The sequence below is a fragment of the Eubalaena glacialis genome, chromosome 2, assembly GCF_028564815.1.
Source record: "Eubalaena glacialis isolate mEubGla1 chromosome 2, mEubGla1.1.hap2.+ XY, whole genome shotgun sequence".
Lineage (NCBI taxonomy): Eukaryota > Metazoa > Chordata > Mammalia > Artiodactyla > Balaenidae > Eubalaena > Eubalaena glacialis.
Window position 1 is genome coordinate 182,631,836 of NC_083717.1, and position 123,512 is coordinate 182,755,347.

The 123,512-nt window shown below is 48.1% G+C and overlaps 2 protein-coding genes and 1 non-coding gene across 8 annotated transcripts; 1 reads left to right on the forward strand and 2 right to left on the reverse strand.

The window, feature by feature from the left end:
- Positions 1–2,428: 2,428 nt before the first annotated feature.
- On the forward strand, positions 2,429–88,329 carry DGLUCY (D-glutamate cyclase). The gene is given in 14 exon segments (XM_061181497.1): positions 2,429–2,441; positions 38,124–38,248; positions 42,752–42,905; positions 44,789–44,987; positions 47,475–47,625; positions 48,771–48,893; positions 51,225–51,428; positions 55,040–55,300; positions 60,375–60,474; positions 63,571–63,719; positions 66,428–66,547; positions 81,120–81,215; positions 81,218–81,270; positions 88,180–88,329. Coding segments are annotated over 13 exon segments (1,779 nt in total). The 5' UTR covers positions 2,429–2,441; positions 38,124–38,229.
- Positions 31,360–31,432, reverse strand: TRNAW-CCA (transfer RNA tryptophan (anticodon CCA)). The gene has a single exon. It is a non-coding gene; the product is annotated as a tRNA-Trp (tRNA).
- A 6,826-nt stretch (positions 88,330–95,155) lies between the features above and the next one.
- On the reverse strand, positions 95,156–121,278 carry GPR68 (G protein-coupled receptor 68). Of its 6 annotated transcripts, XM_061182811.1 has the most exons (4): positions 121,189–121,278; positions 120,526–120,635; positions 113,391–113,496; positions 95,156–96,914 (listed from the first exon to the last, which is right to left on the reverse strand). In XM_061182811.1, the coding sequence occupies exon 4, from the start codon at positions 96,814–96,816 to the stop codon at positions 95,701–95,703; it is 1,116 nt and encodes a 371-aa protein (XP_061038794.1). In that variant the 5' UTR covers positions 96,817–96,914; positions 113,391–113,496; positions 120,526–120,635; positions 121,189–121,278; the 3' UTR covers positions 95,156–95,700. The 6 variants fall into 6 exon arrangements, with proteins under 6 accessions (XP_061038794.1, XP_061038793.1, XP_061038796.1 ...); XM_061182810.1 differs by lacking the exon at positions 121,189–121,278 and having other exon boundaries at positions 120,526–120,686; XM_061182813.1 differs by lacking the exons at positions 113,391–113,496; positions 120,526–120,635.
- Positions 121,279–123,512: the final 2,234 nt, after the last annotated feature.

Sequence of the window (123,512 nt, forward strand, 5' to 3'; positions counted from 1 at the left end):
GTTTCTCTGTGTGCTCTCCCACTTGTTGTGCCATGTCTCTAATAATAAACTTTGCGCCTGTTTTCACAGTTTTTGCCTCCATGAAAAATGCATTTTTCACTGGGGGCAAGAGGCAGGGGATGTGGTGGCTAGGATTCCTGGTTTTCATCCAGGCTACCCAGCTTCAATTCCTGGGCAGGGAATTAAGATCTCACTTCACACCACCACTCACTGCTGCCTCTCTGAGATCAGGACCAATTTAACAACTACCTTTCGATTTACTTTATTTCATTCTCTGGAAATAGGATATCAAACAGTATGACTTGGACCCAGGGCTGGGTAGGCAAGCTAGGGCTGGAGAGGGGGAAGCATGGGTAGCTTGTTTATGTATGGACCTTTGCAGAGCTGGTCAGAGATAGCACCCTGGGTGGGTGGGGCTGTATGACACAGGGTTTCTGATTCTATAAGAAAAGAGACCTTTCATTTAAACCCATTCATTTATCCATTCATTCATTAACTCACTCATTCCAGTATTATTGAATGAGGTAGTGAGCTCAGCCTGCCCCGAGCTTCCAACCACTAGAGGCAGAGAGACAAGTAAATCGCTACTGACAACACCTAAGGGTGAGGGTTTGGGGAGGAGAAGAATGGCAGGCTGTGGGAACACAGAGGGGGCCCCTCACCTGTCCCTGGGAGCCAGGAAAGGCTTCGGAGGAAGTCAGACCTGTGTCAAGTCATAAGGAGAGGGAAAAAGTTACCCAGGTGGAGGAAGAGGTCAGGAAGAGTGAGCCAGGCCTAGGGAGGGACGGGCCAGGGCCTGGATCTGAAAGGGCGGGCCTGCAGTGGGCTTAGGTGTATGACTTGTGTTTTGAGGTGAGGGTGCTAAGATTCATGAAAGGCCGGAAAAGTGAAGCCACAGGTGCGGGCAGAGATCATTTGGTGAGGGACCTCGGATGGTGTTTGGGCTTAATCCTGGGGCAGAAGAGAAGTCCTGATGGCTTTGAAGTAGGAGAGGGACAGATCAGAAGAAAGAGATCCTGTTCTTCCCTTGAAGAAGGCATCTAACAGAAAATCACAGGAGCCGACATCTGCATGCTTTCCGAGTGCAAGGTGCTGCTCTAGTACTTCAGGCTTATTATCTCAGTTAATCCTCACAACAGCTGACCAAGATGAATGACAGGGAAATGGTGGCCTAGGGAGAAACTCACCAAGGGCTCCAAGTCGGGGTGGCAGGATGCAGACCCAGCCATCAACTCGGCTCTTCAGTGTGGTCCGTGGACCAGAGGCAACTGCATCTCCTGGGAGCTTGTTAGAAATGCAGAACCTCAGCCCCACCCCAGACCTTCTGGATCAGAGCCTGCATTTTCACAGGATCCCCATGTGATTCTTGAGCACACTGAAGTTTGAAAAGCACTGATGGTGATTCCCAAAACATTAGATTCTCCTGGGCAGTTTTGAAAATCTTTGGTGCCCAGGTTGCGCTCCCAGATCAATTACATCAGAATTTCTGGGGCTATCAACACACAACTGGTTTAATAATATGTGGTGTATATATATATATATATACATATACACACACACACAATGGAATATCACTTAGCCGTAAAAAGAATGAAATATTGCCATTTGCAGCAATGGGGATGAACCTAGAGAATATCATACTAAGTAAGTCAGAGAAAGACAAATATTATGATATCACTTGTATGTGGAATCAAAAAAATAATAGAAAGGAATCTACATACAAAACAGAAACAGAACAGACTCACAAACAGAAAACAAACTTATGGTTACCAAAGGGGGAAGGGGTAGGGGAGGATAAATTAGGAGTATGAGATTAACAGATACAAACTACTATACATAAAATAGATAAGCAACAAGGATTTACTGTATAGCACAGAGAACTATATTCAATATCTTGTAATAACTATAATTGAAAATAATCTGAAATATATATATATATATATATAACTGAATCACTTTGCTGTATACCTAAAACTAACACAATATTGTGTATCAGTTGTATTTCAATTAAAAAGAAAGAATTTCTGGGGCATCAGAATTTTTCAAAGTTCCCTGGGTGACGTCAGTCAAGCTCTTGCATTATGTGTCCCTGTTTCCAGGGAGGGCAGGCTAACTCCTGCAGAGAAACTAGGCACAAGCTGGTAGCATCCGCCCGGCCGCCGGAGGCTCTGCGGCTTTAAGAACTAGGGCCGGCTGCCCACCTAGGAGGCCACCGGCCAGCGCACAGGCCACGTGAGCACGGGCTGCCGAGCAAGGCTGCGACAGTCTGCGCTGGGGTTGGTCTGGGCTTGCAGACCCGAGCCCTGCAGAACAACCCGGGTGGTGCGGGTGAGCTGAAGAAAGGGGACCTTTGTGCCTTTTTGAGGGAAGCATACATTTTTGCAAGGCGGTGGAAACAAAGAGAGGAACTGTAGCCCTAGACCAGACGTCCCAAGCAAACAGTAAGTCAGGAGAGCACGGAACACAGCACAGCCCCCCTCTGTCCCAGGCGACGTCCGCACACCCCGTCGCCGCCACTGCAGGAGCTGAAGGGCCTGCGGAGCCCGCGCAGGGCAAAGCCAGTTAGCAGGGCACAGAATTTCCTGAACTTCTCCCCAGGGGTTCCCGTCTGTTCTTCGCTTTGGAAAGCTGGGCTCATGATAGGTAGCACCTGATGACGGACGCACCCCAGGTGTGGGTAGCCTGCCTCCTCTCTGTCCTCCCTCACGCCTGGGCCTTTCAGTTCAGGTCATTGCCCTGAGGACCCAAGGTCATGTGAAAGCAAAGAAAGAGAAACTGAAACCTGTCAGAAGTAACCGTTGGCCTTTGGGCCACAGTCTTGCTGGCGACAAGGCGATAAAGCTAATGGCCAAGATGAGGGTGGGGGGAGCCGGGGGTGCAGGGATTCCAGGTGCCGCAGACATGGGCAGTCAGCTGGGCGCCCACAGGACACAGGCGGGGACCTCTGGGGAAGGAAAGGTGGAGGCGAGGCCGTCACCCCCACCTTGGCTGGAGACAGAGGTTTCTCCCAGCCGTGAGCCCCCTTGTCTCGGTCTCCTCTGGGGGAGCAGGACCAACATGGCGCAGGTGACCGCCGTGGCGGGCTTCTGACCTGTGGGCCACCAAACGCTAAAGACAAAGCCTTGTGACTTTTGGGTGTCCCCTCTGTAGCGTTACCTGTGCCCCCCTGCCCCCCTCCTTCGTGATGGACCATCAAGAGCCCGCTGTAATCCACCTTACTTGGCATGCAAAAATGATCATGTGTTGGGGGCGGGTAGCAGGTTGCGATTATGTTGGCATTGATTGGCATGCAGAGGAGGGAAGCTACTCTGTGTCTTCAAGATAACTGGGTACAAGTGAAAAGGAAGGGAAGGAGAGGTCCAAGGGCAGAAGGCAAAGAGAAAGCCCAGAGGGGTGGAGTTAAAGTGGGGAAGAAGGAAGAGGAAGGTGGCCTGGGGTGAGGCAGGGCAGGGCAGGGTGGGGTTAGCTGAGAGAAAGCTAAACTGTGGCTTGTACCTAATTATGATGAAACATCTTAAAGGGTCAGATGTGACTTCCAGCTGCAGGGCTAGATCCCAGGAAATCAACTGCTGACCCATGACATGTTTGATGTATAAATCTGAGCATCTTTAGAAAATGGAAGTATTTCATATGTGACCCTGAAAATTCTGAAACACCAGGCTCACATTGCAGCAGGGCAGCTGAAGCTGGAGCTGCCTGTTCACCAGAGTCCCCCCTCACCCTGCAAGCATTTTGCATTCCCCACCCCATGCCCCAACTTGTGTGCCTGCTTCCCATAGGCATCGCAGATTACTGCTACTTCTGCTCTTGATAATAATGGTTCTCTTCTACTGAGAGCCGGTGTGCGTGTGTGTGCATGTGCACACACACACCAGGCACACAGGTATGCTCGCTTTCAATTAGCCTCAATTAATCTCTCCCTTTTTCAGTTGAGGATGACAGATGCACAAAACCAAACGTACCTTTCTCCTTAACAGATTTCGCAGCCTTTCCAGGCGATCTGCCAAATTGCTAGATGGTATTTGCATTAAAAAAAAAATTTGAGTGCATTTTGTTATTTTGGTTTTAAGGATTTCCCAGCTTGCCTTAAGGCCATATTTCATTTATGCCACATTTTATAGCTTCACAACATTTCTTGAACGTACATGAATTCGTTTTATCCTTCTAGCAGTTGCGTGAGGTCAAGTAGTTTGCGTCTCCTTCCTGTGCTCTCTTGGAGAAAACCAACTAGCAGAGAAGCTAAATGACTTCCCTTGGTCCTGCAGTAATTTTGAAGAAAAGTTAACATTTGGGCACAGCTCTCTGGAAAACTAAGCCATGTTCTTTGGCTGCATAGAATTGTGAAAAGTTATGCTTTGAAAAGCATAGTGACTAAGGATATGATCGCCATCCATATCACTTGTTTGACTACTGGTTTGGCCACTTCAATAGCCATGAGTCTTTGGACAAAGTGCTCAATCTACCTGCACCTTCTTTTCTGTAAAATGATAATAGCCCTTATCTAGGGAGTGTTGTGTGGATTAAACGTGATAATACATGTGAAGTATTTAGAACAATGTCTGGCACACAGTAAGCTTTCAGTAAATATTACTATCAGTACTAAAATTATTGTTATCTGTTCCTTTGGGAAATGTTCTGTATTACTTAGGGTACGGGCTAAGTTGTAACAAAAAGACCCAAAAATACATTTTCTCAAAAAAGGAGAGACATGTATTTCTCTTTCACCTCATAGCTAAGAGGATGCTAGTCAGTCCAGGACAGGTAAACAAATCTGCTCCACAGGGTCATTCAGGAACCCAGGTTCCCTCCACTGTGTTGCTCCCCATCCCCTACTGTGTCCTCTTCTGCATAGTCAAAGCTGGCTCAACATCACATCCACCTTCTGTTCCTGCCTGGAGGAAGAGGAGGAGAGGAGGGGGAAGGCCAGCAGCCCCCTTCTAAATGATGTCATTCAGAGGTTGTCCATGTCCTTCCATTGGCCAGAACTTGGGCACACTAAGCTGCAGGTGAGCCTGGGAAATGTATTATCTAACTGGGCCAGCTAAATATGCCCAACTAAAACTTAGGAGTTCTCTTATTAAAAGGAAGAAAGGGAGAGTGGAAATTGGGGATAGTTCATAGTCTCTGTGCCATGTTGCCAGAGACATGTGTTTTGGATCTGAATTTGAAGTCATTAATGTCTTCTTGGTCTGCCAGTTTCTCAGCCCATTGGTGCTCTACATCTTGTCTGTTGGATGTCTGCTTTACCCTTGGATTTCTTCTTTAGCAAAATCCAAGGATGGCGCTTAGCTCCATGTTTCAGATAAACACCTCTGGGGGCAGTGTGATTCTCTCCAACAGGCTGGTCAGACTGACTGTCCACTGGATTGGGCAGCCTGTTCCTTCACTGCCCAAATCTCCCAGCAAGAGTAGCATTGGGCTCTGTTTTAAATTTTTTTCTTCTGAATTTTTGGACAACTTTCTCAACATGCAAAGTAAATTCCATACTCCCTTGTCTCTTGAGAGTCACTATCCCTTGGATCTTGGGCCTCTGGTGGCTGATTAAGGAAGGTACCTGTGTTCCTTCCATTCCCTTGGAGTCCATCTTTGCATGTGTTGAGGAGGGAACCTTATCCCCACCTCATCAGGAGTTATCTATGAGCCCACAAAGCTGTGATAAAGAAGCCAAGCCACTTGTTTGGTGGATGGATGGGCAGCCACCTGGTCCTGAATCTCTGTGGTCTTAGAGTTCAACCTCCAATGATGCATACTTTCCTGAAATCAAAGTTAAGTAACAGCCTGACTCAATAAAAGGAAGTGTGGATCAATGTTCCATTCTCATTACTGCAAGTAATTGAGATTGGACAGGTCAAGGAAGGGAATGCCAGTTGTCTCAGGGGAACTTACCAGAGAAGGTGCTATGATGAATATTGCCTAAGAGATGAAGAAGGAAATTTGTATTTGTTGAGGGCCTATTATGTGCCAGGCACCTACAGGAAGCAGAAGTTAGAGCAGTAAATAACAAGACAGACACCTAATGGAGATTACAACCTAACAGGATTACTCTACATTAATCATCGTGTTTAATCCTTGCAACTCTGCAGAGGATTAATATAAAGGATTTCATATTTTATAGACAAAAATTCTAAGCTCAGAGAGGGAAATAGTAAGGATGCTTTTGAACCCACATCTGGCTGATTCTAAAAGTCCTGCTCTTGGGAATTCCCTGGCAGTCCAGTGGTTAGGACTGGTGCTTTCACTGCCGTGACCGGGATTCAGTCCCTGGTCGGGGAACTAAGATACCGCGAGCCTTGCGGTGCGGCCAAAAAAAAATCCTGCTCTTTCCATCATTACTCTATCTGCCCCCAGTCACTTTCTTTGTTGAAGAGGGAATCTAGTCTATACACAGAAGTGACCTTGACCACTCTGCTAAACATCTGAACCGGTGACTATTGTTAACTCGGCGGTCGGCTTTGTTTGACTATGGTGGTCAGTTTCTCTCTCTAACCTGCATTCTCTCTAACCACTGTTGTCCACTTATCCTTCTGTGTGAACCCACCCAGCTGAACCCTACTTCTAGGACATTTCTGCCCTGCTCCTTCCTGGGGTGCCGACTGCTGCTAGAGGAATTCCCAAGGATGCCTGGAAACCCTTCCAGATGTCCCTAGATCCTTCCCTGTCCATTGCCACTGGCATCTCCTCCTGACCGTCCCTCTTTCACCAACCCTTCTTTTTAACCTCCATGTCTGTCATCGTCATTGACAGAGAACCCACCTTGCCCTTTGATAAAACAACAAAATTAAGGTCCCAAGAAACTCTCTCAAGGTCCTCCTGCTCAACCCCCTAACACATCTCCTGCTCTTCTGCATCCCCCCATGCCAGGGAAGGAGTGGCTCCGGCCCCCAGCTGCCCTTCCCCTTGTGCCCCTGGAGCCTCCCTCCAATCATTTTTCTCTCACTCACATCTTCACCCTCTTCTCTACCAACACTTCTCATCAGTACCTGAACGTGTTCAGTCTCTTCAGTCTGAAAAGTACCCAGTTCTTGATCCCATATTTCTAACCTCTCTCTTCAGTTTCCCTTTCTCTGTCTCTTCATGGCCAACCTTCTTGAAAAAAATCATCTCTACTGCCTACCTGCCTATTCAGTCCTCCATCACCCATTGCAATCTGGTTTCTGTTCTCATGATCAATGCCTAGACTAAAGTCACTAAAGACAGCCATACTCCGCGTCCAGAAGGTGCTTTTCTTCCCTGATCTGACTCCCTCTTTCTGGAACCTTGGTGCCATTGCACTCCCCTGCCCCTTGAGCCTCTCGCTCCTTGGCTTTACTCTCTGGGCTTCCACCCTAGTTTGCTGGACATTGTTTTCATCTCCTTCACAGAGACCTCCTGTCCACTCACCCCCTGAACGTCCCTTGGGTCTGTGTCCCACCCCCTGCTCTTCTTGCCCTCTGCCCCTCTTCCTTGGTGTCCTCAACCACCATGAGCTGACGGCTCCCAGCTCTCCCTCCTCCATACGGATCTCTCTTCTGACATGTGAATGCCCAGCTTCTCATGGACCTCTGCTGGTGGCTGTCCCACACGCTCTTCCTACTTACAGTTCTAAAGCCAAGCTCCACACCAGTCTCTTCCAAGACTTAACCCTCTACTTGTATCTCTTATTTTCAGGAATGTCACCCTTACCCCAGTTGCTCATGCCAGAGAAAAGAAATCTAGTAATTATCTCGGATTCCTCCTTCTCATGGCACCTTTTACATTCAATCAAGTATCCTGTCCAGATGAGTCTACCTCTTCCAATTCCTTGAATCCCCCCTTCCTCTCATTCCCCTACCACTGGTGAAAGCCCTTATTGCTTCTCACACAGCTATGTCAAAGGGCCCTTGAGGGACCTTCTTCTCCACTTCCGTCCTCCACTGGAGTCCTGCCTGGGTCACCCATCCAAGGCTGTCTGCTCAGAGCACCCTCCTGCTCTTCAACACTCCCAAAGCTCTTGGATAAAGTTCACACTCCTTCGGTTAATCATATCCATGGATCCACTTCTGATCCATTTCTTGTCTACCTTTCCAGCCCCTCTCCAACATCGCTCCCTGTGTGTCAACCACTCAGCGTGCTACAGGTTCATGCCTCGGGACATGCCTTCACTGCAGTGCCCTCTTCTCCCTTCTTCCTAGGGCTAACTTCCAGTTGTCCGTCCAAACTCAGCTCATACATCACCTCCCAGACCGTACCTGCCTGGTACTGTCATCACAGTGTCACGCGCCTCTTTCCTCACTGGCAGTTCCAGTGCTTAAGCATGTTGCCCAACACACAGAAGTTGCTGTATAAAAGGTAAAGGAGACCCACCGTTTTTTCAGAAACTTTTAACTCTTACTCACAGAGCCTGATGCATCACATTAAGGTGCATGGTACCAACTCTTCAGGGTGTGTCTGATTTTTTTTTTTAACATTTATTTATTTAGGCTGCGCTGGGTCTTAGTTGCGGCACATGGGATCTTTGTTGTGGTGTGTGGGATCTTTAGTTGCAGCATGCAGACTCTTCGTTGCAGCATGCATGTGGGATCCAGTTCCCTGACCAGGGATCGAACCCGGGCCCCCTGCACTGGGAGCACAGAGTCTTACCCTCTGGACCACCAGGGAAGTCCCGTGTGTCTGATTTTTAAATAGAAACATCATTTGGCTTCAATAATCAGAAGTTTAGAAGCTGCACACCCAGCCCACTGAAACAGCTATTCCTTACTAATTCACTCCTCGAGGAGTTAAGCAAAGGGAAGCACTGTGTGTCTCTCCTCGCTGCCACTTCCTCTTTACTGTGGGGTTTCTGCATTCCGTGTACGATTGCATTCGGCTCTGGGGTTCACAGTGCAGCAGGACTTAAGGCTTGAGGTAGGAACTGGGGCCTCTCTTGGGGTAGCTGCTTGTTGATTTGAGGTGGATTAGAATTTCTGTCAACAACGTGGCTTTCCTCAACCAAGAGCACACTGAGGCTTGGACAAAGTGCTGCTGGAAGGCGATGGTGCATTGGCCAGGGAAACCGTCATGTCCCAGCAGAGCTGGTTGTAACTCACTCTGATTCTGTGGTGGAACAGAAGCAAATCTTCATGTTTTACAGAAGCCTTCCTTGTTGGTTATGATGCAGTGTTACCTACTGTACTTGAAATGTACTTGCTGCCAAATGTGCTCTCTGCAATAGATGAGATTCTCCCTAGTCTCTGGTCATCAACTGAGCCTGTCAAATAAGGCCCTCTGTCCAGCTGTGTGGACCGAGGCAAGTCCAATGGCCCAGACCCTGAGAGCCAGACCTATCAGGAGCCTTGTGCCTATCACCAAGTGGGACGTCTACGTCTGCTGCTCCTCTAAGCCTGGGCTCTCACATGACTGAGGATATCTGCTGGGGTCAGATACCTCACAGGATGTGTACATCAGGACCTGGGAGGTTTGCAAATGACAAAGCCGACTCAAACTGACACATGCAAAAAAGATGAATTTACTAACTCAAAAGTCTAGAGGGAGATCTGTATTTAGACATGGTTCTTTGTAGGTCCAGGGGTGGCATCATTGAGACCTGTCCCTCCCCTTACACTCCTATCTCTGCTTACTTCTCTGCAAGCTCCTTCACGGGCCAGCTCTCTCCTGTGACTGTCTTAGTCTGTTTGAGCTGCTAAGACAAAAATAGCACAGACTAGGTGGCTTAAACAATAAACATTTATTTCTCACAATTCTGGAGGCTGGGAAGTCCAAGATCAACACAGTGGCCGATTTTGTGTCTGGTGAGGGCCCAGTTCCCAGTTCATAAATGGCTGTCTTATCATTATGTCCTCACATAACGGAAGGGGAAAGAGAGTCCTCTAGGGTCTTAGAAGTGCACTAATCCCATACATGAGGGCTCTACTCTCATGACCTAATCACCTCCCAGAGGCCCCACCTCCTAATACCATCACACTGGGGGGTAGGATTCAATATATGAATTTTGGGGACACATAAACTTTCAGTCTGTTGCAGTGACTGTCTCCAAACCAAACACTGTGATCATGGGGGTGGGGTATTTTGATTGGTCACCTATGTCTGAGATAGTGATTGACAACCCCGCCAGGGGAGGGACAGTCTTAAAAACGTCTGGGCATGTATCAGTCTCTTAGGGCTGCCGCAACAAATCACCACAAAATGGGTGGCTAGAAACAACAGAAGTGTATTATCTCACAGTTATGAAGGGCAGAAGTTCGAAATCAAGGTGTCAGCAGGGCCATACTCCCTCTGAAGACTCCAGGGTGTAATCCTTCCTTGCCTTGTCCAGCTTCTTTGGCCCCAGGCAATCCTTGGTTTATAGCTGCATCGCTGCAAGCCCTGCCTCCATCTTCACATGACTGCCCCTTCTGTGCTGTTCTGTCTCTATCGTCTCCTCTTCTAAGGACACTCGTCATTGGATTCAGGACCCACTGGATTAATCCATAATGATCTCATCTCGAGACCCTGTGCTTAATTATATCAGTAAAGATGCTTTTTCCGTATAAGATCACATTCACGGGTGCTGGGAGTTAGGACTTGGACATGTCTCTGGCCGGGGCTGCGGGGAGTAGAGGCAAAATTCAACCCATTACAGGGCAGAAAGAGTAATAGATAGCCACTACACTCTGCTCCTTGACTTCCTAGCATCCATCTGTGCCCTTTTTCCATACAATTTCAGAAATGCGCCCCCTGGAACATGGTACAGGCTATCCACATAAAAGCAAAGCTAGCGGATATACATTCTTCTTGACCAGGTCTGGATGTTGCTCTTAATAGTCTGTTAACCAACAGCTAAATGATCATTTCAAACACCTCTGGCATTATTTAGTGGAGAAAAGTAAGATACTTGGAATAAAAACCACTTGCATTTAGTAAAGGGGAGAAGGGGAAACATGAGGCTCCAGTCACTTGTCCAACATCCTGCAGAAGAGGATTGACAAGGAGCCACTTCATATCCCTGAAAGATGTGAGTTCCTCAATCAGCCAGGGGTACCCAGGGCTCTATCTCTGGAAGACTCTCCCTTGCCCATGGCCCTCCATGGGTGGATCAGAGAGAATGTCCCTTCTGGAAACCGTAGACTCTAGCAGGCCACAGTTTGAGGATGTCAGTCCAGAGATCTGGGTCTGGCCCCAGTGGTTGTGCAATCTCGTGCTGCGGTTTGCTAGACTGAGACGTCTCTGGCAGTATGACTCTCTCAAACTCTTAGATAGTTGCTGGGAAGTTAGTTTTTTGATAACTCCATGAGCTGGCAACCAGAGCCAGAACCCAGACAAGTCATGCTCTGGAATCTGGACCCTGTCCTCACCACGTCTATCCCCTAACAACCGTCTCTGTGCTCTGCTCTCTCCCAGCTTTCATTTAGACTTTGTCCATTTGGCCTCTGCCCTGGACACACTGGGTTGGGGGAGGGGGAGGCCATTTGCCCTCAGGCTCTTTCCCAGTGGACAGCTGCCTACGGTGGGGTAAAAGGCACTTCACTCAGGCAGGGAGTGCCCAGCAGGAGCTGCTGGAGGGGGAGAAGCCCTCTCCAGGGTCCCTCTCCTATCTCCCGCTGTGTTTCCTTCTCCCAGCCTGTGCTTGCACCAACTTTAGCCTGGGGCAGGAATTTGACTGTTGCAATCCTAAAAATGATTTTCTGGCTCTCAGCTCAGTTGAATTACAGGCCACAGCAGAAAGAGTCTTTGTTTTTCCCTTTCCCTGCTTTCAGAAAGGCCCAGCTGAGACTCAAGTGTATCTTTTCTTATAGACCCTCACTTAGGGCTGAAGAAATGGCTGACACACCCCAGTAACCTGGCTTTAAAATAAAAAAATAACAAGTCCTCTAAATTTCCAACCTCACCGGATTCAACAGGAGAGAGTTTAGCAACTTTGCTCCACTTAACAGATATGGCTCACTTCCTGGTCACGGAGGGGAGGCTTCACACTGCCCTGCTCTCCACCCCAACACAGCCAACTTCCAAAATCCTGTTCCTGGTCCAAAATTCTATGCTACTTAGGACACTTTTGATTGCAGCTGGATCTGCAACTGTCTACTTAATGGGAATCAGGAATGGCTGGATCCAGATACTCAATGAGGACTTTGCCTCTCTCTCTCTTACCCCCTCTCTTTGCCTTTCTGTGATTCTCTAGTCCTCCTTTCTGCTTTTCTCTCTGCTGGCTTCATTTTCAGGCTGATTTTCATGGAGGTCTAGGCTTACCATGCATTCATTTACATATAGTAATCCCACCTCTTTCTTGATTGCTCCAACAGAAGGGCAGGGATGGCTCTGATTGGGCTGGCTTGGGACCTCTGCTCATCCCTGCATTAACCACTGAGGCCAGACAAGTAGAAATACTCTAGCTGGCCTGAGTCATATACCCACCATTGATGTGCCACATGAATGACAACCCTTCTGGGTTGGGGGAAAGGCAGTTTCTGAAAGGAAAAAAGTGCTGGGGAGACAAAAATATGTGTTGAGGGGCTAGGCCTCTGAGCAGGCTCTTGGTTTGCATTTTCCTGTTAGTCAAGAGCATGCAGCCTGCCTGGTTTTTGCCTTCACCCTCAGGGGATTTGACCCTCTTTCTGCATTCTTAGCCATCACCGAGAGACTTTTTATCCTCTCTTTTAATTTTTTTTAAAAATTGTGAAATATGTCATACATACATATAAACCATATGTTCAGCTTAAGAATAGCAAAACAAACACCTGCATCCCCACCACCCAAGTTAAGAAATAGAACAGTGTCAGTTTCTTAGAAATATCTGAATGCTCCTCCCCAGGCACGTATCCTTCTATCAGATGGAAACTATACAGAATTGTGTGTTCATCATCCCATGATTTTCTTTATAGTTTTACTATAAACACACACACACACACATGCACGCACGCACACCTGCACACACACGCACACAAATACCCTTAAATCTCTAAGCAGTGTATTGTTTGGTTTGGCAGGGCACAGATGCCTATTTTTTTTTTTAATTTATTTATTTATTTTTGGCGTGTTGGGTCTTCGTTTCTGTGCATGGGCTTTCTCTAGTTGCGGCAAGCGGGGCCACTCTTCATCGCGGTACACGGGCCTCTCACTATCGCGGCCTCTCTTGTTGCGGAGCACAGGCTCCAGATGCGCAGGCTCAGTAGTTGTGGCTCACAGGCCCAGTTGCTCCGCGGCATGTGGGATCCTCCCAGACCAGGACTCGAACCCGTGTCCCCTGCATTAGCAGGCAGATTCTCAACCACTGCGCCACCAGGGAAGCCCCAGATGCCTATTTTTAACGCTGTATTTAAGAATACAATATATATTCTTCTGTGACTTCTTTTATTCAACATTATGTTTTTGGGATTCCTTTGTGTTGATGCAAGTAGCTGCAGTTCACTTTTCACTGCTGTGTAATCATCCAGTATGTGATTATCCCACATTGCATGCATCTCTTCTGCTCTTTAGAGTACATACCTATGAGAGGAATTGCTAGGTTCAAGTGTGCTCACATCTTCAACTCTACTGGATATTGCTAATTATCTTCCCAAAGTGATTATAACAATCTACACTTCCACTAGCAATCAATGATAGTATTTTGGTTGATCTCATTCTTGTCAGCTTTAATTTTTGTCATTCCAATAGGTATGGTCTGTGTCTCATTACAGTTATAATTTGCATTTATTTGATAACTATTGAAGTGAAGAATCTTCTCATGTTTACAAACCGTCTGTTTTTTACCTCTGCTGTGAAATGCCCATTTATGTCTTTTCCCCTATTTTCTAATGAGCTGTTGGTATTTGGCAGTTGATTCGTAAGAACTCTTTATATAGTCTGGATTATAATCCTATGTTAGTTTTTATATGTTCAGATATCTCTCAGATATCTCCTTGCAGTTTGGGATTGCCTTTGCATTTTATTTATGGTGACTTTTGAACAGAAGCTCTTAATTTTCATGTCAAATTTACCTTGTCAAAGAAAACTTTCCCAACTTGAGGTCACAAAAATAATTTTTTTTATTCTCTTCTAAAAATCTTTTATTTTGTCCTTTATCTTTAGTATTTAATCTTTCATGTTTAAGCCTTTATTCTACCTGGATTCGGTTTTTGTGACTGTTATAGGATAATAGACTTCCATTTTTACTTTTCCCCTCACTTATCTGCAATGTCCTCTGTCACAAATCAAGTTCCATATACGAGTGGTTTTTTTTCCTCTGAACTCTCAAATTTTCTGTGTTGAACTCCAGTTTTTCCCTTAATCCATTGCAGATCAATATTTCTGTAGATATAACAAAAATTAATTACTAAAAAAATTTAAAACATGCATAAAATAAAGGCCTCAATTATTTATTATTAGATTCAATGGGCATAAACTTGCTCTGTAAAATTGCTATGAAAGTTTCTAAATGCTTACTGTTCACTTCTGTACTGATCGTGGGCCCATGACAAGGAATTCAAAGATGGTAACCAGTGTACAGATCACATTTGAGTCATGCTAATCTGTACTGCTCTACTGATATGTTTGTTTATTCCTGCTGTACTATCACTCAATCTTTTTTTATTGTGGTAAAATATACATAATGTAAAATTTACCATCTTAACCATGTTTGGGAATACACTTCAGTAGCATTACATGCATTCACATTGTTATATAACCATCACCACCATCCATCTCCAGAACTTTTTCAGCATCCCAAATGGAAACTCTGTCCCTATTAAATGATAACACCTCATTCCGCCCTCCCTCTAGCCCCGACCACCATTCTACTTTTGTCTTTATGAATTTGAGTATTCCAGGTACTTCATATAAGTGGAATCACAAAGTATTTGTCCTTTTGTGTCTGGCTTATTGCACTTAGCATAATGTCTTCAAGGTTCACTCATATTGCAGCATATATCAGAATTTCATTCCTTTTTAAAGCTAAATAATATTCCATTATATGAGTATACCACGTATTTTTTATCCATTCATCCTTGATAGATATTTGGATTGCCTCCACCTTTTGGCTGTTGTGAATAATGCTGCTGTAAACGTAGGTACACAAATATCTGTTTGAGTCCCTGCTTTTCATTCTTTTTGGGTACGTATTCAGAAGTGGAACTATAGTTCAATGTTTAATTTTTTGAGAAACTATTATACTGTTTTCACAGAGGTTACACCATTTTATATTCCCACCAGCAATGAACATGGTGTTCCAGTTTCTCCACATCCTTGTCAACATTTGTTATTTTCTGGTGGGTTTTTTTTTCTTTTTCTTTTTTAAATAACAGCCATCCTTATGGGTAGGAAGTGTTGTCTCATTGTGGTTTTATTTGCATTTCTGTAATGATCAGTGATGTTGAGTATCTTTTTATGTACTTGTTGGCCATTTGTATGTCTTCTTTGAAGAAGCGTCTATTCAAGTCATTTGCCCATTTGTTAACTGGATTTTTTGGTATTGTTGTTGCTGGGTTTAGGAGGTCTTTCAATCTTAATTACCGTGGCAGTATAATACGTTTTGATATCTGGTAAAGGAAATGCCCCCCCATACACACACTCTTGTTGGTTGTTCTTTAAATATGACTTGGAATTTCTTGGCTCTTGGCTCTTCCAAATAATCAGCTTGTTGAGTTCCTTTTAAAAATCTTGTTAGGATTTTGATCGGGATTGCCTAGAATATATACATCAATTTGGAGAGAAATGATATATTCACAATATCGTCTTCCTGTCATGAACATTTGTTTATGTCTTTTTTTTAAAACTTGCAGTAAAGTTTTTCTCTAGAAAGGGCTTTCACATGTTTTGTTAGATTTACTCCTGGATATTTGATATTTATTCATGCTCTTATAGGTGGTATCTTTTAAAATTGTATTTTGTAGCAGTTACCGGTGAATAGAGATACAATTTACTTTTCACATTGATTTTGTATCTAGAAACCTTCCTGAACTCTCTTACTAATTTTAATAATTTATTTGTAAATAATGTTGGGGTTTCCATGCTGACAATCACAAGACCTGCAAGTTTTTTCCCTTCCTTTCCAATCCTTACACATTTCCATTTGCTTTGTTTTTCTTGTTTTACTACACAGGCTGGTATAATGTGGTGTTAATGGGACTTCTTAGGCCTTGTTTCAGCTCTTAAAGGGAATGTTTTCAACATTTCATCATTAAGTATGATGTAAGTTTTTTGTCCTTTTTTTTTTCTTGCTAGATGTTCTTTATCAAGTTCTAGGTCAAACTGAGTTTTAAAATTTTTAATAGGATGTTAAATGCTATTCATTTTTTTCTGATTTTATTGAGGTGGTAAATTTTTTGCCTTTAATCTGGTAATATGAATTCTATTAACCACTTTTCTAATATTAAACCAACCTTTCATTCCTGGCATAATCCCAACTTGGTTATGACATACTAACTTTTTTGATACATTGCTGGATTTAGTTTGCTAATATTCTGTTTGGGATTTTTGCATCTATATTCATGAGTTAGATTAGCCTGTCACTTTCCTATCCTGTTTTGTTCTTGTCTTCTTTTGGTCCTGAGAGTTTCTTTGATCCAGATAAACTTTGTTTCCTGCCTAAATAAGAATAGTAGATCGGTGGTTTTTGCTGACTTGGTAACACACCAACAGCATATGAGAATTTGTGTTTTGATGGAGCATGATTTTGAATTATATTCAGACCATGTGCTGAACAGTCAACTCCTGAGTTGGCTTGATGAGGGCTCAACAAACTTTTATGCAAAGGACGATGGTAAATATTTTAGGCTTTGTGCAACACTTACATCTCTGTATTAGTCATGGTTCTCCAGAGAAACAGAACCAATAAGATATGCATAGATATATAGATATACGGAATTGACTCATGGGACTATGGAGGCTGAGAAGTACCACAATCTGCTGTCTGTAAGCTGGAGACCCAGGAAAGCCAGTGGTGTGGTTCCAGCCCAAGTCCGAAGGCCTAAGAACCAGGAACACAGATGGTGTAAGTCCTTGCCAGAGGACAGGAGAAGACCAATGTCCCAGCTCAAATAGTTAGTGAGAGCAAAGTCTCCCTTCCTCTGCCTTTTTGCTCTATTCAGGCCCTCAATGGATTGGGTGATACCCATTCACTTTGGGGAGGGCAATCTGCTTTACTCAGTCTACTGATACTAATCTCATCTGAAAACACCCTCACAGACACACCCAGAAATAATGTGTAACCCAATATCTGGGTACCCTGTGACCCAGTCAAGTTGACGCATAAAATTAACTACCACTCTGTTATTATTTCTCCTCCCCCTCTCCTGCTTTTTAACAACCTTAAAAAATATAAAAACCATTCTTAGCTCACAGGCAATGCCAAAAAATTTGCCAACTCTTGATTTAGACTGTCTCAATATCTACATCACAATTAAGTATTGTTGTTTTCTACAATATAGTGATGCTTGTGTGGTTTCCTAAAGTAAATAATCTATGAAAATCAGGAGTCCGATAGACAGCCACCACCCACAGTACTAATGTACACCCACCCGGCGTATGATCCACTCTGCCAGACCTGCATCCACCAGACTTAGTATCTTTTGAAATTAGTACCAACCTGGACACACCAAGTAAATGCCCCTAACTTGTAAGCATTGTGATTCTAATAGCTACAGAGTTAGTCTCTGGCTCTCTCTTGCTGCCCTCTCCTGGCTGGCCCATTGCTGAGGCTCAGAGGGGAGTCCTGGTGGAGTTCATATGGCTCATAATACCTTCAGGTCTGGTTGCTGGTCTGTAGACTTGTCAAAACCTGCTCCAATAGAAAATACAATCAGGGATCTTAACACTGGTTGTGATGGCCAAGTTTATTATTTCTCGTAGGGTCCTAAGACTTTTTGAAGAATTATCACATAGTGAACGTTTCCTATATGCCAAGCATTGCTAAATATGTGTTATTTCATTTCATCCTTATAACAACCACATGAGCTCCATATCCCTTGACTGTTGAGCATTCCCTTTGTACAGGTGACGAAATTGAGACCTAGAGAGGTTAAATACCCTGCCCAATGCCCTAGAGAGGTTAAATACCCTGCCCAATGCCCTAGAGAGGTTAAATACCCTGCCCAATGCCCTAGAGAGGTTAAATACCCTGCCCAATGCCCTAGAGAGGTTAAATACCCTGCCCAATGCCCTAGAGAGGTTAAATACCCTGCCCAATGCCCTAGAGAGGTTAAATACCCTGCCCAATGCCCTAGAGAGGTTAAATACCCTGCCCAATGCCCTAGAGAGGTTAAATACCCTGCCCAATGCCCTAGAGAGGTTAAATACCCTGCCCAATGCCCTAGAGAGGTTAAATACCCTGCCCAATGCCCTAGAGAGGTTAAATACCCTGCCCAATGTCCTAGAGAGGTTAAATACCCTGCCCAATGCCCTAGAGAGGTTAAATACCCTGCCCAATGTCCTAGAGAGGTTAAATACCCTGCCCAATGTCCTAGAGAGGTTAAATACCCTGCCCAATGCCCTAGAGAGGTTAAATACCCTGCCCAATGTCCTAGAGAGGTTAAATACCCTGCCCAATGCCCTAGAGAGGTTAAATACCCTGCCCAATGTCCTAGAGAGGTTAAATACCCTGCCCAATGCCCTAGAGAGGTTAAATACCCTGCCCAATGTCCTAGAGAGGTTAAATACCCTGCCCAATGTCCTAGAGAGGTTAAATACCCTGCCCAATGTCCTAGAGAGGTTAAATACCCTGCCCAATGTCCTAGAGAGGTTAAATACCCTGCCCAATGCCCTAGAGAGGTTAAATACCCTGCCCAATGTCCTAGAGAGGTTAAATACCCTGCCCAATGCCCTAGAGAGGTTAAATACCCTGCCCAATGTCCTAGAGAGGTTAAATACCCTGCCCAATGCCCTAGAGAGGTTAAATACCCTGCCCAATGCCCTAGAGAGGTTAAATACCCTGCCCAATGCCCTAGAGAGGTTAAATACCCTGCCCAATGCCCTAGAGAGGTTAAATACCCTGCCCAATGCCCTAGAGAGGTTAAATACCCTGCCCAATGCCCTAGAGAGGTTAAATACCCTGCCCAATGCCCTAGAGAGGTTAAATACCCTGCCCAATGCCCTAGAGAGGTTAAATACCCTGCCCAATGCCCTAGAGAGGTTAAATACCCTGCCCAATGCCCTAGAGAGGTTAAATACCCTGCCCAATGCCCTAGAGAGGTTAAATACCCTGCCCAATGCCCTAGAGAGGTTAAATACCCTGCCCAATGCCCTAGAGAGGTTAAATACCCTGCCCAATGCCCTAGAGAGGTTAAATACCCTGCCCAATGCCCTAGAGAGGTTAAATACCCTGCCCAATGTCCTAGAGAGGTTAAATACCCTGCCCAATGCCCTAGAGAGGTTAAATACCCTGCCCAATGTCCTAGAGAGGTTAAATACCCTGCCCAATGTCCTAGAGAGGTTAAATACCCTGCCCAATGCCCTAGAGAGGTTAAATACCCTGCCCAATGTCCTAGAGAGGTTAAATACCCTGCCCAATGCCCTAGAGAGGTTAAATACCCTGCCCAATGTCCTAGAGAGGTTAAATACCCTGCCCAATGCCCTAGAGAGGTTAAATACCCTGCCCAATGTCCTAGAGAGGTTAAATACCCTGCCCAATGTCCTAGAGAGGTTAAATACCCTGCCCAATGTCCTAGAGAGGTTAAATACCCTGCCCAATGTCCTAGAGAGGTTAAATACCCTGCCCAATGCCCTAGAGAGGTTAAATACCCTGCCCAATGTCCTAGAGAGGTTAAATACCCTGCCCAATGCCCTAGAGAGGTTAAATACCCTGCCCAATGTCCTAGAGAGGTTAAATACCCTGCCCAATGCCCTAGAGAGGTTAAATACCCTGCCCAATGCCCTAGAGAGGTTAAATACCCTGCCCAATGCCCTAGAGAGGTTAAATACCCTGCCCAATGCCCTAGAGAGGTTAAATACCCTGCCCAATGCCCTAGAGAGGTTAAATACCCTGCCCAATGCCCTAGAGAGGTTAAATACCCTGCCCAATGCCCTAGAGAGGTTAAATACCCTGCCCAATGCCCTAGAGAGGTTAAATACCCTGCCCAATGCCCTAGAGAGGTTAAATACCCTGCCCAATGCCCTAGAGAGGTTAAATACCCTGCCCAATGCCCTAGAGAGGTTAAATACCCTGCCCAATGCCCTAGAGAGGTTAAATACCCTGCCCAATGCCCTAGAGAGGTTAAATACCCTGCCCAATGCCCTAGAGAGGTTAAATACCCTGCCCAATGCCCTAGAGAGGTTAAATACCCTGCCCAATGCCCTAGAGAGGTTAAATACCCTGCCCAATGCCCTAGAGAGGTTAAATACCCTGCCCAATGCCCTAGAGAGGTTAAATACCCTGCCCAATGCCCTAGAGAGGTTAAATACCCTGCCCAATGCCCTAGAGAGGTTAAATACCCTGCCCAATGCCCTAGAGAGGTTAAATACCCTGCCCAATGCCCTAGAGAGGTTAAATACCCTGCCCAATGCCCTAGAGAGGTTAAATACCCTGCCCAATGCCCTAGAGAGGTTAAATACCCTGCCCAATGCCCTAGAGAGGTTAAATACCCTGCCCAATGCCCTAGAGAGGTTAAATACCCTGCCCAATGCCCTAGAGAGGTTAAATACCCTGCCCAATGCCCTAGAGAGGTTAAATACCCTGCCCAATGCCCTAGAGAGGTTAAATACCCTGCCCAATGCCCTAGAGAGGTTAAATACCCTGCCCAATGCCCTAGAGAGGTTAAATACCCTGCCCAATGCCCTAGAGAGGTTAAATACCCTGCCCAATGCCCTAGAGAGGTTAAATACCCTGCCCAATGTCCTAGAGAGGTTAAATACCCTGCCCAATGTCCTAGAGAGGTTAAATACCCTGCCCAATGCCCTAGAGAGGTTAAATACCCTGCCCAATGCCCTAGAGAGGTTAAATACCCTGCCCAATGCCCTAGAGAGGTTAAATACCCTGCCCAATGCCCTAGAGAGGTTAAATACCCTGCCCAATGTCCTAGAGAGGTTAAATACCCTGCCCAATGCCCTAGAGAGGTTAAATACCCTGCCCAATGCCCTAGAGAGGTTAAATACCCTGCCCAATGCCCTAGAGAGGTTAAATACCCTGCCCAATGCCCTAGAGAGGTTAAATACCCTGCCCAATGTCCTAGAGAGGTTAAATACCCTGCCCAATGCCCTAGAGAGGTTAAATACCCTGCCCAATGTCCTAGAGAGGTTAAATACCCTGCCCAATGCCCTAGAGAGGTTAAATACCCTGCCCAATGCCCTAGAGAGGTTAAATACCCTGCCCAATGCCCTAGAGAGGTTAAATACCCTGCCCAATGCCCTAGAGAGGTTAAATACCCTGCCCAATGCCCTAGAGAGGTTAAATACCCTGCCCAATGCCCTAGAGAGGTTAAATACCCTGCCCAATGCCCTAGAGAGGTTAAATACCCTGCCCAATGCCCTAGAGAGGTTAAATACCCTGCCCAATGCCCTAGAGAGGTTAAATACCCTGCCCAATGCCCTAGAGAGGTTAAATACCCTGCCCAATGCCCTAGAGAGGTTAAATACCCTGCCCAATGCCCTAGAGAGGTTAAATACCCTGCCCAATGCCCTAGAGAGGTTAAATACCCTGCCCAATGCCCTAGAGAGGTTAAATACCCTGCCCAATGCCCTAGAGAGGTTAAATACCCTGCCCAATGCCCTAGAGAGGTTAAATACCCTGCCCAATGCCCTAGAGAGGTTAAATACCCTGCCCAATGCCCTAGAGAGGTTAAATACCCTGCCCAATGCCCTAGAGAGGTTAAATACCCTGCCCAATGCCCTAGAGAGGTTAAATACCCTGCCCAATGCCCTAGAGAGGTTAAATACCCTGCCCAATGCCCTAGAGAGGTTAAATACCCTGCCCAATGTCCTAGAGAGGTTAAATACCCTGCCCAATGTCCTAGAGAGGTTAAATACCCTGCCCAATGCCCTAGAGAGGTTAAATACCCTGCCCAATGCCCTAGAGAGGTTAAATACCCTGCCCAATGCCCTAGAGAGGTTAAATACCCTGCCCAATGCCCTAGAGAGGTTAAATACCCTGCCCAATGTCCTAGAGAGGTTAAATACCCTGCCCAATGCCCTAGAGAGGTTAAATACCCTGCCCAATGCCCTAGAGAGGTTAAATACCCTGCCCAATGCCCTAGAGAGGTTAAATACCCTGCCCAATGCCCTAGAGAGGTTAAATACCCTGCCCAATGTCCTAGAGAGGTTAAATACCCTGCCCAATGCCCTAGAGAGGTTAAATACCCTGCCCAATGTCCTAGAGAGGTTAAATACCCTGCCCAATGCCCTAGAGAGGTTAAATACCCTGCCCAATGCCCTAGAGAGGTTAAATACCCTGCCCAATGCCCTAGAGAGGTTAAATACCCTGCCCAATGCCCTAGAGAGGTTAAATACCCTGCCCAATGCCCTAGAGAGGTTAAATACCCTGCCCAATGCCCTAGAGAGGTTAAATACCCTGCCCAATGCCCTAGAGAGGTTAAATACCCTGCCCAATGCCCTAGAGAGGTTAAATACCCTGCCCAATGCCCTAGAGAGGTTAAATACCCTGCCCAATGTCCTAGAGAGGTTAAATACCCTGCCCAATGTCCTAGAGAGGTTAAATACCCTGCCCAATGCCCTAGAGAGGTTAAATACCCTGCCCAATGCCCTAGAGAGGTTAAATACCCTGCCCAATGCCCTAGAGAGGTTAAATACCCTGCCCAATGCCCTAGAGAGGTTAAATACCCTGCCCAATGTCCTAGAGAGGTTAAATACCCTGCCCAATGCCCTAGAGAGGTTAAATACCCTGCCCAATGCCCTAGAGAGGTTAAATACCCTGCCCAATGCCCTAGAGAGGTTAAATACCCTGCCCAATGCCCTAGAGAGGTTAAATACCCTGCCCAATGTCCTAGAGAGGTTAAATACCCTGCCCAATGCCCTAGAGAGGTTAAATACCCTGCCCAATGTCCTAGAGAGGTTAAATACCCTGCCCAATGTCCTAGAGAGGTTAAATACCCTGCCCAATGTCCTAGAGAGGTTAAATACCCTGCCCAATGCCCTAGAGAGGTTAAATACCCTGCCCAATGCCCTAGAGAGGTTAAATACCCTGCCCAATGCCCTAGAGAGGTTAAATACCCTGCCCAATGTCCTAGAGAGGTTAAATACCCTGCCCAATGTCCTAGAGAGGTTAAATACCCTGCCCAATGTCCTAGAGAGGTTAAATACCCTGCCCAATGCCCTAGAGAGGTTAAATACCCTGCCCAATGTCCTAGAGAGGTTAAATACCCTGCCCAATGCCCTAGAGAGGTTAAATACCCTGCCCAATGTCCTAGAGAGGTTAAATACCCTGCCCAATGCCCTAGAGAGGTTAAATACCCTGCCCAATGTCCTAGAGAGGTTAAATACCCTGCCCAATGTCCTAGAGAGGTTAAATACCCTGCCCAATGCCCTAGAGAGGTTAAATACCCTGCCCAATGTCCTAGAGAGGTTAAATACCCTGCCCAATGCCCTAGAGAGGTTAAATACCCTGCCCAATGTCCTAGAGAGGTTAAATACCCTGCCCAATGCCCTAGAGAGGTTAAATACCCTGCCCAATGTCCTAGAGAGGTTAAATACCCTGCCCAATGTCCTAGAGAGGTTAAATACCCTGCCCAATGTCCTAGAGAGGTTAAATACCCTGCCCAATGTCCTAGAGAGGTTAAATACCCTGCCCAATGCCCTAGAGAGGTTAAATACCCTGCCCAATGTCCTAGAGAGGTTAAATACCCTGCCCAATGCCCTAGAGAGGTTAAATACCCTGCCCAATGCCCTAGAGAGGTTAAATACCCTGCCCAATGCCCTAGAGAGGTTAAATACCCTGCCCAATGTCCTAGAGAGGTTAAATACCCTGCCCAATGTCCTAGAGAGGTTAAATACCCTGCCCAATGTCCTAGAGAGGTTAAATACCCTGCCCAATGTCCTAGAGAGGTTAAATACCCTGCCCAATGTCCTAGAGAGGTTAAATACCCTGCCCAATGTCCTAGAGAGGTTAAATACCCTGTACAGGTAGTAGGTAGTGGAGTTAGAGCTCAGAGTTAGTCCATATATATCTGACTCTAAAACCCATGTTCTTAACTGCTACTTAAGGTTCTCAGTCTTTCATACTGAGTCTAATTCAGTCGGAATCTATGGAGCCAGACATTTGCATGCACTCCAGGATTCTGATGCGGGTGTCCCGGAGATCTACACTTTGAGAACACTGCCTCCCATAAATAGAAACTGAACTCCTTCCAGCAGAAGGATCTAACTATTCAACACCAGAAGCTTCATTCTTGGGTGGAACAAAATGCTGGGCCTACCCACATTCTTTGGGTAAAAGAGATTAGAAGAAGTGATAAAATGTAAAGGAATCTTATCTCTTTCTGTCCCTCAACTAAGCCCCAGAGAAGTGCTGCTCCATCAAGTTTACCTAAAGAGGTGTAACAATCACCTTTGCTAACAAGCAGCCGTGAGCAAGTATCAACTGGTTATGTGATAACACTCAACAACTAAGGGAAGCCTGGCTCTTCTGAGGAACGATTGCACATCTTCATTGAAAATGTGTACTGAGCTGCCCAGCAAATCCCCTTTCCTTTCTTTAATAAGTCAGACCTGGTACTCAGCCTGTCAGATCTGGAACTGTTCATGGCTCACTAGGCAGAGACAAAAGGAAAAAGGCTTAGTTATAATCTAAACACAATGAATTTGCAATGAAACAAAGCAGCCTGGGCTACAACCATTCCTGGGCAAGCTCTGGCTTTCTAGCAGCAAATCTATGTTTGGCAAGGAATGGGATGGAAACTTCTCCCCACCTTGTGGCCAGTGTTTTCTTGAACTTCTATATCTCTTTGGCTCCTGGGTGGGGTTGGACACCATCCACAGAGTAGAGGTTGAGGGTACACATGGCTATGAGGGCCAGCCACTAGTTAGTGCCCAGCGAAGAAGAAATATAGTGGGGGAAAGAGCAAAACTATGCAAGGAATTTTGCTGGGTGTTTGACTGATATGATTTAATCTTCCAACAACCCAGAGAGGTGTTGGGATTATATCAATATCTTCATTTGACAAATGAGAAAACAAAAGCACAAAACTCAAAGTAACTTGCCCAACACCACTCAGATAACAAGAAGTAGAAGCAGGAATCAAACCCATAGTCCTGTCCTTTCCACCTAGCCACGTGCCACTGTAAGGCACCACTGCCCTCTGTGTTTATCCCTCAAAATAGATCCTCTACTTCCAATCTAAACAGGTTCCACTCACAGGCCTTGGCGAAAGGCCACTCGCCCTTGGGTCCAAGAATAACGTTAATACAATGAACCATTTTTTAAAAATGAGATTACATATGTAAAGCACTTAGCCCAGTGCCTGGTACTTTTTAAAGTACTCAGCAGACCTCCGGGCATTGTCAGGCCTGAGTCAAGTGTGTTCCAGGCTGCAGGAGGTTCCCTTGACCATTTGGTAACGAACACTTCTCAAGTAACTACAATGGATGGTCAAAGTAGGAAGAAAAAATAGCCTTGGACTTAAGAACTTTGTAATCTAACTGGGGTATTGAAAGAACTGAATATTTAGGAAAAAAATCAGAACTTATTAATAGTTTACGTATCATACAGGGTTCTCATTTCTAGTTGGGATCTTACTCACTACTGGATGTGTCGCCTTGGAGAAAATGATTTCACACCCTTTTGGACCTCAGAGTCCTCTTTGGAAAAATGGAGACACTACCAATCTCAAAGGATTTTACTGTTAGGGGCACATATATGGTCATTACTTAATAAACAGTACACAGGGTCTGGAGATAAAGGAGGAAATAGAATTAGGTGGACTTCCTTCAAGATCTGACTTTGGAATTGAGCTCTGAATGAGGTGAAGGCCCTGAAACTATAGAGAGGAAGTAATGTTCCAGGTGCTTTTTATCCTAATGTTATAGAAAATCCAACTGAAACTGGTTTAAACACAAGTGGAATTGATTGACTCATAGAACTAAGAAATTCAGAGATAGGGCAAGTTTGAAATGCTCTAGGTGTTGATAATGCCATCATGGTTGCAGCTATAGTTCTTGGCAGTGCTTTTGTTGGTACTCTTCATGTGCAGTTTACCTAGAGTCTGACTTTACTTATGATAGTCAAGTGACTGGAGAAACAGTCCAAGCCTCGCATCTATAGCCCCTGAGGACCTTCTGTCCCCCATTCTCAGGAAGAGTCCCAAGAGCCATTCTGATTGGACCAATCTAGACCACATGAACCAATCCCTGCACACAGGAGGTTGGGATTATGTGATTGACTCAGCTTAGGTCACATGTCCCATCCCCAGAGCCTTGGAGTAGGGACCAGTTCCTTGGAAGTACATGGCTCCTCAAATGGAAATGGGGCACTGTTGAGAGATGGGATTTGGCAGGGAGAGAGACACAATGCCCTCAACAGGGAAATTGCTTTTATAAAGTAAAAAAGATGGAGGGAGCTGTGGATAGAGTGAACCCACAGACTTGTTGGGGATAGCAGAACATTCTCCAGAGGGAGATGTGAGAAATGGAACATTTGAGAGGGAAGTGGGGGCCCTGCAGGAGGCCATGCCAACCTCTGGGACCTGGGACCTTGTGTGAGCCTGGGAGTTTCACTGTAGCGTATACCAGCACCACCAGCAAATTCAGGAAACAAGCCTGTTTCCTTCTATTATAAAGGCTAATCCTTTACTCATTAAACAGAGTATTCACTCCACCTGAAAATGTTCAGTGTTGGGATTAGAAGAGAGGGAGCCCACTACATGCTGACTCTGGGTAGAGGAGTTTCCTGTGTTTTCTCCTTTAATAATGCTCCCAACCTCCCTCTGGGACAGGAGACTTTACGGCATTTGCAGATGGGAGAGGGAAGGGAAGTGACCTGTCCCAAGTCACTCAGCTAAGAGATGGCAGTGGGGAACCTGGAGTCCCCAAGGCTTCTTGGCTCCCAAGCCCACAGCAGGGCACCAGGCTGGGATTTTCTCCAGTTCCTGAGAATTCCGCTGTCCTGTATCACAGCAGCGTCTGGGCGGATGACCCTTTTGCATGGTGACACCTGCTTCAGAGCACAAGCTTGTCCTCGGCTACATTGGTTGTGCCCAAGGACACTACTGAATGTGGGAGTCTGGAGGCAGGGGGCTACTCATGAACAGGGCCTCTGTACCTTCCCGGTCGGACCGAGGACGGGAAGTCAGGCCCAGGAGAACCGGGGGCAGAGGGGGTGCTGAGCGTCCTTACCGGAAGTCATCACCGTCCTCCCCCTCCTCACACCCTCCCCTCCAGCAGCTATGGGTGCTCTGCTCGCTGCTTTATGTATTGTGTCTGCTCGAACATCACAAATTTTCCTAGATGAGCAAACCAAGGAACGGCCACACAGCTGAGGTCACAGCAAGTGGCTTGTGCCTGTGGGTGTGTCTTCTCATCCCCATTTTACAGATGAGTACATTAACCTCTGGGAGGTTGCCCACCGATCTCACATGGCTGGCAGGTGACTGAGTTGGAATTTGAACTCTGTTCAAGTTCTGTCTGACTCCAGAGACTCGATTAAGTGCTCTGCTGTGAAGGGTGACCTTGAACTTAGGGAAAACCTTCAGTGAAGCTGTTTGGCCTTGTGGATCCCTCCCCAAAGAGAATGTCATGTGCTCCCAGGAGAGCGTCTGATCCACTTTGTTGGAATAAACACAGATCCTTTCTTGGCTCACCTGTGTACACTGATGTCACCATCCCTCTCCCCTACTCTGCATTTCTTCCGCCCTCCCCCCAATACCTGAACAAGCCCCAGAGGAGTCACTTCCTGTGCGGGCTCCCTCCGCCCCAAGAATTTTCTATCTGCAGCAAGTAGAGTGCAGACTTCCCAGAGCCTCAGGACATATCACCCCCAAGATGATGCTGATGCTGATAGTAAGCCTTTTATTTTTTAAGGCCAACTACAACAAAAACACGGAAACTGGGAATGAGCAAGGTCCACGTGAGCAATCACAAGGTATAACAACAGCTGCGGGAGAAGGTGACTGCAGGGAAGTGGATTGCCCCCCTTTTCCTTATGTTCTGTTTTTAGCCTGTGTTTTTCAGAGCAAGTAGGTGCCATGGTGATAGGTGCCATAGAAATAGATGGAGCACACCGCCCCGCGTGGGGCTGCCGAGCCCGCCGTTCCCATGGAAATGCACCGAGCGCTGGGAAGAGCCCAGGATTCTGCTGTGTTCTGGCTGCAGTGCACGGCAGGCCCCTGAAGGGCCCGGCTCCAGTCAACCACGTGACACTGCTCTAGGATGGCCCCTTGAGGCTTCCAACTTTCTCACCAAGTTTGTCCAAGGTCCCTGATAGCACACCCTCCCTCCGCGGGCACCCATGGGAGCTTCTCTCTGAGTCATACCAGAGACTGTCTTATGGAGCTTTGGCTTTGCCCATCTGGGCCAATAGTGGCCTCTAACACTGCCAGCGTTCCTGTCCCCACTGTTGGGAACACCCTGTCCCCATCCTGACTAGATGTGGAACTGTCACTGGTTTTATGCAATGGTAATAAAGAGCTTTTACCACTGGGATCGAGTCCCAGACATTTGGTAACCAGGAATACTCATAAAATGAAATCTCAGAGGATCTCAACCTGAAAGCAGAGCATAATCAATCACGTCTGAGGTTGTGCTTTCAGTTTGTGAACCCTCGGACAGTGCAGACTCAGGCCCAGCCTCACAACTGTTTCCGGATGCAGCTTTAATGCACTGAAAGACCCTTTGAAACAACTGCTCAAGCTGTCCCATAGCATTTATATAACCATCTCAGCATCGCTGTCTGTAGATGTATGTAAATGATCCTGTTGGAGCTTAGCTTGTTTTTATTTGGATTTAGACCAATTACACGTCTTCTGAAATATAACCCATGTGTACACACGCCCTTTAAACCTAACTGCCTTATATTAGGCCTGGCATAAGAGGGTTAAGTTTAAAGGACATATGTTATAATATCTATTCCATCATATTTACTTCTGCAATGGGGCTCTATTACATATACTTGTTTCCATACATTTATACTATCCGATGGCATACATCCTTCAGGGCAGCGCAAGTACAATTCTGGACTAAAGTATAGTTCTGAGACCAGTAATTCTAAGCATTGACCAATTGAAGTTAATTTCACTCTCAGTTAAAGAAACACATACACACATACCCTTAAAGGAATTTTTTTTAAAAAAATTAATAATCCATACCACCATCAACTCATGAATTATTGCCCAGGTAGTTACAGATTGTGAAAATCGTAGCATTGGAAGGTGCTAAAGTAATGTCTATCCTGGCATATCTGGCATTTGACATGAAGACACTGAGCCCCAAAGAGTCGAGGTGCTTTGCTGTTTAGCTCAGCATATCTTCTGTGTATGCAGGCGGTGTGTCAGGTCATTACCACACGGCCAGCCCTTTCCCAGCAGTGGAAATGCATGGAGTCTCCCACCCCTCCAACCAGCAAGTGGTGCTCACAGTGACCTTGAAGTAGGCCTGTAGGTCACGCCATTGGTGGAGCTGCACAGTAGAAGGGTAACCAGACATTAAAGCAACTTCCTGGTTGGTCCCTAGGACTCATCCGTGAAACCATGTCTCTCCACATTTACTGTTCGTAGCATCAAACGTAACCTGCATCTGGGTTCTGTATATCATGTTTTGTGGTTACAGGAATTTGGTGTGACCGAGCATTGCAGGGCCTCTGAATTAAATAAGCAAACACGTGTGCTCTAGTTTTACAGGCGAAGCAAACTATGAAACAGAAGGGCTTGCCTTTCTTGCCCATAGCACTCTCATACCTTGGAGTTTTGCCACTTGGTTGGATTGCTTTATTTGGCCTAGTAACTAAAAGCAGATTTGCTTTGAAGAGCAAGGCTCTCAAATCTTCTATAACTCTCTAAGAATGGACATTCGCAGTCATGTTTGGCAGACAGAGTTTTCCCAGATTTTCACAGAGTCATAAAGTTAATGTTTGGCCATGTGAAGCATAAACAAAGAAACCTTCCTTGCCTAGATAAGCTCCTTTCCATGGAGTTGGAACAGGAAGCCTGAGTTAGAGAATAGTTGATATTTAATTCAAGAGACACACAAACCCTTGTGTCACTTTTCCCAACAATTTGAAACTAAACATTTAATGTGAATGCACCTTAACAATCACAGTTTCCTTTTTTTATTTTAATTTAAAATTTTTATTGTGGGAAAATATGTACAACACAAAATTTACCATCTTAACCAGTTTTAAGTGTACGGTTCAGTGGCATTGAATACACACACATTGTTGTGCAACCGTCACCCCCATCCACCTCCAGATCTTTTTCTTCATCCTTATCTTAAAATCTGTCCCCATTAAGCACTAACTCCCCATTCCCCCACTGCCCCCAGCCCTTGGCAACCATTGTTCTATTAATATTTTCTGTCTCTATGAGTTTGGCTATTCTAGTATCTCATATAAATAGAATCAGATGGTATTTGTCCTTTTGTGGCTGACTTATTTCACTTAACATAATGTCCTCAAAGTTCATCCATGGTGTCACATGTGACAGAATTTCCTTCCTTTTAAAGGCTAAATAATATTCCATTGTTTGTATATACCACATTTCGTTTATCTACCATTTAACTTTTCTATAGTTTATTTCTTATCATTTTAAAATTTTGAAACAATCACCAAGTGACAGAAAAATTGCAAGGGCAGTACCAAAAAAAAAAAACACCTCTTTTCTTCTTGAACTCTTTGAGAATAAGATGCCCTGATCCTCATCATTTTCCCGTACTTTCCTGTGTTTTTCTATAAACAGAGACACTTTCCTACCTCACCACAATGCAACCACCAACACCAGGAAGCTGACACAGATTCATAGCCACCATGGAATCCCCAGACTCTGTCCAGGGTTTGCCAATCATCGCAATAGTGTCCTTTATCACAGAAGGACCAGCTCAGAATCACTCTCGCGTGCATGGATGTCTGTTTGTCTCCTGCAGGCTAGAAGAGCTCCTCAGTCTCTCCTGGACTTTTATGACCTTGACACTTTTGAAGATCACAGACTTTGTAGAATGTCTGTCTAAGGTTTCCTCATGGTCAGATTCAGGTGATGCATCTCTGGCAGAAACATCACAGCAGTGACACTGTGTTCTTCTTGCACCCCGCCAAGGGGTTCACCATTGTGATTTGTTTCTATACTAATGATGTGCACTTTGATCCCATGATTAAGGTGGTGTCTACCAGGTTTCACCACTATAAAGTTAGTCTTCTCCTCCTTTGTGATTAATAGGTATTTTACGGGGAGGTACTTTTTTATTTGTTTATTTATTTATTTATTTTGGCTGCACTGGGTCTTAGTTGTGGCACATGGGATCTTCATTGCAGCATGCAGGACCTTTTAGTTGCGGCATGTAGACTCTTAGTTGCGGCATGCATGCGGGATCTAGTTCCCCGGCCAGGGATCGAACCTGGGCCTCCTGCATTGGGAGCAAGGAGTCTTACCCACTGGACCACCAGGGAAGTTCCTGGGGAGGTACTTTGCAACTAGGTAAATATCCCATGCCTCATCAACTTTAATTGTTTTTTATATCCGTATAGGCTTATGGATTCCTGTATTAGTGAGTTATACTCCATTCCCATCATTATTTAAAGCGCGCTTTGGCCCCAGTTTGACCAGTGAGAGCCCCTTCAATCTGTGTCCTTTCTGTGTGGGCCCATCATTCTTTGAGCACATCCATGTGCTTTCTGGCATGGCAAGATGTTCAAGGCTTATCTTCTGTTCTTGCCCCAGTTCTGGAAATCAACCTCTTCTCCAAGGAGTCTTAATTCATTTTAATGGAAAATGGTGCTTAGAATCCAAGGTCTGGGCAGTAGATGTGCTCATTCCTGTTGAGATGTTGCTGTTCCCAGGCAGGGCTAAGGAATATATGTTTCTCTGCAAACACACACGTACACAGATACACTCCTTACCCTCTGATACCATTTGCCAGGCTGCCATTCCCCAACACTCTGAAGAATCCCTCCTTACCCTGATCAGGCTGTGACACCACAGGCCAGGCCACCCTCTGTGGGGATGTCCTCCTCATTACTTGGCTCTGACCCCCACCTTGGGCCTTCATGGCTTCCTGCCCTCCATCCCCGCCATGGACTCCTACCTCTCCGCTCCACCTAATGACTTTAGGACCAAATTGTTTAGGAAGAGGAAGTGGAAGGGACCACCACTGACTTTGGTTGAAAGTAGTTGTATTGCTAACAATCCTTTGCATATTGGGAACACTTGTATCTGACCTATTAAATAGACAATTCTAATCATGACTGCCAGCATGTCCCCGATCTTTTGTCTCTGTTATTGTAATGAAAAAAAAAAATTTTTTTTTTTCTGGCTGCGTTGGGTCTTCGTCGTTGCTCAGGCTTTCTCTAGTTGAGGTGAGTGGGGGCGCTGCTCTTCATTGCAGTGCGCGGGCTTCGTTCTCACTGCGGTGGCTTCTCTTGTGGAGCACGGGCTCTAGGTGTGCAGGCTTCAGTAGTTGCAGCATGCGGGCTCAGTAGTTGTGGCTCACGGGCTTAGTTGCTCCATGGCATGTGGGATCTTCCCGGCCCAGGGCTTGAACCCGTGTCCCCTGCATTGGCAGGCGGATTCTTAACCACTGCGCCACCAGGGAAGTCCTGAAAAATTTTTTATGAAATATTTATACAGCCAGGATGCCTTCTTCCTTACAGCAACATCTACTTTGCAATTTCGCAGTTGTATTTAGGCTGCCACCAGCAACTTTCTTGGCAAACGTTGAGCAACTCCCACCACAAAAATTAATGAGTGAAGGCAAGGTCTGTACACCTACTTAATTCCATGCTTCCATTATCAAGTTATAGGACTCTGGGGAGGTGATCCAGGGGACAGTACAGAAACCGGAAATGGAGTTTTGTAACACTGTGAACTGCCTTGTTGTGAATAATGAGATCTTCCTGGCTGGACTGTGAAGATCAAGGAAATGGGCCGAGTCTTCTACTATTTTTTGTGCCCCTCAAGGTCGGGTCCTAAGTATGATCTGTGTACGTACATATGTGATGCTCCCCGGGCTTGCTGGCCGACAGAGCTGTGACGGCTTCCTCATGGTAGTGAGGGAGAAAGAGCATGAGTTACAAGATCCAGCGGATGCCCGTTGGGCTTCATCCTCCCTGACCTCCGTGATCACAAATTGCTCTGTAAGACACTTGCTTCTTTGGCTGCAGAGCCACATCTCCTGCCTCCCTGGCTGCCTCGTCTTGGTTGCCTTTGTACTGATACATCCTGTCTGCTCTGCCCATCCCCCACCTCCCCGACAGAGGACATTTATTGGGTGTCTTCCAAGTGCCAGACACTGTTACAGGTGCTGGAGATACTGCAAGGAATAAAACAGACCAAAAGGCCTGTCCTGGCAGAACTGAAGGGAAACAGAAAACCTTCTCCCTTGTGTGTGTATGATCCCGTGGTCCCACTTCACAGGAGAAACTTCCGCTGAGCGCTGGCTGGTCCAGCAGGGCACACGAAGGGTTAAGGCAGCCTCTCTCCTGCCAGGTTCTTTTTTGGGAGGGAGGCTTTCTAGATGCTCATCTCTCTGGCCTGGCCTCCTATCTCATCTGCCAGCTTCCTACTTTGCCTGCCCTGCAGTCCGTCTGCTACCTGTAGCCAGAGCCATCTTCATAAAAGGCACATCTTACCAAGTCACTCTATTGCTGAAAACCTTCGTGATTTCCCATTGCTCTGGGGACAAATCCAAATTCCTTCGCGAGCTGGCCTCCGCTTACCCTCCCAGCCCCTGCTCCGGACACCTCCTCCCGTGCAGTGTATACTCCAACAGCGCCGGAAGCTGGTTCCCTGCACGTGCTTGCCTGCCTTCGCTCGTGCTGTGCCCTGGCCTAGAGCACCCTTCCGCCCCACTCTTCTGCTAGTCTGACCCCTACTCTTCCTTCTAGACTCAGCCCCTTTTTCTCCTCCACCTGCAGTCCATGTGGCCCAGGAGCGCTCAGCACATGCAGTTATAGTTACCTATTTATTTTTCTGTCTCTCCCTGGGAGATGACACAATGGTAATTATGTGTTTAATGTCTGTCTCTGGGGGATGGTAAACCCTCTGTGTGCGTGGGCTGTGTCTGTCTGTCTCATTCCCACTGTTATCTGCAGCACGCTGAGCTGGGCGAGGAGGAATAAACATACACAATGCTTGCACCTTGCTACCTGTGGGCCCGGCCAGGAATTGTTCTAAGAAGCTCACAAGCATCGCTAAAATCCTCACCGCAACTCAATGAGGAGCAAACGGTTATTAGCCCCTGTTTACAGGTGAGAAAATAGGCACAGAGCAGTTAATGATTCCCTCTTAAGTGTAGAGGCAGGCTTAGAATCCAGACAGTTTGCCCCAAAACTGTGCTCTGGACCACAATGCCTGTTGCATGGATGGGTGGTGGATGGTGCCTGGACCCTGGGCATCGAGCAGGCACTTGGTGAATGACAGCTGTTGTTATTATCACTGTGGTGTTCACACTCCCAGGCATCCATGCCTTTCAAATGGGAATAAGATCTGTTTCACTCACCTCTGTATATTCAGCATACCCCACATGGTTGGGGCTAAATAAATATTTCCTGAATGAGTGAAAACCAAGTGACCCAAATCCTCAGAAGTATACGCAATAACTTATTTTATCGTAATGACCTGATTCTACCTTCCTAATATATGTTTAAATTAAATTCCATTTTTTTATTAGGTAATACTTACATGTTGTGCTTTTCAAAGTTGCAGAGAGTCCCTCTTCCACCAGGGCCACCCCGTGGCACAACTCCAGAGGGTGCCATTCACATAAAATGGTGTGGCAGCCACTGCTCCTGCTCAAGCCCCCACCTGCTCAGTTTCCCTTTCTACAGCCATCACTGATACCAAGCTCTTCTCCATCCTTCCAGAGCAGGTCTCTGTGCATTTGAACTGATCAGTTGTGTGTGTGTTATTCAACACAGAATTCTTCACCTTGCCTTGTTCATTTTACATCTTTGGGTGATTTTTCATTTGAGGCGTATAGAGTAGGCTTATTCTTTTAATGGTTACATATCATCTATGTATGGTTTAGATGGATGGTATGGATGTACCATAGTTTAGCTACTCCTCTACTTAACCAGTCCTCCATGTATTTAAGCAGCCTCTATTAGGTTGTTTCTAAATTGTTTCTATTATAAACAGTGCTGCCTCTGTGTTGGCATTATCTCATCCGCTTTTGAACACATCTGGAGGTTATATTCCCAGAATTGGATTGCTTTGGTAAAGCAGAGGAATGACTTTCTAATGGTAGAATTTCAGTCATCTGTGACGGGCACAGATAAGATATTTTTACACTGAGGCTTTGGGTGTGTCAGTTCCTGCTGAGGAATTGATTGTCCATGGGTCCTCCTCTCTGACATATTCGATGCTGGGGAATGATATTTGTGGGTTTGATAGTTTGTTATTCTCTAAAGAGAAAAGAGAGACCTCACAGCAGAAAGGTGGCTTCTTGGAGTCTGACCAAGTCTTGCTGACTGGATCCCATCTTACCTTACTTCTAGAGTAAGACCTCGCAGGACAACGCAACACCTGGGCCACTCAGCAGTGAGTTCACGGAGGTCCTGAGAAGCCTGAGTTCAGGGATCAGTCCACAGAGAAACATGTTTGAACTCTGGCCCCAGAATCACCTTGTGGGGAAAGGGACAAGGTCTCTGCTGTTCCTGAGGATGTGATTCCTATTAGCACCACAGGATAGATGATGGATGTGTGGGTGGATGGATGGAAGGTTGGATGGATACATAGATACATAGAAAATATCCATAGATCAATAGGTATTGATCAAGCAAGCATGAACTTAGACTTGCTTTTGAATTTGGGCTCTGCTACTTCCTATTTATGGAACTTCTTTGACTTCCCTGAGCCCCAGTTTCCTTGTCTATAGTGGGAATGTCTTCTTTGTGGGGCAGTGGTGAGGAGCCAATGGTTGTAAACCAATGAGAGTGAAGGGCCTAGCACAGTGCCTGGCCCACAGTGGTCTCCCCTATGTGGCTGTAGTTGCTATCATTTATTTTATGACTGACTTGCTCTGGTTGGTATATTGAGGGCATTTCTTTGTCAGGAGCCAATGAACATGTACTTCATGCTCTGTTTGGCCCCTGCCGTCAAGGGGACGACCCTGCTGAGTGGGGTTCTCGACCTTCTTTCCCTCCCAGCGTGCACAGCCAGCGACATTCAAGTGCCTGGCACGCTCCCTGCATGCGTTGCACAGGGCAGGATTTCTAGCTACACTCATCTATCTCCAGGCTAGGGAAGTAACATTATTATAGGAATTACCTAGATCCACTTACATTTATATTAAAACAATAAATAAATAAAGGAAAGAAAATGCAATTACCCTCAGATTTGGGTCTTCTGGCTACAATTTATTTGCAAAACAGCATCCAGCTTGCATCTGCTGCCTTATAGAGCAGTAATGGGGAGCGAGGGCCCACAGATACCTGTGGGGTGTCTCATTTCATTGGGTTTGGAGTAAACTCCATTCTCTCCTCCAGATGTGAAGTGAGGTCAGTTATCAGAGGGGTCTGGCCACTGACCCACATGGTTATGGAATGGTTCTCTCTTCAAACTTAGCTGAATGCCTGGCTGAGGTGCTAAGCCCTCCACAAACCTCAAGGGAACCACAGACATCCAGGACCTTAGCTGGTACCTTGGATGCTTGGCTAAAAGGTCAGGCCTGCCAGGCCCAGCGGGGGCTTGCTCAGTCCAGCAGGCAAGCACAGGCTTGACCTGCCAAAGCAGCTGCTTTAAGCCTCAGTATCTTCAACTGGGGTGTGGAATCCAATCTCACCTGACCCTCCCGGCACCCCTACCCCAGCCCATGGGGACCGACTGTCCTCTCCTCTGTGCCTCCACAGCCCTTTGTTCCTGCAGCTATGAAAGCACCTGCAGTCAGTTTCAAATACACCTCTACCCCTTCCAGGACAGTATCGTTTATATTTTTTGTGTTAGAGATTTTATACAATCTCAAATTCTTCATGAAAATAGCCATGTGGTTTACATGATCTTCTGTCTGGGAGATGAGAGTTGAAAACACACATTGGTGATTTGGAATTCCATTGGGCTCTTCTCTGTAGATAGAAAGAACTGTGGAAAATCAGGCTTGTCCAGAACCTTCACTATGGACACTGCCCTTGAATCCTGCTTTCATCCAGCCTGCAGTCAGTCATTCAACAAACATGTATGAACTCCCACTTTTGCGTCAGGCACTATGCTAGGCACGTGGTCTATTTAGATGAGGAAGACATGGGCTGTGCCTTGGAGGCCAACACAACGTGGCTATCTAGCCCTAGATTTTGCTGACATATTGATGCCTCTCTAGAGTATAAGAAGTCAATTTATAGGATTACTTTTTGAGCATATTTTCCTAGAGCTTTGAGACTATCTCTATATTTTAAAATTTACAGTTTTTATTCATTCACCAAAAATCTGTGTAAGACACTGTGCCTATAGTAGTGGTGAGAGGAGGGGATATAAAGAAGAAAACATAAAATCTCTACCTTCTAGGTCCTAAATCTAAATAACAGAAGTCATATGTAGACAGAAAATCTAGCCTATTAATTCCTTTGTGAGTTCACGTGGTATGCATTCATTTCTTCACTTACTCATAAGTAGGTTTGGTGTGTGCTATGTGCTTAGGCTGTGGTAATTGCTCTGGGGGCTGAGGAAGAGCCCTAAGTTATGGACTTACCCTCTAGGCACTTGGGATCTCCCTGGGAGAGAGAAAGTGGGTTCAGGGTCAAGTAGAACATCAGGCTGACTGTAACTCCAGGCCAAAATCAGTGGCTCAAAGAATGCTTTGGGGGCAAGGCAGCTCAGCGCCAGCCAGCACGAGCCTGTTGGGTACGTCTTGGAGGTAGAAGATTCTGCACCAGTTCTGAGGAATGGAAAGGCCTTCTGGGAGGGAGGCAGGGAGGACATTCCAGGCCAGAGAAAGAGCATAAGCAAAGCTCTTGAAGTGTCAGGAATTTCTCATTAGAAACTGAGACGTGAAGGGGATAGGGCTGGGGGAGAACTTGCTCCAAATAACAGCCATCCCAGGACAGGACCAGGAGCAGCCCTGGGCAGGTCGGGAGGTGGTCCTGATGCTGGATCTGCTGCCTTCCAGGGAGCTGTGCTTTCTCATCTGTCCCTCTCTGTCCCGTAACCCAGATCCTCTGTGGCCCATGCAGGGGTGACCTTCACACTTCACCTGAAGTCCCGCCTTCCCTCTGATGTGAGGAGTTTGATTCTACAGAAGAAACCAAACATCGGAATCATGTCCAGCATGGCTAGGGGTGAGTGGTGCTAAGATGTTAAAAAAATATTCCCTGGAAATACCAGCCATGTAGGGCCCAGGAACTCCTGAGACTTCTAGCTTCTGCATGGGAGATGGAAAGTAAGAGCAGGAGATTCTCACTGGTCACTAATTAACTTCCCAGAAGGAGCTGGCACCTTGGACCAGACTCAGGTGTGAAGTCTATTACCAGCCAGCTCTGCTTGGTTCCCACAGCTCCATAGGGAGAACCGCCAATGACCTCCGATGATAAAAAGGTTTTCCCTTCTGGGAAAAGTGCCCCCATATTACGCTGCATTTTAATCTGCTTTTGATTCAGACCAAGTCTCCCTCCTTGGACTGGTCTTCTTGGACTGGTGGCACCCATCTCCCTACTACGTCCCAGGAGTGACACCCAAGGCTCTAAAAGGTCCTGCAAGAGAAAACAGATATCCAAATTGTCACTGACCTGAATCCCAGCAAAATTTCACAATGAGAGAGACTTTTCTGGTTATGGTGGAGTCACCAGCAGCACAGATTAAAGTACTAAAGCAGGACAATTTTCCTTGTTTGTGGACGTGTCCGGCCTCTGTCGCTATTTGTGGGCCAACAATTATCTAGTCTTGCCTAACAAACCACCCCAAACTTAGTGGTTTAAGCCATAATTCTGCCCTGAGGCTGGGCTCCATGAGTGGCTCTTCTCCTCCACGTGGTGTCCGCTGGGCTAGACCACCAAGCTGGCTTCCTCCTCACATGTCTGGAGTGTCCACTGGGATGGCTGGAACCACTGGGGCTAGCCTGTCATTTCTCTCTCTAGGAAGCCCCTCTAGCAGTGGAAGCCAAACTTCTTTACGGTGTAGCTCAGGCCTCCAATGGGAGATATTCCAAGAGGACAAGCCCTAATGCACAAGCACATATCAAGCCTCTGCTTGCATCACACCTCCTAATGTCCCGTTAGCACAGCAAGTCATGTGGCCCAGACCAGCGTCAAGGGGGAGGGGGCTCCCAATGGTGTGAATACCGGGAAGTGTGCTTTACAGAGTCAGCAAGTAACAGTGGACCACAACCCTTCGTACACATGATGGACCAGCAAACCCCAGCTCAACCTGGTCAACCCTGCTCACTAGAACCTTGGGGGCCCAAGGGAGCAGGTCGCTCCTTGTTGGCTGTTGCCGTGGGCAGACTGTGTGACCTCTCTGAGCCTCATCGATTACTGAAAGTAACCACGGAATCTTCCCCACAGAGCTGATGTACATAAGGTGCGGGACCCACGTCAGCTGCTGTCTGTCGTGGATTCTCCACAAGGAAAGCAGCTCATTTTGTGGAACAGCTGGAGCTCTCCAGCTTGGGACTACATCTTCCAGGGCTTTAGATCAGATTCGGAACATTAAAAGGCTCTTGCTTCTTCTTCTTCTTCTTTTTTTCTCTTGTTATTAAGTTTAAAAAAAAAAGGGGGGGGAAACATTGCTTTTTGGGTAAAAGGACTCAGAGGACTCACTTCATTTCTCTCCACAAAGAAAAAGCTGTCGTGACCTTAGATGGAGCCCGAGAGAGCAGACCATAAAGTAGCCCCACCTCGTGTGTCCACCGCCCCTCCAAAAAGGCACCCCGGAGCCTTCTATTCCACGTCCTGTTACTAATGGGGACGACGCGGGGACCTTCTATGACCAGCGGTAGAGATGAGCAAAACCAAAACACAGTGCCTTCTGAAGTACATTTAATTAAAAAGGAAACAGAGAAGCTTTGTGCACATAATACCTCGTGATTTATGGTCTTAATCCAGTTTGCTCTTGAAACAGACTTCAGAGGTAAGAAAGGGGTGGGTAGAGGATGGGAGGCCTCTAGGCTGGCCGAATTCCCTTCCCTCATTCCAGATTATTTTTGGAGCATGCTGGGCTTGCTTGAGCCGTGCAGCCAGCTTCCTTGGGCTTTCGGCAGCGGGTGGCGGGGGGGGGGGGGTGTTCAGTTTGACCTCCTTTGGAAAGTCTGTAGCATTGGCAGGCTCTGTAGGGTTTGAGGTAATGAGTTCCAGGCAGTTAGAGCAGGAGCCAGTCCCAGACTTTCCCTGCAGAGGGTCCCATCTGCTTCACTACCCCATGCCCAAGGAGGAAGATGCTGGAGGTGGTGGTGGACCCATCCCGGGGAGGCCCGTGCCCGCAGCCCAGTGGTGACCTGAGAGGGACACAGGGGTCATCTGTCTGAGGCTTGAATCCTGGCTGTGCCACATACCAGCTGTGTAACCTTGGGAAAGTCTCTCCATCTCTCTGAGCCTTACTCTCCTCTTGTATAAAATACAGATGATTGATTACACATGTAAATTACTTAGCACAGAGATCCTGGTACATAATAAGCACTCAGAAAATATTAGCTGACAGATATTATTGCAGAAAAGAAATGTCCACTTGTTGATAGAGCATACCTGGCATTTAGGAGATTTGTCACCAAGGTTATTTCTCCAAAAGAGTATATTTTTCTTTGGGATGATCTATTTTTTTAAGGAAATAGTCCTTTTTTTTGAAACATAACTTTTCTTGTTTGTTTTTCCTCCAGTTACAGTTTTCCTCCAGATACCTATTTATTGCATAAATTTTAGAATATTGAGGAAAGCACAAAGAAGAAAGTTAAAATCACCCACAACCTTGTCAGTGGAGATAGCCGTGATTAACATGAAGATGTGTTTCCTTCTAGTTCTTTCCCTTATCTCCTTTAAAAAGGAGAATATGCTGAACATAATGTTTTGGTACCTAGTAATGTTCCTTTAATGGTACATCCCAAATATCTTCTAATATCTTTAAATATTTCTTCTGTACCATAATTTTAAATGTCTATGCAAGATTCACTGAATGAATGTAACTCCAACCCCTACTTCCCGAGTACCTGTGTGTTAGGTAATTTACATACAGGAAAGGACTCAAGGAGTTCTCTTTGAGGTAGGTATGATTACTGCCATCTTATCCATGGGAAAACCAAGCCCAGGGTCACAGCACTGGTCAGAGGCAGAATAAGGATTCAGACTCAGGTCTGTTTGCCTCCAAAGCCAAAGGACTTCCCATTCCAGAGGTGGGCTGGTTGCCCCCAGAGGAGATTGTGGCATGCACGTGGCGGTCTTCCTCTCAAACTCCAGTAAGACTATCTCTTTGGAGAAGAGTCGAGGATTCTGAGCCTGCTCAGTTAAGAACCTGCCCAGACAAAAGAAGTGAACAGTCTCTTTCCCAAAAAGGATACCCAAATGGCCAATAAAGCATACAAAAAGGCACTCATCTGCATTACTCATCAGGGGGATGCAAATTAAAACCACAGTTCGATGCCACTGGAAAGGCTGGAATGAAAAAGGCAGGCAATACCAAGTGTTGAAGAGGATATGGAGCAACCAAGAACTCACACGCCACCGGTGGGAGTATAAATCGGTACAACCGAGATAGGCTGGGACCTGGGACCATTTGCTGCAGTGCTGCAATGCTTGCACCTGGACAAACGTCTCCTCGAGCTACAAAATGCAAAGAAACTAGAAAGACTAAAAATAACTGTGTGCACGCACAGTTGGGGCAAATTCTGGACAAAAGATACAAAAAGACCAAAAAACCCAGCTGCCACTTCTGAAGAGCTGGGAACAAAAACAGGGTGTCAGGAGCAAAAGCAGGGTACTGTGCATGCCCCCTGCACTCAACACCACCAAAAGGGTGGGCGAAACACCTAAACCACTGCTCTGGCCCAGCCCCTGGACACACCCCTACCCTCACCCCACGTAAGGAACCAGCTTACCCTGCCTCGGGGAGCGAGCAAGGGAACCTGTTACTTATTTTCGTTCCCTCCTGCGGCCGCAGGGACCCCAATAAAGGGGCCCCAGAATTTCTTGATTGGCCTCTTATCAATTTCTATTGATTGGGGAAGGCCAAGAACCCTGGTCAATATCACAACCACTTTGGAACCTGCTTGGTATCTACTAAAACTGAGAAATTATATTTCCTACAACCGTAGGTATGTGCCAAAGAGAACCGTGCACATGTGTGCCCAAAATGCATGTACTAAAATGTTCACGGAGGCACCATTTGTAATAACCTGACACTGGAAGCGATTCAAATATCCATCAGCAATAGTTTTAGGTAAATGCACTGTAGTGATGAGTATACCACAGAGCAATGAGAATGAACCCACTATTGGTGAGTGAAGGAAGGTAGACTCAAAAGACACATACTGTATGATTCCGTTCTAGGAAGAACATGTACGAAGAACAGGCAAAAGTAATCTGTGGTGTTAGAAGTCAGGGCAGTGGCTATCCCTGTGGCGGGGGGGTGTGTGTGGCGGATGATGACCAGAGGGGGCATGGGGGTCCTGGGATGCTGGTAACACTCTGTGTCTTGACCAGGATGCCGGTTCCATGGGTGTGTTCATTTCGTGAAAGTTATCAAGCTGTACATGTACGTGCATTTTTCTGTGTGTATGTTATGCTTCAATAAAAAGTTAAATTAAAAAGGCTCTACAAGAAGGAACTGACTGCATTCTTCCCTTCTCTCACCAGACCCAGGGCTCCAGCCAGCCAGTGTGGTGGTCCTGCCCCGGTCCCTTGCTCCGGCCTTTGAAAAGTTCTGCCAGGTCAACAGTGGCCCTCTGCCGCTGCTGGGCCAAAGTGAGCCAGGCAAGTGGATGTTGCCTGCCCTGGATGCTGTCCCAGGTACCAGGTAAAAAACCTGAGTTTTCGGGGTTAAAGCTTGGGAGTGGCCAGATGCTGCAGCCAGGTGTGTCTGTCACCAGGGACCTCTTTGTCCAGCCTCGGGGACCCCATGGTTCCTGTCATGGAGCCTCACTCATGACTGTTGCTTTGGAAGGGGCTGCCGTCTTCGCATGTCCACTCCTACCCCTGTCCCCTGCCCCTGCCCTGGGAAAAATCTTTGGGACCACCAAGAAAGTCCAGCCCTGGACAGAACCCACGGGCACTGCCATCCGTCCACTTCATCACCCAAGCTAGAAACCTGACTCCACAGGACTAAGAAGGAAATAAAAACCACCTGCAATTACGTCCAGAGACAGACATTGTTAATACTGTCATGAATGTTCTCCCAGACTTTTAAAATACAACATATGGAATAAATGGCCCTACTGATTCTGCTTCCATAGTAGCACTTGGGGAGCCCACATTTCTCCTGCCCTCCTAGCTCAGGCTCACATCTCTCTCCTAAAATCCTGTGACGTCTTAACAGTTCTCCTTGTCCCACTCTTTCCCTCTCCTATTCTCCCACCCCATCCCCATCTTCTCTCCCACTGGAGTGACTTTTTCTACATCTGATCACGTGACTCCCTCGTTTAAAGTTCTTCGGTGTAGGGACTTAACTGGTGGCGCAGTGGTTAAGATTTCGCGCACCCAATGCAGGGTGCCCGGGTTCGATCCCTGGTCAGGGAACTAGATCCCACATGCATGCCACAACTAAGAAGCCCACATGCCACAACTAAGGAGCTCCTAAGACCCAGCACAACCAAATACATACATACATACATACATAAAATATTTTTTTTAAAAAAAGTTCTCTGGTGCCTTCCTGTGGCTTGTACCTTACTTGATATCAGGCCTGTAGTGACCAGGCCCTGGCTCAGTACCTACCCCCTCCGACAGTCCAGTCATCCCCAACCATCTCCTCAGAGAAAGAGTTCCCAGGAACATTCTTCTGTTATCATTTGTGGACTCCAGGGGTGGGAGGGTCCTTCAGAGCCCCACCTGGGTCCGAGGTCAGCTCCTTTACTAGCCCCTCCCATGCTGCCATCTCAGCAGCTTTTAGGGGCTTGATGCCTCCATGCTGCTCACAGGCTGCTGCCTCTGCCTAGGATGTGCTTTCTTCCCTTTTCCAACTGGTGAACTCCTATCCAGCCTTTAGGACCCAGCTCCAGCATCTCCCCATTTGTGGGAGAGAATGGATTTCTCCCTTCTCTGAGTCACTCCTCTATCTAGGCAGTTAGCACTCACTGCTCTGTATTGCTAGCATCTGATTTCAGTGGAGTCTCGCCTGCCAATGTAGAATTTCAAGCTTCTTAAAGGCTGGCCGTTATCCTCTCCATCACTATAGCCCATCACCTGGCCTGTGCCTGGCACAGAGGAGCGACTCAGCCAAATGGTTTTGGAGTGAATGAAGAATAGGCTTATAACTAAAGACTTTCAACCCTGTGGAGGAGTTTCTCTAAGAAAGCAGAGAAAGGCCTTTCCACTGCTAGCACTGAGAGCGTCCTCGTCCCTTTGGTCTGCGGGCCTCGCCTCGATGGCAGAGAGGGCGCCATTGTCTTTTTCTTGCTGGTTTGGCTGGTTTCCGGTTGAGGTTACAGGAAAGATAATAGGGTAGAGGCAGGTGCTACAGTATATTCATGCTGATTTGATAGTTTCCAGTCTGGAAAGGATGAAGGATGTTGAAGGATGCCAACAAGGCCCCCTGCCCAAAATTGTGTTCACCACCTTGGTGCTGGTGTCTGCAATTTCAGCCCCAGATGTCCTCTCCTCCCTCCCCAGTCCTTTTTAAAAATGCTTTGTCAGAGTCCATACCGAGTCTGGGGGCCTATGAGCTTTCCCTCGTGTCTCCAGGACGGGCTGTCCCCAGTTCTGGAAGTATGAGTTCAGCACCTGCACGGGCAGCCTGACCTCGCTGGAGGAGTCCTCGGAGCTGCTGAAGGACATGGTGGCCTTCCTCCTGGGCAGCAGCTTCTCCCTGGAAGGGGCCTGGGAGAAGGGGGGACTCCCCAGAAGGGACTCAGCAGGCCATGGCCACATGGGTGCATACAAGGTAGGGACGCAATCCACAGGGGCAGAATGACTTGAGAACGTGGGTCATCTTGTATTTTCCTGCAGTGGGGAGAACAATGGTGCAGGAGGCAAGAGACCTAAGCTCTGGCCACTTTCTAGCTGGGCAACCCAGGACAAGCGGTTAACCTCTCTGGGCTTTTTTTCCTCATCTGGAAAATGGGACCACCAGCCTCTCCCCTGCCCACCTCTGGGACTGCTGTGAGCTCCCAGCATGCCCTTGGGAGTGCGAGTCAAGCCCTTCCGGACAGATCATTGTGCTGTGTAAACCAAACCTGTTTGGAATTTGTCTGGCTCCTTTAACTTCGGGCACCTCGGTGAGATTTTTGAAAAAGTTCCCTGGCAGCGGGGAGAGCGCGCCTGGCTGGGTAAATGCCCAGGGATTTGTGGCAGAGCCTTGGCCAGGCTGTTAGCTGCTAGGTCATGTCTCTGTCAGGAAAGCTGGGTCATGTTCTTGGCCAGAGGCGGCCGCTGGTGGTCACTAATGCAGAGTGGCTGCCTCTCGGGGGACGTGCCCGCCATGGGGCCGCCTCCCTGCTGTGTTTTTGAGGTTTTGTTCCAGCCACTGCTTGTCACGGGGTGGGGAGATGGGGGGAGTGGAGAACCAGATCCCTCATTCCCCTGACCCCTTCTGGACACTTGTGTGAAGTCTGGGAATGTGCTCTGCTGGATGGATGGGCAGCCAGTGTCAACAGCCGGCCCCAGGTTTCTTTATGGAGGATGCAGATTGGAGATTTCATCTTGGGCCTGAGACATTTATTAAAACTTGCCTGGTTTGGGCTCCTGCCAGAGGGGCCCAGGCTGCCTCTGATGAGAAACAAGGCTGCCCACAGTGCATGCTGCTTTTCATGTGTGAAATATGTGTCTGAGCGGTTTTCTTGATGGTTGGGAAGGTGGGGGGGGTGGGGAGGGCAGAACCGCAGCTGCTGGCTGGGCCCCTGCAGGGCTGGCCCTGGAACACACCGCTGTTTGTGGCAGGTAGGAGCTGGGAGGGCCTCGCGGCTCATCCTGGCCAGCCTTTCATTTTAGATGCAGAAGCTGAGGCTCGAGAAAGGGACTTGCCTAAATCCCAAAGCCAGGCTGGAACCCAGGACTCCTGGCTCCCATCTGTAAAATGCCCATAGTGGAGGTGTGACAATTACAAGATGCTTTGCACAGAGGTGCCCATCGCTGCCCACAGGAAGTGCTCTGCAGAGCCATGGTCTAGCCACACCTCACCATCCCAGTGGTTACCAGATAGCTTTCTGTTTCACACCGATGCCTCTGCCCGTTGGCTGCTGGGAGGAATGGCCAGGCTGCCATCATGGATTCAGTTGGTGGCCTTGAGGGGATGCAGGGAGTCCCCCAGAAGGAAGCGCCTCGGCCTTGAGGAGTGCTGCCGCTCTCTTGTGAGTGTCCCTGGCATGTGCTCCCTCCTGAGTGCTGTTCTTCAGACATCAGCCTGGAAGGCACATCAGAGTTTCATCGTGCTGCTGACAGGGTGCTAACAGCACGCCCTTCAGGCAGCTGCCAAGACTGGCCCAGTGGTATGTACTCCTGGCCATGGCCTGAAGCTTTCATAAGCCCCACTACAGGGACCAGAAAACATTCAGGGGGGAAAAAAAAAACCCAACATAAGCAGGGAAAGTTACACAGGTCATCCTGGGCAGCTTCTACTGAGGCAGGAGGAGTGGGCAGGGCTCAGTGGGGTCTGTGGACTCATGGGGCAGAGGAGACCCTGGGGCCTTCTTCGAGGTTCCCGCTTACTGGGGACCCTCTGCCTCTGATTTTCCTAGAGGTCTTCAATTGTGTTCACGGGCCCCTTGAGGTCTGCGGAGAAAATTCAGAGGGTCCATGAAATTGGGTGGGAAAAAATTTGCATTTTTATTTTCATAGCCTCGAACTGAAATTGAGCGTTTCCTTCCATTATGATTGTAAAGAAAAAAAAAACAGCACCACGTCAGCAGACCCTGTGATTTGGTGGCTGCCCAAAGAAATCACAGACATGTTCATGTCACACTGCAGTCCTTCCTGACATCTCAAAAATATCCTGTATGTTGATCACTACTTCAAAATTCCAAGGGTAGGTCTGCCATCTTGTTCCTTGCTTGAGTTGCAAATGAAGGAGCGTACATATCACCGTATCGTAATGTTTTCATAATCTGATAACTGCATTTGCAGCGTAATTGGTTTCCTTTGTAATCCTATGCATTTCCTTTTACACAGTTAAAAATACTACTTCTACGCAGGTCCATAGCTGCACCAGACTTCCAAAGGGTCCAGGGTGAGTACAAAATTAAGATTCTCTGTTTTAGACCAATAATTACCAGCAATCTTCCTCATCTCTATGTCACATAAAAGTAGAAGCTATATTTTTATGATGGCTACTTGGACCTCCTCCTTCATTGAGCTGCTTTGAACTCTTGGTCCTGAGGGCTTTGATCTGTGCTAATTCTATTTTTTAACGTTTTTTCACTTGATTTCTTGGCAGACAGAGGTGCCTTGTGCCACCGTTGCTGGCTTTTGCTGCCCTCTGGTGGTCACAATGAGGCCCGTTCCCAAGGACAAACTGGAACGGCTGGTGCAGGCCTGTTGCTCCTTGGGGGGTGAGCACGGACAGCCGGTTCACATTGGCGACCCAGGTCAGTGTCCACTCTCGTTCATGATTCTGACAGCTGCACGTGGACTTCTGCCTGAGAAGACGGGAACTTGCTGTGTTCCTGAGTTCCCCTGACTTGTCCTCATCTTTCCCAGCGGTCCTGGGGGTTAAGGCCCTGGGACAAGACCCAGATTCCTGCAGTAGCACTAGGGCTGGGTTTGCAGGTGCCCTTCAGGTTTGAAGGTGATGCCCTTGGCAGAATAGCCAGCCTCATCCATTAGTCCCTGTGAACTTCAAGTGAACCGGGGGTGGGAGAGGCAGGTGGTGGAGGATGTCAGCAGAGCTATTTGTCTTGAAATTTGAAATCATAGTAACTGCTAATCTAGGCTATTGTTCAGTGGCATATTTGGGCAGGGAACGGCTTCCTTCCAAATGTTAACTTGAACCGAAAGCCATTGATCCCCAGTGTATTAACTCAATCTGATGGCAAGTGAGCAGATCCAAGCATGGAAGCTTCCCAGGCCTCTTGGAGGGCTCTCAGAGGGCCTGATGAGGGCTTGGGATTGGGTCTTGGGTGAGAGTCAGAGTTCAGCATAATTGAACTCGCTCAGCTGCTTAACAAACAAAATCAGACAAAGCCCGGCCTTCTGTAAAAATGCAATCAGCACTTGTCACCTCCCTCACAGAAAGATGGTCTCAGGACCACCCAAAGCAGAGTGTCGGCAGTTTTATCATTAGTGGGATGAATTGAACCCAATACATCCATCTTTGCTGTCTTCATGAGCGCTCTGATATCTGGCCAGGGGTAGGGACGCTGTTGGTCGTCAAGCAACAGAGTTTCTGTCAAGGTTATGTGACTCAGTCTGTACCAAGATAAACTCAGAATTGCAATCTGTGTGATGACAGTGTTGGACTAAATGCCCCCTAGTCTCCTCCAGCAATCACACCAAGCATTTAAGATTCCGTGCTCTGAAACTATGCCCCTCAAAATGGATTAGAAGTCAGCAAGCATTCTGGGTTGGTAAAGTCCCGATTCCTGGTCTCCTCCCCGGACTTCTCCAATTTACAGTGGTTCTGTGACTAGAGTTGCTCTTGGAGAAAGAACCATAAACTACTCAACATGTTCCAATCAGATAGTACCGGCCAGTGCAGGACCCAGTGGAATTCACTTTCTTCTTCAATCTGCAGAACCGTTGGGTATCAAAGATCTTTCCAAACCTGACTGTGGGGAGCCTGTGGTGTGTCAGCCAGGGCATGTTCCAGTGTTCTGGCCTTCTCAGCTGACCAGTCTCGAAGCTGTCAGCGCCTGCAGTACGTCTGGGCTTAAGGGGGCTGTTACTCTGACCTAGGAGGGAATTGGGTGGGTTTCCAGTTCCTGAATGCATAGGCTTATGGTGCAATGACTTAAGGAATAAAGTCATAAAACACAGGCCTGTAGCCCACAGCAAAGATCCCTCTGACTGCTTTCTTTCCATCCCAGTGCTGGGTCTCACCAGAGCAGCTTGTCTTTCAGCTCAAATATGTTTTGATTAAATATGTTTCTATCAGTGGAAGGCTCACAGTCCAATCTAACAGAAGCGCCAAAGTTTTGCTTGATATTTTGAGACATCTTGGAGGTTAGTGGGGCTTTGAAAGCAAAGGTGAAGGCAAGCAACTCCATTAAGCAAAGCATTTCACGTGGTATTTGCCAAGTGTTTGAAAGCAATACTCAGTCCATTTTTTCAAAGGCCGAGGGTGATATTACACTGACGCGACACACGAGGGCCCCCTAACTAGCACACAGTAAGGTAAGGATGTGACAGAGACATTAAGAATAACTGTTGCAGCCCATTGTTGTAGACAGAGGAAGATTCTAGCCAGGTCAGCCTGGCTTGCACTACAAATAATAGAATTTAGTGCTACTTTCAATTTATTTTTAAAGCATTCATGGGCGCTTAGCTATTAGAATGGCCTCATGATAAGGGAAGATTGTCTCTAATATGGTGATAGGGCATAAACACCAAGATCCAAGGGATTCTATTCGTTTATTCACACAAATGTATTGGGAGCCTACTCTGTGCCCAGATCTTAGGAATAAAATGCTGCAGGAGACAAGATGCAGTTCTCAGGGAGCTTGTGGTCATTTACAAGTGTGTGTGTGCTCACGTGTGTACACACATCCACACACCCACAGTAAATATCCTCCCACACGATGGTCTCAGCCCTCTCCTGTCCCCTGCCAGGGGGATGCCCTGCAGAAGAGCTCTCACTGCGGCTGGGATCCCAGCGCATGATAGCCCTTCAGTTCTGACTTGCGATAGCCTATTTGATTGTAAATGAGAACAAATGACATCATTGATCAGGGACCACCTTGAATCTTTCTAATTTATCAAAATCATGCTCAAACTTCAATATTTAAACTTCTATTAGCAATAGATTAATTGCTGCACATCTCACAACAGATGGGCCAAAATCCCATGTCACACTTCGAGCTGACTGTACTAGCGTGTGATGGCTTCAGAGTGACCGATTTTAGGTTCTGCCCCAAACACAGAAAGACAATTGCATTCATCGAAATCCTTAGTTCTTCCACTTTTTATCGCAGCTGAAAGTTAAGTTAGAATGCTTGACGCATCTGTCAGTAGGTTTTCCTTCTGAAGTGTTGGCTGACTTTGGCTTTCTGTTAGATCTGAGAAATTTTACAGTTTCCTGTGAAATCCAAGATGTTGTTACTTACTCAATTCATGTCTACATTTATTGAGCACTTATTGTGTGCACTTGTGAGATGGATAAGCAATGGTCCCTCTTCTCCGGGAATATACAGCTGAGCGGGGTTAGAGTACTCAAGGATCCTAATGACACTGAAGAAAGCAGAAGGTCTAAATTAAGTTATAGTGAGGATTAAGCACCTAACAGGCCAGGCACCAGAACATGAGAATGGATAAGATACAGCCCCTGGTTCAATAATGCAAACCATCACTTATACCGAGGGCTTACACTGGACCAGGCACTTTGCTAAACACTTTTATGTGCATTTTCCAGTTCACTTCTGACAACAACCAGATGAGGCATTATCATTATTTTACAGTTGAAGAAGCAGGTTTAGAGAGGATAAAGTCACATCTCATGCTCAAGTGTGTTCACCATGCAAAGTCATATCTTAATAACTATGCTACAGTGTATCGGTTGCCCAGAATCTAGTGGGGGAGAACAAAATTAGCATAAACCAAAGCAAAATATACGGGACATGAGAAAAATAGAAGCTATGTTCAGAGAGAACTATTTGTTAGCAGATCTAACAACTGCTGCAAAGTAAAGCAAGATGGCTTGATGCGTTGTAAGGGTTTAGTAAGTACTTTCTGATATCCATGGGATTGCATTGATGGAAACTCCTAGAGCCCCAACTGTAGCTGTGGGTACCTCACTTCTTTGCCCACACTCAACCCATCTTCACTTTCCTAAAAATCAGGGGCCCCCATTAAAGTGGAACTTGATTTAGTCGTAAGCCAGCTTGTTCTGACCTGGTGCCAACAAATGGTTAAGGAGTGCCGTTGCCTAAGTCAAGGCATGGGCGCCATCTTTCCCATTAACGGTGGGCTAGATGGGCATGGACAGGGTTTGATGAAGTGGTCTGGGCTCAGACCCTCCTGCTGTGTGCCTTAGAGATGCCACTGGCTTTCACCAGCGCACCGGGTTGCACAGTTATGACTGACCTGAAGGGTACAGCGGCTCCGGCCAGATGTCTCACCCCTGAGGGAATGCCAGAGGTCCATCACATTTCCCAGGATCCTTTGCACTGCAGCATGGCATCAGCCTCAGTCGCTCAGAAGATCAGAGAACTGGAGATGATAATTGCCATCGACCCAGGTAAGAAACCGAGCAGTCACACCTCAAGGACCTGGAGAAGTTCATCACTGATGAATGTTCAGGGGAAAAAGCAGCATACAAACTGTATCTACAGTATGATTTTTTTTTTAATGCTAATACTGTGTATGAATCTGGAAAAGAAATAAATGCACCAAAATACTAACGGTGATGATCTCTGGATAGCGTGATTGTGGATGATTTTTGTTTTCTTCGTTTTTTTCCCCAAAATTTTCAACACTAAACGTATGAGGGAGTTTGGGAGGTGGGCACATTCCCATCCAGAACTAAATTGGGGTTGAGTAGGGAAGAAAAAGGGAGGAATGGTTCCTAGGTAGTCAACTGCCACCATTCAACCAAAGTCATCCGTCATTCCGTAATAATGTCCCTAATCGTCTTCTTTTGTGCCATTGCCCGGGGTTGGGCGTAGACCAGATTTTGTGCACCGGGCAGCAGAGATAGGAGTGGGGGGTTGGGTTGCTCCTCCTTGGCAAATCCTTGGTGGGGCAGGACCCTGCAGAGACAACCTCACAACAGCTTGCAGCCGACGTGTATATTGTATTTGGCATCTCAGAGGATAGCCCTTCTGTGGTTTGAGAGCCGCTGACTTTCTAGACATGAGACAGGGCTGGTGGGGTCCAGTAGGGGTCTGCTGGTTCCAGTTAGGAGTAGGTTTGCTGAAAGCTGCTTGTCTGTTTGTTAGGTTGTTCGTTCATTCACTCATTCATTCATTCATGCTGCAGAAAACACAGTTTCCTTTACATGCAAACACACAGTAAATTTGGGATATCTGTTCATTACAGATGCACCTTTCAGGACACACACATACATAGAGTCGTGGCTGTGTATACACAGAGTCTCTGACATAGCTGGTCTCCTTGGTGAATATTTTTAAAAATTCTGCAATACTTTCTGTCTCACAAACATTCTTACCCAGGCTGACGGCTCTCCTGCTCAGTACAAGCGTCATGAGGGAAGATGTATTATTAGCTCTGCCATTAGCTCAGATAAAAAAGTAACTGGGAAGTAAATTTACTGCAGACACAGTGCTCCCGTTGCTTGATCAAAATGATCTGGGAGGTCGTCCACAGCAACCTCCTCAGTGCTTGGGTGAACTGTGTGTCAAGGCTTGAAGCATGAGGCTCGGGGGATAGGCAGATTTATGACTGTCCAGAGGTGCCAATATTGTTTATCAAGGAACGTCTTTAACCCTCAAGAACAACAGAGGCTTCTGATTCCCACTGTATTAAATAAGCAGGTATAAGATTGATGGCCATATATTGAACACCAGTCACTGAGCATAGTAATAGAGCCACTCAGTCATTTTTGAGAGGATGTTGGCTGGCATTTGAGGTGCCTGGAGAAGATGAAGAAATGCAGGTTTATAATGGTAATGTTTGTGCTAATAACATCATCGTAGATGGATGGACAACTTTCAAGTTGACAAAGGTCTCTCTCCCCTCTTCTCTCTATCGGTGCTCACCACATCCTATTAAATGGGTTACATTCCAATTTTTTTCTTTTAAGATGTTGTTATTCTTCTCCCCACTTATCAACAGTAATTCATGTTTATTGTAGAAACATCAGAAAACATGAAAGAGGCAATAAAAATTACCAGGATCCCATCACAATTAACCATTATTAACAGTTTTATGTTTGCCCTTAAAGTCTTTTTCTTCAGTCTTGAACCTATAAGACTGAATGTATATATATATATATACACACATATATATGTATATTCCAATATATATATTGGAATCATACTGTGATACTATTTTAGGACTTGCTTCTTTCCCTTTTAAATATATTGTGAACATCCTTCTATATCATTAAATATCACCACAACATCCTTTATAGTGTTTGCACAGAATTCTATTTTATGAATGTTCTACCATTTTATTAATAGCCTATTATTTGACACCACAAACAATGCTGCAGTGAACATCCTTATGACTACATTTGTGTACATACCCATGATCACTTTATTGGGATAAATTCCTAGAAGTGAATTGCTGGCTCCAGCGGAGTGTACAAATCTAAGGTACAAATCACCCTCCAGACAAATGTTCCCGTTTCCACTCCCACGGGCAGTACGTGAGGGGCCCTTGCCTCACAGCCTTCCTCCACCTGGACCACCCCCAGCTCCATGTAGGAAAACTGATGTTCAGAGCAGTCAAGGGACAAGGCCAAGGTCACACAGCTGTGATGTGCCAGTGCCTGGACTTGAATGTATGTTTCCAGATGCTGAATCTGGAGCTGTTCCTCCATAACCAGAATCCACACCCTGTGTCCCTCCACATTGTCCAGGTACGTCGAATGCAAGTTGACGCCCCTCGCGTCCCTTAGGCCCCCCTCTCATTTCAGCCGCAGCTGGGGTGGGAGTTCTAAGTCACATCCCCCCCTTCCACAGCACAGATACGCCCCGAGGTGGCCTGAGCATGGACAAAGGCACAATGGTATGTGATGAGAGTCCGGAGGCTGTGCTGCCTTCTGGGACTGGCTTGGCAGCCACGGTGGCATCTGTAAGATGCAGCTGGTGCCCGGCCCAACCCACTCCCCCCCCCCACCCCACTCCCCGGGTTCACTGCAGCTGCAGTGGGCGGTTCCCAGCCCATCAGCTTTCCACCTGGGCCTCGGGTCTCTCTGCTTCTCCAGGAGAGCAGGCGCAGCCCAGAAGTGCCGGGGAGTCAACGCCCCGACGGGCAGCCTTCAGCCAGTAGGGGGCAGAGCTGGTGTGTACTGCTCAGTCTCCCTGTCCTCTGGCAGGAGCTCCCTGTCCTCTAGCAGGACAGTCCCCAGGGGCTACCGCTTGGTTTCTTAGGGGATCTCAAGCAGGATTGAGCCGCCATTGCCTTCGGAGTTAACCTGCTCACTCACACATCCTTTCGTGGCTTTTCACTTCCTCCCTCTTCTGGCTTCTTTCCTGGGCTCCCTCTCCACTGAAATACCTGCCCCCAAGCCCTCGTCTTAGGGTCTGCTCTGGGGGAATCCCCAGCTGAGACAGCCCTGTTTCCCTTCCTCCTTCTGTATTCCCTGTGTTGGTTAGCGCTTGCTAAACTGCTCTAACAAATGACCCCCAAGAGGCTTTGCTCAAATACAGCAGAAACGTGTGCCTCTCTCACACAACAGTCCAGGGCGGGTCCTCCAGGGTGAGTGTTCTAGCTCTGCAGGAAGGGGATCTGCTCCCTCGCGGTCGCCCAGGGACCCAGCAGCTCCGCATCCTATCATGAGACCCCCAGGGGGCGCTGGCTGTCAACATCCCAGCCCACAGGAAGGGAAGAGCTTGGAGTAGAGCCTGGAGGTGTATGGCCAGGCCGGGGGGGGCGTGGGGGGGAGGCCACATCACCACTCCCACTCCCTTTCCACTGCTCTCCGATTGTCACATGCAGAGGACCTGGTCTCGGGGCCACACTTAACTGAAAGAGAGGCTGGTGGACCCCTTACCCAGTGACCCTTCTCGACTGGACCGGGAGGGGTCTGCCACACCTTCAAATCCATTCCTGAAACAAAAACAAACAAACGAACAAGAAACCAAGCTACTGTCCCCATAAGATGCTACTTGAAACACAGTTATGTGATTTTGTGATTTTTACTTTGTTTTCGCATAATTTTAGGCAGCCGGGGGCTCGGGCACCTGCTCCGTCCAGGTGAGCTGCTGCGGGCCTCCCTGTCTCTGTCCCACGCCCGCTCCATGCTCCTCACCACCGGCTTCCCCACGCATCTCAGCCACGAGCCTCCGGAAGAGACGGACGGCCCGCCGGGAGCCGTGGCTCTGGCTGCCTTCCTGCAGGCCTTGGAGAAGGGGGTCTCCGTGGTCGTCGACCAGAGAGCCTTGAATTTGCACAAGAAGCTTGTTGACGAGGCTATACAGCGAGGTGAGCAGCGAGAGGAGGGGAGTCCCTTTACCCAGATGAGCCTTCGTGGGCGGAGGGCGGAGGGAATCAGCATTTGTGGGACTTCCTCCGGGTGCCCAGGCACAGTGCTATGCACCTGACACGGGGCGTTTTCCTTAACACTCAGAACAACTCTTTGATAGAAACAGCATTATCCCCATTTTATAGATGAAGAGACTGAGGCTCTGAGAGGGCCAGGTGATTTAACCAGGTGGGGATGATGAGCTGGAATTTGAAGCCGGGTCCACCAGGCCCCAAGATCCCACCGGTGCACATGCTTCCCCCCGTGAGAGGCAGGGGTGACCTGCAGAGGACACTGAGCCACCGGGACAGCCCAGGACCCCCGAGTTGGGGGTAGGATGGTCGAGAATAGAGTGGTGGAGAGGCTGAGACAGCCGTGTCCCACAAAGCCCAAATGGGCAGGATGCCCCACGCTTCCCGGGTTCCCGGAACACCTAGATGGGCATCAGGGCCCAGAGTGCTGATCGTGCGAGCCTGGGATGCTGCTGTCAGTGTGTCAGGACCGGCCTAGGGTGCAGGGTGAACGGCTGCTCCTCATCTCTCCTCGTTCTGCGGGCGTCACTCAGGCATCAGCCGGGAGCCTGGTGACTCTACCGCGCTTCCGACTGCCTGTCTCTCTGTGTCCCTCAAAATGCATTCTTCAGGGAAGTACTTTTGTCTTCTTAGCCTCTAAAAAGGACTTCCCCCTCAGGAAGGCATATCCTAAAGCGCCTGCTACGTTAGAAGTTGTGAAAAGGCTGTGTCTGGACATACAGAATCCATTTCACACGACGAGTGTGTATTGAGTACCTAATATGTGCCAGGCGCTATTTAAGGCTCTTGAGATCCATTGGTGAACCAGACTGACAGCCATCCTGCCCTCATGGAGTAATGGAGACGGTAAACAGCATAGGAAAATAATACAGTGCGTATATAGTGTGTTAGAAGGTGATACGCTGTGGAATAGAGTGGCCCGGGACCAGGGGAGCGGGGAGTGACGGGCCAGGGGTGAGGAGGGCGCAGGGGTGGGCTGCTCTCTTAAACAAGAGGGTCAGGGAAGACCTCCTGGACAGGGTGCCATGTGAGCAAGGCTTGAAGCCGGTGCAAGAGTGAGGCCTGGGCTGGCTGCAGGAAGAGTGTCCCTGGCTGTGACAATGGCCATTAGGCGAAGTGGGGGCCTGACAGGCTTAAGACAGGGCAGCAGCCAGCTGACCAGCCTGGAGTGGGTAAGGAGAAGAGGAGCCGGATGGAGGACAGAGGTCACAGTTAGGTTTTAAAGGATCCACCGGTAGCCGCAGGGACAAGCGTAGGGACAGGACATGGGCCAGGTTACGGCAGGCGAGAGACGAGGCTGGTGCCCTGTGGCGAGTCCTTCTGTTGCCGCAGTGATTTCAGCCACAGCTGGGGTGGAAGCTCTGAGTCACACAGACGGCCCAGGCCAGTGCTCTGTGGGGAATTCTCCAAAAACACTGCAAAACCACCCAGCCTGGAAGTATGGGGACTAATGCCTCCAGGGCCCCCTCAACCCGTGGAATGTGGGAGCTGCTGCCCTGCCTCCCGTCTTTTGGAGACACGCAGGTCCCGGAGGAACTGAGACCGCATTGCCTTGAAAATGCACAAACCCTCCTGTTGGCTTTTCCTCCTTCCCGTCCTCACTGCCCCTGTTCCCTCCTGGGATCATCTCCCAAATAAACCACCTGCACCCAAGTCTTTGTCTCAGACTCTGGTTTCAGGGGACCCCAAAGAGACGAATGGTAGAGACGGAGGTTGTGAGAAGCAGCCAGATCTGTCTGTGTTTCGAAGGTAGAGTCGTGACCGTTCTAATGTTTGGGGCAGGGCAGTGAGAGGATGGAGTTGGCGTGGATTGGGACAGGGGAGACCATGGTGGGGCAGGCCTGACCTTGAACCCTGTTGGTGAGGGTGTAAAATGGGGCGGCCGCTGTGGAAAACAGCATGGCAGTTCCTCAAAAAATTAACAATAGAAAATACCATATGATTCAGCAACTCCACTTCTGGGCATGTACCCAAAAGAACTGAAAGCAGGGACTCAAACAGATATTTCCACACCCGCTTGCACACCCACCAGCATTGTTCACAGTAGGCAAAAGGTGGGAACAACCCAGGCGTCCATTAACGAATGACTGGATAAACACAGTGTGGTCTATACATACAGTGGAATATTACTCAGCCTTAAAAAGGAAGGACATTGTGACACATGCTACAACACAGACGAACCCTGAGGACATTATGCTGAGTGAAATAAGCCAGTCACAGAAAGACAAACCTGTATGACTCCACTTATTTGAGGTAGGTAGAGTAATTAAAATCATAGGGACAAAGGGTAGAATGGTGGTTGCTGGGGACTGGGGTCGGGGGAAGGGGGCGTAAGTGTTTAATGGGTACAGGGTTTCCGTTTGGGAAGATGTAAAAGTCCTGGGGATGGATGGTGGGGATACTTGCACAATGATGTGAACGCGCTTAATGCCAGAGAACGGTACTCTTAAAGATGGATAAGATGGTAAATTTTACGTTAGGTGTGTTTTACCACAGTTATAATTTGAAAAAATTTATAAGAGTGCAGGTTTGAGCCTGGGTAACTGAAAGTGTGGGTACCTATTAGACGTGCAAGTGGGGAAGACAGCAGGCAATCAGATCCATGAGTCGAGTTCAGGAGAGCCGTCAGGGCTGGAAAGAGAAACTGGAGAACAGTTGGCATATTGATGGCCTCAAAGTCAAGACACTGGGTGACATCATGGAGGGAATAAGTGGAGACAGAGAGAAGGACCCGGATTGCGCCCTGGGATGCTCCACGCCCAGAGGTCAAGGGGAAGAGCAGGGTCCTTCGTCCAAGAAGGATCAGCACTGAGGAAGGAGGAAAACCAAGGACCGTGTTGTCACCGAGGAGAAAGGACAGCCAACTGTGCCCACTGCTTCACAGGCCGGCAGTCTCTTCCATCTGGCCACTGCCCTGCTGGGTGTTTTGTGCTGCCCACTTTCCCAGAAGTCGCTCTGCCCTCCTGCTCACCTGACCGCTGGCTCCATGCTGGACCTCAGCTCAGAACTGGGTCTTGCCCACACAGTGGCTTGGAATTCGCTGTATTAGATTTTGCAGAACTTTCATTACATGTGGACGAAGAAAGTAGAAGCAATTTGGCCTTTTAATGACCATGATTTCAGTTCTTTTTATAACTGAAGCCTGGGAAATGTTTAAAGAAGAAAACTCAGTCATTGATTCCCTGTCTTGAACATAAATTGACAAATTGGTTCTTTATAGCTTAGGTGCAGGGTCTCCTCTTGCCCCGACCTTCCTTGCCCGGGCTTCTTTCTCTCTGTGTGCCCCCACCTTGGGGATATGCTATGTTCCCCACCCTGTGTGGCTCCCTGCTGCCCCGTCTTACTAGTATCCTGTATCCTCAATTCAATTTCAAAGAAATAAAGAGCCAGGCTTTACTCAGCACCTGCTTTGTGCCAGGCCCCCAGCTTGGTTCTTGGGGCAAACATCACACCATTGTGTCCACAGCAATTCTGGGAGAGGGCCTGATTAACCCCATTCTGCAGAGGGGGAAACCAAAGCTCAGAGAGGTCCCATGGCTTGCCCAAGGTCACACAGCCAGGAATTGTTGTTTGGTTCTATTCAACCCCCTTGCGGGGCCAACAGCCTGCCCCTCACAGCACACAGAGGGGCTGGGTCTTTCGACCTGTCGTGACTGCCCCCCATTCCCTGGGGTGTCACGTCACACATAGAATGTGCCTCACGAGTGTCCCTTGATGGACCGACTGCCCTCCACTTGTCTTTCCCCCTAGGCGGGGGGTGGAACTGGAGAAGGGGGGTTGGGAGAGCCCCGGTGAGGGCACTTTAGGATCTCTGACAGTGATCTGGCTCCTTGCCCTCAGCTTGCCCCATTGACCCACTGGGGTGGCAGCGACAGCTCCCAAATGGCTTGGGGTGACAACATGGGGGAGCTGGGGTGGGAAGCAGCCGTCTCGAGGCCGTATGGTTTTAACATAGACAAGGTGCTTATATGGGTTGGCTTTATGTGAGGGGGTGAGGGGCTGATGATGGAGCTTATGGGGGTAACCAAAGCTCCCCCAACTGCCCCTTGATACTGCTGCTGGGCCACAGAGCAGTCCAGGAGCTCCTGCAGAACCAGCGGGACCGTGAATACTGGGTCCACCATCCCTGTCCCAGGCCCTCTGTTAGCCGCTGGATGAGACTTCGTCCTGGGCCAGCGAATATGCCAAGATTCTACCTCAAACGGCTATGAGGGGGTTTAGTTAATGGAAACCAAATCAATTTTATTTTATTTTGGGATTTGTGTGTGTGTTCCACATATTCTACAATAATATGTATTATTATTATAATTAGAAAGTGTGCTATTTTTAAGAGTCAAATTCACTTTGGAAATCACTTGATGCCAGTAATTAACTTAAGGCCCAGACTCTGGGATTTTTCCTGTTTTCTTGAACTTCCCAGAAGATAGCCAAGGGGGTGGGGTTGGGGAGCAGATGAGAACTTAAGCTGGGAACTAGTCACGACACCAATCTACCTACTTGGCTTTGCCCAAGTCATTTAACATCTCTGAGCCTCAGTTTTCCTCCTCTGTAAAATGGGGAAATAATGGTTCTTATCACACATAATTGTTGCGAAAATTGAGAGTCTGCATGTCACATGCTTAGCAGAGAGCTGGCTCACTGTCACCACGGGCACCTGACTGTGTCCCCAGCACTCACGATAGCAGCGGGCCAGGATAGGCCTCTGGTCACATGGTACTGCGGGCAACTGTGTGCAGCATATTTGCTCACCCACAAGACTGGTGACACTAGCCCGATTCCACTCCCATGCTGGCCAGCTCTAGGGTTTACTCAGGACTGAAAGTAAACTTCAGTATCCTCTGTGTCTAGGTCTTGGCTTACCTAGCAAAGTATTCTACAGGTAGATGTCATTCAATAATGGTAACTAATGGATACTTTCCAAAGAAGCTTTTGAAAAGCCAAAATGAATTTCCCAAATGCAGCACTAGGGTTGATGGCTCCACCCTTTGCCTTTATTTTCAAGGTGTTCTGAAGAGGCAGATCCCAATATTAACTTACCAAGGCCGATCGGTGGAAGCTGCTCAGGCGTTTCTATGCAGAGATGGGAACCCCAAGTCACCCAGGTATGTGTGTCCCATCCCAGTTTAAGTGGGTGACAGTGGAGAAGCCCACATGCTGTTAACTTTGAAAGCAGCATTTCTGCACATCTCAGTTCCCCAGAGAGGACAGAGCCAGGAGTCCAGTGTCCTGATGGGCCAGACTCACCAACGAGGCTAGGGGGTTTCAAGGTGTCTGGGGCCTTTGCAGAGGATTTCTGGGAGTAGCAAGTCTCTGAGAGATGGCATGTCTTCCTGACAGAGGGAGAAGATCGGAAAATTATAAAATAAACAAAAACTAGCAGTTTCTCAAACTCGGTCACGACCCATTAAAGAGAAGTGAAATCATTTCAGTGGGGGGTGACCAGCATCTTTGGAAAATGAAATAGAAATAGAAATATCATTGTATTTCTTGTATAGTAATGGTAAGTACTCTCTTGTGAAACTGTGTGTGTGTGTATTTTTCACTGTGTGCTGTGGTCAAACATTTTTGAAAAATACTTCATTATATGTAGGGATGTATTTCAGATCTTGTAACTTTTAAGAGGGTTTTGCAAACTTTTTTGACAACAATCCACAGTAATACATTTTGCATTGCAAACCAGTACACACATACACATAACTAAAACAGAAATTTCAAAAAACAATATTTACTCTTGCTATGTTCAATATACCCTGATATTTTCTATTCTTTTCTATTCTATTCTATTCTATCCTATCCTATCCTATCCTGTTCTGGTCCACTTTTCAGAAAATGCTGACCTGGCCTAATAAGTTTATTTCACATAAGCAGAAACTAACACACCATTGTAAAGCAATTATACTCCAATAAAGATGTTTAAAAAAAATAATGTTTATTTCACAACCACTAACAAGTATCCACTTCAAATATTAAAACACTGCTTTAAGAGGCCTGGAGAGCATAGCTGCCCTGCAGCTCCCAGCAGAACCTGGAGCTTATAATGAGGACCCTGAGTCACCAAGGAAAAGTTCGATGGGGGATCCGACATGCTATTTAAAGCTGCCAGAACGTGTGTGGCACATATTAGAAATGTTTATTTCTCCAAAAGGTTGGCATATAAACCAAGCTCTGGCAACTCAGGGAGAAACTAGAAAATTCTCTCGGGTGGGACCCCTGATGCCAGATAACACAGGTATTGCTCTGTTTGCTGCGTGGAGGGGGGTGAGCCAGATCTGACTGTGCGGAGAGAGGATTCCACTGTCTTTGGAGAAGATGCATTAAGTCTTCCCAAGGTGCAGGCCTCCCAGGACTGGATTACTTCCCGCTGTAGCTCAATGGACCCTTATGGCCTAAAGCAATCAATCCACCGTCACAAGGTATGTAATGAGTTCCCCTGGGGGAAAAGTCCGGAGCAGAGGATGTATTCATCTCAACTGGAGCTCTTGTTCTGAACGCCTTTTCGTCGCCATTGATATACGTCTAGAGGAAATTCAGCGTCAAAGCTCTTTCCACTTCCTGGTTCTGCTTAGAAAAAGTGATTGCCTTTTCCTGCACTGGGCATGTAGCCTCAGGACCACATTCTAACACCTACTCTGTGGCCTGCCATCCAAGCATACGAGGTGCACCACCTTCTAGCACAACCAAAGGACATGGACAGGCACGAAGATTTTGATTTTTAAAACATGTACAGCAAAAGCATTCAGAGTGAAGGGGTTTTTTTTGATATTGTGGTAAAACATGCAAAACATAAATTTTACCATTTTAACCATTTTTTAGTGTGCAGTTCAGTGGTAATAAGGTATATTCACATAGCTGTGCAACTATCACCACCATCCATCTCTCGAAATTTTTCATCTTCCCAAATGGGAACTCTGTCCCCATTAAATAATAACTCCCCATCCCCCCGTCTCCCCCGCCCTTGGCAACCACTGTCCTACTTCCTGTCTCTTAGAATTTGACTACTCTAGTATCCCATATAAGTGAAATCATACAGTGTTTGTCCTTTTGTGACGGGCTTATTTCACTTAGCAAAATACCCTCAAAGTTCGTGCATGTTATAAGGTGTCAGAATTTCCCTCCTCTCTAAGGCTGAATAATATTTCCTTGTATGTACAGACCACATTTTACTTCCTTGTTCATCCACCAGTGGACTGGTTGCTTCCACCTTCTGCCTAATGTGAATAATGCTGCTATGAACATGGTTGCATAAATACCTCTTTGGAACCCAGCTTTCAATTCTTTTGGGTCTATACCCAGAAGCGGAATTGTTGGATCATATGGTAATCCTATTTTAAAATTTTTGAGTAACTACCGTACAGTTTTCCATAGCAGAGTTAAGATTTTAAAGAACTCCATCTTGGGGGGATTTAGAGAGATATAAAAGTGCAATTTTCATGTTCTTAAATTAGATTTTCAAAACAGTATTCCTCCTAATCATGATAGCAGCCACAAGTAACACTTACCGAGCCCTGAGTAGGTGTGGAGGTCTGTGCTAAGTGTCTCTTGTGCATTTTCTCACTTAAGCCTTTCGACACAGTATGAGACACGTACTGTTGTTAGGTCATCTGACAGATGCAGAAAATGACAGCTAGAGGGTTTAAGCGACTCGCCCAAGGCCAGCAGCATCAGGACCTGGAACTGTACACAATCTGATTCTGCAACCCACCTTCTTACCACCATCCTATCCGTGCCCTTTCTCTATCTCCTGCTGTCCAAGTTTATCTTGTGTTAGAGTCATTTGTCTTCTATTTCAATTCCTTTTTAGTCTGTTTTGTGTCTGTAAAGTGAACAAGATCCTGGGAGAGGGCAGCAGTGGGCCAGTAGCAGCCAACACTCAACCCACTGGGTGCTGGTGCCCCTCTGGTTAACGGAGACCTGGGCGGGGCACCAGCAGCATTTACCATGGTGACCCTGACCGTTGGCCTTCCTGCTCTCACAGCCTCTGTCTCTAATATGCTGCTAAAGATTCTGATACTGTTTCTTAAAATGATCTGAGAGACCAACCCTCAGCACAGGCTCTGGCACACAGTGGATGTTCAACCAAGTTCTGTAGGAAAGAAGGAAACGAAGATGGAAGGGTCCTTCGCACAAACAAAGGAAGGCATGAGCCAGCCAGTCACCTGGCTCTCCATAAGGACCCTGTGCCCTCACTACCCTGGCAGGTTTGACCATCTGGTGGCGATCGAGCGCACGGGAAGGGCTGCCGATGGCAATTACTACAACGCAAGGAAGAGGAACATCAAGCACGTAGTGGACCCCATTGACGATCTTTTCCTTGCAGTGCAGAAGATTCCTGGAATCTCATCACCTGGTAAGCAAGGGGCACTGAGAATGCAACAAGAACACGTCAGCACTAAAAGCCTTTTTTATTGACTGTTGAACACATGACAAAAAGGAGTTATATGGGACCATTGTTTTCCACTTCAGAGATGGTCTTTGTTTATTCTGGTCGGTATAGACAATAACGATGCTGACATTTAGAAATCCAGTGTTCCCACGAGCAGGAAAGGGAAATGACGAGCAGGAAAGGGAAATAACTGAGCATATTCTATTTGTCCAACTCTAAAACATCAAAACTAATAATAAAATAATGACGATAATAAGATCAAGGCATGGTATATTGTTTTGGTCATACAGGATCAATGTACCATATGTATTCTGTATCATCTTATGAAGTTTATTCATTTTTAAATATATCTTGAATGTATGGTCAGTGTGATATTTTGATTGCTAATAATGTGATCATTCATGTTTGTATAGAAATTTATGGTATTCAAAGAGGTTTCACAATCATTGTATTGTTTAAGCCTCTCTTAAAACCTGTAGGTAAGGCAGGTATAGTTTCCAAAGGTGAGGCCTAGGGAGGTATCTCGAGGTTGCCTAGTTAATTAGGCGTAGAGTCCAGACTCCCAGGGCCCTACCTACTATGCTTTTTGTGGGACCGTGTTGCCTTTATGAATTTCTGAAAGGCTTGATGTGACTGGGACGCCAGCATTCCTCCCCTGGGGTGGGAACCAGAGCGTGGAGAAATGAAGGCACGTTTGTCGTGTTCCATATTCACTTTTTCTGTCCATTCAAACACTTCAGAGTGTTTCCCAGGCTCATTGGTTGCCTTTGGCTTTGGGGATTGTGATGAGACAATGAAAGCCTTCCTGGCTGAGTAGAAAATTTCCGCAAATCGCCCTGGTCTTTCCCAGAAGAGGCCTTGGGTGTGGTGCCCCCAGTGCGGCTGGCTTCGTGCTTCCTGCCTCTCTGGGCTGGGGAGGCCTCCCAGGATAGAGCGGAAGGGCTTTCTGTGTCCACACGGGCCAGCAGGGTCCAAAGGAGCTGTAGAGCAAACACTCTTCCCCCACTGAATGGACCCCCGATCTGTGCTCTTCCCCCTAACGATGCCCGCAAGATCCCAGAGGAAGCAGGTGGAGCTGGCTGTGCTTTCAAGCTGCCCCCTTTGTGGACCCCTGGACCCTTCTCTTGGCCTCGGGAGCCCGAGCCCCTCCTGTGGCTGCCCAGCCCCCTGCCCAGCAGAGTTACCCCCCAAACCCTCCTTTCCCTCCTCTGCTCCCTCAACACCCCTATTCCTCAGTTCCACAGGCAGCTGCCTTGTCAGGGAATCACACTCAACTGAGAATCAAGACACCCACGTCCCACTCACTACCTGGGTCCTGCCCCTCTCAGAGACTCTGTAAAGTGAGGTCAAGTCCACAGACGGGACACACCTGAGGAACGAACAAGATGAACTTCATAAAATGCTAAAGGGCAGAGACAGAAATAGACAAGATACCAGTGCTAGGTGTTGTTATTTTCTTTCATTCAATGGACTGTCATGGATCTAGAAAACTGTTCTGAGAAAAATCCTCAGGGTGAGGACCTAGGGCATCTGGTCATTCACAATCATCCCATTCTTTTGGCCGAGACCAGGTCTCTGATGCCCAAGGTGAGTCAGCTCCAGGCCCCTCTCCACCATCACGCAATGAATGCTTGCCTCTGGTGGAATTCTTCCACATATTTGTAGAAATAGACACAAAAACAGTCATACAACCATTCTGTAGGCTTGAGGGGCCCAGCGCCCTGTCCTTGGGGCACTGGGATAATCCCGTTGGTGAATGGTTATCTTGAGGCAGCTGCAACCATCTTCCAGAGGCAGATTCAGCTGACCTCTAGTCTACAGAATCCTCCAGAAACACCTGGATGCAGGACCAAATGGTGTTCCGAGGGCACCACCTCAAAGGGCACAGGCTGCAGGGCTTGTTAGAGTTTTTTTCATCTTGTTCCTGCAAGGGTGGAGTTACCTGGTAATTACTTCTAGCCAATTCACCTATCTTGAACACCATTTATTTCACCAATGAATTAAATAATTTCTGACATTTACTTATTCTAACATATTTATTTTAGCATTTATTATGCTAGAATAATTAACAAACCTTCTGGTGCCTAGCAAATTGGCCTTTATTCTGTGGTCTCTTTCAAATGCTAACAGGCCACCCCTGGGGTGTGAATTCCTAATTATGCTGCTTCACATATTAACCAGGCGCCTATCTGGTGTAGATTAAAATTAACTAAAATGACACACATACATTTCACATACTTGAAACTGAAGCCTTTAAATTACAGAATTGACCTTAACAACCTATACCAGTTCCCTTCTGCCAATGGAATGCTGTCTGGTCACAGTAATGAGACTCAGGGCCTTGGGGCCCCTCCCTGAGCAGGAGCTACTGGCAAGGAGAGGAAATCCTGGGTGTCACCATCTCTCATGGACCTGGCACCCCATCTGTGACTGGAGAACGTGACCCAACAGTGGACACGGCCACACTCTGCTGAGTTCCAAACCTTGACTCATTTTTAACTGGAGAAGTTTCTAGAATACCTGAAGAAGTCCAGCATCTCCTGGTAGTGTGAAATGTACCCAGAGCCAACCCCTTTCCCCACCCTGAGGCACATGTGAAGGGGCTGCTCTGCCCCATAACTACCCCCCATTTTGCCTGATCCTGTGCCCTGACTCAGTTCCCTTCCCTCCAGGGGTCGGTGACGGAGGCAACGAGCTTGGGATGGGCAAAGCCAAGGAGGCCGTGAAGAGGCACATACGAAATGGGGACATCATTGCCTGTGACGTGGAGACTGACTTTGCGGTCATCGCTGGTGAGTGCTCAGACGGCCAGCCAATCAGGCAAGGCTGCCCGGGGGAGGGACCTGGCTTGGAGCCTGTCCAGCCAGAAACTCATCTCCTCCATGAGTGGAGTCTAGAGGGCACCAGGGTAAGAAGGGGACCTGGTTCTTAGCCTCTGGCCTCTCATTCAGTCATTCAACAAACATTTGCTGTGGGCCAGACATTGCTCTGTGTACTGAGGCTGGGGCAGCAAGGGCCCTGCTGCACAGAGTGCCTGCTCTAGTGTTGGGAGATGGACAAGGAGCCCTCACAAAGAAATACACCAGGTGATGCTAAACAGTGAGAAGAGCTACAGGTAGATGAGAGAGAGTGACAGGCAGGTCACTTCAGATCAGTGCTCTGAAGAGGGGTCATCTCTGCTTTTATCTGTACCTCCTGTGGGGCGGAAAGGAAGAGAACAATCTGGCAAACGTTTGGAGGATGCAGGAGGCTTCATGCTTTCCTTTCACTTACCTCTGCCCCAGGCTGCCCCGCCCCTCCCTGCAGCTGCCCTTCCCATCAGGAACAACCTTTCCTGTGACTGGGTCCTTCCAGGCCCCACCCTTCCTCCCTTGACTTCGTCACAAGTGTCAGGAATTTTGACCGATGCCTGAGAAAGGCCCTCTCCCTTTTCATCGTCAAAGTCAAAAACAGCCGCGGAGATAAGCAGAAACCTCTGAGGGTACCAGTGCCTGGGTAAGAAAACCTGAACTGTAATTGACAAGTTGCTGGAAGCTTCGTGTGGACAAGTCTGAGAGTTAGAAGCTCCAGGGGGACCTAGTCATAGGGGGCTCCCACCCTTCTGTAAGCTTTACCTTCACAGAATCTACCAGGTCCACACTGAATATTAGAGAAAAATCCCCTCATGCTTTAGGTAAGGGAGGGGAAAGTGAGCCATTTTTTGAAATACACCAGAGCACCTGTTCTTCTGAACAAGGCCTGCCCTCAGAAGAAACTATTTTACCAGAGCCTAGCCTGCTAGGGTTTTAACAGAGCCTGACTTACCTAGGGGAGGGAAAATACCCAAAAGTAGATAACATGCAATAACAGATGGATAATGTAAGCAGAGAAATGGGAATTCTAATAAAGAATCAAAAAGAAATGCTAGAGATAAAATACACTTGTAACAGAATGAAGAATGCCTTTGATGGGCCCATTAGTATATTAGACACAGCTGAGAAAATCATCTCTGACCTTGATGATATGACAATGGGAACTCCCTAGACTAAAAAGATAAGAGAAAAAAGATTGAAAAGAACAGAAAAGAATATCCCAAGAATTGTGGGATAACTACAGAGCTGCAACCTATTTGTAATGGGAATCCCAGAAGGACGAGAAAGAGAAAAGAAATATTTGAAGCAATATTTGAAGCAATAATGACTGAGAATTTTCTCCCAAATTGATGTCAGACACCAAACAATACATCCAGGAAACTCAGAGAATACCAAGCAGGATAAATGCCAAAAAAACTACACCTAGACATATGTTCAAATTTCAGAAAATCAACAATAAAGAAAGTATCTGGAAAGAAGATGGAGGAAAAAAACTCTTTACCAATAGAGGAGCAAAGATAAGAATTATATCCAACTTCTCCTCAGAAACCACACAAGCAAGAAGAAAGTGGAGTGAAATATTTAAAGTGTTGATAGAGAAAAATCACCAACCTAGAATTATGTATCCTGGAAACTTTTCCTTTATAAGTGAAGGAGAAATAAAGAATTTCTCAGACAAACAAAAATTAGGGGAATTTGTTGCTAGTAAACCTGTCTTATAGGAAATGTTAAAAGAAATTCTAGGTCCCTGATCAGGGAGCTAAGATCCCACATGCCTCGAGGCCAAAAAACCAAAACATAAAACAGAAGCAATATTGTAAAAAACTCAATAAAGACTTTAAAAATGGTCCACATCAAAAAAAATCTTTAAAAAGAAATTCTAGGGACTTCCTTGGTGGCGCAGTGGATAAGACTCCGTGCTCCCAATGCAGGGGGCCTGGGTTCGATCCCTGGTCAGGGAACTAGATCCCACATGCATGCTGCAACTAAGGGTTTGAATGCCACAACTAAGGAGCTCGCCTGCTGCAACTAAGACCTGGTGCAACCAAATAAATAAATAAATATTTAAAACAACGAAAAAAGAGAAATTCTACAGAGAGAAGGAAAATTATATTGGTCAGAAACTCGATCTACACAAGAAAGGAAGAGCATTGGAGAATGAATAAATGAAGGCAAAATTAAAATTTTTATTTCTCTTATTCTTAATTGATCTAATGGATAACAGTTTGTTCAAAATAATAATGGCAACAATGTGTTCAATAATATGTGCTTATGTGTATATATGGGCATATATATATATATATATATATATATATATATATATATATATATGAAATGAATGACAGCAATGATACAAGGGATGAGAGGGAAGAATTAGGAATATTTTGTTATTATAACATGCTTGAGCTACCTGTGAAGTGCTTATTTGAAAGTGGACCTGGATTCATTGTAAACATACATTGCAAACTCTAGGGCAACCACTAAAAAAAAATTTTTTTTTAAAGAAGTATTATTGATATGCTAAGAAAGGAGAGAAAATAGTATCATATAAAGTGTTCAATTAAAACCATGAAAGTCAGAAAAAATGTGAAAGACAAAATAGGAAAAAGAACAAGGGCAACAAATAGAAAATAGCAACAAGTATGGTAGATAGTAATCCAATCATATCAATAATCACCTTAAACATCAATGGTCTAAATATTCCAATTAAAAGACAGAGATTGTCAGAGTGGATCAAAAAACAAGACCCAAATATGGTTGTCTCAAGAAACCCACTTTAAATATAAAGAAATGTATAGATTAACAGTAAAGGTTTGGAGAAAGATATACCATGTTAACACTAGTCAAAAGAAAGTAGGAGTAGCTATATAAATTTCAGACAGAGCAAACTTCAGAACAGTTCAGGAAAGTTACCAGGGTTAAAAGGGGCATTACATAATGATAAAGGGGTAAATACTCCAAGAGGACATAAAAATTCTTAATGTGCATACTCCTAAAGTGTCAGGCAAAAACTGATAGAACTGCAAGGAAGAATAGATGAATCCACTATTATGATTGGAGACTTTAACACAGCTCTATCAGAAATGGACAAATCCAGCAGGCAGAAAATCAGTAAGGGCATAGTTGAACTCAGCAACACCATCAATTAACTGTATATAATGGACATCTTATGGCCTACTTCATCCAACAACAATAGCCTATGCATTCTTCTCAAGCTCACATGGAACATTCACCAAGATAGACTACATTCTGGACCATAAATACCACCTTAACAAATTTTAAAGACTAGAAATCATAACATGTCTGCTATCAGATCACAATGGAATCAAACTAGAAATCAGTAACAAAAAGATAGCTGGAAAAATCCCAAAATACTTGGAGATTAAACAGCACTTCTAAATAACACATGAGTCAAAGAAGAAATCTGAAGAGAAATTTTAAAATATTTTGAACTTGATGAAAATACAATTTATCAAAATTTGTGGGACGCAGTGAAAGCAAGGAAATTTATTATATCAAATGTGTATATTAAAATCAGTAATCTAAGTGTTCACCTTAGGAAACTAGGAAATGAAGAGAAAATTAAATCCAAAGAAGGAAATAAATAATATCAATTAAAGCAGAAATCAATGAAATTGAAAACAGGAAATCAATAGAGAAAATTAACAAAACCAAAAGCTGGTTCTTTGAAAAGATCAACAAAATTGATAAGCCTCCAGCCAGGCTAACTAAGAAAAAAAGAGAGAAGACACAAATTACTAAAAATAAATGAGGGCACATCACTACAGATGCCATGGAAATTAAAAGAGTAATAAAAGAATGCCATGAACAACTCTGTGCCCATAAATTTGATTAAAAATGACATACTTAGGTATAAATCTAACAAAATATGTACAAAATTTAGATGAAGAAAACTGCAGAGCTCTGATGAAAGATATCAAAAAAGTAAATAGAAAGATATTCCATGTTCATGGATTGGAAGACTCAACATTGTTAAGATGTCTGTTCTTCCCAACTTGATCTATAGACACAATGTAATCCAAATCAAAACCCCCGGAAGTTATTTTGTGGATATCAACAAAATGATTCTAAAGTGTATATGGAGAGACAAAAGATCCAGAATAGCCAACACAATTTTGAAGAAGAAAAAGTTGGAGGACTAACACTACCTGGCTTCAAAGCTGACTATAAAGCTACAGCAATCATGACAGTGTGGTATTGGCAAAAGATCAAATAGATCAACTGAACAGAATAGAGAGCCCAGAAATAGACCCATACAGATAAAGTCAAATTATCTTTAACAAAGGAGCAAAGGTAGTCTTTTCAACAAATAGTGCTGGAACAACTGGACATCCTTCACAAAAGTTCATTCAAAATGGATCACAGACCTAAATGTAAAATTCAAAACTGTAAAACTCCTAGAAGATAACATAAGGGAAAACCTAGACCTTAGGTATGGTGATGCCTTTTTAGATAAAACACCAATGTGTGATCCATGAAAGAAAGAATTGATAAGCTGGACTTTATTAAAATTAAAAACTTCTGGAGAGTGGCCAAGATGGCAGAGTAGGAAGACCCTGAGCTCACTTCCTCCCACAGATACACCAAAATTACAACTATTTACAGAGCAACTATCAGTGAGAACGACCTGAAGACTAGCAGAAAAGATCTTCTACAACTACGGATATAAAGAAAGAACCACAATGAGATGGGAAAGGAGGTGAAGATGTGGTATAGTCAAGACCTATACCCAAGTAGGCAACCCACAAATGGGAGGATAATTACAATTACAGAGCTTCTCCCCAAGAATCAAGGGGTCTGAACCCCACCTCAGGATCCCCAGCCTGGGGGTCCTGCACTAGGAAGACCCTATGAATGTTTGGCTTTGAAGGACAATGGGGCTTTCTTTCGGGAGAGCCAGAGGGCTGTAGGAAACAGAGACTCTGCTCTTAAAGGGAGCACACAAAATACCACACACTTTGAGACCCAGGGTGGAAGCAGCAATTTGAAAGGAGCCTGGATCAAACCCACTTGCTGATCTTGGAGAGCCTCCCAAACTATACTACAAAGCTACACTAATCAAAACAGTATGTTACTGGCACAAAATCAAACACATAGATCAATGGAACAGATAGAGAGCTCAGAAATGAACCTGCACTTATATCGTCCATTAATCTATGACAAAGGAGGCAAGAATATACAATAGGAAAAAGACAGCCTCTTCAATAAATGGTGTTGGGAAAACTGGACAGCTACATGCAAAACAATCAGACTGGACTACTTTCTCATACCATATACAAAAGTAAACTCCAAATGGATTAAAGACTTAAATGGAAGACTTGAAACCAAAAAATTTCTAGGAGAAAACATAGCCAGTACATTCTTTGACATTAGTTTTAGCAATATTTTTTTGCATCTCTCTCCTCAGGCAAGGGAAACAAAAGCAAAAATAAATAAATAGGACTATATCAAACTACAAATTTTTTACACAGCAAAGAAAACTGTCAACAAAAGGCCACCTACTGAATGGGAGAAGATATTTGCAAATGATATATTTGATAAGGGGTTAATATCCAAAATATACAAAGAACTCACAAGACTCAACATCAAAAAAACAAACAAACAGCATGATTAAAAAATGGGCAGAGGACCTGAACAGACATTTTTTTTTTCAAAAGAAGATACACAGATGGCTAACAGGCACATGAAAAGATGCTCAACATCACTAATCATCAGGGAAATGAAAATCAAAACCACAATGAGATCTCACCTTACACCTGTCAGAGTGGCTATTATCAAAAGATAACAAACAACAAGTGTTGGCGAGGATGTGGAGAAAAGGGAACCCCGTACACTGTTGGTGGGAATATAAATTGGTGTAGCCACTATGAAAACAGTATGGAGATTCCTCAAAAAATTAAAAATAGAACTACCATACAATCCAGCAATTCCACTCCTGGGTATTTATCCAAAGAAAATTAAAACACTAATTAGAAAAGATATATGCACCTCCCCATGTTCATTGCAGCATTATATTCAATAGTCAAGATACAGAAGCAACCTAAATGCCCATCAATAGATGAATGGATAAAGAAGATGTGGTATATATATAATGGAATATTACTCAGCCATAAAAAAGAATGGAATCTTTCCATTTGCAACAACACAGATGAACTTAGAGGGGATTACGCTAAGTGAAATAAGTCAGACAGAGAAGGACAAATACTGTATGATTTCACTTATATGGGGAATCTAAAAAACAAAACAAATGAACACACATAACTGAACAGAAACAGAGTCATAGATACAGAGAACAAATAGGTGATTGCCAGGGGGTTGGGGAGGAAAGAAATAGCTGAGGGAGATTAAGAAGTACAAACTCCCAGTTAAAAAAAAATGAGTCATGGGTAGGAAATGTACAGTTTGAGGAATATAGTCAATAATTATGTAATATCTTTGTATGGTGACAGATATTAGCCAGACTTACAGCGGTGGTCATTTTGAATTGTATAGAAATACAGAATCACTATGTTGTATACCAGGAACTAACATAGTGTTGTAGGTCAATTACACTTCAAAAACAAACAAACTGACAGAAAAAAAGATCAGATTTGTAGTTACCAGAGAAAAAGGGTGGGGGGAGGGGGAATTGGACAAAAGTGGTCAAAAGGCACAAAGTCCCAGTTATAAGATAAATAAGCACTAGGGATGTAATGTACAACATGATAAGTATAATGAACACTGCTGTATGTTATAAGTGAAGGTTGTTAAGACAGTAAATCCTAAGAGTTCTCATCATGAGGAAAACTTGTTTTCTGTTTCTTTAATTTTGTATCTATATGAGATGATTTGAGTTGATGGATGCTCACGAAACTTGTGGTAATCATTTCATGACGTTTGTGAGTCAAATTGCTGTGCTTTACACCTTAAACTTATACAATGCTGTATATCAGTTATATCTCAATAAAACTGAAAGAAGGAAATGTAAAACTTCTGCTCTGAAGAAGACAATGTCAAGAGAATGAGAAGACGAGGCATAGACTTGAAGAAAACATTTACAAAAGACGTTTCTGATAAAAGACTGTTACCCAAAATATACAAAGAACTCTTAAAACTCACTACTAATAAAATAAACAGCCCAGTTTAAAAATTGGCAAAAGACCTGAACAGACACCTCACCAAAGAAGACGTACAGATGGCAAGTAAGGATATGAAAAGATGTTCAACATCTTATGTCTCAGGTCTCTACCCTGGGTTAGCTTTTCGGCTGGGACACCCAGACAAACCCTACCCCTCAGGCGTGCCGAGCTTGCTTGCTGTCGGCAGGTCTATTATTTACTAGTCCCCTTTATCCTGGGGTCTTGGATGTCAGTGGAAGGGAGCCTCTGGAGAATCTGTTTGGAAGTCCTCAGATTTCCTCAAGTTTGTCTGCCACCCAGAATGTAGGTTCTCTGTATAATTGAACAAATCTCAAGGGCTTGGCCAACTGCATCACTGATGTGATTTTAGCAGCAGGTGAAGTTCCCCAAAAAGAAAAGGTGATCCCAGTTGGCAGTGGGGAGAGAGGGGCTGTTATCTGGAATGAGTTTCAGATGATAATCTGTGGTTTGGGTCTGAGAGAGATGGAAAGGGGCCCATGCAGTTAGGGTTGGGAGCTGCTGGGGCCTGAAAGCAGAGAAGTTTGTCTGCTCCTTCAGCACAGCGAAGACAAGAAAGATCAAGGGCTCTGGAATCAGTAAGGAGATGGCAGCTCTTATTTCCAAGCTTCGCTGGCCTCACGCACAAAGTGAGTCTCTCTGAGGATTAGAGGAAGCCTTTTCAAAGTCATCCAGGCTGGCCCTGGGCTGGGTAGTCACGGCAGATTTGCTGTTCTTCTTCCAGGAGGGGCAGTCAAGAGGGGGCAGTAGGCAGGTAGTGGATCTCCCAAGGAGAGTGAATTAGGAGGCACAGAAGCCCTGCTGACTCCATCTTTGGTTCTTGACACCAGGGCTGGTCAGCAACGTGTCAGGCCCAGCCATAGTCAGACAGGTATGGTGGAAGTGAGAAGAGAAAAAACCCACGACAGGGTCCACAAGCAAATGGTGCCTTGGCCCTAAAGGTGTATTCTTCTGTGCTATCTGGTGCCTATAGAGATCCAAGTTTGCAGCGGGACATCACAGGGGGCCTCCCAGAACAGGCTCCTGAATATGGGCTCAAGTCTAGTCCCTTTTCCTGGTCTTGGGGATCCTCTCAGCCTCATCTCCCTGATCTCCACTATGTATCCCATGATCTAGCCATGCATGATCTAGCCATGCTTGAATACAGCATACCTTTCACTTTTTTAATTGAAAAGATGACGTAACAATACTATAGACATTCTCAAAAGGCGGTAGTGAAGGGTGACGGAGGACAAAAATACTATCATCTCATCACAGCACAATCAGCATTTTTTCGTTTTGCATGTTGGCTTCTAATTCTTATACTCAGTACAAACCCACTTTTGGCTTCTGACTGACCTAGGAGTGATCTTTAAGCACAAGAAGAAGTGATGCAACACAGCATGATGGAGCTGTTACCTAGCCCCTCTGATGGTGGGCTTCCATGCAGCGTGAGGGATTCAGGTTAGCCATAAGGGAGAGTTCTGGAATGGCTTCCTAGGGTTATAGCTTGAATGTTCTTCTCTTCTGGTCACTAACAGTGCATAACCCAGGTGGTTTAGAGCAATGGTTCTCAAACTTTAACTTGAATCAGAATCACCTGGAGAGCTTATTAAAACTCAGTTTGCTCCCCTATTCCCTTGCTGAGTATCGATTAAGTAGGTCTAGGCTGGGACCCAAGAATTTGTGTTTCTAACAAGTTCCCAGGTACTACAGGTGCCACTGGTCTTGGGACCATTCTTTGAGTTCTGCTGCTTAGAGGCAGGGTGATGAACCTGTTGGGGAGCAAAATTTGTGACCCCAAAATCTGTCTCCTTGGCATGAGGATTAATTTAGTATGATCTTTAAAAAATTTTTATTGGAGTATAGTTGATTTACAATGTTGTGTTAGTTTCAGGTGTACAGAGGATGATGATTTTTAAAAAACAGAAGACTCGGGAAGTTTTTCTTTTTAGCTCCCCCTTAACTGCATAAAGAATTTAGTTAAAGGGCCTGTTCCCAGAATAGAGCTATAACCAGAGGTATCTGCAGAGAATATGGGCTAGGTGTAGTGGGGGCCTTTATTGCTTTTCTAAAGTTAGATTAACAGGAGAAATATTTATGGAGCTAGTTCCTTGGACCCAGAGACTCTTGTTTTGAAAACTGGCAGAGTACTCTTGATTTGTTGATCCTTTTCCTCCCAAAGATGGTTATTTTTTTTCTTTATCTCTCTATTGTGTTGTTTGTCATAAGAAGGAAATTCCATAGGGTAGGACGCAGGCATAGGTCCTTTAAGCTTGTTGTCTAGGCTGGCCCCGCAGACTGGTGAGTTTGCTAGTCTCACCAGACCACTGTCTATTTAGGCAAACTACGCTCAGTGAGTTAATATGCATGAGATAAGAGCTACTGCTAAGGAATGCCTTGGAAGTCACAGCTGCACCACTGGTGGGCAAGGGCTGAGAATTTAAGGGCCCTCAGGGCGCTCACCACCTCAAGTAGGCACTTGTGAAAGGGTAAGTCGGTCATGGAATGGGTTAGATCAATACTAGGTCACCCACCAACCTCAAGAAAATTTCTGTATCACGAGGTACACTGTAAAATACTTCACAATCCTCAGCCCCACAGTACATCCCTCTTAGGTATTAGTTTGGCTCCAAGAAACCCAAAACTTAGCTTAAAGCTGTTAATGTACATATAAGAAAAAAAAAACTGGATGAGTTTTTTCCTTCCATCTTATTATACATCCTGAAGAGCTTGGTTTGCTGACCAGTGAGAAAACTCTCTCTGGTCTCTGCCATCAGAAGGGTACACATACTGGTATGCATTTTGCAGTCAGATAGACTGGGATTCCGAGCAGCTGTAGCCAACTGGTCAGAAGCCCAGGTAACAACCCAGGCTTCTGACTGGCGTCTCTTTGTGTGGCCACGCCAGCTCTCAGGGGAGTTTGTCATAAAGGGTCCAGTCCATAAGGGGCCTTTGTTGTTCAACCTTTGTTGCTTTATTAGTGATGCAACAAAAGTCTCCACTTTCTTAGACTATTTTGGGGAGTGAAATTTCTGGATCTTGTTAGGGCTGTGTCCTTTACATTCTTGTGGGATGCCTCTTTCATCCATGGTTAAGGCATAAAAAGACTTATTGGTTTGTGTTGCTATTAAGATACTATTCGTCAATAGCAGATGATGGATCCTTTGAATTGCAAAAACTTCTAAATTGGTAAATTTTTTAGAGAACTCTCATTGTAAACAGCTGTTTTATTGGCACCTGTGGAAAGACCAAATTAAAAGGTGGAAACAAAAAAATATAATGGCTAACCCTAAGAACTCCCTTAATTAAAAAACAAAACAAAACAAAAAAGATTTGGGAAACCTTATCAAATTTGGTGTCTCAGCTTCCCCTCATGGGTCTTACAGGTGCTAATAAAAGCATTCGGTTAATTAACAAGAGAATGGGAAGAAACCAAGGGGGAAGTCAAGGTACTCTTCCCAAAAAGGTAGAACTTGTTAAAGGGTTATTAAGAAGGTAAATAAAGCAAATATTGAAAGTTGCAGAATAAAGAGGAATCAGAAAGAGAAGACTCACGGGACTTGTCCCAGCAGGATGAAAATCTTCAGATGGCTATTAAGAAATGAGATAAGTAAAATGGACATTGATGGGATTAAAATAAAGGTTTTTAATACAGCACTATCTAAGATTAGGTGAGCCAAAGGGACACGCTTTGATCCCCAAAACATTAAAGGGCCCCAAACAAGTTCACTCTACTTACTCCAGTTTGGAGAAATTTTTTAAACTGGAAGGCAAAAATTACAATGAGAAACCTAACCAACAATCACTTGGGGCAAGAATTAGGTCGATTAATTGAGTTAAAGATTGACAAAAGGGCCTGGGTCCCTTGGCTCAACGCCTCACTGCAGACCCAAAGCCTTTTACACAAGAGTGGGGAGATGGCAGGGGGATGGAGAGAAGTTTCTGGAACTCCTTGATGCCAGAACCTCACAAGCTGTGGTACAAAAACCCATTAGTGGAACCCTGACTTGGGCTACAACAAGATTGAGAAGAGTAAAAAGTACAAGAGTTGATAAGATTATAAAAGTCGGAATGTTTGAGTGGGTGTTATATGAAGAGGTTAAACAACGTTGCTGGAATGCTTTATGGGAATGGATGTTATGTCTGGCCAGGAACACTTCTCCTACCCAGTATTGTAAGACTGAGACTTATTGATGGGGTCCTAATGGAGGCTATGCTCAAAGGTATAAGAGTTGATGAAATTGAAGTGAGAGCTTGTAAGAAAATTGCAATGTGTGAATGGGCTTTATGTAAGGTGGTTATGTCTCTTTTGCCTGATTGTATTGTCGGGGTAGACATTGCGTCTCCCTGGGGAATGTTTCCACTGCTTGGTATTGTAAGACAGGGCACATAAATCCACCCTTTGGGCAATGTTAATCAGACATGCTAATGAGAGTCAGTAGGGTTGCCTGAGCCCACACAATGTGAGATGAAAACTGGGGGCTGATACTGGGACCTGATACTGGGGCCTGATAGGAGCAATGGTGGAGGCTTTTTGCCCCTCCACCATTGGAGGGATTGGTCTGGGGTTGACTTGAGCACTCATAAAGAGGGCCTTTGTTGAATACCTTGTGCAGACTTTTTGAAGGCATGATGCATTGATCTCTGAAGTTCTAAAACATAGATATCTTTTTTTTTGTTTTTTGGTTTTTTTTCTAAAACATAGAAATCTTTTGATTTCCATTTTAATTGGAAATCTTCTCCCTGATATAAAGAAGCAAATTAAAGAAAATATAGTTGGATGAGCAGATCAGCCTTTTGATATCATTTAGGCAGTAGCCCAGTTCTTTGTGGAATTGAAAGCAACTGTCTTTGTCTTGTAAATCTCTACACAATCAGAAATGTAAGCACAGCCCACAGTCACCTGAGACTGAGCCTGGGGAATCAATCAATAGAACCTGGGGGGAAAAAAGGGAAAAAGGCCTTTTCAGAAGTACTAACCGGACTTCCCTGGTGGCACAGTGGTTAAGAATCTGCCTGCCAGTGCAGGGGACACGGGTTCGAGCCCTGGTCTGGGAAGATCCCACATGCTGCGGAGCAACTAAGCCTGTGCGTCAAAACTACTGAGCCCGTGAGCCACAACTACTGAGCCCCCACACCAGAACTACTGAAGCCCGCGCGCTCTAGGGCCCATACTCCACAACAAGGGAAGCCACCACAATGAGAAGCCTGCGCACCACGACGAAGAGTAGCCCCTGCTTGCCTCAACTAGAGAAAGCCCGAGCGTAGCAACGAAGACCCAACGCAGCCAAAAAAAAAAAAAAATTACTAACTGCTGGAAGTGCTCCCTTACCCAAAATCTAATTCACAGCTTCTTTAATTAATATTATTTGTCAAGGACAAATACAAATCTTAAAAGTCTTTTCCACGTATAGTAAAAAGCCTTTGCCATCTGAGTGGATAAACTTAACGTACTGCAACTGATGTTTATGAACGAGTGAGTTTTATATTGTTATACCTGATTCATGACTAAAGTCTTAAAATGAAAGCTATGAGGTCTCTGGTTGTGTCTGTCTGTATACCTATGCATGCATGTTATAGATAGGGTATTTTTCTACCTTCTGATGGTATTGCCAAAAGTAACTTGTAGAAGAACTCTAATTGGCTTAAAAGTAAGCACTTTTGAATTAAATAGTTCTAAATATAACAGACTAACCCAAATATTTTTCAAGTTCACATGATCTAAGATTAACCTTTAGTAAATAAAAGCAAATTTAAAGTTACTGCTTTAATTAAAATAGGCATGTCTTTAGAGTTATCAGCATTAAATATAAAACTTTTATTCTACCTGGGTTTACTAGTCAAATAAGTTCATGTTATGTCTGTTACGAAGTTTATCAGCAAGAAGAATAGCTTGGGATGATAGTTGACTTTAATGTCTCATGAAGTTTTCATGAGTACTCTAAACGTAATTGTTGGAAACAAATGATTTAGATAAATATTGATATAAATGGGATAAGACTTAAAAATAACTTCGAAAATCTTTTGGTAATTTAAAACTTTAGAGTTTTTCTAAGTTAGTTAAATGATGGGAATTCATTGAATGTCTAGATCATTTCCAAATAAGATAAAATACTGAAATATTAATTGCTAAACAAGTCTAAGTTTACCTAGTTTTGTCTTCTTATTACAAAAAAAAAAACTTAAAGATGTTTGGGTCTGTTATACATTATACATTATGAAATGTATTTTAAAAATACTGGTATAACAAACAGTTCACAATTGCTTACTTCTTAGTTTTCACTAGAAATTAAGTTTTCTAAGGGTTAAGAATTCTAATTAATATACCATAAAACTACTAAAATAAATAAGGAAAACATCTTCATATGTAAGGAAAATTTTTAAAAGGTATAAGGAATGGGAATGCATTTTGTTAAAGGAAAATAAAGTAAAAAGTTAAAAAAAGGAAAAGCATAGGGCAAAGTTTGAATGTAAAAAAAAAAAAGGATTTGTAGGTTTATGGAAAAGGAACTCTGAGAAAAGAGTTTTGTGTGTGGTCAGGACTGGCAAAGATTAGAATATATTCAATTGAGTGAATGAATTTTAATATTAAAAGTAAGCTGATAGGGCTTCCCTGGTGGCGCAGTGGTTGAGAATCTGCCTGCCAATGCAGGGGACACGGCTTCGAGCCCTGGTCTGGGAAGATCCCACATGCCGCGGAGCAACTAGGCCCGTGAGCCACAATTACTGAGCCTGCGCATCTGGAGCCTGTGCTCCGCAACAAGAGAGGCCACGATAGTGAGAGGCCCGCGCACCGTGATGAAGAGTGGCCCCCACTTGCCGCAACTGGAGAAAGCCCTCGCACAGAAACGAAGACCCAACACAGCCATAAATAAATAAATAAATAAATAAATAAATAAATAAATAAAAGTAATCTGATACAAAATTAGAATCTTGTTTTCTCTCTGTGTTAAGAAGACAAAAGTCTGCTCTTGATAATTTATAAAATGTTTTTCTTTACCTTTGATTAGTCTGCCTATAAAGAAGGGATTTTATGTTTTATCAAAATAATTTCCTATGTTGTTTTTATTAGGTCTTTGATTACTGGTTTGGTACCAAACCAATGCCCCTAAAATCCTTTTTTCTTTAGCTGAAGATGGTTTTTAAGGTGAGGGCTTCAGCCATTTTGGTGAGTTTCTCTGTTCTCCTGGGTTTCTCCTGTGTATACGTGTTATTAAACTTTTGTTTAACTTTCTCCTGTTAATCTGTCTCATGTCAATTTAATTGTTAGACCAGCCAGAAGAACCTAGAAGAGTAGAGGAAAATTTCTTCCTCCCAGGCAAATGACATGACTTTTGCGATCCTATGATGGAATCTTTTTTTTGTTGTTCCAGGCATGTCTAACTGGGGAGGTTATGCCTTGGCCTGTGCGCTGTACGTCCTGAACTCATGTGAGGTCCACAGATGTTATCTGAGGAAGGCAGTTGGGCCCTTCGAGCTCCTGGAGAACAGAACTGGACTCAGGCCCTCCCATCCATCACTAAGGTAACATAGCCCAGCAGGCAACTCTCATGGATGCAACTTTTTCCCCGGATGAGGAGTAGACGCGATATTTCAATCCATAAGCCAGGGGCCAGCACCACTGCTGCGCATCAGAAGCCAGAGGCAGAGCCTGCCTTGAAACAAAGGTCTCCCATCAGGCAACCACTGGACTGGACTTTGACCTACTAGTGACTCTAAATCATTATGAAAGATCTCATATAAATGACCATTTTCCTTCTAATTTGATTTTAGGCAGGTTGCTTAACCTCTCTGAGCCTCATTTTCTTCCTCTGTGAAATAGGGGCAGTCAGCATTCTCGGAAGAACGGAATACCTGACCCATGGTAGGCACTTCATAGCGGTAGCTGTAGGTGTCCTTAGCATCCCCCTCCAAGGAGTTTAAAAACCGGCAAGGGCGCTGAAACCTCTGCTGGCACCGTCAGCCATCCTACACGGTGCTGAGTTGTGGGGGCCCAAGGTGGGAAGAGGACCCTGTGGGCTGAAGGCTGGGAGGGATAAACCCAGTGGAAGGGGCGGCATCTGGGCAGGAGGAACGGCGGGAACAAAAGCTCGGAGACGGGGACCAGCTTAGCGCTGGTTTGGGGAGACTGCTCTTGAGGTGGACGGCAGCAAGCCAGGGTGTGATAGGAGCAGAGGAGGGCTTCTGACCCCAGCATCCACAAAGAGGGGGTCCGCGAGTCCTCCGAAACAGTTGCAAAATTGTTTCATACGTGGATTTTCCTGGGCAAGAATCCCTCGTTTCATCAGAGTCTCCAAGTAGTCTGGGGTCATTAAGAACCCCTGGCAGAGGGAGGTCACATTAGCCAGAACCCCTGGCAGAGGGAGGTCACATTAGCCAGATCCAAGCAAACCATGACTCCTGACTGAGGCTTCTACCTGAGAAGTAATAGGGAGCCACGCGAGGGCTTTGAGCGAGGAACCGGGGTCCCACTGGGTGGCTTTTGTGTGAGCTCCTCTGACTGCAGAGCCAACTGTGAAGGGCTGTGTGCAGTTCCAGGCGTTCCCCATAGACCAGTGCAGAGGCAGGACACACACGCACACACACACACGCACACACACACGTGCACACGCATGGCTGACTTATGTGAACTCACATATACGTGCAGGGAAAACAAAAAGAGAGAAGGCCAGCCAGCCCTCTAAATGCTTCCGACATTCTGCTCCCGGCCCTGGACCCTGAGCAGCGAGATGGGCCCCTGGAGACTCGGCTGTTCCTACCTCAGGCCTCAGTTCCCACGGGTCTCGTGACACCGATTCCAGGCTCAAACCCCCTCCCCAGCGGGTGCTCCTCGCAGAGCTGGGACCCGCCCACCCCGGACAGAAGCTGGTGGCGCGTCAGTCTGTACCAGGCACCTTCTAGGGGAATTCTCCAGAGTAACTGGCTCACGGGAAATTGGGCCCAAAGCCCAGACTTTACATCTAAATCCCAGGTCACAGGTGACTTCACCTGTGAGCGGACAGCTTCGCCTGAGGGCAGGCAGGCAGGAGGGTGGGAGGGCTGGGGACACCTGGAGAACAGCAGAGGGGCTGGGGTGTTTGGCCTGCTGGAGAGAGGATTTTGGGGGGCCTGAGATCTCAACAGCTTCCTGGGGGAGGGGCACAGATACCCTCCTCGGCCGCGTGAGAGACAAAAGCAGGCCAGAAGGCAGAGGTTCTGGTTCAATGTGAGGAAGAGCTTGCTCTCCTCAGAGCTACTGCCCAAGCCTGTGAGGAGGGAGCTCTCGGACACAGGGCACGGGTCAGGGTCGGGGAGTGGTTTCTCGAGTTCCGTCAGGCTGACCACAAGGCCACTCCCAGACAGTCCAAACAGTCTCATGCAACTTAAGGCTTCCCCAGTCTTATCCCCCCCAAAGGCATAGATTGCTAAATGAGGAAAAAACAAAACAAAAAAAAAACCTCCTGGAAATCAGGAACCAGGTCTTTCGTATCTGCTTTCCCAGCAACTAGTGGAGGGAAACCCAGTGCTTGGTAAATCCTTGTTGAATGAATGAGTGCATGAATGAATGAATGAATGCCGTGCTTTATTAAAGCAGTGATTCTTCCAAATTTAGAGGCATCTAAAGGACCTTCCAGACAGCAGGAATCACCTCAGGGGCATCTTAAAGTGCACAGTGGGGCCCACCCCAGGGTTCCTGATTCAGTAGGTCTGAGATGGGCTGGCGAATCTGCGTCTCTGACAAGTTCTCAGGCAATGTTGCTGCTGCTGCTACCGATGCTGCTGCTGCGGGGACCACATTTGAGACCCTGGACTAGACGGTGGGTTCTCAGCGTCGTGGCAGAGGCTGGCGGGGGAAGATGGGGAGGCGATGCAGGAGACAGGAAGGTTCCTGAGCGTTGAGCCTGGAGACAGCAGCTGAGGTCCTGGGGCCCCTCGCTTGTGCGAAGCGTCTGCATCCAGAGCCCCTCCCTGCCTCCCTGTCCTTCTTTTACATTGTCTCGCACCCTTTCTGCTCCCTTTTTCCTTCTGCCTCTGTGTCTGTCTCCCTCCTGCACCCGCCCCCATTTCTCCCCGGATTGGTTTGTTATCCCCACTTTACAGAGGAGGGGGCTGAGGCCCTGAGAGGGAAGGCGGCTTGCCCAAAGCCACACAGCTGAGAGGCAGAGCTGAGTCTAGACTCTCTGACTCCATGCTCTGAGCTCTTCCTGATGTGGCTCAGTAGTTTCCTAGTTTCTGGCCATGCCAGGGTGCAGGAGAGGAGGGGAAAGGGGGAGTTGCGCAGCTGAAGTGACATTTTCAGGGGAAATAGTCTGCCCTAAAGGGGCCCAGAGAGCCTTCTATGCTTTCTTTACACTTCCTGGATCTGAATTGGAAAAAAACACTCAGAGGGCCGCCTCACACATGATTCCTGACTCATGCAGACACAAAAGACTGAACCCAGCCAAACAAGTTCACGCAGCCCCACGCTTACCCTCTGGGGATGGAAATTCTCCTTCCACATTTCCACCCAGTCTTCATAAATATATTAATAATGTACCGCCCTTATAAAGAAAATAAAAGGGAACATCATTAAAACAAAATTACAAACACATTTTTGTATAGCCCCTCCTCTGGGCCAGGCCCAGGCTTGTTCTGGGAGATAGTGAGGGGTAAAGAACCCAGGGTTCCCAGCTCCTGAAATTACCTCGGATAGAACTGTGCACACTGCTTGTGGGGATACAGAGAACAGGTGCTTGGCTCGTTCAGAGAGCTCAAGGAAGGCTGCCTGGAAGAGGTGGCACTGAACTGGGTCTTGGAGGGCGAGTAGGATATAAGGAGCCAGGTGAGAAAGGGTGGGAAGAACCTTCCAGACAGCAGGACTCACAGAAGCGAAGGTGCAGAGACATGAAGCAGTGCGTTGTGCAGGGGATAACTAGAGTCGTCATACTGGAGTTCAGTGGGTCACTCCATGGGGACGCCTGGGTCATCAAGAGATGCCGGACAGAGCTGTGGCCTGAGTTTTGGTGAAGTTTGGCTGGGTAGGAGCGGAGGAATGTCCCTCATCTCTGTTCTGTGTGTTGCTTATAAGAAGGGCCTCCCATATTCAGGGGATGTGATCATGACTGTAGCAGGAGTGGGCACCATATGGAGGAGCCCAGGGAAGGTGGCCACCACCATCCAGGGCACACCCTGCCCACTCTGGCCCTTGGCTGCGCCCCAGGGGTTTTACTTGAGGACAAAACAAATTGTTGGAGGACATTTCCCAGGGCTTATCAGGAGCCAAGAGCTGATTGATGACACCTTACAGGAGAGACTAAGGATGGATGGATGGATGGATGGATGGATGGATGGATGGATGGATGGACAGACTGCTGGTAGGCTGGCTAGCTGGATGGATGAATGAATAGCCTGATAGATGAATGGATTATGGTTGGATGGATGATACAGAGAGGCAGGAACATGACTTCTGGCCTCATCCTGGCTACCATTCTCTTCCAGCACTTTCACCCCACTCCACTTTCTTTATATTTTTTAAATTGAGGTATAACTAACAGAGTAAAGCACATAAGCTTCAGTGTACAGTGGGTGAATTTTTACACACGTACACCTCCATGCAGCCACCACCAAGATCACAATGCAGAACAGCTCCAACTTCCCAGGAGGCCCCTTTCTCCCACCCCACTCTGAACAGCAGCATCACCTGAAAATCAGCCCATTGTGCTCCAAGCATGAATCATTAATGACCACCCACACACTCAGCCTCGACACCCAGAAGTCATCCTGGGGCCTCTTTCTGCATCCACAATGAACTAGGCGCCAGGCCCTGCTTCCTCTGCCCACTTCAGTCCTCTGTCCCTCTCCTCCTGCCCCACTGTCTCAGCCTGGACTGGTGTGGCAGCCCCCAGGCCCTCTGTCTCCAGCCACTCCCTGGTCAGTTCTCCTCCCCGCCCCACCACCTCCTCTTGGTGGGGCCTCCTTGAAGATGGTCTGGTCGTTTAGGGATTCCTGGGAATTTGCAGGCAGTCACCGTTGGCCCAGCTGGTCCCTGTGGCTCTTGGAGGCTGAGTGCCAGCCAGTTCCTAAGCTGTTGACTGATCTCGTGCACCCTGAGGACCCCCAGGGCTCTGCTTGGACCCAGAAGGATGTGAATGGTGGGGGTAGTGTGCTAGTGGGAAATGGCCCTGTGGTCCCAGAAGCCTTGCCCCATAAAAAGAGGATATGTCCCAATGGAGAAGAGAAATGGGAGAATAAAGTCCAAACAACTGACGGAACATGCCATTCTGGGCTGGGTACCCCTGGGAAGGGGCTCTTGGACAAAGGGCATGCCTGGAAATGCTCTGGGCCTCCCTCCTACCTTGGGCCCCAGGGAAGAGTGGAAATGCAGGTTCTCAGGCCAGGTGCGAGTAGAGACAGGTCCTAGGTGATATTTGCCAACACTTTCTCCCTTGTTTTGAAAAGTTTTCAGTGAGTGCTCCCCATAGCCCCCGGCTTGGCTCACTCCTGCTCTTGTCACCTGTGGTCCTAGTTGCCCCTCCTCCAGAAAGTCTTTCTTGAGCCACTTCAATAAATGGGGTTGGGGGCCCCTGCTCTGTGCCGTGATCCCCATGGACTGTGCCTGCCTGATAAGTCATCTAGAATGTGATGACCCCGGGACTGTGGGGGGCAGGGACCATGTCACATTCACCACTGTATCCCTGGTTCAGGCCCTGGCACAAAGCAGGTGCTCAATAAAACTTTGATGGGTGATGGAATGAATGAGCAAATGCCCGAGCAGGAAGATGAGAACCCTTCTCTGGTCTGTTGTGATCCTCCTGCTCTGGATCCCTTTGTCCCCTTCCTTTGTTTGTAGAGGAGAAGAAGGAGGTTGTGCTTGACTTCTGCCCCTCGGGCACCATCCTCTCTCCTGTGTCTTCACCTCTAAGACCCACCTTCCTCAGGGGGACCTGAACTGTTCAACAAGGGACAGACACCTTAGTGGCTTAGACAAGTGGTTCTTTGGCACCTTTTTTTGGAGGGAGATAGAAGGAAGCAAATCAGATCACTTTTTAAAAAAAATCAGCAAGTCAAAGGAAGAAAGCTCTGGGCTAAAGACCAGGGGACCCAGCCCTGCCAATAATAATCCACCTCATTTCATGAGCACCTACTGTGTGCCAAGGACCATGCTAGGTGCTTTACTTGCATTATCTCTTTTTTTAAAATTAATTAATTAGGGCTTCCCTGGTGGCGCAGTGGTTGAGAATCTGCCTGCCAATGCAGGGGACACGGGTTCGAGCCCTGGTCTGGGAGGATCCCACATGCCGCGGAGCAACTAGGCCCGTGAGCCACAATTACTGAGCCTGCGCGTCTGGAGCCTGTGCTCCGCTACAAGAGAGGCCGCGATAATGAGAGGCCCGCGCACCGCGATGAAGAGTCGCCCCCACTTGCGGCAACTAGAGAAAGCCCTCGCACAGAAACGAAGACCCAACACAGCCAAAAATAAATAAATAAATAAATAAATAAACCCAAAGTTTAAAAAAAAAAAATTAAAAAATTAATTAATTAATTTTGGCTGCGCCGTGTCTTAGTTGCAGCACGCGGAATCTTTAGTTGCATCATGCGGACTCTTAGTTGCGGCGTGCAGACCTCTTAGTTGCGGCATGTGGACTTCTTAGTTGCAGCATGTGAACACTTAGTTGCAGCATGCATGCGGGATCTAGTTCTGGGATCGAACCCAGGCCCTCTGCATTGGGAGCGTGGAGCCTTACCCACTGGACCACCAGGGAAGTCCCTCATTTTCTCATTTAATCCTCACAACAACCTTCTAAGGAAGCATTGTTATTATCATCCACCTCCCCATTATACAGATGGGGACACTGAGGCACAGAGAGGTTAACACACCTGCCAGGAAAGACCCAAGTCAGATCTGTCTGATTCTAAACCACTCTGCCTGCTGGGCCCAGGATGGGGTTGCATTTTCTCCGTGGCTCTGCTCCCTCCAGATTCTCCCACAACCGCACCGGGTAAAGTCTAGAAGGTGACTGCAGCAGGGCTAACAGAGGCTAATAGCAAGGAGGAACTCTCAGGAGGAACAGGGGCCTTCCTGGCACAAAGGCCATTGGCAGATAATGCAGAGCTGGGCAGGGCTAGGCTGGCAGGAAGTAGCCAAGCTGCCCCTGCAGAAGTGAATCTTTAGTGTCTGTTAAGAAAATGCAGATTTCCATAAAAAACATACTATTTAGTTACATGAAGGAACAGCCCAAACTGTTCAAAGTAGCAGCTTCTGGGGAGTGGATTGGGGAGCCCATGAGGTGTGATGTAGGACACTGTTATTTTTCACTATGAGTCTTCCAGTGGCGTTAGTATTTTTAACCGACATTTTATTTTTAAAAAAGAGACTATGTCAAGTCAAACGTTCTTTTTCCACTTATAAATGTATGTATTTCTTTCTTTTTCCTCCCCCTCCACTGCTTCTATCTCTGCCCCATTTCTTTCCAGGAAGAAAAAATGTTGGGCATCCTGGTGCAGCATGGAGTCCAGAGCGGAGTCTCGGGCACCCTAGGCATGAAGGTGGACGGGCTGCCCTTCCATGGCACTTACGCCCAGATGATCCAGAAGCTGGCAGACCTCACCATGGCGCAAGGGTGACCATGCACATTACAGGCATGGGGGGGTGCGTACTAGAAGGATCTAGGGAGGAGTTCCCCGAGGGCCCCGGCTTTCTTCTACCACAGCCTTGCAAATAAACACTGGCCCTGGGTGAGCAACAAGCTCCACACTGGCCTGGGTCACGGCGTGCCCACCTCTTGGGTCGGGGTTGGGGGAGGCGGGTAATGCAGGTGATGTGGACCGAGGAAAACAGTCCTCTGGGGTCCCCAGTTTTGGCTTTTATTCCTAAGTGCCAGGAGGCATTGATTTCAACCTCCTCACCCTGGCTTCTTCAGGCCACCCACGCGGTCAGCTCTGAGAGTCTTCTGACCAATCACTAATGGGGACGCCAGTGAGCAACGAACTTCCAGGCAGACACAGAGGGTCCTGAATAATCCCCCAGGCTAATTAAGAAACAGGAAAATGTACAAATGTGTAGTGTATATTACGAAGCTCTGGGCCTTCACTAAAGGTTTACTCATCACCACCAACAACAAAATATTTATACCTTCGAAATGCTCTTTTTCAAATAACATTTTGTTTATTTAGACAAAAGATTTATCTCCATCCTTACATTTATCTCCATCACTTCCCCTGTGCCCCTCCCCCTCCCTTACCCCCTTACATCCTGATCCCCCGCCGCAGAGCCTGACACCTCTCCCACCTCCTCCCTATCTGCTCACCCCCCACTCCAGAGCCAGACTCTGCCCTCCTTGCATAGAAGGGCAGCCACATTCCCGGAGCCCGGGGGGTGGGTCAGGACCTTCCAGGGCTTAGATCACTCACAGAGTCCTCTTGGACAGCTCATTGGTTTGCCCTTATCTCCTTCACAACCTCCCACTGTACATTCCCCGACAAAATCCAAAGTGGAATTACCACGTCCCATTACATTCACGTATTGAACCAGTACACTATCTTGTGCTGGATCATCTAGATGGGGTAATGTAAGCAGCTTTTGGCAGGAAAGAGCTTTTGTCTTGTCACTTCAGCAAAATTATATTGTAACTAACCTTAAACCAGGCACCCCCTTGCTCTACTCATCTCTGGCCCAAGCACACCTTTCAAATCTTTTGCTCACACAATACCATGCCTAAGCTGTTGGTTCTTTCTGTAGATCAAAGAAGTAAAAATGAAGAATAATTAACAGATGACCAGATCTCTTCTCTAGCTTCCTCTTCAGTAATCTCCAGAACAAACTATGTGAACGAGGTAGCATCTAAAGAAAGATCACCAGGAGTCAGCGAGCCTTTCACGCGGTGGGACATGCCAATGAGTTTGATCCTCTATCTCAATGATTAACTGAGATTACTTTCCCTTTTCCCTTTAAAAACTTTCAAGGCCAAGCAGAATCTTTGGTGCTGGTTTTGGGGACAGTAGTCCACCTTCTCCCCAGATTGCAGGCTTTCTGATTAATAGCAACGTTTTCCATTTCTACCAACACTTGTCTCTCGAGCATTGATTTTTGAGCAGTAAGCAGCTGGACCTGAGTTCAGAAATAGTAGTCCTGCTTCCCAGCTATGGCCCCAAACGTTTATTGTGCCTGTTTTATTTCCTTAAGCATGTCAAGTTTGATTCTTTTAGGGGCATACGTTGTAAGGCATGGAACACATACTATAGAAATTAAATTGTACACTCAAGAGCAAAACCTAAGTGTGTAGTTCAGTGATCTGGGGTTAACTTCCAATGCTCCCTACACACGGTGCGGTGAAGTCTTTGGCCAGAAGTAGCTAGGGTGGGTGCGGTCCTGACATCCCTTTGTCATTCTGGTGGGGAGTCCCCACCTACATGTCTGTGCTCCTGCTGGTATGGCATCAGGGCCACTGTAATGTGCTCACCGTCCTTCTCCATTTGTGACTTCTCACAGATCGGTGAACCCACCTCAGCTCTAAGCCTCACTGACCAGGTCTCCTCCAGTTACAATTTGTGTCCTTGATTTGGGTCTGCAGAGCTCCATGTAATGGGGGCCTCTGATTGAGAGTGCATCCTGGCATTGCTGAAATCTTGATGGCTAGAGAGAGATGAAACATCATCTGCTAAGGCTCCCAGGACTTTTCTGACTCATATTTTGGGGGAATACACACTAATGGGCCTTTGGTTTTGCAGTAGTAATAGCAGAATTCTATTCTGGCATGGAGAAGTTTGAAGCCTGACTGTGTAATAGGTTATCTTCCCTGTGGGCAGAAGTTTATGGGGAGAGATTTAAGTCATTTGGGAAAGAGGCTAAGACCTGGGTGGAGCCCAAAGAAGGCTGAGAGTACAGGTCCTAGTTCTGGAGCAAAGCACTCAAAGGTCCCCCTGCAGGGAGAGACAGGCCTGTGGCCCTGTGGCAGGGGCTAAGGTACAAGAAAGGGCCAGGAGAAGATTCCTTAGCAGGATCCAGCCCAGGGACCACTGGAGCTCTGAGTTCTAGGATCCAGTTTTATGCTTTTCTCTCTACAATATGATTCCTGCTTAGGCCTTTAGTAAAGTTTTGCTTAAGTTCACTCTAGTCTTGGCTGTCCTTTGGAGAAGGCCTGTGTCCACATCTGAGGCGGCATGGTAAGCATGGCTCTGACCTCAAGAAGCTGGTTACAGGGGGACAAGAGGTGACCTACAGGAATAGTGGGGAGGCCCAGGGTGAGAGATGGGCTGGGGTATCCACCAGGATGAATTCCTGAGGCGTGTGAGCATTCCTGGGCATTTCTAGGAATATTGAGAGAGGATCCTGGTAAGCAGTACCTGGGATGCTCTGTGGGTGTTCAAGGGCAGGCTGGAGACCTTGGGCACATCAAGGTGCACATGCCCCACAGACTCTGCAGGTGGGATTAGAAGTTAAGCGAGCCAGGAAGGGTGTCAGGGCTCCTTAACCCCTGGCTATCCTCTGGCCAAGTGCCCCCCTCATTGCTCAGCTGGGCAAGGCAATCCTCTGAGGTCATTTCCTTCCTCTCATTGCACAGGCCCTGCTGACCGCCAGCCCCACCTTAGTCCAGCCCACTGCATTCTACTACTTTCTGCCCATTCCATGTGGGTTCCACTGGCTCCACAGAGTCTAACTCTCAGATTCAAAAGACCACTGCTCTAGGCAGGATGGAGATGTGGCTTAACAGCAATTCACATAAACTCAGTATATATCAGTGATGTGATGTGCTTGCCAGAAAGGCCATTACGTCAGTAGAAGCACAGTGAGGTAGATGGTCCCTTTCTCCCCAGCACAGGTTGGACAGACTGTCTCACTTCAGCTCCAAGCACCACAGTTGAAGAAGTGGGCGTTATTCAGATGAGGTACAAGAAGGTGAATGCTCAAACCCTAAGTGGAGGTGGCTTGAAGATCTGTATGTCAGAGGCTGGCTGGATGCTCACTAATTCTGCTTCCTCTTCCTGCATACATAGGAAAACTACATTTCCCAGTCTCCCTTGTAGTTAGGTTGGGGCCATGTGACTGGGATCTGGCCAATAGAATGTGAGTAGCAGGGATACCAACTACTTCCAGACTTGGCCATAACCCCCCTGTGAGATTCTTTTTGTGCTGCTTCCCCTGCCTATGTGGATGGAAGGTTCCATGATGGAACCTCTTGATGGACAAATCCTGAATCACTGCCATCACTTGGGAAAAAGACTTGCCAGAAAGTAGTTGCTCGTCGGACTTTGCATGAACAGGAGATAAACTTTTATTGTTTTAAGGCAATGTGATTTGGGGGTATATTTGTTACTGCAGTATAATCCAGCCCTGTCTAATACAAGCTCGGAGATTTAACACTGAGAAGTAGGATGTGAGAATTTTCTTCAAATACCAGTACCTAAAGGGTCATGTCTTTCCAGAGGCCAGAACTAAGGCCAGTGGGAAAAGTGGTTCCACTTTGGCTCATTAGGAGTTAAGATTTTCTGCCCAACCTTGGAATAACTTGTCTTGGGTAGTAGTGAATTGGTGTCATTGGTGGTATTTGCAGAGAAACTGGGCTGTCATTTTGGGCAGATATACAGGGGATAATTCATAGGGAAGGAATTGGAGATCATGACCTCTGCAGGACTTTCTAACACTGATATCTAATGTCTGATCTACCAACGTCTTTCTGATAGTTGTTGAATTAAAGCAAATGGAATTGACACACCATTTCCCCAGAGCACTGGGCACCACTGTGACCCCAGGGTTATTGCCATCAAAGACCATCATCTTGCCAGGTGAATTCCTGGAGGCTGCGGAATCATGAGCTGCAAGAAGCACATTTTTCAGAAAAGCATTGAACCAAGGAGGTCCAGATTCTGGCTCTTTCTTGGTTGTACCAGCCAGAGAAAAGCAGCAGATGGGGATGTATTCTGTGCTGAAAATTTCTCCCACACTTGTCTGGCCAAACCACAGACCAGTGTGTATAAACAGGAAGATGAGCCCTCATCTTACTAAGCAACAGTGGTGAATGAGAAAGGAATCTAATTGCTTTTGCCGCCTTCAGTCCAAACCAGATGGACCTTTTCTTCCACCTTTTATCTTAGGAAAGAAAGGAGTCTTAATCCCCAATAACATCCTTATTTAGTCTGTTTGGAAGAAGGATCGATTCTTCCAGAGCACTCCAGGACTCCAGGAATCTGACTCCAGGGAAGGATTAAGTGACTAAAACCAAATTTACGTTTTAACAGGATGCATTTAATCCTTCATGATAAACATGGAGGTGCCACTGTTGAGAAGATGCTCCAGCTTAAAAAGGCTGATCACTAAATGTGGGGCTCCCCAAACACAACCCAAACAGTAAGAAGAGCCCCCCAAGGGGTGGGTACAACAGGCCTTCCTGCTTTGGCAATCTTCACTAGTGATGAGGGGACTGATCAAGCCCTCCCTCACCGTGGGGAGCAGCTATTCAGGGGGTAGAAGGGGTCCTGTGTCCAAGGACAGGGACTGATACTTTCCAAACTGCAGGGCTGAGTTCTGTCTTCAGAGGGGAGGTGGCCAAGTCCCAGAGTGGATTTGCAACAATGTGCTGGAGAGCTCAAGACACTCCATGAATCTCAAGAGGAAGAAGGCCCTACTTCATTTGAAGGCTTCATCCTTCTTGGCCACTACTGGATAATCAAGGACAAATCCCCTAATTCCTGCTCAAATTTTCTCTGAGAATGTCAATCCCTGGACCTTCCTGACTCTGTTGGGTATTTCATAGGCCCTCTAGATCCCCCTGGTGTTAGAAGACCCTCCCTCCCCATAAGAACTGCTGCACACTCCAGCTGTGGCTGGTTACTTTGCTTTATTTGCAGACTCAAGTTTGCTACATAAATCCATTGCATGGTCCAACACACGTATACTTGGCATAAAAGAGAGGACAATACAAAAATACAACTCTTGATAGTAAATGGAACTGCCCTCAGCTCATGCCAGTTTATCCCAATGGGAATGTCCATGTTTAAGATCAAAACAGGAGGAAATTTGGAATGAGGAAGCATGGAGTTCTCAACCAGTGTCATTGCCCTTGTAAGATCCTGGTCTGGGGCTGGGTGGCCTTTTTTTTTTTTGCTACCTGCAGACCTGGTCAGTTCGTCCTCCATGAAGGGGAAGAGAACCTCCCCAGGTTATGGAAGGCCATCGAGAAGGAGCTGGAGCAAGCCCTGGAACCCCACTTCCTTAGGGCACACCCACCCTGGGCTGTCAGTCTCTGGACACCTCTGATGGGAGGGTTAAGAAACTCAGGGTGACTCTACCTCTGGGAGAGGGGAGGGGAGACATGAAGAGAGATGATTGAAAAAAATGTTCTCCCTGGCAGCCCTTTAACAGATTCCAGAAATCGTCTACTGATGCCAGCTTCTATCTTCCCATCCCTGGTCCCTCCCCGGGCTTGAGCCCACCTAGCCTCTTAGCTGTGAGAGCTCAAATCCCAGGTCTCTGGGGGAAGTCAGAACTGGCTCCAGCCCACTGACCAGGAAATCTGAAGGGCTAGCATTTCTACAAAGGTGGGCAGGTCCCTGGAGCAGCAAGACACTCCTCTGGTCCTTGGTGTATCCCCCAGGCAGAGGCTTAATATGATTGGGCACGAAGTTGCAGGAGGGATTGGGCACGAAGTTGCAGGAGCCCTGTCACCAGCCTTCCAGGACAGAACAAGAGACGGAGGTCAGTACCCTGGTCTGCATGTGGCCCGTGGGCCCACTGTCACTCTCCAGGTGGGTGGGGTGGGACATCTGGCAGAGGAGCAGTGCTGAAGGACCAAGGAGGCAAGGCGAGTCCAAGGCCCCCTCCTCTTCTTGTCACGGGGGCTATTTAAACCACAGTGGAGCTTCACCCCGGGGCTATGGGCTGAGAGAGAACAGAGGATGCATCTCCGTGTTGTTTGTTTTGTTCTCAGAACTTGGGGAGAATGTCGTGCTCCTCTCTGAGACTGCTAGGCACTCCAGTCTGTGTGGCAGGGGACACTGCCAGCAGTCACGTGACCCTAGCCTCAGTGGCTTGGGGCAGAGCTGTCATGGAGACCCTGGCATTTTAACCACGGACACACACACACACACACACACACACACACACAAAGTCGCAGGCTTCCGGGTCTGGTGCTTCAAGGCAGATAGAAACAGAAGATGAATTGAGGCGAATCTGTGTAGGGAACTCAGTTGGATATACTGCTTCAGGCCTCTGTCCTGACCCATGAACTTCAGTGCTGACTTTAAAGGACCACAGACATCGCCCTACGGAGCCCCAGGGAGCCCTAGAATTTGTTTTCCATCAGCCCTGGGGCTTGGGGAATCTGCTCAACTCTCCTCACCTGTGAAACTGTGACTTGGCTGTATCTGGTGCCTCTCCTCTGCCTGTTACTCCCCCACTGTCCCCCACAAACACACACTCCCAGTGCCCCAAACCCCTCCCTACATTCCTTCTCCCCATCCAACCTCTGGGCCCACTCATCTTCCTTCCCACCCCTTCGTGGAGTGAGGCTCAAGTATGAATGATGACAATGCACTTTCGTGTGTCACCTCCCCTGATTACACCAGTGCATTTGGACCGGTGTCATCTGTGACAACGGCATGGAAGGTCCTCGCAGGTGTGCCCCCAGGTACCCACTCTTATCCCCCAGGCCCCTCTCTCCATGTCCTCACACTCTGCGTCCCCCACCCGGGCTTCTCTTTGCAAACCTCCTGGAGGTGAGCAAGTCTTCCTCCCACCAGCCGCCCAGCTGGCGGCAGACGACCCCCATGCACCATCGGGGCTTATCCCCACACTCAACAAGCAGCCCCGTCGGACTCGGCAGCCACAGCGGGTTCCCTGGAGCCAGAGAGGTTGTGCTGCGGCCCAGACCCAGGGCCCCGTGGCCCAGGTCCATCGTCCCCTCCAGCAGCCAGAGGCACCTCCCTTGGCCAAGTGGGCAGCAGCTGTCAAGCAAGCTCAGGCCTGGCTTCGCCCCGCACGTGGGTGATGGGGTGACACAGCTAGGCCAGTCCGCCCGCTGGGGACCCTCCCGCTCCAGGTGGTTGAGAGGTCTGGAAGGCCGGGTGGAGCTTCGTCAGCACGTTGGGCTCCTCGCTCTTCCCTGAGGCCTCAGGGGTGCCCAGTGGGTAGGCCTCCCGGGCCCGGCCAGTCCTGGCGCAGGTGAGGAAGGCCAGGCAGGCCCCACGGAGGCGGGCCAGGTCCCTGTGCGTGGTCTCGCTGACGAAGCAGTAGAGCACGGGGTCGGCCACGCAGTTGAAGCTGGTGAGGAGCAGGGAGAAGTGGTAGGCGTTGAAGATGCCCTTGGCGAAGCGGCAGCTGGACTCCCAGAGGCTGCGCACGAGCAGCAGCGCGTGGTAGGGCAGGAAGCAGGCCAGGAAGATGACCACGGTGCTGAGCACCAGCCGCTGGATCTGGTCCTTGCGGCTCTTCTGGGTGCCGTGGCTGCGGCGCACGGCCCGCAGGATGCCCCGGTACGAGGCCAGCAGCAGGCAGATGGGGAAGAGGAAGCCCACCAGGAAGCGGTAGTAGTTGATGCTGCGCTGCCGGGGCTCGAGCGGGTAGTGCTCGAAGCAGACGCGGTGCCGGTCCCGGTCCTCCACCACCTCTTCGTGCATGAGAAAGTAGATGCTGGTCAGCAGCTCCTTGGCCCAGATGAGCACGCTGACTCCCACGGCGGCCTTCAGGGTGCGGAACTGATGGAAGCGGAAGGGATGGGCCACGGCCAGGTAGCGGTCGATGGAGATGCAGCAGAGGAAGCCCACGCTGATGTAGATGTTCTCGTACAGGAGGATGCCGCACAGCTGGCAGGACAGGTCGCCGTGGGACCAGTTGTCGTGCTGCAGCACGTACTGCAGCCAGAAGGGGAGCGAGCAAATGTAGAAGAGGTCGGCCACTGTCAGGTTGCACAGGTACACGCCCAGCTCATTCCGGGCCTTGATCTGCAGGTAGCCGAAGTAGAGGGACAGGCAGTTGGCTGGAAAGCCCACCACCAGCACCGTGACATAGACCACCGGCGCCAGCGTCTGGTGGATGGTGTGGTCGATGGCACAGCTCAGCGAGCCGTTGTCTCCAGTGATGTTCCCCATCTTTGGGCCTGGAGGGGCCTCACCCCTCATGGGCTCAGGAATGCACCAGTCTCTCTACTGCCATCTTGTTTCTAGGATGTGGTTCAGGCTGTAGCAAAGGCTGGGCCTCATTGGTGATGGGTAAGGCCCTGAAAGTCAAAGGTGGAAAGGCTTAGGATAAGAGGAGCTAACATTTATATAGCACCTACTGTACGTCAGGCACTCTTTTAAGTGCCTCACTTAACTTAGAAGATGATCCAGCCAACCAACTCCAACTCAGCTGAAATGTGATTTACGTCTCCCCATCCCCCTTCCCTGGCGTCCTGTCCCTTGTTTACTTTCCTGGTCCCTCGGTGCAGCAAGCAAGGCCTGGAGCTGGTTCCAGAGAAGCTCCAAGGGAAGCTCAAGGTGAAGAACAATTCCAACCCATATAACAGTGAGGGCCCTAGCCACTCTCTTCTGTAGCATTCAGCACCATTCACATTTTTCCTACTTGCTCACAGGAATGTACCAGGTCAGTAAACTCTGAGGCCACAGCCCCTCCTCGGGGCCTCTCCATACAGCACAATAGAGGCCCAGCCTGGTCCACATCCTGCTGTGCTCTGGCAAGAAAAAAGGCTAAGCTTCCCGCACGGCACTGCTACCTCACCTCCGTGGAATTGGGAACCTAGCACAGGGGGCCAGGCACCGACAGACATGAGCACCAGGCTAGGGTCAGCTGCTCACAGGCTGTGCAAGTCGTTTACACTTTCTTAGCCTCAGTTTCCTCATCCATAAAATAGGGATATGGGAATTCCCTGGCAGTCCAGTGGTTAGGACTCGGCACTTTCACTGCTGGGGCCTGGGTTCAATCGCTGGTTGGGGAACTAAGATCCTGCAAGCCGTGCCACGAGATAAATAAATAAATAAATAAATAAATAAATAAATAAAACACCTGCCCTCAGGGTCAGTATCAGGGCCACATAAAATATGCCAAAATGCATGTCATTGTTTTTCCAAAGGCAATGAGGCAGAATAAAAGATGGTAGTCTTACTCACATTAGTGAAAAGTTCACATTGTTGAGAATTTAACAAAGAAAATGCTATTGCTATATATACAAATACATTTGAACAAGACAGAATAAAACTTTTTTGTTGTAGGCCTACTTTATAAATTAATATATCAAAATGAAAGGACTGAGCTGCTCTATTGGTTTAACACTTCCGGCTCAGATGAAAAATCTCACTGTGTCTAAATTAACTTTTTTGCTGTTGTTGTTTGTAATCATCCTTCCAAGGAGACTTTTTAGACATTTTTTTTCCTAACCACCTGCCCCCATGAAATTTTAATATCCCAGATGTATTTCATATCTGTTTATGTATCATGGGCTTTTGGAGGATGACAAATCACTATAATATCTAAGATTATTTTCACCCCACCTAAGAACCAATTTTCACCCACCTTGAGAATGCATCGTCTGTATGGCTGCAAATTCCAAATGAACGGGGTCTGCATTAAGTTGTTTTGTGGTATTAGCAGATCAATCTTGCCCTTTGCTGTCTCTTCACCATAGTCAAGCTGGGACTCACAGACCAGACAGGAAACCCCTTCCACAACCAACAGCGTCTCGTCACCTGCTGACCAGGGTCCCTCCCTCCGCAGCCTCCCTCCTGCTGGCTCCTGACTGGCCCTGTAGGCACCAGAGCCCGGGCTCAGCCTGGAAGTTGGCAGAGCCTTCTGGGAAGGGTCCCAGAGATATTCCAGCCCAGCAGTTCCTGTCCTGGGGTTCATGGAGGATAAACCTGAGGGCTTCCCCCGAAATCACATGCTCAAACTTGTAAATATTTAAGTATGTGCATTTTTCCTGGAAAAGGGTCCTGTGGCTTTCGTAAGAGTCTCTAAAATGGGCGAGAGATGGGTCTGGCCTAAAGCTGCCCCCTCTCACCTGGACTCCCTGTGGCTCTCTCCGTGGCCAAGCCTCCCCCACCCCAGTGCTCCCACTCACGCCCCTGACCATTATCCCCCGGGCAACCACAGCAATCTTTCCAAAATACAAACTGGATCCTCCTCTTCCTCATTTAAAACCCACTGAGATGGTTTCACAGTGAGTTATCACACCCACAGTAAAACTCCCAGACTCTTACAAGACCCAACATGATCTGGCCCCAGCTCCCCCTACCTTGTCTGCTGCCACCACACTCCAGCCTCACTGGCCAGCTTTCTGTGCCTTGTCACCTGGCCTCGCTCCAGTCTCTCCTGGAGTGTTGCCCCCTGCCCTCTCCCCACCTCCACCTCCACCTCAAGGCTGCTCCTTTGCCGCCAGGTCTCAGCTTAAACACCACCCCCTTGTGAGGCTCTCCCTGACCACCCCACTGAAGCAGCCCCTCCCCCATCACCATCACGCCTTCCTGTTTCATGGCTCCGCAGAGCTCCCATCAGTGTCTGAGATTTTTCTTGTTTATTTACTTGTCTGCTTGTTGATGATCTGTCTCCTCCACGAGGATGTAAATTCCAAGAGGGCCTTGTGCACCTTGAACAGTGCCTGGCACATCACAGGCACTCCTGAGTACTTCTAGAATGAATAAGTGAATGCCACTTCCCCATTTTACAGATGAGGAAACTGAGGTTCGAAAGGGGAAGGGACTTGCCCAAAGCCAGTCTAAGGAAGGAAGCATGGGCATTAGAATCCAGGTCTCCTTTCTCCAAGTCCCACCTCCCTGCCACGTCTAGTCCCCACCTGAGCCTCCCCGCAACCTCTCAGTCCCTGGAAGATGAGGACTCCTAGGAGGGCTCACCTCCCCATCCTCTCCAGGATACAGGCCCGGATTTCAGTGTTGGTGGTGGAGGGAGGTGCTTCTTCTTGTTGTTTTCAATTGTGGTTTGATACACATAACATAAAATTTACCATGTTAACCATTTTTAAGCGTACAGCTCAGTGGCATTAAGTACATTCACACTGTTGTGCAGCCATCACCACCATCCACCTCCAGAACTTTTTCAGCTTCCCCAGCTGAAAATCTGTACTCATTAAACACTAACTCCCCATCCTCCCTCCCCCGAGCCCTTGGCAGCCACCAGTCTACTTTGTGTCTCTATGAATTTGACTGCTCTAGGTCCCTCATATAAGTGGAGTCACACGGAATTTATCTTTTTGTGGCTGGCTTATTTCACTTAGCATAACGTCCTCAAGGTTCATCCATGTAGTAGCATATATCAGAATTCCTTCCTTTTTAAGGCTCAATAATATTCCATTATATGTATAGACTGCATTTTGTTTTTCCATTTATTTGTCAGTGTTTCTACCTTCTGGCTATCATGAATAATGCTGCTATGAACATGGGTATACTACTTGAGTCCCTGCTTTCAGTTCTTTTGGGTATATACCCAGAAGTAGAATTGCTGGATCATATGGCAGCTCTATTTTTAATTTTTTGAGGAACTGCATTCTGTTTTCCACAGCGGGCTGCACCATTTTACATTCCCACCAACAGTGCACAAGGGTGTTTTCTTGTTTTTTGCTTTTTGTGTTTTTCTTTATATGTTTTGATGGTGAGAGGAAGGGGTAAAGGGGCAGTTGAGGCCTGTGACCCCTAAACTCTGCACAGCCCCGCGAGTCAAAATTTGGCCCCATTCGTCCTCCTCTTGCCAGCCCTCCTGTGCCTGGATCCCAGGCCCACACCTGAGCGGTCCCCCAGGGACACGCACCCAGGACGTCCGTGTCTCTGAATTTACCTCGGGTTCTCCGCAGTCCACATAAAATCTACCCACAGGAAGATAAAAATTCATTCATCAGCACAGGCTCCCAGGCACCAACAAAATCAGGCAAAGGAAACCAAAGTGAAAACACGTCCTGTCAGGTCTTAGGAATTTGTTGAGAGTCACGTGGCCGAAGCCTATTGTTTGCTAGTGCTGAGTGCACGCATGTGTGAGGCGGGGCTGCTGTGACCGTTTGTGGGTTCCTCTTTCCCAGGCCGACAATAAGCGAATTCCGCAAGCAAAGTCAGAAATACTCAAGTCTGCAGGGCAAAGAAGAAACACATACGACGTTTAGATGAAAACACCTCCTGTGTTCACACTGGAACCAAAAGAGGTTTTCGGGCTTCTAAAGAAGCAGTTCTGAAACTTAGATGCATCTGAGTCACCTGGAGGATTTGTTGAAACAGATTACGGAGCCCCACTTCCAGAGTTTCTGACTCAGTGGATCTGAAGTGGGGCTTGAGAATCTGCAACCAGCCGCCAGGTGATGCTGGTGCCCCTGGACCATGGACCACACTTTGAATAGCAAAGCATTCACAGGTCTAGAGGCTCTGGGGTTTCACTCCTGATCAAGTGTCCTACGTGAGTTCCCAGGCTGGAGCACAGAGGTGCCTGGAAGGGGAACTTAAGACCCGGCAGAACCTGCTGGGCAGAACCACAACGCAGCCCTTGGGAGATCAACAACCTGACTCGGGCTCTCAAGACAAGTGACTGCGTGTGTCACGGTACTCACACCTTGTATTTGCAAGATCTTTCACAGTTTACACAGCATTTCACATCTGCCCTCTGGTTCCATCTTCACAACAGCCCTATGATCTCCCCCATTTTAGGGATGAGGAAACTGAGGCCCAGAGGGATGGAGTGGCTTGTCCAACAGTCCCGTACCTCCTGGTTTCATTCCACAAGTATCCATGGAGCATCTGTTCACGGCACCCGGCCGAACATGGGGGACTTAGAAATAAAGAAGAAATGGCTCCCACCCTCAGGGAGCCTCCGATCTTGTAAGACAGGAACGCCACATGCAGAAAGCAGTGCCACTCAAGGCCGTGTGAGGTGGGTGCCGGGGGCATCCCTCCCACTCACATTTAAAGCTGGCTTGGGGACTTCCCTGGTGGTCCAGTGGCTAAGATTCTGCACTCCCAATGCAGGGGCCCCAGGTTCGACCCCTGGTCAGGGAACTACATCCCACATGCCACAACTAAGAAGTTTGCATGCCACAACTAAAGGTCCCGCATGCTGCAACTAAGACCCGACGCAGCCAAATAAATTAAAAATAAATAAATAAACATTAAAAAAAAAAAATAAAGCTGGCTTGTTCTTTTCACTCCACACACACACACACACACACACACACACACACACACACAAGGCATCGCCTCTGTGGTTTCAATGCCGTCAACACTCTGATGACTCCCAGACGTCCTCCCCACCCCCAGGTGGAAGGCTGACAGAACCAGCTTCCTCCCGCTGCACAGGGCATGCTCTGTGAGGCCCACCCTGCTTTCATCATTTTCTCTACTAGTCTGTTCTTGGAGGTGGCATCTCCTCCTGCCCAGTCACTCACGTTGGATGGCTGGCCTTCAGCTTCCTCCCTCATCTTCGTCCACAGCATCCACTTGATTACTCAGTTCTACCATTTTCAACTCCTAAGTATTTCCCACATCCGTCTCCTCCTCTTTAGCTCCCTCCCCAGTGCCCCAGATTGGCTTGGTCAAGACTTCCTCCCCAGAATCAGTGCACGGCCTCCTATGGGATTCCCTGTCTCCGCCTCACCACCCTCAAAGCCATCCTCTAAAACAAAAACCTAACCTAATCACTCCTGCTTCAAACCCTTCAATGGCTCTCCAATCATCCATCCATCTGTCCATCCATGCATCTACTCATTGATTTATTCGTTGTTACAGCAAATACTTATTGAGTGTCTATTATTCTATGGAAGGCACTGTACTAGACACTGGCCCCTGGCGTAATTCAAGTTGCTTTTAGTCTCATGGGAGAGGGGAGAAGAAAAGAGAGGATTAGCTCCCAGGGAGAGTACAGGACATTAAGGGAGTTCATAGGAGGTGAACTAACCCAGCTAGAAAAGCCTTCCTGAGCAGCACTTTACTCGAAGACCAGAAGAAGGGGGAAGGGCAGCCAGGGAAGAGGGCAGTTTCTGCCTGTGGCAACAGTGCGTGCAACAGGCCAAATGCCAGAGAGACCGAACGGGCACCTGTGTGGAACTGAAAGTAGTTTGGCACAAACAGCTAGGTGTGAGGAGGGCGTGGCCAGAGAGGGGACAACAAACAGCTGTAGAAACTGCAAACTAACTAGAAGGAGCTGGGGACAATCAGGGACAAATCTGAGATGTTCTTCAGTGCTTGGTCCTCATAATCTCCCCCAAATTATCTGTTAGATGGATGGATGTGTGAAGACGTAGGTGGGTGGATGAGTGGATGGATGGATGGGTAGGTGGATGAATAAGATGAATCAATGGAAGGATGAGGGGGTAGGTGGATAGATGGATAGATGGATGAGTGAACAGGTGGATAGATGGATGAATGGGTGGGTGGATGAGTCAATGGGTGGATAGATGGATGAATAGATGGATGAATGGATGGATGAATGGATGGATGGGTGGGGGGTTTTGAGGTTGGGTGCTGGGACAATGGAAATATTATTAATAGAAACAGAAAAGTGAGAGGGAGGAATCACTGTGGCCTCCTCTCCAGCCACCTGGCATCTGTTTAAGCTGCCTGAGCTGGTCGCAGAGGGCCCTGCTTTTTCACCCGGGCCTCATCACAACCAGCTCTCCCTTCTGCCACTCCCTGAGGACAGGCACCCCTCCATGGAAACCACATCTTGCCAGGAATGTCCCTTCTCTACCTGCTGTCCACAGAAAGCTTGCTCCCCCAAATCAAAGGCACAGTGGGTGCAAAGTGTTCTATAAATGGAAAAACGTAGATGGCATGGAAGGACCAAGCCATACCGAGTGAGAGCCCTCCACATGCCAGGAACGTTTTTGCACATTCATTCTCTCTCTCAACACTACTCTTACCAGTGCCCATTTTACAGATGAAGAAACGGAGGCTGCTCAAGATTCTGAAACCAAGTGAGGCCCTGCAGGGTTCCCGGGCATGGAGGCCTTTTTTTTGTCCCCTATTTCTTGTAGGCAAGACTCCAGCCTCCATGACCTTCCCTGAGTTCCAAAGGGCAGATTGGAACAGTTTCTAATCAAGGGAGGAGCAGCCAAGAAACCACCTGAGACAAAATTAAAGGGACCAGAGAAGCTCATCAAGATTAGGAGACCAACCACACCCTAATCTTGTCAGAGATCCCACCCTTGAACCATTGCTATAAAACCCTTCATCAGATCCTCTGGGATTGGAACACATAGTTTTTCGAGGTGGGACCCTCCCCCCGCCCCCCTCACCCAGGGTCCCCCTTTGCCTGGCAAAGTAATAAAGCTATCCTTTTCTACTTCACCCAAAACTCTGTCTCCAAGATTCGATTCGGCTCTGGTGTACGGAGAAGCTGAGCTTTCGGCAACAATTCCACAGCTACGATGTAGGCCAGGTTTTGAACTCAGACTGGTCCACGCTTTCCTTCACACCATGCTATCTTGCTGTTCATCACAGGTGTTACAGAGCGACCACCCTCACCTCCAGGCTTTGCCAGGCTCCAGTCCATACATATGCCACCACGAGGCCACCAGGCTTGGGCCTGGGCCAGCCCGCTGCACCTGGCAGGTCAACCATTTCCTCACCACCCACGGAGGAAAACCTACTGTGTGCCCGGGGCTGGGATCCCCAAGGTGGAGGGGATTGGGGCAAAGAATCAAAACACAGAGCTGCTGCATCTACCTCATTTTATCATCCAGCTAAGAAACCGAGAGACTTCACAGGAAGCAGCAAAACACTAAGAGCAAAACTGTTAGACAAACGCCCATCAGCATAGAGCCCCGAGGACTGGAACGTCCAAGAGCAGTTACGCTCCCAAAGGCATGAAGGGCTTCTGACTCAAGCTGGGAGCCGCCTGCACGTCCCAAACCAGAAGGCAGAGGTGCCCAGTGCCGTTCAGCGGCCGCATAAACAGTGGTTCCATCTGTCGCCCGTCTCTTCCCAGTGGTGGCACACTGGCACGCACACAGTTAGTCACTGGCTGGGCGGCCCTGCTCAGGGGAGCCCCCAGCATGCCGAGCTGGGGAGTTTCCTCAGCGTGTTTAACCACGCTTTACACAGGGCTGTTTCATTTCCTAAAAGTACCCTTTTCAGAGGCTGTTGATGTTTCCCTCTGGGGTGGAAGTAGAATCAGGCTGCATTTTCCCCTTAGTCCCCAGCTTTCCCCTAAATAGCCTCAATCCAGCAATAGCAAGGAGACAATCTCATTTCTAAAGCCCTCATAACGGTCTCAGAGTTCAATCCCATCTGGGCTCACAAAGTTGCTGTGAGTCGATGGGGCTGACACTGTGAACCCATTTCACAGAATCTGAAGCCCAGAGAGGCTAACCTAGTTGCTCAAGTTCATACAGTAAGTGGGGTGGATCTGAATCCAGAACCCAGGCTTCTAGGCACCAACTCGCTGCCTTTGAGCTCCTTTGACCACAGACCACCGTGAGGAATGCACTTGTCATTGTAACCAGCACAAAGAGACATCACACACACAGACACACGTAGACCCAGAGCAGTACTTACCCTACCACTTGCCATGCACTCTGACCATTCTACTCTAGTTTGTCTTTCTTAAGGGCGTGAGCTGCTAAATTGATTTCCTGGGCCGCTCACGGGTCATGATCCTGTTTGGAAACAGCTGGACTGACCCCCGCCTGCTCAGGGTCTGGACCCCAGGAAGGGGACTGTGGTTGCCGCCAGGTGAGGGAGGAGCAGACGGGGCAGCAGCCTCAGGGGATCTGGGTCCTCTCCGACTCTGCCCGCCCGCCAAAGCTCTGCCCTCAAACCTCAAAGAGCCGGCTTCCTCCCAGTCCTCGCTCGCTCGCTCGCAGAGGCCCGGGGAGGAGACTGAACGCCCCTGGCCCAGCCCTGGCGGACCCCCCTCGGGTGACCTGCAGCCGGGCCCAAGCTCCCCCTCCTGCGATCTCCCGCTGGCCACGCCTCCCAGCTCAGACTAGAAAATCCCAGCTGGAGGCTGCCCATTCCTGAGCTGAGGCAGAATCATGTGAACTCAGATCTGGTGTCAGGCTGGGTGGCTGTGAGGAACGCTCTCCAGCCAGAGGATGAGGGCGGCGGGACAGCTCCCTCCAGGCACCCCGGGCCTGCCTTCCACACACCCCAGACCTTGCGGGGAGTGCTAAAGCCTGAATTAGGGCCAGGGACCCCAGGGACTTGGGGGATGCAGGAGGAGCGGGGTGCGCTGATTCTACCTATCCAACCACCTTTGAGCACCTACAAGACACCAGGAGATACAGGATGTTGAACCCCTGAGCCAGGGATCTTGACTTGAGCCAGACAGGCTGACCCTCAGATAACTAGAAAGTACCATGGACACAGGAGCAATGGCACATCAGCAAGGGCAGGGGAAGCTGTTTTCACTCCCACCCCCGGGCAGTCACCCTTCAGCTGCTAGCAGCCAACATCTGGGTCAGTGGGTCACAACTACATTAGCAAATACCCGGGGAGCTTATAAAAAATAACACCGTTGCCCAGGCCCCACCCCAGACGAATTAAATCACACTCTCTGGAGACAAGGTGCTAGCGCCAGTGTTTTTAAAAGCTCTCTGGGCGATTCCAGAGGGCGGCCAGGAGGAGAAGCACTGATGTGGAGGCGGGTGGGTCCTGTTCTGCAGACCAACAGAGCTGCGGCATCAGAGGGATTCTCGCATCAGAGGAATTCTCTGGGTCGTGAGTAAGGCGAGCATCAGTGTCTTTAAACAGCGTGGCCCAGAGCGGGGAGCAAGCGCAGGGCTCTGGCCTCACGGGGTCTTCTGGCTCTCAGGACTGTTTCCTAAACTCCCTCAGCACAGCAGGGCCGACGGGACCCCTGGAGGTTACCTGGCCCAGCCTCCTCATTTTACAGATGGGGAAACTCAGGCCCAAAGGGGCAAAGGCTCTAGATAGGGTCTTACAGCTAAATGATAGAGCCGTGATTCTCCAAATCGGCTGCGGAGCTATTTCGGCTTAACCTCCTCCCTCCAAGGTGTCCCCTTGGAAGCTGGCTGTAGGAACGTTGCTAGAGCCAGGAAGCCAACGTCCACCATGAGTGGGGGTCACTGAGGATGTGCATTGTCCCTCTTTTGTTGGGTGATCTGTGGTTTCATCTTCTCCAGAGAGTGAATCACTACAGTCCTGACAGGGGGCTGTTTTGGTAGGGGGCCCAGGAAAAATCCCCCTCTGCGGGGCCTGGGCCTCCAAGCAAATGCTCCTCTGTCAGCTGCACCAGAAGCCTCCGCCTTGTTACAATGCAGTGGTGCCTGTAGACATAGAGGCTATTTTTTCTTTTTTTTTTTGGGCGTGCAGCGCGGCATGCGTGAACTTAGTTCCCCAACCAGGGATCGAACCCGTGCCCCCTGCAGTGGAAGAGCGGAGTCTTAACCACTGGACCGCCAGGGAAATCCCAGAGGCTGTTTCCGAGTGTAGAAGTCTGTGGGCTCTCCCCGATGCCATATGAAAGGACAGGAGTTGTGCGGGGAGGAGTGCAGGATCGGTTCAGTGGTGAATGCCTGGCTACCCCCAGGACACACCGACCAAAGAGCACACCCCTGGTTCTCTGTACAGGGTGGCCCAGCCTAACAGGACTCGCACACACAGGCTGTCTACACCATCAGCATCGATACCTGTGGGAACCACTGATGGCACTGTGTCCCCCCCTTTCCCCAGGGCCAGGGACCCCCTCCACCTCCCTTTCTATTGGGCCTTTGGAACTGCAGATGGAGAGATGAAGCTGACATTGAATCGGCTAGCCCAGGTCCTCTGTGAAATGCCCACTCAGGAAGAGAAAAGAGCACCCTTACTGTGCTCTACTTTGGTGCTAAGGTTTTTTTCTTTAATCTAAAACAGGAAGGAAGGACTAGAAACTAGGATGAACTAGGATGGTGGCGGCGGTGCTGGTGATGGCACCACTCCCTCGGGCTAGAAGGTCCTGCCCCACCATCTGAGTCTCCCTAGAGAGGGTGAAGGATGGGCAGGCCAACTTGGTAGGACGTTTGTTATGGGGTCCTACTGTATTCCCCACGGGTACTCTACTGATTTGGGGCTAGTTGGGGTAAAGGCCTTGGGGGCTCCCAAAGGGCTCTGACAAATGCAAGAAATGCCTATCATGAGCCGTCTGCCGTTTGACCGCAGGGACCTTCACTGACTTGCGCATTGAACGCTGGCCTTGGCCTTCCAGGCCTTACACATCAGCACGCACCTCCGTCAGAGGAGCCGATGCAAGGCGAGGATTGTTGCAAGTTCCAAAGTGGCCAGGTGTGAATTAGGATGGCTTTAAGAACCCAGAGGAGGACCAGCAGAGAACCTCCCAAAGTGCCTGGCACTGCTGCCCTCCCTCGTGGCGTCAGAGAAGAGGTGGGAGCAACTTGGGATCAGGGAGCAAAGTCATTGCCATTTTGGGAGCACGTGCTGAGTGCCTTCCAAATGTTTCCTGTTTTGACCCCCACCTCAACCCTATTTTGTAGGCAAGGCAACGAGACTCAGAGGGCGCCAGCATCTTGCCTAGGGTCACACAGCAGGGAAACTGCAGAGCTGTTTGACTCCAAAGACAGGGCTCTTGACTAGTTTCCTGTTGCTGCTGAAACAAATTACCACAAACTTAGCAGCTTAAGACAACACACATTTCTTATCTTATAGTCTGGCAGTCAAAAGTGGGTCTCGCTGGGCTAAAATCAAAGTATCAGCAGGCTTCCATTTCTTCTGGAGGGTAGGGGGGGAAATCCATTTCCCTGCCTTTTCCAGTTTCTAGACGTTTCTGTCATTCCTTGGCTTGTGGCCCCCTTCCATCTTCAAAGCCAGCAGTGGCAGACTGCGTCCATCTCACATTGTACCACTCTGACCTCTGCTTGCATCTTCCCATCTTGGCAACCACAGCGATCAAATACACAAGCCTCACCGCTCAGAAGTCTCTAGCTGGCCAGGGAGCTGGGACCAGGGCTCTTCGTACAGACTGAAGGTGGCCCGTGAGATCCGAATGACAAATGGCACTGGACAAGGGCACGGGGGTGGGTGCTTACATGCTGTGAGCTACCGCAACGTACAAGGCACTGTACTTCCATAAGCTGCCTTGATGATGCCTCACAGCAATCCTGCAAGGAAATTATTATTATCCCAGCTTTACCACCGAAGAGACCAAGGGTCACCCCGCTGGCAAGTGGCAGCGCTGGGATTCAAGTCAAGGTCTGAATTAACTGTATTTTAATAATTCTCAATGCAGTGCATGGAAATTTGTATGATTGTGTGTCAATGCCCATCTACCCCTCCGGACAGTAAGCTCCATGAGGAAGGAGGAGCTGGGCCTATTTTGTTCTCTGTCGGAGAGAAGGTGGTTTGGCCCAAACTGCACAACAAAAACGTGTTGAACATTTGAATGAGTAAATGAATCTAAACTCCATTGCTTTCTGCAGCCCGCCTGGAAGGCCCGCGTGGCTGAATTTGAAGTTAGGAGCTAACAAACTGGGGGAGGCTGTCAGGATATGGGATGAGGCAACAGGAAGAGGGTTGTTGACTCTGAGGGCATGTGGGTGGGTGGCCATGTGTGAAAATGCATTACAGCAGAAGCCTGACAGACTTTGGTATCTCTTTGGAGACTCTGTGGTCTGTCTGAGAAGGTCTGAGCTGTCTGGGGCATCCTTCCTGCTCTGAAGCCAGGGCATAAACCACAGGCCCCAAGGTTGCCAAGGCAACCCCCCGCCCCACCTGCCACCCCCACCAGCCTCCTGCCTCCAGCCCCAGAGTGCTCCAACCCATCAACTAATAACCGAATAATGTCTGACAGCAATCACTCCAAACACCCGGGCAGCAACCCTCTTGAGAAACAGACTTCTCCAGTGAGTAAGAGCTACAGAGATGCTCATTACGCTCAGCCTGGGCCACCTGCTAAAATCTAGTTTTCTGAATTCAAATTACTCTCTGGCTTCTCCCTCTTGTTTGAAAGGCATGGGGTTGGCAGAGCTGATGACTGAAGCCTCAGAGGTTCCAAGAAAACAGACACTAGAGGAGCTGCCATGTAGCACGCCTGATCCCTCAGCCCAGAATCAGACCCAGAGAAACGGATCCTGACCAAACAAGCTCTGCGATAAGGCCCTAGTCATGGATATTTGTATCTCTGCTGGTCTTCTCCTAGGAGAAAACCTATGTCCTCTGCCAAGATTAATTAATTTGTTACCATGGCACCCAGAAAAAAAAAAAAAAGCAAAAGGAAAGGCTTTCGAGTTGTAGTGGATTCAAGATGGATGGAAATTGTCTGCTAATCTTCTCATGGAGAGGTGGGGTATAAGTCCCCTCCCCTTGAATCTAGGTGGGCTTTGTGACTACCTGACCAATAAAATAAAGTGGAAGCCACACTGTATCAGCTTCTGAGTCCAGGTCTAAAGAGACTGGCAGCTCCCACTTCCTGTCTCTTGAGATAGTTGCTCTTGAAACCTAGGTGCCATGCTGTGAGGAAGCCCAAGAAGCCTCAGAGAGGCCCACATTGAGAGGAACCTAGACCCTGGGTGACAGCCCCAGCTGCCAGCCAGGGTCAACCGGCTTACCACACGAGTGTGTGATTTTGGAGAAAGACCCTCCAGCCCCAGCTGGGTCATCTCAGCTAATGCTGCAAGTAGAGATAAGCTATCCCCACCAAGCCCTGACCAAATTGCAGATTCATGAGCAAAACAGCTGAGCTATTTTAAGCTACTATCTTTTGAAGTGGTTTGTGATGTAACAAAAGATAATTGGAACAAAAATTTTTTTTTTCTCCAAAATCACATGAGGGCTTATCACACTGTGTGAGATGGGTGTAATAGTCTCCATTTTTCCCATGCGATACTAAGGGTCAGAGAGGTAAGGTATCCTGTTTGAGACCAGCCAGATGGGAAAGATGAAACTCTGTTTTTCACTCTTTGTTTGCTGTTAGACCAGTCTTCTTTCCCTACAGTGTGTCCTGTACCCAGAAGGGTGCAACATAATAGTAATAACAAGAATACTCAGAACTAATATTTACGGAGCACTGCAAGGCTTTTAGGGCAAGATCTTTACCTGCATGATCTCATGCTCTAGGAGGTATACTCTATTATCATGCCCATTTCACAGATGGTGATACTGAGGCTTAAAAGAGGGTATGTGACTTGCCCAAGGTAATAGCTCTAGGTGTTAGAGTCCAGATTTGAAACCAAGCCATCTGGTTCTGGAACTAGGCTCTCGAGTGCAGATACTCTAATCTATATAGTCTAAAGCATCCACATTGCTCCAGCCGTGCTTCCTCTGTTAGGCTCAGGAATTCTTTTCCCTCATTCCTTCTTTGGGAAGCTTATGTGTGTTGGTGGGTATGAGGGTTGAAGCCAAACCTAACCATATCATCTCAGCTTTGTAGAGTTTCAGACCATCATCACATCTCTTGTCCCACAAGCCCTCTGTGAAGTGGCGTGGCCAGTATTAATCTCCATTTAACAGAGGCCCAGCCACAGCAAGTGACCTGCCCAAAGCCACACAGCCTCTGGCTCCAAGTCAGCGCTTTCTCCTCGGCCCACCGCTAAACCCCAAAGAGCCTTCCCGCGCGGTTCTCTGTTCTCCAGCTCCAGGATTATCTGGGCCCGCTTGATTGCAGGCAGGGCGGGGCGGGGTGGGGGGGAGATGGGGGGGAGTGGGCTGCCAACCAGCCACCCCACCCGGCGCTCCTCTGTCCAATCACGGAAGCTTTCCCCTCCCTCGGTGGCAGGGGGTCTTATTCTGACCCCTGTAATCCCGCCCTGTGCCTGATGAGCGGCCCTTCGTGTGAGAGGAACCGTGCAGATTTGGGGCAAGGAAAGCCTGGCCCACACGGCATCTCTGGATCACCTGTGCCTTCGAGCTCTAGGAGGAGAAGAGTTAGCTGTCTGACTTTTTTTTGGGGTGGGGGGAAGGGAAGTAATTACCAGGTGGCCACGGAGCCAGCCAGGGGGGTGGCTGCTAAACCCGGCGGCAACCGCAGGCGGAGACATCCCGCCCGGCCGCCTCGCCGCTGCCGCGCCTGCCCGCCGCCGTCACGCACCTGCGGGGCCCGCTCCGGGCGCCCGCCCCGCGCGCACCTGGGGCCGGGTTCCCGCACCCTCGCCGCGTGCTGGCGGGGCCGCGCGGGGGAAGGCGCGGAGCTGGATGCGGGGGACCAGGGCCGGCCGCTACCCGCACGCGCGCTGGGGACCCCACCACGGTGGCGAGAGGAAGAGGACTGGCCCTGGGGATGGGGGGGCACGTACCTGCGCGGCGAGAGGCCGGGGCGCCGGCCGCAGTCACCCCGCGCGTCGCCCGCGTCCCTCCTACGGCCGGCGCGCGGCGAGCGGGGTGGACACCGCGTCCTCGGGCTGCCGGCGGGGAGGTGGGGGTCTGGGGACGCTGGCGGCCCGGTTCCCGGCCAGACTCCCCTCCTCCTCTTCGGAACACGGAGCCACAATGTGCCCCGATTCCCGCCCCCCTCCCCCCATTCCTCCCGTCCTCGTCCGGCACACCCAGCCCCGCCCGTCAGCGCCCTGCCTTTTTCTGTGACCGCAGTCCACAGGCCAGGCGCCGGCCAGGAAGAGCCGCCGAAAGCAGCGCAGACCCGGCTTGGAGGTCCAGCTCTCCCAGGTCCCGGGGACAGGCTCCGGAGCTGTCAGTGTGGGCTCACTCTGGGCCTGGCTGCAAAAGGACCAGGGTCCTTCTCCAGCCACATCCAGAACCTCTAGGTAAGGAGAGTCCATGAAGCGACCTTTCTGTACCGTTCACCTCTGTGTCCCCAGCACATCAGTAGCCACTCAGTAGATGCAGTGTCCTGTTGCTGTCAGGGCCTCTCTCCGCCTCTCCCCGTTGCTGGACCTCAGTGCCGGGCCCGGGGCTGGGGGGAGGGGGCGACGGGCAGTGAGGTGGGTCTGCACTTAGGTTTGCTGTCTCCTGGATCCTTGCTCTGGTGCCTTCCAAGGCCTGAGTGGGCCTGCAGCAGAGGTGGCCAGGGCCAGCATAGGGGACCTCCTAACGGTTTTGCTGAGAATGCAAGGAGGCTTTAGGGCCCTCTGCCCCACAAGCTCACAGACAAAAACACTAACGATAGTCACAGCTCTTAGTGTTTGAGTACTTACTGTGTGCCAAGCGCTGTTCTAAGCACTTAAATGCATGAACTCATTTGATCCTCAGCATACTATTATTATCCCCATTTCACACATGGGGGAATGAGGCACAGAGAAGTCAAGTAACCTGCCCAAGGTCATACAGGTAATAAGTAGAGGCAATGAGATTCAAACCCAAGCAGGTGAGTCCAGAGCCCTCATCACCACCTGCATCCTATCCCAAGCCACCCTTTGCTCTACCCTCAGCACCTTCTGCTCTTTCACGTCTGCACACCTTACCTCCTGTGTCCCTCTCCACTCAAAAGACCTCCTGCCCCATCTCCAGAACTCTTGCCGCAGTTTTAAGACGTGAAAGTCACCTCCCCTAGCAAGCCTTCTTGGTTGTCCCAGGCAATTTGTGCTGAGCCCCCTCCCTGGTCCCTGAGCTCCCTTCCCAGCATTCTCTGCACTGCCCACTGGGGTCACTGGCCCACAGCTACCCCTCTACAGGACCCTCATTCCGGGTCCAGTGCCGGGCTCAGAGCCAGGCGCCCTATTCCTGTTTGTGAAGCGAGTGTCGGACTGGGCGCTGCAGGAGTCTGCAGAAGCTTGTGTGGCTGGTTGTCAGGACAGATGCTCAGGGGTTAGGGCTGGAGGGCGGCTGGAGTGCAGGTAGGAAGGTAAAGAGGCAGATTGATGGCTCACCTTCTGCTGACTCTTCTGGGTGCCTCAAAGCTCCACACTTTGTGACGTGGCTGCTAGGTGAGTCTCTGGAAGGAAATGGACGGTGGGCAGGAGGGCAGAAGATACCCTGGAAGGAGAGGCAGAGGGAGCAGGGGGAGGCAGGGCATTTTGCTTTTCCTGTTGGGCACATGCCCAGCAACCTCCCAGCAGGCTCTTCTCAGAGGCTGCATCGGCCTCTTCTGCTGGTCCTCATTTTGAAATTCCTCCTTCTTGCAAAATCTTCACAAATGGAGTTTTCTGGATTAACTATACTCATGCCATAAAAATGCACAGATACTTTTTAAAGATTGCCATACTGAAAGTAGTTGTTAAGAGTTTGGCTTGGACCAAATCCAGAGTGCCTGAATTCCGGAGTTTGAATTTCAGCTCTGCTACCTGCCAGTAGGGTGACCTTGGACAAATCCCTTAACTTCTCTGTGCCGGGTTCTTTGTGTGTGAAATGGGGACACGGAAATATAGCTAGTGGGAAGCAGCCGCATAGCACAGGGAGATCAGCTCCGTGCTTTGTGTCCACCTAGAGGGGTGGGATAGGGAGGGTGGGAGGGAAATGCAAGAGGGAGGGGATATGGTGGTATATGTATACGTATAGCTGATTCACTTTGTTATACAGCAGAAACTAACACAACATTGTAAAGCAATTATACTCCAATAAAGATGTTAAAAAAAAAAAGAGGTTGAGATGATTGCATGAGTTAAATCAAATAAAGCCCTTAGCTCAACACCCAGCACTTATTAGGGTTCAACAGATGTTAGCTGTTATTATTGTGCACTCCAAATACCCTTTTATATATAGCTCTTATCTTTTGAATGTTTACTGCAGTTTTATTCTCTGCATTTTGCAGATCAGGAAACTGAGTTTCAGTGAATTGCCTAAGGCCACTCAGTTCTGAGTGTCTGAGCCAGGACTTGAATGGAGTCCCAGCCGCGAAGCTGCTTCCTGCAGCAATTATGTTCTGCCTCATCCTATCCCTCCCGGAAAGAAGTGGGGTGTTAAAGCCCATCATCAGTTGCTAGATCCAGGATTCGGACTCTCAGGGGTACAGTGCCTGCCGTGTAGAAAGTTTATTACCAAGTGAATCCTGCCAGGGCTGCCACATTGCACAGTTCCAAGGGTGGGCCCGTACACACTGTAACCTATCAGGTGGTGGCCTCTGGAGTTGGGGCCGTGTGGCAGTACTTGGTGTTCCTCTCTCCCTGCCTCTCTTTTTCTAGCCCGCAGTCTCTGTTTACCGATGTCCAAACATATCTAGAACCTTCCACAGTCTAAACAGTCTTCAATTAAAACAAACTCTATTTTGACTGACACTCCATTTTTTAGGGATGGAACAGCATGGTACCTATACCACTTACTTAAAGATCCAGAATTGGCCTGTGGAATAGAAGGTTGGCATCTCTGGCTATGTTCTTCCTAAGAAAATGCTAGATTTGGAGAAGCAAAGAGATTCATTGCACTGCCTGCAAAGTCACCTTTTGGCTAGACTTTGCTGTGTTTCTTGGTGTCAAGATGTCCAGTCCTTGGCAGGGCCAGCAGAATTTGTAACAAAATCTGGCATTGGCCATATAAACAACAAACAGCTTATTTAGTTAACATGAAGCATGTATTGTTTTCCAGAACCTTTCAGGACCTAGAGAATGGTAAATTATGGCCCATGCTCATGGAATGCTGCACTAATAACTGTCTTTCTCGCCCACAGAAATCCTCTCCCACATTGGGCTGGACTCCGGAGATGTGGTCAGAATTTCTCCATACCCGGCACAAGTGACAATTATGTCCATTTCTTCTTTTCCAGTCTCTTGTGGGTTTTTGGTCTTGGCATTTGCATTTTCCTGGTGTCAAGCCTGAGGAGGCACACAGCAGGGGCTCAGAAATGGCAGCTGATGGAAAGGATGGAAGAGCTTGTTGCCTCAGGCTAGAAGTGTGTGGAGGACTTTTTATTGGCCCACCCAGATCCACTCTTCACCCTTCTCCACCTACTCTACTGACTGTATCACAGGGTTCCCTTGCCCTCTGGCTTCTGTTGGGTTTGGCCAAGGGGAAGCACTCCCTGGGATCAGAGGATGGCTGGGGAGTGGGGCTGGGGGCGTATTCATCCCCCAGCCAGTGTTGCTTCTGGCTGGCTGCCTCTCTTTACTGGAGTCGTCTGCTCCTGTTGGAATCTCTCTCCTGCTCTTCTCTCCCCCCTTCCTCCTCCAGGCCTGGGGCCAGTAACAGCTCCCCAGGGATGCTAGTCCCGAGGTGCTGCACCATCCTGCGTTGGTTCCCTTAACCCTACCCACACCCTTGAAAACCATCCCTGTGTTAACCTCTCCCCAGTCACCCCGCCTGAGTGGCCTCTGCTTCCTGCAGAGACCCTGACTGATGCAGAAGTGGATGTCGCCAGATGCATCTTCACGGCGAACTCACACTAACGGAAGGATGTGTGCATATTTCACAAGGCATACAGATTATCTACTTTAAAACACTACTGTTTTTCTGGTTCATTCTTCCAATTAGCACAGCTGGCCAGATTCACAGGAAATCTCTCCTTATTCCCCAAACGACGGAATGAGTCCCTACTTCCTCACTCGGCTCCAGCGCCAGCTCACCTCTGGCACCGCTCAGCCCCAGGCCTCCTCTTGCAGATTCCCGTCCTGGACTTCCTGTCACCAAGCGCTTCCTAGTTCCTCATTCAGGTGGACAATTTTCTTTTTGAGAAATACTTGCCACTGCTGAGTCAAGCAACGAGTCCACGATGGTTTCAGGCAACAAGGAGTTGGTTTTTCTGAAAATTATCTTTTCTGGCATCAACCACACTCCAGCAGGCTCGGGCCTGAGCTGATTAATCAGACGACTGACCTGACTAATGCCACAATGTTTCCGCTCCCACTCAGATAATCTGTGGGCTCTCAGACAGAGTGTGACTAACGTGGACACCCAAAGGCAGGAAACTCTGAGCTCAAGTCCAGGTGAAGCATGAGTACACACACCTGGAGAGCTGGGGAACCCGTGTCGTGTTCCTGGCTAGGCTGCGGACTCCTGGAGGAGGACTTCAGGCTGGGCTTCTCAGGCTGAGGCAGTTGGGAGATGCAGTAGCATCTGAATCTCTGGGTTCAAATCCCATATCTGTTGTGCTCTGGTTGTTAGAGCTCTGGCAAGTTACTCAGCCTCTTGGGGGCTCAGTTTCTTCTTGAAAATGGGGTTAATAATGGAGATCGGTGTAAGAATGAAATATAAACCTGGTTGACACAGAAAGCAGGAGCCCAGCCTAGCAGGTGCAAAGACAGTAGGTTATGCTGGGAAGGCACAAAAGAGGGCTTGGCTGACTGAAGTCGGGCGCGCCAGGCCAGGCTGGGGTTGACCAGCCTCTTCCTTGGTTCTCTTGCTTATGGAGAATGGATCAAATCATGGCTCTTCGCACTGGCTGTGTGACCTCAGTAAGTCACATGACCTCTCTGTGCCTCAGTTTCCTGATCTGTGAAATGGGGATAACAACGGTACCTCACAGGGTTGTTGTATTAAATGAGTTAATAAGAATAAATCTCTTACAACTATGCCTACCTTTAGTGGGTGCTCACTAAATGTTAGGACACCCTCTTCATCCAGTGCCTGTGGAAGCCTTATGTGTGCCCCTCCGGCTCAGGTTCCCAGAACTCTTCCAGACTTACTTGTCCGGAGCCCCTAAAAGGAACACTTGGAAGCTCCCTTCAGCTTCCCTGGATAAGCTGAGGTGCCTCTGATGGGGTGTGGGTGGTAGGATGGTGAGAAAGGGCTGAAATGAGAGATGACTGGCAAACAATTCGTAGCCTATATGGGGTCTCACCCAGAAAATCTTGGCGAAAATTCTCCCTCTGTGTTGGGCTTCAGAACTTGCCTGGCCTGCTCCTGGGCTGTTGGCTAGTGTCCTGGGGATATAATGGTGCCAGAGAAGCCGTGTAGCCTCAAAATTAGGAGATGTTCCTTGGAGCCAGACAGCCTGGGTTCAAACCCCAGCTCTGCCACTTGCCAAGTTGTTTAAACTCTTAGGGCCTCATCTGTGAAGTGAGGCTGATAAGAATGGCACCTACCTCACAGAATGTTGTGTAATGTGCTCCCAACATTTCCTGGCCCAGCGTAAGTGCTCGGTAAATGTCAGCTATTGTTAATATACCACCAGCCACAGTGCCCTCAGACTACCACGGGACAGCTGTTGTGGTAGCCAGAATAATGGCCTCTGTCAAGGATGCCCATGTCCTAATCCTTGGAACCTGTAAATATGTTGCCTTACATGGGAAAAGGGACTTTGCCGATGTGATGAAGTTAAGGATCTGGAGATGGGGAGATTATCCTGGGCTATCCAGGTGGGCCCAATGTCATCACAAGGGTGAAAGATGGAGGCAGATGAAGGAGAGCGTCAGAATGACGTAGGGTGAGAGACACCAGCCATTGTTGGCTTTGAAGATGGAAGTTGACCCTGAGCCAAGAAATGCAGGCGGCTTCTAGAAGGTGAAAGGGGCAATGAAATGGATTTTCTCCTACAGCCTCCATAGAGGAACTCAGCCAGGAATCCCATTTCTGACCTCCAGAATTGTAAGATAATCAACTTGTGCTGTCTGAAGCCTCTGAGTTTGTGGTAGTTTGTTACAGCAGCAACAGGGAACTCAATACAGCTGCCGAGACCCAACACAGCCGCATGCTTGAAGGAGGCACTGTGTTGAGTCACTCCACGGTAGTTACTGAGTACCTGTGGTGTCACCCATACTGCTTTCCTTCTGGACGTGTGGGGACACACTGGACCCTGGAACCGAATGTCCCCTGGGCATAGGCACAGCCAGGGCGGGACTATTCCGGGGCAAGAGAGCTCAGGGCAGGCTCAGCGGGTTGAACAAAGCCTCCTGGAGAAGCTGAACCCTCAGCAGGGCCTTGAAGGATGGAGGGTGTGGGGTTTGGACAGGGAGGAGGAGGAGGAAGGTAAGGCATTACTGGAAGCAGCCCCGTGGGACCAAAGTCAAGGAGGTCAGCCTAGTTATTCATTCATTATTCATTCATCTGTTCATTCAACACCTGTGCTCCAGGCCCTGCGGGGGGTACCTGGATAGTGAAGTGAGTGAGACAGACGTGGTGGAAGCCAATATGCCATTATAATAAAACACGAAAAGCCTTACAGCAGGAGGTATGGCTTGTACAAAGGGGCGCATCAGGATGGGCTTCCTGGAGGAAGTGACCCTTCATCACAGGATGAACTGAAGGTTTGTTCTTTATTGCTTTGGGCTCTGTGTGGTGCTCTGCACTCAGCAGGTGCTGACTGATAGTTTAGCCATATAAAGTTTGTTATTACCAGTCCAATTCTGTCCTAATCCATTTTATCACACTAAGGAGAAAGTCTCAGGTGGGTGCCATTATGTCTCAAGCACCACTTTAATTCTTGCTAGTCTCCCTTTGTAACCTAGAGAGCCAGCCTCAGGCATATTCTGCAGGCAACAGGTGCTAATTAAAGTTTCATACCACAGCTTGGTTTTCCTTGTTTTTATTTGTTTAATTACCTTCCTTTTGTGGCAGGGGGCACTGATTTTCCACTTCTGGGAGTAGATCACAATTTCTATTAAAATTTTATTAAAAATAAGTGTATTTAAGTATACTAGAACCATGAGTTGGGGGTTCTTCCTCTTGCCCTGGAGTTGACCACTGGGGTCCAGTTGAAGGCAGCGTCCCTCAGCGATGGGTCTGACCACTCCTTCAGGACCTCCCCATTCTAATCCCCACCCCCAACACACACACACACTCACACACACACACACACACACACACACACTCAGTACTGGGGAGGGGGGAGTAGGAATTGGGATCTGAGGTGAGCACTGATTGGCTATGAGATTCTGCAGGAGAATTCTCCTAGAGCTGGTGGCGGGGGGCGGGGGGGATGGGGGGGGTGGGGTGTGTGTGTGTGGTGCTGCTGCAGGGAGAGGAGCCCAGGGAACAGGGTCTGCTTAGGCAAGGGATGTGCTAATCGGCTCAGTGTGCCTTTTTGGACAGGAAGAAAAGCAACCTGGAGAGAGACAGGAGGCAGCCAGTGGACAGTGAGTGGCCTACACGCCCTCCAACTGTCATACAGGGTTATGTGGCTGCGTGGATGAGGAGCAACGAGCTGACAGCTCCCAGGAAGGCTGCCCGATGGGGGCGGGAGCCAAGGAGCCATGGAGGAGACGGTGCAGGAGCCACGGCTCCCGTGTCAGGGATCTGGCCAGCAGGGAACCTCTGAGGAGCTCTGCCTTGTGCCCCTGAGGAGCCACACAGGGGGCAGCAGGGCCAGCGCAGGCTGGATAGTGAGAAGAGATGACCCAGGGCAAGAGGACCTCAGTGGCGGCAGGCCGCATCATGGGGCACAAACTCCTGTCCCTCTCCCTCCCGTCCCCAACACACTGAGGGAGCCAGGCCCTGGAGGAGTGGAGAAGGAGGGGCCTTGGGCCTTGACCTCTCTTTAGAATGTGGGTTCTTAGACCCTCTTTGTCTTCAGTTGGGGACCCCAGGGGTCATTCTGAGGTATCAGGGTTTGTATCCAAGGTACCAAAACAAGTGATGGACTCTGCCCAAGAAGCTGTTGAGGAGCACAGGGGAGATCGGAAAATAGTGATGGCAAGTTTCAAGTTTCTATTCCCTGAATAGAGGTTCTGCAGTAACCCAGTCTCCAAAGTAAAATATTCATAGAAAAACATCATGCATATAATAAAATGGAACTTGAATGGCTGAGTTTTTGAAACTCTGATTTAGAAGGGAAAACTGGGATTGACACAGCAATTACAATACTCTGATAACAGCTGTGATTGGAGGATGATGTGGCAGGAGGAGCCACACTGTGGGAGTCCAACGTACAAAAGCACCTGATCAAGAGCAGGGCAGTCAGGGTAGCCTTCCTGGAAGAGATGACTTCTCAACTGAAACCTGCAAGGGGACTAGCAAGTATCCTGGGAATCCTCCTAGTGACTGGTGTGTGGATACAGAAGGGGCCCTTTGAGCACTGATGGCGGGGGTGTAGGGGTTGCTAACTAGTCCAGGGGTGTACTGCTGGGGGCAGGTGCTCCCTCAGTCGGCTTAGTCTTTTGGGGCAAGAAGGAGAAGCAAGGCGGACCTCCCCCCAGTTACCTCTTGAATTACAGTCTGTCTCCCCAGCTATAGTGTGAGTTGTCTGGGCAGAGACAGCTCCCTCCACGTGAGGCGACCGCCGCCGAGCTGAGGGCCCATTTGCTGAAGGTCTAGAATGGATGGAGGGATCATCTGAGACAGTTAAAGGAGACGAAGCCTGAGAAGCGCCAGGCACCAGCAGGCGTTCAGTAGATAGGAGTTCCCCCTACCCTCCTCCCCCTCAGGAAAGCCAGGAAAGCGCCCAGCCTGGGACTGGGTCTTGGGACTCCTCCCCCAGGGCTCTCTCCTGGACCTGCCTGCACGTACCCAGGGGCAGGGCATGTCCCCAGGGGACCTGGACGGTGTTGGACTTGGAGATCTGCCTCCAGGGGCCCTGGGCAGGGCAGGGCAGCCCCCTCTGGCCCGCAGCGCCCCAAACGCCACCCTTGCGGCACACCCTCTGCGAGGCGGGACCCCAAAGCACTATCAATTTGGACCCTGGAATGACAGGGACCTCCCTCCCGGCCCTTCCCCCTCTCCACTCCCCCCAGAGGCCTTTATCCGAGACTGGATTTTGAATTTTCTGTCCCAGGAGGGGGCGGGCCCGGCCTTGCTGAAGGTCGGTGGTCCCCTGCGCCGCCCGCCAGCTGTCCAGGCCCCACCCGAGCCGCCCGGCGCACTCACCTCTCTCGGGTCCCGGTGCCGGAGGCCAGGCCGCGGCTCCGTGCGGCCCGGCTGAGCCCGACGCCGGCGGACGGGAGGGCAGGACGGCGGAGCGGCGGCGGCGGGGACCAGAGACCGGCGGGGGCGTGGCGCGGTCGGCCTGCGCGCCGGCGCCCGCTCCAGCTCGCCCCCCCGCCGCGCCGCCACCTGGAGACGGAGGAAGGGGCGGAGGCTCGCGGCGGACCGGCCGCGGCGGGAGCAAGGCGGCCCCAGCGGCCTGGGCAGGGTGCGGCTTCCAGAAGGGCTCCTGAGGGCCATTGCTCTCCCGTGGGGAACACGGAGGGGCCCGGAAGCTTCTTCTCCACCTGCTTATTTGGGGCCTCCTGCGGGGAGGGGAGGCGGGGAAGCAGGTGGCCGGTTTGTCACGTGACTCGGTGAACTTGACCTCAGTGGGCTGGGCCCAAAAGCCAGAGCTTGGAAAGGGGAGGACATTTCTGAGTCCTGCCATGACCCCCACCTCTTCCCAGGCCTGCCAGGACCTCCCTTCCCTCCCCGCCCCCCGCCCCCCGCCAGAACCTCCCCTCCCCCGCCCCTCCAGGCTCCTGCCTGACTTCATGCTGTCCACTCTGCCCTGCGGAGACCTCTGCCCCCTTTACAGATGGAGAGGTTCCCCTGGCTCTCGGGTCTGTCAGCCGCCCCAGGCCCACTCCTGCTCTACGCGGTGGAGAAGGGCCAGCAGGGAAAATGGAAGGAGCGAGAAGCCTGGGGCAGAGTTTCCAGCCTCCAGACTCAGCCCAAGCGGCCTCTGTGTGCCCTGTGCGGAAGAACACGGTTTGCGCACAGCAGCATCCGCTAGGCTGGTCAGCTCTGCAAACCAGCTGCTCTTCTCTTTGACGTTCCTCCTCCTTGGCCCCTTCTTCTCAGTTTTTGTCTCTTCCTTTTCAGCCCATCCCTAAAAGGTGGTGCTCCCAGTGGTGCGCTGGAGCCAGCCTGTACTGGCTTGTGAAAGCACATTAGTGAATTTCCCGGAATTGTGCAAGTCAGTTGTTAAACACAGCCGTCATTAAAAATGAATGTATGTAAATGTACGAATAATTCATATTAAAAACAGTGGTAGGGCTTCCCTGGTGGCGCAGTGGTTGAGAATCTGCCTGCTAATGCGGAGGACATGGGTTCGAGCCCTGGTCTGGGAGGATCCCACATGCCGCGGAGCAACTGGGCCCGTGAGCCACAACTGCTGAGCCTGCGCGTCTGGAGCCTGTGCTCCGCAACAAGACGGGCCGCGATAGTGAGAGGCCTGCGCACCGTGATGAAGGGTGGCCCCGCTTGGCACAACTGGAGAAAGCCCTCGCATAGAAACAAAGACCCAACACAGCCAAAAATAAATAAATAAATAACAACAAAAAAAACAATGGTAAACACTCAAAATGTGCCACTTCCTAATTATTTTACTGTTACCTGTGCTCTTGAGGTTATTTACACCTGTTGCATCTGTATGGAAGCAATATTATATAACAGGGTACACTGCACATCTCTTTCCACCTCTGTGGTTAGGAACACTATGGCGGCAGCTTGAACTCGACCACAGTGAGAGTGTTTATGCCACAGAAATTGGCAAGTGTTACCAGTTAGGGCTTGATTTATGTCTTCTGCAGTATCTAGAGTCTCTTGACTTAATTAAGAAAGTGATGGGGAAAATGTGACTAGTGCAGATTAAACTTAAAAGTATGTCTTGGGGCTTCCCTGGTGGCGCAGTGGTTGAGAGTCTGCCTGCCAGTGCAGGGGACACGGGTTCGAGCCCTGGTCTGGGAAGATCCCACATGCCGCGGAGCAGCTGGGCCCGTGAGCCACAATTACTGAGCCTGCGCGTCTGGAGCCTGTGCTCCGCAACGGGAGAGGCCGCGATGGTGAGAGGCCCGCGCACCGCGATGAGGAGTGGCCCCCACTTGCCGCAACGGGAGAAAGCCCTCGCACAGAAACGGGGACCCAATGCAGCCATAAAAAAAAAAAAAAAAGTGTCTTGGGTGAATATTCCAGCATGTAAACTATACGTCTAGTTTTTTAAAAAAAGTGTGCTGTGTCTCTAAGCCATTACAATGTGAACAGCACAAAAAATTGAGGAAATTTGGCCAAGAATCAGAAACTGCTGCCTGACTGAGCAGTCACTCACATCATCAACAGATGAGTGAAGTTCTGATATACATCTTTGGCTTGTTTCATTTTCATCTTACTTGCTAACATAAAGAAAACATCAACCGACATTCACATTGGAACTACACTCATTCGTCAGCTGCAAGAATAGGTTGGCTATAAATACACAAGTTTGGCAAAAATCAGTGAGAGCA

Excerpts from the sequence above, each read along its gene's own strand:
- GPR68 (XM_061182813.1), bottom strand. The coding sequence starts at position 96,816 with ATGAGGGGTGAGGCCCCTCCAGGCCCAAAGATGGGGAACATCACTGGA.